Here is a 144,179-nt window from a genome sequence, read left to right on the forward strand (position 1 = left end):
ACATTTTTGAACATATCATATCTGAGGTCAAATTAACTGCAAAAACATTCAGTACTGATTGATTTTTTTCAATGTAATGATACCAATGAAATTTATTTAGTTTTTTACACCGTAATGTTCACTTATTTTATCTTCTTTTTACCACTATTCAATCTTTTCCTTTTTCCTTCTTTAAACTTTTATTTTAAAAATGAAATATGAGAGAGAACTTAAATTTAAACAAACAACATTTTACATTCACATCATTTAAATTTATTTGTGATCCCCGGTTTTTAATGAATTTACTTTCAGTTTTATTACAAAAATGTAGACATTTATATCTTGCAAAAATTTATTTTAGTTCGTGTTAACCATTTAAACCCATATAAATCAATAACAACTTGTTTATAGATTGTAGTTAAGTATATATCATTAACGTGTATACATATTGAATTACACTTCCAGTTATGGCGGATGATACGTTAAAACAAGTAGAAAAACAAGACTTACTTAAATCTCAGAAACCACTTCAGTGTAGATTCCATGACACAGAAGAATACCAGATCTTCTGTAAAGATTGTAAGGATTTTATGTGTTTTAAATGCCTCGGACAGTTACACCAAAAGCACGACCTGAGCCCATTGCGAGATTCCGAGGTAGATATAAGGACAGAAATGGAGGCTCTGATGTTTAGGGGAAAATATGTTGAACAACTTACTGTACTGAGTGATAAGCTGTCGGAGAATAAGAATAAACTTGCACAAGACGAGGAAAATATAAATTGTGAAATTAGAACTAGTGTTGAAAAAATGAAGCAAAAAATAGACTTGTTAGTGGAAAATATATTTTCTGAGTTACGAAATACATTCAAAAGCTACCAAACAACACTACAAGAACAAAAAACAAACGTCAATAATTTACAAACTGAAATAACTAATTTAGACATTGATAAGCTTCCCGAGTATAACCTAAACCATATTATTAATATTATGTCTGAAATGAAAGTATGTTCCTCAACGTGTGACAGAATTATAAATCATCCAAAACCGAACTTTAAACCAACTATGGAGTTTTCCATTGGGAATGTAATCCTTTCAGATGGAAATAATAAAGGTGATGTATCAGCATGGCCCTCATGTTCTGACATATCAATTCAAACAGATTTTTCTGAGGATTCAGACATTGAATGGTTTGATGCTGAAGACATGGAAAAAGATGATTTCATAGAAAGCTCATCCGATGAAGTAACAGATGAAATAGATGAATGTCCGATTAATTTCATATTGAAGCAGGATATAAAGCGTGTTCAAAAAATAGTTCCTATTTCTGAAAAGGATGCTTGGATCATTTCGAACCGGAAGTTGCTTAAAATTGTCGATCATTCCTTGCAAGATGATGTGTACGCAGAGATAGTTGATGATATTGTTGTTCTAAAAGATGGCTGTGTCTTGGTACTTCGTTCTGATGAATCCTTTGTAATGAAACTACTTCCAAATAGACGGCTAGTAAGATTTGCAGACGTTGGTATCATGTGTTCATATATAAGGTGCAATGCATATTGCATTTGCATAAAAGATGACATAGTAGTAACATATAATTGGTCTATTACAGGAGGTAAACATTACGGATATACTTGCTGCAACCATATCATATGGATGAACACAGATGGAATAGTAACTGAACGCTCGTTATTTTCTAATAGTGTTTGGAAGCGACCATGTTCCATACAAAATTTAGAATCAGGCGTGTGTGTCTTATATCGTGTAGACAATGAATCTGACTTGCATTGTATAGAGCTATTAGGGGCGAAATCTGATAAATGTAATAAACTTTATTGTTTTAAAGGGATATATGGGTTTAATCCAGAGAAGAACTTTGAATGTAAAGGAATGTGCGTCGATAAAGCTGGCAACACATTAGTATCAGACTATCGTCACCACAGTGTGTATGTACTTGACAAAGAGTTGAAGTACAAGAAAACATTATTCGATGCGAGAAATGGACTGGACAAACCAGCGGCCATCGGTGTTTTCAATGACCATCTGTGGGTTGCCGACGGAAATCAAATATTCATTTTCAATTATGAATGTGAAGACAGTAGTTAAACTTTGTCACATCTATGGAAAAAAGTCAACTTTAAAGCTTCTGATTCGATGAACGGGTATATAGTATAATTGTTTATATATTCATGAATAATTGCAGTGTGTATATATACAATATGAATTTTGGAACACGTCAAATATTTATAATTATTTGAATATTCATAAGTTTGAGGTCAAATGACGGTTGCTATGGATCCTATGAACAAGGTCACAAAAATGTGCCTCATTATTGTTTTATCGAGGGAAAAATACTAGTTTTCAACACAGGACAGTTTACATTATAAACGTCTATACAATTTCTTAAGAAATAGCGAAAAGTTTCTTGAGCCATGAAGCAGTGCACCAATTACATTTATTTTTTTCAAAAGTTTTATATAGACCTCAGTTGGATTATACTTTTGTGTGATAACTTCCAACAATCTCAGAATGTTTTCTGCAAGAGCCGAATCCCCAATTCCACTTACCTAACAAAAAAGATTGTCGATGGCTTGAAATTCAGTATATCTAGTGCTCAATACTCATGATGTTTATTTTTATGATATGGCTTCGATTAATTACACATGGAATTGAGCACAACTAAACTGTCTCGTTTATTTTATTTTATCTATTGCACATTGTGTACAAAAATACTTACTCAAACGATGAGGAAACTATATAATATTGCAGTTTTAGAAAATATTTTTCTATATTGGTAGATCAAGTACTTTTAACTTGCTTTCAGTAAAAGTGATTATGCTTCTTTGTTATTTCAATTTGTTTTGTTTGACTTTCCTTTGTAAATCTCATTATTGAAATAAAGATGAAAAGCTTTGCTTCTACAAAAATTAGTCGAACGGGTTAATATGCTTGTCCGAAGTCCGAAACCTGGTCTAGTGGCAGTTCGTTATTAAGTCTAATATTTCCATACTTTAAAAGAACTGGTGGTAATGTCATTTTAGGGTAATCTCTTCTCAATTTCTTCACATGCAGTTTGGTAAGACTCGAGACAAGTAAGACCTTCACAAGCAGTAGATAAACAAATGTCTATTAATCAGAGCAATATTAAATAAGGACTACTTTATTTAAATGTACATTGAGGAGTTTTCGTTAGCTGAGTTTGAATCACATATAGATTAATTGTGTTATTCCCCTTTCACCGTCTCTTAAATATCGTTGTGATATTAATGAATGTATGCAGTATTTAGAACGAAACGTACAGTGAATGCATATGTATGTCTTTCATTTTAAATTTAAATGGGTCATACAACTATAATATAAAAGGTGTGCACCAGGTCAATTACAAACAGAAGCATTCTCCTTTATTCTGGTTATGTATACAAAGAATAAGGTTATTATGCATTGACTGAAACGGCAATTATTTTATATCATTTTTCGAAGATCATTAGATAAGCCTTTGGTTTTTTTTTGTCAAAATGCCAATCAAATTCGTATATTTTTATATTTATAGACATGAAGACTTCGCTTACAAAATAAAAGGTAAAATAAAATGAAATACCGAACTCCAAGGAAAATTTAAAAGACAGACTTTATCAAATGGCAAATTTAAAGACGAATGGAACAACTGTCATATTCCTTACTTGGAACAGACTAGACAATGGTGGATTAAACCTAATATTTATAGCTAGTTAAACCTCTCACTTGTATTAAAGTCGCAATGAATTCCATTATATAGACAACAAATATGTGAGCAAAACAACAGAATTGGTTCAAATGTCAAAAATACAATTCATCCATAATATCAGTGATATAATTCAACCAACAGTATAAATATCGAGATTGTCTTAAATATATCAATAAGTTAATTTTACTAGAACTTCGGTAAACATTGAAACACCTTGAACAATATTGGCCTAAGCTAGCGATACTGTAACAGCCCATTATTTGGATGCTCACAAACTTTTAGGAATTTGTTTTCTCATATGCTTTATCGTTTATTGTTGGCGTTTGTTTTTGTAGCAGTTCAGTGTTTCTGTTGTTCCGTTTTTTTCCTCTTATAGTTAATGTGTTTCCCTCAGTTTTGGTTTGTGACCCGGATTTGTTTCAGTAAACTCGATTTATGACTATTGAACAGCGGTATACTACTATTGCCTTTATTTACCAAGCTCTAATCGTAGCCAATGACTTCTTGTGTACGTTTTATTGGAATTGAAGGAGATTGTCAATGAGACAACAAATCAATGCAAAAATAGCCAAAAGACATCGAGGTCAACATACATTTTTTTCTAAACTAGACAGGTGTCTTTTCTACGTATGTTCATATGTACATGGATTTAAAAAAAAAAAATCCAACCTTTGTTTCTAGGGTGGGAACTATCCTGATTTTTGTTTACGAGTAAGCCACTTAAAATCATCCCAATGTATGCATACAGAAATGGATTAAGGTGACCAATAATTGTTTCTCTTTATTTGATAACACATTTAGCTCCTTTTGTTCAATAATGGGAAATAATAATGACCAATTTTGTGTTATCAAACTTCCGAACATGCTTACACTTTCGTATTATATCGTTCAAGATTTCTCCTCATAAATCTTGACACACATATAAAATTTCATTACATATAATTAGCTTTCGAATAAAAAAAAAGTATCGATATGACAAATTGTAGATTTAACCCCTTCACACTACCACCATAAACAGATCCATAAAATAAAATACGGACCTGATCAGGCTTTATACGTTGATGTGGTTGTTCGTTCCAATATTTAAGATAGCTGTTAATCTTGTATCTTATTATGTATAGATGTTTCTCATGTTTCCGTTTCTATTCGTTTTAATACAATTTAAATATAAGAAGATGTTTTATAATTGCAATTGAGACATATTTCTACAAGAGGCCACGTGAGGTAAAGGTAGCATCTATATGTCACCTTACGGACTTCAACGATGAGCAAAACCCATACCGCATATCAAAGTTTGACATGACATCTACTTTTTGTTTTCCTCTTCAAGCAAATTATTTTTCCTATTCAATTTCTGATTACAAAAAGAGTTTAAAATGGTGAATAATAAAACAGTAGTGTTGACGCCATATCTATTACTTCTCTCAATCTATATGGAGACATGTGCTATTTAAAGAAAATTACTTTCATTTCTCTCCGAACTCTTTATTTATTATTGGAATATAAAGAGTTAGAATCCTTATAGTTAAGCGGTTAGGTCAGGCTATGGCAGAGTTATTGCCGTTAAATGAAATAACGTTTGCTATAGAAATCGATTTTCTGACACTCAAAAGACCGATGGGTTTTTGTTGTCTAGCAGCATATAGGAATCTTAAGATTGAGGTGCAATTAGATTCAGTGTCGTGCCAAATTGAGTTATAAAACAAGTGTAGTGAGTCAGAATTACTGTTTTTAGCTTTTGGTGAATTCTCCCCTGTCAATTTATGTTATCAAATTTATCTATAATTTGTTATAGTTTATGATATAATTTTAGAGATACGTTGCATATACCGCTTTCGTTAGAATCTCGTTATATCTTCATACAGACTAGTTTCTGTGATGATATTCCTATTTTTGTATATTAAAGTTAAAGTTATTTCGTTTTCGTTTTGACATAAAGTATGATTCAGTGTGTAATGGAAAGAAGAACAAGCCGAAATTTATCGATTTAATCATATGTATATCTTTTACTTTTATTGAAGAATGTGTTTGTTGTTTAACTTTATCATATATATGGTAAAATCCATTGTTGTAGTTCTAATGTTTTAGTTTTATTTCAAAAATTTGATTTACAACAATAAATTTGTCATCTATAAATGTATCTGTAAGTACTCATTCTGTGGTCTCATGGAATTATGCCCTAAGTTTCTTCCGTCTCCAAATAGGATTCAATCCCTAGTCGGGACAGACGAAATCCTTTTCAACTTATTTCGGCTACTTTTCCAAAAAGAAGAGTAGCTATACATATTTTTATATAAAACGTATCAAAGATTGTTATTGCCATTTAATAGATTAATAAATTTTCTTGTTGACTGGTATTTAGTGAACTAAAAGTCCCGAGCGTGTTAGACCTAAGTTAACACCACCAACAATAAACATGGTCATAGTGGTAGCAAAAAATTGTCTCTCAGTAAATCAATGTGTTTTAATGTTGACTGAGACATAATGACCTAGCCCTTAAAATATAGTACAAATGTTGTACTAAGTCAACATTTACATACAGATGGTACTAACGTGTTATTATCCAGAACATGCATGTATTACTTGCATCTAGACATATGCATCGCTCGGTCAATCTATTGGTTTATTCCAGTTAACATTTACAAAGTCGCGTCTAAAAAAGAAAGATCAATTTGGAATTTAGCATCAACTTTTCTTTGTAAGGATTCAATGCTTCTGATATCATGTGACTCACGCATCATACCCTTCGGGAGGGTAAAGTCAATGAAATTTTAAACATCTTCAATTAATCTGATGTTTTATACAATTTTCACCTATTACTGACAATGAAGCATTGACCTTGTAATTTCACTCAACTGCATGATACTATCGAAAAAAGAGCATATAAATGGGATTTAATTCATTTTATGGGTTTAAATCATGTATTATCACCTTACCACACTATCTTGTATGACAATCACAGTTGTGTAATATTATACTTTTAAATTACAATATTGAATGAAATTATAAGTAATAATTTTTGTAACATAGAGAAGTATTTTGGCTTTCGAGGTCATCGAGGTTTTTACGTTTAATTTATATTTTAATATTGAAATGTAAATATATTTGTGACGTTTTGTAGCATACGTTGCTGTAAACAAATATTTAAAAAAAAAAAGCACTTAAAATTTTGTGTATGTCTCCAAAAAACTTTTTGATCGAATTATCCTGTTATTTCAATAATTCTTTTCATCAATTAAACAGTAACTTTTATTCTTTAATTTTAAAGACAAATGTTTGATATTAATTTCATTCTTTATAAACATCAATTACAAATTATTCACTTCAATCCCTAATGCTACAACCGAAAAAAAAAGGTAGCATATAGTCGTCACTTGGTCCGTCTGTCTGTTTATCCGACACGCATGCTTTTCTGGTGGTAAATTGAGTTTAGCCTAACTGATTAAAATGAAACTTATATAGATGAAACCCATTAGAAAGAGAGAAAAGGCCTGGATTCTGATGTAAATAAATCACAATTAAAGGTAATCGTTGCTAAAAGTAAAATTTATTAAATGGTTTACAGATGGTTATACTTCAGTTTCTCTATGAATGAAACTTATAGAAATGAAAGATGTAGGGAAGAAATGGACGCCTATTGATTCTATGGTCAAATTTTTTAGACTACTGTAACTTAAAATGTTAATATTCGGAAAAAAAGTTGGTTTCTTGAAAAGTTACTTATAGATTTATTTAGCAATGTAATTGGCCGTGTGCCCACGAACCAGGTGGGTTTGCATGGGTCAAAGGAACTCATGCCCATTTTTGTTTTAGATTAAATGCCCTAAATAAACTCATCATAGATACCGGGATAAAAAAAGAGCTTTCTGTATAGTAAGGATCTGGAGGAATGGTTAACAATTTTGTTTTCAGAAAACCAAACTTTTTATACTTCCTGGATCATTTAAAAAAGAGTATAGTCCTTGCTTAGTCAGATTTAAGAAGAATATTCAAATATGGATTGCAACACATTTAAACAGATAAAAAACAGCATTGATAGTACAAATTTTATATTGTCCATCCAACCTTACACCTCAGGGTGCGGGATTTCGCTGTGTTGAAGACCCATTGGTGCCTTGGGCTGTTTTCTGCTCTTTGATTTGGTTGCTGTTTCTTGACACATTCCCCATTTCCTTCTCAATTTTAAGCATTTCTAAACTTTTCATAATATGAAAGACTATGCATGGCACTTGATTTTTTCTTACTTAATGTGCGGTGCAGAAAGCATCTGTTGAAAGTGACAGCTTTCCTCCTATGCGATGAGGAAACCGTCATGTAACTTTTTGTCTAAAAAATAAAAGATGTTGGTGTTTACTTAAATATGTCTCAACAACTCAAGGACATAGATGATAAAAAGAGATCTAGACATGGGTTTATGCATTAACCCTTAGAAAAGTCGGTGTTAACCAAATTTTGTGATTTTAAATTGGTCTTTGAATTTCTATTTTTTTTATCTAATTTGTATATTTGTTCGCCACATATATCTCAAAATATGTATTCCAATTTTCAATATTTAAAACAGTAGTAAAATTATATACAAGCATTACTCAATATAAACAAAACTAAGTCTTTATTGTAAAAAATAGTGGGAATTCAAGATAGTTCAACCGCAGGTATGGCATACATCTGTAGTTTACAATTTTTGCACTTCTGGTTGCTTATAAATATATAATGCAAGACGCCAAATAACTATATATATATATATATATATACATTTATTCATCAGAGCCTCTGTATCATTATATATAAGCACTTTTTTGTTAAAACAGCTGATACACTATCCCGAGGCCTAAATACGCAAACTATCAACTTAATTCATTTGAAAATGCAGTTTGAATTATTTAAATTTATATTAATTGTCATTCAACTCAAACAATACCTAACACATACGTCACGTTAATATTTTTTTGTATATTTGTTCGCTACATATATCTCAAAATATGTATTCCAATTTTCAATATTTAAAACAGTAGTAAAATTATATACAAGCCGTACTCAATATAAACAAAACTAAGTCTTTATTGTAAAAAATAGTGGGAATTCAAGATAGTTCAACCGCAGGTACGGCATACATCTGTAGTTTACAGTTTTTGCACTTCTGGTTGCTTATAAATATATAATGCAAGACGCCAAATAACTATATATATATATATACATTTATTCATCAGAGCCTCTGTATCATTATATATCAGCACTTTTTTTTGTTAAAACAGCTGATACACTATCCCGAGGCCTAAATACGTAAACTATCAACTTAATTCATTTGAAAATGCAGTTTAAATTATTTAAATTTATATTTATTGTCATTCAACTCAAACAATACCTAACACATACGTCACGTTAATATTTTTTCAGCAACAATATGTAATGAAACATAAAATATTTTACAATTTAAAGTTTAAATGATTTAAATTTTGATATATGATGTAACAGATATGAATGAATTTAGAACGCAGTATCCAAAATACGGTAAGTATCTATTTTTATTGTTTGCATGATTTCCTTTCTCCGGATTAGTTAAGGTTAATGTTCTTAGTGTAAATGTTGACAATTATTACGCGAGATAAACCTGAACAAAGAAATATGATCATCAACATAGTTTGCTTGGTTATTAGTTACATAAACAGTTGTTGTAAATAAGCTGATGTTTATTCATTAGTATAAGGTGTAAGCTGTACCAGAAAGTCACCAACAAATGCACATTCTATATATAAAACAGACGAGCAAAAAAGATGTAAGTATTATACGTAATCGTAGTCTATATTCATGTAATATATTTGGGCAGGAAAGGGGATGTCATTTAATGTCTGAATAAACAGTTTAAAGTGGCATCAGCTGTCAGATTCATGTTCCCTGCAAATCTGAAGCAATTCTTATATCTAAATGATAACATAATAAAATGTATATCCAAATTAACAATGCATGGACTCGTTAAAAGATATCAGCATTTCGATTGTATACTAAAACAGATGCCATCCAATTAACCATCGAGATGACCTACGAAGAATGTCTGAGGTGTATGACCCGATAAAAAAAATATACACATAAATTCACCGACAAGCATCTGCAATTGTATAATGATGATTTTTCAAGGTCTGTTTGTATAACATGTTCTTGTTTTCATGACTTTGTTCTAAATTATTTTATGTTCATAGCCACTTTTACAATATCGGTCATCGTGTATGCATTAAATACAGAAAGTATTAGTAGCTTGTACGTCTGTCCTAGAAGTTGTGAGTGCAATGATCTGGACGAGATAGGATCACTTTCAATCACGTGTTCGGTACCAACAATTAATGATTTTGACTTTTCGAATTTGAGACTAGCGTGACTAGTGAACTAAACCTGGATTGTCTTTCTTCACGACGTTCTCATTTAGAAGATAAAATGTTTCAACATCTACATTCCTTTTCGACAATCACTATATGGTATTGTAAATTTGACTATGTTACTGAACAAACCCTTAATGGATTATATAAACTTGAACATTTAACTATCGACGGAGCGAAAAACCTTTCAATTCATGAACATTCATTTATAAATACGCCAAACCTGTACATACTGGCAGTAGTAAACAGTGGGATGACTGGCTTTCCGGCAATGCATAGATTAAACCAAACAGAGATCATTAATTTCACCAATAACGTAATTGATAGCATATCTGATGATAATTACATTATTCCGATGAAATTTGAACGTTTGCGTGGAATTATTTTAAATTTTAACAGGATCAGGAAAATCAATATAATTTTTAGCAGAATGATACCGAATCTCAAATATTTATTGTTGGTAGACAACATAGTTTCGTATATTTCACCAAATAGTTTGAGAAATTTGACAGACCTAGAATTCCTAGACTTTTCAAAAACCAATATCTCTATATTAGACAAAAGCTTGCTTGAAGACAATACCAGACTTAGCGTCATAAAATTAAGATCAAATCCCATCAAAAATATTCCGGAAGGATTTTTTCGGTCAACAAAACAAATTGAAGTATTATTCTTAGATTCAACTTTTGTAAGTGATTCAATCTCGAGGCAAATATCCTCATTATCCAGTCTATATCGTCTCGTTGTTGCAAACTGTTCATTAACCTTCATAAATTCTTCCGTGTTTCGTCAACTTGACCGTCGACATTATATAGGTCTGTCTTACAACAAAATTGACAGAATTTATAACTTTACTTTTATTGGTCAAATAATACTTCAATCTCTTTTATCATCTCACAATAGTATTACCGTTATTGAACCTCAAGGTTTTCTTGGGCTTCATACACTCGAACACTTGCTTTTGACTCATAATAATCTCGGTGTAGTAGATCCGGTAACTTTTCAGTTTACACCATCATTATATCTGCTTAATATTTCTTATAATAACTTAACTTACCTTCCAAATGTTCAAAATTTGAAGAATCTATACGTAATAGATGCACGTCATAATCAAATTTAACAGTTTTACAGGACTGGATAATCTAGCCGGCTTAAATATAATGTGGAATAAACTTGCATATATTTCTCGGAAGGTTTTCCGACATACTCCGAAATTACAGCTTTTACAAGCATCGCACAACAACATCAAAGTTATAGAGAGTGTTTTTTTTTTTTTAAATTTGAAAATTTTGAAATGGATATTTGTTACACATAACAAACTTAATGATATTTCTAATATTTTCACAGAAATGCTAGCTTTAATTCAACTTGATTTAAGCAATAATATCATAACGGGTTTCATAAATTCCTGGTATTTTTACCAATCGTATGCTTTACAGCAATTATCATTTGCCAATAACTACTTAAGTGGAATTCGCGGAAAGGCGTTTTCATTTTTGTAAAATTTGCAATTCGTAGATTTAACGTATAATAACATTTCAACTTTGCAACCCGAAAAGCTGAATTTTTCGCTATTAGCAATACCACAACCATCAGTGTATTTCTTAGGCAATACATTCAATTGTGACTGTCATCTCAAATGGTAAAGGCAATGCTTAAACAGTTGGACTGACTCGTGCCAAGGATTACAAATGGAAGAATTCGAATTCCTCAAGTGTTACACTGCATATAGGATAAAACCGTTAGCTTTGATTAAAAATGTACATTTAGAGAACATGCTATGTAGGTTTGATGATCCGTGCAATGGCGATGACATTCTATGTGATTGCTGTCCAAGTTTATCTTGCAACTGTACAGTACCATGTCCACACATGCAATTGTACATGTCATATGTCATTAGACCGCCATAACACTGTTGTAAATTGCGCTAATCAACACTTCATGGAGTTTGCACAACCAATACCTATATCAACACTAACATTTTATCTTGACGGAAATAATCTATTCGTCATTAATTCATCAATATTGGAAGACCTTACTCATTTAAAAACACTATCTCTCAATCTCAGTGAAATATGTGAAATATTAAAGATAGAATCGGACAGTCTTACCAACTTGGAAATTCTATATCTAAATGTAAATAAACTGTGCGTTATAGACTCGATATTTAACGGAATCGTATTCTTGCGAGTTCTTAATCCTGAGCATAATTCCATTACCAGTGTTTCCAACAATGCTTTTATTGGAACAACAAATTTGGAAACTTTGCGTTTGGCCTATAACGCGTTAATATCTCTTCCTTCTTATTTCGCCAATACAATGAAGGCTCTTAATGAAATAAGTTTGTCTAACAATCCATGGTCATGTGACTGTGCTATTTTACATAATTTGAAAGAAATAACGTACGAATTAGCAGATGCCATTAAAATCGCTGTGACATGTACTGTGTTGTCTACAACTCTATAAATGCTAGTTCAGAGATCGCTACGATGCACCATTTGATAGAACTAGATTATTATTCTATATGCCCAAATCACACTGTAATATAAAAACAGAACAATGGAGAAACATGAGGAACATTTTGGACATACACAAATAGAGGCGTTTGTTTCAGTGTTAGCCGTTTTATTCCTTTTAGTCATAATTGCTACTATTATTTTACTCAATCGAACATTATTACAGGTTGCCATTTTCAACAAATTTGGGATACGATTATTGAATGAAAAACATAATGAAAATAAATTGTACAATGCATTCATTTCTTATACTCATAAATATGAAGGATTTGTTGTGCATGAACTTGTGCCAAGACCCGAAAAGATGGAAGGATATAAATTATGTCTACACTTTTGGGATTTTCCAGTTGGCGCATGTATAGCAGAGACAATCATTCAATCAGTAGAAGAAAGTTCTCGAACAGTCAAAATAGTCTCACATAATTTCTTGCAGAGCGAATGGTGTCATTACGAATTCCAAACATCTCATCACAGTGTTTTAAAAGATAGATACAAGAATATAATTATAATATTGATGGAAAATATTAACTTCTCCAAACTTGATCCGGAACTCAAATGTTACATGAAAACTAGAACTTATTTGAAAAGTCAGAATCCTTGGTTTTGGGAAAAGGTTATGTTTGCTTTACCAAAGAGAAAAGATAACCATAATGTACAAATTAATGATTGAAATGAAAAAGAAGTTGGAATTAAAAATAAACAGGCAAATGGAGTCAATTTGCAGATGAAAATAGACGATTGATTGTAGCTGTGAATTATAGTTTTGATGTTATTGTATGAGTGTGTGTAGGCTTTTTTTTGTGCTTGTCTTTTTTATTTGGGAGAGGGGGGGGGGGTATTCTGCTGTTTAAAAGAAGGTCCTCGCGATAATCTCTATCCAACTGAATTGGTTAATGAATATATGAACAATTTTTATATGTTACTGGTCGGTTGATTATTTTGTTTTCTGTACTTGTATTTTGTGCTATATTGCTAAATATATTTACTAATAAAATCCTTCTCGTCAGTTTGATTATTGAATATTAAGAAAACTATCTCGACCAATCATCATATCAAATTATGGGTACAAAAAACGTAAATAGATATCCATGCTTGGGTCATATGACAATTGGATCTATCTTAGTATGTAGTTACATCTTTGTACGCTATATCATGTAACTATGGAAAATCAGTAACGGTATCAATTGTACTTGAGGAAAAACAAATACGGTATTAATTGTGCAACACCGGATATGCATTCCAACAAATAATTTCTCTATCAGCTATGCCCGAGGTCGTAATTTCGGGCTAAAGTAATGCATAATACGATGAAGAGCTTATACAACCAAAATGGACATACCGTTTTAATACATATCATGGTTTAGTAAATTGATCAATGAAAAAAAATAAACAGTTGAAATCTTCGAAATAATTTTTCTATCAGAAAGAGTCGTTTTTGTACGTTTGTGTCTGTTTCATTTATCGGTTTTCATAATTAAAATATGATACATTTTCACATTCAAGGCTTTTCCACCTTAACAAGATGCAATAACAAATACATTTCCAACTTGACGAAACCATGTTTGTGTGACGGGTCTTCATGTGTAGACAGAGAGCTATTCAGCTTTATCTGAAACAATCATTTCAAGTATATAATCACTGCATTCTAGTACCATTAAACAAATTTTAAATAATTTCATTTAAATATTAAAATACTTCTCTAACCTATCGGTAAAATATAATTGATCACAAGTTTATTTCAATTATACGAGGACGTGTGAATTTTTTGTATTTATTTTTATATCCCAGGAAAGTTCTTCTATTACACCCTAAATCTCTTTTGATAATGTCAAAAACCATAGATACCGTCCAATACTAAACTCATTTATTAATTCATACTGAATTATCGTTTTCTTTCCGATCTTATGCAATTACATTTTTTGATAAATAACAGGTTGCCAATATCTCAGTTAACGCACCTTTAAAATAGAAGTAAACATGTTTTTTATGGCAAAAATACTTACAAAGGTCTCAAGTTGAAGTGATTTTATCAGTTATTTTTGAAGGGTCACTTAAAAGTGATTATTAACAGTGCGAAATCGAACGCAGGTAAAACGTTCAAATATAGATCACATTTTACTTAATCCATGTTAGGTGCGTATATGTAATCCTGTACTCTATACTGTTCATCGGAAATACCTACTCATGTAATATTTAATAAACATCAAACATGACGGAAGGATTATGAGTGTTAAAAATTCTTTAGAGGTTTTAGATAAAATACATGCTTTTGATGGTCCTTTTAATTCTGTTGACAGTTATGATTTTTCTACTCTCTATACTACACTTTCACACAATCTTATCAAGAAAAAGTTTTCATATTTAATTAAATGGTCTTTTGAAAAATCTCATTACAAATTTATTTGCTGTAACTCGTTTAAAGCCTTTTTCTGTAACGAAAAAGGAAAGTATGCTAGATACACTTACTGGAAATGTGAAGATATGATTGAAGCTTTAAATTTTCTCCTGGACAACATATATGTACGTTTCGGCGATAGAGTGTATCGACAGGTAGTAGGTATTCCTATGTGTACTAACTGCGCCCCTTTAATAGCAGATTTATTCCTGTATTGCTATAAATCTCAGTTTATGACCAAACTCAGTAAAGACACGTCATTGTTACATTTGGTTGATACATTCAACAATACCTTCCGTTATCTAGATGATATTTTTTCGTTAAATCCAGAGTTCTCTAGATATACTACCGAAATTTACCCAATAGAACTTACTTGAACTAAATCTAACATAAACAGCAGTAGTTGCCCTTTTCTGGATTTGGACATTTCAATCTCTAAAGGAAAGCTCCATACGAAAATTTACGACAAAAGAGACGATTTTTCATTCCCTATTGTTAATTTTCCTTTTTTAGACGGCGAAGTTCCTTTGGCTCCATCATACGGTGTTTATATATCCCAACTCGTTCGTTATGCCCGTGTGTGTAGTGATGTCATAGATTTTAACGAACGTAATCAATGCATCACTGGTATATTATTAAATCAAGGATTTCGTTACCATAAATTACGTAAAACTTTTGCTAAGTTTTTTCATAGATACAAAGATTTGATTAGTAAATTTGGCTGTACTTGTAGAAAACTGATTAAAAACAGTATTTCACATCCTAAATTTTACGGTAATATTGTACTTAAAGCGCGGAAATCACTATGTGATCCGTGTAAACTCATCGAACCTTTAAACAAACTTATTAGTAAAGGTTATCTTACCAATGTTGTAATTAGATCTTTGAATATAATTTACATTGGCACTAATATCGATTTTGTCATCAGCAAATTAAAACATAACTTAATTTGTATTTTTTTTCAAGCGGGATGTATAAAGACACACCCACGTTCGTTTAGATCTATAAAGAGGTTAAACTCCTAACTATCCTACTGTCTGTCGATACATTTATTTTTGGCATTGCACTAGTCATGTCTTCTTTGACTGTCCATGACGTTAAAATACTAAATCCCTGGGATGTGTTTTAGTTGATTTTAGTCTCTGATACATGATTTTTTATTATTAATTGTTTTGGCTTTTAACTAGCTGTCAGTAACTGCGAGTACTCTCAAATCGTACTTTCTTGTTTATTTGACCTGTTGATACTAATTGTATTGCTTTTTTGTTATTTAATGTTATTCAGGGTTATATCTGGTCTATATACCAGCTTTGATAAGTGTTTGGTATAACTATAAATTTTCACTTCGTACTATGAACATCAAAATTATTTTTTTTTTAAATATTTCCTTTCTCTATTGGTACTGTACAGGTATAACTAACAACAAAATTATTTTCATTTACCTGTGTTTAAAGTTATTACAAATGGCTGATATTTTTGTTCGAGCATATTGTTTTTCTTTAATTGTTTAACATTTCTTACCGATATAACATGTTACTTTTATTATTCTACCCTTAGTTTATTTATTTTGTAGTTACATTGTGTCATAGGTCAAATTTATTTGTTCAATGTATGTTCAATGGTGTTAATATGTCCTTTGATTGAGTTAAGCTATTTCAGTTGATATTTTATAGTGTGTCTTTCTATGTTGTGATGTTACACTATTGTTTCAGAAAAACGGTGAAGATTTGGTACCATTAAAACGTTTAAACCCGCTGCATTTGTTTGCACCTGTCCTAAGTCAGGAATCTGATGTTCAGTAGTTGTCGTTTGTTGATGTGGTTCATGAGTGTTTCTTGTTTCTCGTTTTTTATATAGATTAGACCGTTGGTTTTCCCGTTTGAATGGTTTTACACGTCTAGTAATTTTTTGGGGCCCTTTATAGCTTATTGTTCGGTGTGAGCCAAGGCTCCGTGTTGAAGACCGTACTGTGACCTATAATGGTTTACTTTTATAAATTTTGACTTGGATGGAGAGTTGTCTCATTGGCACTCATACCACATCTTCTTATATCTATTGAATGTGTTACAAATCTAAGATGAATATATATCATAAATTATTAATTGTATGATAGCATGTTTCAATACGGATTGACTTGCAATGTAGTTTTCCCTTCATTATAATTCATTGAACACAGAACCTGAGCTACGGACGTTACCATCGTGATCATAATGAAATCATTCTATGAAATTTTGTTGTGGCTTCTATTGAATACAATTTAACCGAGGTAACTCTATACGACGAGGGACGAAAGCAACATATAAAGAAATAAAGGTAAAACAGTTAACAGTAGTAATGTAAGTACAATGTAAATTAATTTTTTTTTCACACTTATTACCTTTATATGCGTATGTAGAATATGTTATTTACCTCAGTATGTTTTGTGTCATCTCATCACTTTGATGATAGTACGATGCAGTCCTGTGTATCCGCGCACCTAAGACTTTAGACTTCACTTTATTAAATTTATAAAACCAATAATCGGAAAATATTGTGTGAACAAATTGATAACATACTTTTATTTCATAAATTCTTCTGTATGTATGGTTTCACCCTTAAGATTTTGTGTGATGTGTGTCCAAATTAATGGAAACCACTGTTTTGAGAGTTCTTTAAATGTCCGGTGATTTCAAGCATGCCTTCTAAAAATAGCTTATTTTGAATAAAGGAAATATTTTATACTACGAAATATAGTTGAATTTGAACCAAACAGACTGTCAAGGGTGCAGAGCAAAAATTTATTGCAATCTTATAAACTTTGACTGAATCCAAATTAATGGAAACCACTGTTTTGAGAGTTCTTTAAATGTCCGGTGATTTCGAGCATGCCTTCTAAAAATAGCTTATTTTGAATAAAGGAAATATTTTATACTACGAAATATAGTTGAATTTGAACCAAACAGACTGTCAAGGGTGCAGAGCAAAAATTTATTGCAATCTGATAAACTTTGACTGAATGAAACAAATGTTATCTGATGATGTAATGTTTTTAATGGAAATTGGCTAAATAAGGTTATTCATTGGATTGCAGTTATAAATTTTCTCATGAACTTGTCAATTTTAATCTTTTCTGTCCCTTCGGAAGACTAAAACAATTACAAGAACGATTCTAATTGTGTTACATTGCGGATATGACGAAATCAGGTAATGCGCGATATCACCGGCCGCGCGGACACCGGGGACTCCATGTAATCAAAACCTCTACAAATTCAACTTTATAGAAAATATCATTGATCTATTACAAGTAGTTCCTATCAAAATTCACACTTATGTAGGACTTTTTGCAGAAATTCAAAGTTGTTATAAAAAAAAGATGTGGTATGATTGGATATGCGACAATTTTCTACAAGAGACCAAATGACACAGAAATTAACATCTATAGGTCACCATACGACCTTCAACAATGAGCAAATACCGTATAGTCAGCTATAACCGGCCCCGAAATGACAAATGTAAAACAATTCAAACGATAAAACTAACGGCCTAACTTATGTACAAAATAATGAACGAAAAACAATTTGTAACACACCTATAAACGACAACCACTGAATTACAGGCTCCTGACTTGAGACAGACACATACAAAATTTGGCTTGGCTAAACTAGTTTGAAGGTCTGTCTAAATGAAAATAATACAATGATAAAATAAAAATGAGACTGTGTGGTTATGTGAGAAAAGCTAATCTAAGCTCGTGATTTCGTTATATGAATGGTTTGGGAATAGATAACTGTTTAACTGTATTAAAAATATTTTGACAATAACAAGAATTTTAAAATACTTTATTCTCATATTCATGCTCCATATATATAATAGTTGCATATTTGTACAAATGTAATTGTTAAAATAAAGCGCACAAAGCATCATTAACATTGTTGTGAATTCTGTAAATGGTATAACAAGCTCTAAATCGGCTAGAGTCGAGGGATGTTTCGAATACATTTAAAAGAGACGAAATATAAGCAACTAACATAATAATATAAACAACTGAAAGTATGAAGAGACAGGACAACCATTGAAATTGTATTTTTCAGACTACAAACGGTTGTTATGAGCTAGGTGCCGACTATAAGTACATTTGTCTTTTAAATAAATTGTTTGGTTTTTAAGGTTTTTAAAATATCAAGGGACATGTCAAAAATTTGAGGCTTAATTTTCTTAGCAAAAACAGAAAAGTAGCATCGACTTTAAAAACAAAAAACAAAATTTCTGAAATATGTCATTGCAAAAAGCAACAAAAAAGATAACTAATTTATGTGTGAAGTAAAATGTTGAATATATTTAATATCTATTACAGTTTCATATGCAACCTGAATGGAATTCTTTTTAAAAAAAAGTGTGCCAAAAAAAGAGATCTTTGGGTTAAATTTTTATCATGAAGTAGCCAATACTTATAAAATATGGACACTATTTTGGGAACGACCATTTAACTTCAAAGGGGGGGTGTATGGTTTTTTCCTAAAAAAATAAAAAATATTCTGATCCCCAATTTGATGAACAAAAAATATTGTGGTCAAGCAGATGACAAAAAAAATATTCTGAATCCAGATTTTCCCTATGCCTTAAAGTGTTAATTTAAGAAAAAAAAATTATGTGATTGATAGCGTCGAAAAACTAAACAAAATAATTAAAAAAAAAAAACATAAACCAACCCCTCCCCCCAACTTTTGAAGTTAAAAGGTTGTTCTCTTAACAGATAAATCATGAAGACTTTTCATCGGAATAATAACCGTTTTCTTAAAAAAAAAAACAACAATAAAATGTAACAAAATAAACTACCGAACGACATAAAATAAGGTTATTCCGTAACGTTGGTAAAAACAAACCGCGACAGGTCAATAGGAATTAGTAGTACAGACAGTAAATTGGTCATTTAGAAATATAAGTATACAAATAAGGAGATGTGGTATGATTGCCAATGTGACAACTATCCACCAAAGTACAAATGAAGTGGATGCAAGCAATTATAGGAACCGTACGGCATTCAACAATGAGAGAAAACCATATCATATAGTCGGTTATAAAAAGACCCGACATGAAAAAAGTGTTGGTTTACGTGTTTCTTTGTTTGTTTGTGTTTAAACACCACTTTCGGCCGTTGGCTCAATTATGGCGGTCGATTTTTAATGGTGGCGGAATCAACAACCTTCCGCAGGAAAACTGTAACTCCTTGTCATTTACGATCGGATTCGAACAAACTTCATCACGAGCGAGGTCGACAATATGCACTGGGCAACCAATGCCCTGTTTGACGTGTTTAGCATGAAAGAATACATTTTTGTTATTTTAGTTTTTACTACAGATATATCCTTGCATTCTTTGTTTCAACATTTTCAATTAGTATAAAAATAAGGAGATGTGGTATGATTGCCAATGAGAACACTATCCACCAAAGTTTAATTGAATTGGATGTAAGCAATTACAGGCAACCGTATGGTTTTCAACCATGAGAAAAACCTATATCGTATAGTCGGCTATAAAAGTATCCGACATTAACGACATAAAATAATTCAAGTGAGAAAACTAACGGCCTAATGTATAACAAAACTATTTACGAAAACCAAATATGACGACATGAACCAACGACAACAACTGAACTTCAGGCTTCTGACTTGGGATAGACACATAAAGAATGTGGCGGGGTTAAACAGGTTTGTGACCATTCAACCCTCTTTCTAACCTAACACTACAAAAAACTATAAAAAAACACTCGAAAAGGGCTTAAGTCTTAAGATCGATACAAAGCAGAAAACATCTAACAAAAACACAAACCGGACGTGACAGGGAATTTTCACATCCCTAACAACAACAAAAACACATACAGATCTGAGAGTACTCGAAGTTACAGATAGCTAGTTCAAAGCCAAAGACAATTAATTTAAAAAAAACTCAGGTCTAAGAGTACTTATAGATCAATCAGTACACCTTCGATATCCAACGGATTTAGTGTAAAGACGTCATTAACAGTCAAATAAAAACATGACCGTGTGCAATGCCAAAATATAGGTATCCTATCGACAGATTGTAAAACCGTGAAAGTGAATATAGTGTATAACAATAATATTAAGTAGCCCATTTCATCTAGTAATTACTGTTTATCATATAAATATAATATATTTGTCAGTGTACATTTGGCAAACAATTAATCAATATAGTTGTGATTATTTTCAGGAATAAGAAAATGAATAACTGGATTGTGTTGTTGTTTACCTATTCAACAAGATCCCATGATTTCAACAACTACAATGCATGTCCTCATCCTTGCGAATGCTATGTTAAATACTCGGCAAACCTATCGTTCACGTGTTTTGTTCCATTCAAAACTGAATAATTTTGATTTTTCTAGATTGGAAACTAATGTGACTAGTGTTCACCACATCACCTATAAATCTTTACTACATTCCCATCAACAGGATAGAATATTTCAACATCTTTATTCATTTAACGCATTTGAATTGTTAGATTGTTCCTTTGATTACATTCATGAGCATGCTTTCTATGGACTACGTAACCTTCGTGAATTAAATATCAATAGGGCAAGAAACCTTTCTATGACAAAGCATTTTTAGATACACCGAACATACGTAGACATAGTGGTGTTACAGGATTTCCCTCTTTATATGGACTGAATGAAATACGGTTTATTAATTTTACAAACAATTTTATCAAGGATATATCCAATGAAAATTTCATGAATTGCGACGAAGAACTTAAAGATTTGTATGTATTAATATTGAATAATAACCAAATTCATGGGATTAATGTTACATTCCGGAGATTTACACCAAATCTCGAGTACTTATCAATTGCAGACAATATGGTCGCACATATCTCATCTCAGTCTTTGCGAAATTTAACATATCTCCAACTCCTTGATTTAACCGGAAACCATTTGTCTGATCTGCTGAGTAACTTACTGAAAGCCAATATAAACATCAAAGTTATTGGATTAGGTCCAAATCCAATTTCACAGATAGATGATGGATATTTTTCATTCAGGAAGACAAATGGAAGCACTTATTCTAGATTCAACGCTAGTAGGAGACTATATTTGGAACCATCTATACGATTTACTAACTATTCATGAACTTCAGCTAGGAAATTGTTCATTAACTTATATAAATATTACTGTCATGGGTAGACTTGGACGATAACAACATTTAGATCTTTCTAGAAACAATCTTAGCAAAATTTTGAATTATACTTTCATTAACCAAGTGAATTTGGTAACACTTTTACTTTCTCACAATGAAATCAGCCACACTGAATCCCACGCTTTTCAGGGATTGCGATTAATCAATAAATTAGATTTGATTGGTAACCAACTGAAGACTTTACACCCGCTGACGCTCAACTCCATACCAGAAACAACTTTGCTGAATATTTCTTACAATCAACTAAATCATTTTCCTGATTTGCACAGTTTAAAGAAATTATTTGTATTAGATCTTCGCCACAATCGGATAATCACCCTTGAGAACGCGATCTTTGCTGGACTTCCAAATTTAACCGGCATTAATCTATTATGGAACAAACTAACTGCTCTACGTAGAAATGTTTTCCAAAATTCTCAAAGCTTAGAACTACTTCAAGCATCCAATAACGACATTGAAGTCATTGAAGTTGGTGTTTTTAAACATATGTCTAAACTAAAATGGGTTTTACTTAATCATAACAATATTGAAGATATATAGCTTATGTTTTCACGGATATGCTGTCATTAATTCAACTCGACTTGGGCTATAACAAAATAGATCGACCAATTCACGTTGAACACTTTTACAATGTACTTGCGTTACAACAAATAATTTTGAATAATAATCATGTTACCAGTATTGTAGGAGCAGCTTTTTTAAATTTCCACATCTAGAAATAGTTGATTTGAGATATAATAATATTTCGTCTTTGCAACCATACAATATATAATTTTCGACACTCACCACTCCCCACCAGTGTTCAATTTCCGGGGTAATAGATTTAACTGTGATTGTCATATTTCGTGGATGAGACAATGTTTGAACAGATGGACTGACTCATGCAAAGGATTAGAAATTGATGAATTCGAATTCTTACTTTGCTACAATGGATATAAAATTGGAAAATTTTCTCTAATTAAGAATGCTCAACTAGAAAATATGTTATGTGAGTATGAAGATCCCTGTGTCGGCATTTGTGATTGCGGTCTATCGTCATCTTGCAATTGTAAAATGGCTTGTCCTACAAACTGCACTTGTCTCATGTCCTTTAATCATCAAAACGTAATAGTCGATTGCAGTAACAAGCATATAAATAATGTCACAGAAAACATACCTACAATAGCAGAAACATTTTACCTGGGTGGGAATGACCTAGTTTATGTTAAGTCAGCCATTTTCAGTGGACTTTATCAACTAAAAACACTTTATCTCAATAGAAGTGGGATAGAAATGGTTCAGCCTAACGCATTTGTCAATCTTACAAAATTAGAAAAATTTATACCTCAAAGAAAACAGCCTATCCTGTGTAGATGTTGAATTATTGAATGGCCTGGTATCCGTAAAATTTCTCCAGCTAGAACACAATCGCATCGCATTTGTTGTTCACGAGCTTTTGCAAAGGCTTGAGAAAAAATATGGCTGCAAGTTATGTGTCCACTTCCGGGACTTTCCGATTGGTGAATGTATAGCAGATTCAATCATTAAGTCTGTTGAAGATAGTTCTAGAACGATTATGATAGTGTCAAACAATTTTTTAGACAGTGAATGGTGTCAATATGAATTTCAAACAGCTCATCACAGTGTGTTAAGAGATAAATCTCAGAAAATCATTTTGATTTTAATGGAGGATGTTGACCCTGCAAAACTTGACCCGGAACTGAAACTTTAAATGAAACCTAAAACATACTTAAAGCGTACAGATCCTTGGTTTTGGGAAAGTTTAGAGTTTGGTTTGCCAGTTAAAGCAAAAAATAAAATTGAAGATCAACAATTAAATGATTTAAACAAAATAAACATTGAACTTAAAGACGAGGAAAACAGAGTTGACATACAGAAGAATATGTTTTGATGGCTTATTAAAAACGCTTTTTTAAAGACAATTATTTGCAATTTAAACCAAATAAAAATAAACTTTAAAGAAAAGAAAGTAATAAAACTAACTTACAACATATTTTCTGTTTTGATTTTTATCACAATTTAAACATGTCTCAGGTCGTAGATCACGTTTTTTATTGTATAATCTTAATCCGGTACGCTCAGTTCCAACGCTTTTTAAACCAAGATGTGTGTAAGGGTTTGAGAGGCCTCGGTGGCTGAAATGTCTAAGTAGTCGAACTACTGTATCACTGGCCTGTCAATACTGAGGTTGTGAGTTCGAATCCCGCACGTGGCAGATGCGCTCGACTCCAAACCTAATTGACTAGGATTGTCAGTTTTTATTCCGAAGGTCGGTAGTTCTTTCCGGGAACTCCGGCTTCTAACACCTATAAACACTGACCACCACGAAATAGCACATAGGGCTGAAAGTTATAAGTCACTTTTACTAAAACTTGAGGAAAAATATTAAAGAATTCAATAATTTTCCATTAGCCGCTACTTTTTTTTTCAATTGGGCGATCGTCTAATCTTTCTTAGCAAACAAAATTTCCTCTATTACACAAAAACTCTCACGCTTTTGAAAAAACCCTAGCGAATTGACAGCGCTTTTATTAATGGCTATTCTTCACCTCAAATATATAGGGATTTGTTTTACTCGTAGCAAACGCTAACACATAAATGCAAATTCAAGTTGTCGCTTTTGATTAAATCTTTTCATGATGTTTGCGCTAGGTAATGTGCATTAAGAAACACCAGCTCCTGGAAAGTATCGACAAATGATGAACAATATATTTATTAGAAAGGTTTATGTATAGTTAGTACCAAATTCAATTGGTCGTTTAGAATAAGGGATATGTATGGTTTACGCCAACAGCAACCAAACTACACAAATAACTATAACACTAAAGAGGACTATACACAAAACAAACAATTGTTTGTTTCTCAATTATACCATCCATAAACAGCAAAGCAGCAATAAAAACAAATTGTTAAGTGTTGGAAAGAAATAAAGTAAAACTAATTCAGACATACGAAAAGGGAGACAACAAACACAGTTTATTCCTAAAGTGAATGAGTGAACACGAACAGTGCAAACGGATATTAACAATTATACTTGATATAATTTTAACTTTTCTATTTCTAATTAAACTATTTAACAGTTTTATTAACATATTGTAAACTACATATAGGATCCTAATTTGGCATAAACCACATAAATTTTGATTGGTCATCTAAAGTTTCAGAATTTAAAATATTAGATGATTAATCATATATAAAACCATATCTTTCCGTACAACGTGTTGGATATTGAACTAGAAAAATAAATGTTTTCTTCAACATTGTGTTAGCAAAAATTATAACCTTTTGACTAGAGTGTATAGTATTGTGTCCTCCCTTTTCTATTTCAATTCCATGGGCACTAATTTGCAATATGGTAACATCATTTATTTTCTGACAATATTCTAACAGTAAATTATTTTAAATTGGCAAATGAACATGTCGCGGGGTTGAATTGATCTCGAACAGTAGACTAACCAATGGTTCACCCAAAAAACAATCAATGACGATCAGGTACAAAAAAAAAACTATACTCTATAATAATGGTATAAAAGATATCAAAATACACAACTAAATACAAAATAAAAATTCTGGCAGATACAAAAAGAAAAAAACTTAAGATAATATGAAATCAAGCCGGTCTACATTCTAATATCGGTCGCTGTACGATAAGATTTCATACAAGAGCGTAATAAACAGTACAGAAAGACGCTGTTTAAAATGTCAATTAAAAAGGGTGTCTGTAGAGTTTCATCGAATAAATACAAACGGAAACAAATATAGTCTTTGTTCAAAGTTAACAATAACTGTTAAAATACGAGAAGTTTGATTTATGTTCACAGTTACTATTCCCCGTTCCGTATTTAACAACTTATTCAGTCAAATATCAGTAGATTTAGGGGTACAGAACACATAAGAGAGTTAATTAACTCTTCAAAAATCAGCTGAACGTTATATTCACATACAATTAGTAAAGAGAAATCAAGCTTCTCAATGATCAAAATTAGCGTTTGTCAAACTGCTATATATCCGATGAAATTATTCCTGCAAATTGCGTGGTTCAAATTTTTTGAAATTTTAATATTTTTGTCAACAGGTCAAGGTTATTATTTTGTCAAAATTTTATTAAAAATTAAACGAGCCAAATCGATTTTAGTCGAAGTGTTGGGTATCCTCTTAAGAAATATCAGTCAGTATAATCTGTGACAGTTCATAGCATCGGAAACACTTCAATGAAAAGTCCTTCTAAAAAACCAATGTAACAGCATTATTTTAATGACTTTAACAAAACTGACATTTCTTAAACCTTTAGGTACTACTCGAGTATAAGAAGGGGTACATTCATTCAACTGTAAACATTCTAAAGTTTATACTTTGATCTACTTATGGATCATTCGGATCACGTTTGGTTGAATATGATAAAATTTGAAAGGAAAAGCGTTTTACAATAATTTCTGTTAAAAGTTTATTCTATTCCAATTCTAAAAACAATCCCAAATATTTACAATTATTATAATGACACTAAACGCATTTCAATTTTAAGTGATGTTCGATGCGATTTTTTTATAATCTAAAATCTAATACAAACAGAGAGCTGATATAACAGAAAAGAACTTAAAGTACATTCAAACCATGACAACGAATCAAGGCCTGCCCATTAGGAATATGAATGTATATTCCTTAAATGCAAAGGCTTTAAAACTGATCAGAATGATAGAAGGTGGTATTCACACGTGAAATTCTTCTGTCCATTTTTCGTAAAATAGCTGAAAAGATTATATTGCAAGAAACCCTAATATGATCAGGAACCGCACATTCTGCTATAAAAAATATATAATATGAGCTATACATGTACATGATTCCTTTTTGTCGAAGAACATCTTAAAATCGTACTTAAATGTTAAAAGTCCATCATTTACTCAAATACACTCAAAAATATTTTTTTTATTTATAAATATTGTTTACATTTCAACAATGGAAAATCCGTGATATATAATTCATTTAGTTTCGTGTTTTGTTTTCATAACGCTTTCTTTCTTGTGTTTAATAGTAATGGTCAATAGTTCTTCGATTTAATTTCTCCCTAAGGAATTAGAAAAGCAATAAAACCGTAAACCCGTAAGCTATCACGTATCTGACTTGTCTGGGGCTAAATATATTGTTTTTACGTCGAAGACCTCACTTAGCGTTGATATAGTAATACTTCATACTGTTTGTTGATTAAAGAGTCGAAATCGATTCGTTTCTGTCAATTCAAGAGAATAAAGAATAACCATAGTTATTCTTCAAATACGGCCTAATAGTATATATTAGTTGTATTTTCAGCAGATCTTGAAGTGAATTAAAGGAGAAGCTCGTACATCTCAATGACACAGCAATCAGCAATCCCCCCCCCCCCCCCCCAAAAAAAAACTCAAAGAAAATCTAAGTCCAAAATATGGTTTAAAAAATAACAAGTGTCTTTACGATATGCTAAGCTGTAAATCGCGCAGAGAACATAATTATAGAAAAGTTATGAATAAATTAAACATATATTTAAGGAATTAACTGTAATATTTTTTTCTGTCTATGAAGAAATAACATCAAAAATGTAGTGCACACTGAATAACCCGCCCAGCGGGTTATTTTAAAGTGTGCACCACATATTTGATGTTATTTCGAAACGACAGAAAAAATATTACAGTCATTCCTTAAATATATGTTTAATTTATTCAACGTTTTTTCATGATTTACGCCGGCTTAAAACGGAATTTAGAATTTATTTATAAGGAATGACTGTAATATTTTTTCTGTCTATTCGAAATAACATTAAAAATGTAGTGCACACTGAATAACCCGCGTAGCGGGTTATTTTAAAGTGTGCACCACATTTTTGATGTTATTTCAAATAGACAGAAAAAATTTTACAGTCATCATGGTCATTCCTTATAATTTAATTCTAAATTCCGTTTTAAGCCGGCGTAAATCATGAAAAAACGTTGATGACGTCACGGTCACTAGACAAAATTATGTCTATGAGCTGATAGACAAAACACTGTCAGCCAATGTATACATTTATTTGGTAATCCATACTACTTATATAAAAATTTCAACTAAATGGTAGGCTTTTTTTAGTTCTTATTTAGAAATTCTATCGACTCTCCGTAAACCTTTTCATCTCCCGACCCCTATGAGTAATAAAAAGAACGCCAACAAGTAAACTGGTCCCTGGCATGCATTCATCACCCGTCATACGATTCCGAAGTCTAAGAAATATAGATTCCACCATTGCAACAAGTGTGTTTCTCCACTCGAGACAGTATAATTTTAATATTTAAAGCGCGAGGCTTGCCGAGCTTTTTAAATAATTAAAAGTTAACTGTTGAGAATGGAGAAATATCGTAATACACGAATTATAGTGGTGGAATCTGTTTCTCTATTGTTTTTCATCCTTCCTTTTTAAAGATTTGCAGAAAGTTGTGTTCTTTATATGTGACGTCATCAGGCATAGTCACCATTTTTCATGACGTCACAATAGGAAATTTGACGTAATAATTAAATTTTGATCAATCATTTGCCGAGAACAGTTATTTCACAAGTGAGGAGAACAATTTTTTTCACAGTAGGTTCGGAAATGTTAAAATAGTGAAAAAATTAGAGAAAGTCATTTTGTCACTTTTAAGTTTCTGATGTTGTTAATCCTGTTTACAGCAACAACAGTTTAGTCAATCAGTTAAGACAGTAACAAATATATGATATATATAAAACAAAATCGAATGTAGAATTTATATTGCTATCAAGTTTCGAAACAGATCTTGACTGAATTCTATACAAGAAACAATCTTTCTCTGAATCTAACTCATAAATACTTACAGTGTTGGCAGTATTGGATTAAATTTCATGTTTCTTCAATTATCGTTCCCAGCTAGATTTTGATATTCAATATGTATGATATATAATTCTTCTTTTTTTTTTCTTTTTACTTCTATATAAAATTAAGGAGATGTGTAAATGAGACAACTATCCAATAGATTTCGAATGAAGTTCATTTTTCGAAATTTATTTTAGATCTGAAAGAATATATAAGTATGTATCGTCATAAGTGACCATGATGACACTCATTTCCACTCGGAAGTTAGCAAATGACATCGTTGATTAGACACTTCCCAATCCCCAAATTTGTACCTCTATAATGAGTTTGAAAATCACGATTTGTGCTTTACTTTCTTCGAGGTACAATGGTGTGTTACATCAACATAATTCCGCCGTGATACGGATGAAATATTTGCCACTGGACATTAGTCGCTAATGAAACCATCCATCAGTATGTACACCTGCATGAAAATACAAGTCATGTCAATGATTCACGTGTTTTTTTTTTTGTTTATTGTATCTTAAGTAAGTATTTTTTTTTCTAAATTTATCAGCTGCATCTCGCCGTTATGTAAAGATTTGACATATTAGGATAAAATCTTCTAAACGAGATCCAATTAATCAAATGAAGTTTGTCCCAAACGAAGCGGTATAAAAAGTATAAGTTGATAATAAAGAAATTATATAGCTTTGTATGAAAACTGGGGTTTTGAGATAAAGCCTGTTGTCGTTTATCATACTTTCTTGTATTTGGAAAATTAAGTCTAATAAAAATTTAACCCCAAAAAAATCAGCAATGTGACAGAACTTTGCATTTAAGGTTATATTACAGTTAAGAAATTATAACTCACATCCGTACACGCCATAGTGCTTCATATAAGAGTCTGGATGGAGTTTACAGAATAGAGAATAGTGGACCAATGGGCTAAAAAATAAAGAATAGAAAAAAAAGGCCAACAACAAAGATAAATAAAGAATATTTGGGTGCTGAAATATAAAGAATAAATAAGGAACAGAAAAAATGGTCAAAACAGTTAAAGAATAAACAATTGATTGACCCCATCAAGATCCTCACAAACTACATGTTATTCATTTTACATTAGTCAAAGAGATGTTAATCTACCTGCATATTTGATTCATAACTAAGTTTTTTGAAGACTGCTGCAAACTCTTTTTACTCAATGGGATTTTTCAAATAGATCATTTGTTTAAAAACGCATATATTTTGCATGCTCACAACACCTGTTCCCAATTTAACCTTAAACCCAGATCCTAAAATCCAAAAATACATAAACTGGTTCCCTGTCCGTTATCTGCTGGCTTCAGACTCAGATACCCGTATGTTACGATGGAGGAGACCAGCCTGAGAAGTGCATACAACAATACTATGCTTTCAAAGGTCAATTTTGCAACCTTAGTTTTATAACAATAACAAAAACAAATTGGTTTCTGTAAAGGCAAGCGCACCAGTGATCATCATTTAGTTTTGAGAACTATTATAGAAAAGTAAACTCAACAAGGCGATAAAAAATTCTTTACATGCTTTGTTGACCTAAGAAGAGCCTATGACACTGTTAGTCATGATGGACTTTTTTATAAACTGAGAAATATTGGAGTCAGTGATTTATTTTATAACACTCTAAAAGATATGTATAATACTATTGAACTTTGTGTAAAGGTTGACAAATATTCTATGACTGAAAACTTTACATCTAACATAGGAGTCAAACAAGGGGATAATTTAAGTCCCACTTTATTTAAATTTTTTATAAATGATGTCCTTGACTCATTTGATGAGACCTGTAAACCTGCTATTTTAAATTCCTTACAGCTTAATTGTTTATTGTATGCAGATGACTTAGTATTGATGTCAGAAACAGCTGATGGTTTACAGAAGTGTATTGATAAACTATATAACTACTGTGATAAATGGGGGCTCCAAATAAATATAAAGAAAACTAAATCAGTAGTGTTTAATAAAACAGGAAAACTGTATGAGAAAAATATTTAATGTTAATAATGTACCTATTATTAGGGCTAGGGGTTATAAATATTTAGGAATTTATGTAAGTGCAAGTGGAAGCTTTACAGAGGCTAAAGAAAATTTATATAAAAGGGGATTGAAAGCTTTATTTAAAAATAAAAAAAAGTTTTAACTTATATAAACCTAAAATTAACACACTTTCACATTTATTTGATCATACTGTGAAACATGTGTTGTTATATGGGATTGAAATATGGGGAGCTTCAGTAATAAATAAAACTAAATAAAACTGAACATAATCTATTTAAACTCTGCAAGGAAATGAAACAAGAAAGTATTCATGTCAAATTCAGTAAATTTTCTATGGGTTTAGGTAGGAAATCTACAAATATAGCTGTATTAGGTGAAATGGTAAGATATCCTTTTTTCTTGAAGTAATTTTAAATATTTTTAGATATTATAAATATGCATTAAAGTCTGATGATATCCTTCTCTCTGAAGCTCTGAATGTCTCTAGATCACTAAATAGCTTAAACAAAAATAGTTGGTATAATTGTATTGTTATTCTTATGAAATATCTTGATATAGATCTTAAACTCGTTAAAAATTCAAAGATGGATTTAAAATCACTAATTTACCGGAAATTAAAACAGAAATATTCTTGTATTTGGAAATCTGAACTTTACAATGATAGACAAAATAAACAGCATGGAAATAAACTAAGAACTTACAGATTATTTAAAGAAAATATTTGTATGGAAAAATACTTATCAATTTTGAATGAGGATGATAGGCGACTGCTCACTAAGTTCAGAGTCAGTGCTCATAAATTAGAAATTGAAAGAGGCAGATACGTTGGGCTTCGAGTGGAGGATATTATATGTAAATTATGCAACACTGAAGTTGAAGATGAATTTCATTTTCTTCTTCAGTGTCCTGTTTTAAATAATAAAAGATTTGAATATATTAATATACTTAAATAAGGTTTACTTAACAAAAACTTTAAAAGCCTCCCAAATAAATCAAAATTAATATGGTTAATGTCATCTGAGCATAATGTTATAATAAAAAAAGTAAGTTTATTATTGTGTACTTTATTCAAAGAGAGAAATTTAATTCTAGATACAGTTTAGTCACCGGTAGTTTGTCGATCTATATCATATTGTAAAACTATACATATTATTCCTGTAGAAATTAATCTGCTGAGAAAGACTTGATTTTGTTTAATTGTTAAATAATCAATGTAATCAATATGTAATCACTTGTATGAAATTGAACTTAATTGTACTGCTCAAATTATTGGGCGTCATAATTGACAATAAAAAACTTTGTATTTGTATTGTATTAACTTTGCTTCTTGCTACTTGTAAGCACTTACTTGGTAATATAGTATGATTGAAGATCGGGAGTAAATGGTCCATTCAACGTATATCAATACAAGTCATTCTATTATTACTACAAACATAAACTAAAACAAACTCGAATTCAAATTAAGATAAAATATCAATATTTAATAACCCAAAATATTACAGTGTGTAACAAGTCCTCCTTTACACTATGACCCATGGTAGTGCTCTTATTAAAGGCGGAAGATACAGAACATACATACATGTAACATATACTATTGGTTTCGGTATCGGATTTGACCCCGAACTTGTTAATTATTGGCAATATTAACTATGTTGAAAACAAAAGGACCTGGAATGGTGTAATTTTGAATCAACACCATTGTCCTATATTAGTTATATATAAAGTTGAATTCTTTGCTTCGTCGTGTTTAAGCCATGACGGCTAACAAATTGGACATCGTTATTCTAGTATTATAGATATTGCGTATGAATTATTTTTTTATTTCAATCAATAAGTGAGTGACACTTTAATTAACAAATTATTTATTATTATTATCTATTATTCCAGATATAGAGATGTTCTAATAAAGTAGTATCGAATATTCTGCTGTTATTGTCTTTGTGCCAATTGAAAAAAATTTCTAAAGACTTGAAATTCCTGTCATTTTTATTTCAGACTCGACAATTTCTCTTGTTTCCTTGATTGATGTAAGATTCTCTTCGCGGTCTTTTCTAATTCTTTTAATATTTTCAGAAATTTCTGCCAAGGTGTGTTCGATATCCACGAACGCATTTGATGATTTAACATCTTTTATAACATCGTCAATATCAACAAATTCTTTGCACTCGTTGTGACTCTCCACAATGCACTTTTTATAACATGGACAATCATGTTTATTACAGTATATTTGAATTTTTTCATTGTGGTCTTTGCATGTTTGTGTTATTTCTAGAATTGTTGATTGTAGTTTGTTGTATTCATCGATAGAAACTGTACTATGTCCCCTAGTTGCCTTGGAGATGCTGTGATGTTCAGTGCACTCATGACATAGGCCTTCGTCACACTCGGAACACCAAAATACTGATGGTTTAGTTATATGGCGAAAATCACATGTGCCACATATAGTCCAATTAGTCGCTATTACCCTAAAACAAATGAATATTGAATATTGCATAAATTATACAAAATGATATTTTTGCACAATGTGAAATACTAATGTAATGGAAAAGAAAGGATATGTCAAACAAACTTACTACACGTACATGGAAAACCAAAATCAGCTACACACAGGGTATTCCGATCTGAATGCGAATTCCGAAGAGCAGTTACACTTTGTTTAGTGCAATTCATAAGTAAAATCTGGATCCGATTCCCACGGAGGACTATGATCCGTGGGAATCGGATCCAGATTTTTCTTACCCACCCCCCCCCCCCCCCCCCAACCCCCCCAACCCCCAACCCCCTTTTGTGTTGCGGTTTGTAATATTTCTCCTCAGGATTCAGATATCTCCGCGGATTTCGGATCGGGATTCCTGCTGTGAGCTCAAGAGCAGCGCTTTTATCCATCTTCATTTTTAACATAAAAATCTGCTTTGAAATATATTATGACAACATCAATCCATCAAAATGGTAGTGCACAACTGCAATGCTGAAAAAAAATTATTACGAAATTTATACATTATAGAGACCATTCCCAAGTCAACAAAACCAAGTCACCAAAATGTGTTTACATACATGTGTTTAAATATAACAATTGATTACTGTGTTTTTTTTATTGTAAAATACACGAAATGTCAGCAATTATGAATTTACTATCATATTGATTTTTATATTGATTTTTCAATTTATTGATTTTTTTCTTCTTTTATGAGGACTTAGTTTTTTACAATTGATATCACGTGGCATGATACTACTTTCACATCACTCGACTGTTTCTGCCGAATTTTTGTGTTTTAACAAAGTTGCTCTTTTATATTCAAAATTTGTTTACATACATGTGTTGAAATATAAGAATTGAATGCTGTTTTTTTTTTCATTATAAAATATTCGAACTGTCAGCAAGTGATGATCACATTTCTGTGCTAGAAAAAAAGTCTTACAAAAATACCTAACTCCTAGGTACATTCTAAAAGGGGAAGTCCACAAAAACCGACAAATTCACACGTTATCAATCAACGGAACGAGTGAAAACTTCTGTCATATTCCAGACTTGGTTTTATAGCTTTATATGGTTTTATGGTGGAAACGCGATTCAGGCAAAATGTAAACGTCACTTGCTTTTATTTATAACATGCATTGAATTATTTCCAGAGTGATTTTCTAAAAATCGTTTATAGTATGGAAATGAGGATAGGAAATGCCCTGTTGAATGAATTATACTCGTTACGAACATTATTTTTACATAGCACATACATAACAATAACTGTCAAAAGACACGCAAGAACTTATTGAGACCGGTTAGTAAAAATAGCATCGATCTTTTTCCTATTCAAAATGAGGCATACTGGCCTGTGTACACTGATAACATATAATCGTTTATCATGATATAAATGTCCTATATAAAATCAAGTACACACGGTAAATGTAAATATGATTATATATTTATATATGTTACTTTTGCAAGATACCTTCCTTTCGATCAACTCACCTCTAGAAAGATTAATTTTACGCTGTACCAATGTAACAATTACTCTACTCATAAAATATGAATATCGTTTATCAACGTTAAATGATGTCCCATTAAAACATCTGCACCTAAAAAATATTGTGTAGTTCAACTATTATCAAAAACGGTGACGTTTATAGCATAGTAGGAATACGCGATTAAATTTCAATCTTCCTTGTTTATTATCAAACGGCTAGCAACAAATACAACATGCATAAGCACATACTCATAATCAGAACGACTGTCCATAGGTTGATTAGTCAAGGATGACAATACTTCAGAGTATGTGAACCGAAGGAATAAGTCTAGATTTTTCAAGTTTTTTTCATAATTCAGGCACCGAACATTTGTCTTTTGTGAGGGTAATTTTTTAATTGTCGTTTCCTTATTTCTCAAAAAATAATTTTAAAAAGCGGAAGTGAGAAGTACTCTGTTTCTATTAAAGCTTAAGACAAAATATAATAAAAACGACATTGAGTTTAAAAATATAAAAAAAAAATGTGTGTCAAGGAAAAAAATGCATACCCTCACAATCAAAATATGCATGATCGATGACTTATAGATTATTTGAAAGACATTATTTCCAAAATGTATGTCTTTGGAGGTAGAAAAGGTGCAAAGTTATATCAATGAGTACAAAACAAGATTTAGAAAAAGAGTTGAAAAGATATAACTTAATTTCAAAATAATTTATGGTCGGTTCCAGTCGAATAGTTGTTCTTGTATGTACACTATTTGCCTGATGTTTTTACTTGTTCACTAATTGATCCAACACTGAAAAAACTAAATGAATGAATCACATCCTTTCAGTCATTTTACTATAAAGAAATTTTACACTTATTTAAGTTGAAAGTTGAGGCTTGGGCATTAATACTATTCTACTAGAATTTTCCACAAACACCACTTAAACACCACTTAAAACGTGGTGAACGCCACATGCAAATATATTGTTTTGCTTATGTATGATACGGGGTAACGGCTCCGAAGGGAAGTAAAACGATTGACATTAGTAAAAATATCGCATTTTCTATCTTTTGAAAATTGTTAGCACCAAATATTGTATTGTTTCGAAGGTACCGAACCATCATCTATTTCCAGCAAGGAGAAGCACATGATCAAAATCGTTGTTTTCTCAAATATCCCTACTCAGACTTCCGTATCGACGATATTGAAACTTCAAAGGTAGATTCTGAATAAGAATTGCTTGTCGGTAACCTGTTTCCATATATCTTATACAGAAATTAATTCATATCATAGAATAGGAGGCATATATCGATATTGAGGAGTTTTTAATATTTTATTTTTATTTTTATGGAACACGGTGATGGTGATTTTGGTGGTGGTCTTGGCGGCGGCGGTGGTGGTGGTGATGGGTATGGAGGCTATGTCCATGTAACTAAGGTTTTACTTTGTTGATAACACTTAAACTGTTTTACTTCTTATACACCTGTATGCTATGGTTAACTTGTTGCCCCCTTTCCCTATCCATTGTTTTCCTTTTCCCGCCTTTGAATTAATCAGAATAATTCTTATTTTCAAAAATCATATAAGAAAGCGAACTACCAAATAAACAAACTGCATAACAAGTTTACTGGTTAATTCTGCGTCAGGGGATAAATTTCTGATCTCCCGTTTGTCAACTAATTTGGTTCAGTTTGATTACAAATAAGAAGTTATTTATATCTAACATTACATTTAAAATCAATAAAAATCAGTAATGACCTATTTCTATACTGAAGTCTAGTGTATATATTTTGACATGTTTGCATATTAAATTACAATATCCGTAATGGCGGATGTTATGTTAGAACGTGAAATAAAAGAAGAGATTGGTAAATCTTCGAAACCACTTCGGTGTAGATACCATGAAACAGAGGAATACACGATATTTTGCAAAGATTGTAAGGACTTCATGTGTTTTAAATGCCTCGGGCAATTACACCAAAAACATGACCTGAGTCAATTGCAAGATGCAGAGGAAGATATTCGGAAAGAAATGGAGGTTCTGTTGTTAAATGGAAAATATTCTGACCAACTAACTGCACTGGGTGATAAGCTTTCGGACATCCAGAACAGAAAAAACTTTTACAAGACGAGGAACGTCTTAACTGTGAAATAAAAACATGTGTAATAAAAACGAAGGCAGCAATCGACTTTACAGAGAAACATCTATTGTCAGAAGTACGAAAAACATTCGAAAGCTATCAAACATCTTTATGCAAACAAAAAACTAACGTCAATAATCTACAAACTGAAATAACTAAATTAGAGGCAAATAAGCTTGAAGAGTATGAGCTTAGTCATCTTATGAATATTTTGTCTGAAATTAACTTATGCTCCTCAAAGTGCAACACATTTGCAAATCAACCAATACCTGCTTTCACACCGACTATGGAGTTTTCAATAGGAAATTTAATTAAAACACCAAGTGGAAAATGTTTCGCGGACGCATAGCATTGTCAGCATGTTCTGATATATCAACACAGACAGATTTTCCTGAAGATTCAGAGACTGAAAGGTTCGATGCAGAAAATTTTCAGGAAGATGATTTAATAGAAAGCTCATCCGATGAAGTTACAGATAAATATCCGATTAGTTTCCAACTAAAGCAGGATATTACGCTTGTTAAAAAAATAGTTCCAATCTCTGAAACGGATGCTTGGATACTAGCAAACGGTAAATTGCTTAAAACTGTTAACCATTCCTTAGACGACAGTGTCTATGCAGATAACGTTAGTGATTTTGTCGTTTTAAAAAATGCATGTGTCCTGATTCTCAGTGAGGAAAACTCATTTATCATGAACTACTGACAAATAGACGCCAGGTAAGATTTGCAAATATAGGAGGACCTGGTAGAAAGCTGCATTGTTTTTGCATTTCTGAAAATGATTTGTTAGTAGTTTACGTTATATCTTATTTCGGGAAACCATGGTATGAATATAAGAACTGTTTCATATGGATGAACATGGATGGAATTGTCACTGGCCAAGCGTCATTTTCTAAAGACACCTTTCAGAAACCATGTAGTATCCAAATTTTAGAATCGTATCTGTGCGTATTATATTGTAAGGGCAACACATCCGACTTGCATTGCAAAGAGCTGTTAAAGAAAAAATCAAATACATATAAATCAATCACAAGTTTCAGTGGTATATATGGATGTGACGCGTGGGACCATTTTCAAAGTATAGGGATGTGTGTTTATAAAGCAGGTAATGTTTTAATATCAGACTTCTGCCACCATAGCGTGAACATGGTTGACAAGGATTTACAGTACAAGAAAACATTGCTGGATGCCAGAAATGGATTTGATAAACCAGCGGCTATCGGCATTTTGAATGACCATTTGTGGATAGCGGACGTAAATCAAATATTCGTTTTCAATTTAGTGTATATATGAAGTTGTTGCATCAACAACTTTTTAATATATATGTACTACTTGATTTAATTCACTTGACTGGGCGGAGTTTAACCCGTTCGCTGATCATAGACCTGTCTATATATAGATAGATGTTTTGAGATAAACTCATCAATGAAGTGTCCAGTTATGGTTATTTATCGGGTTAAAATATGTAAACACTATATGTTTATTCGCAAAATTAATAATGAGACACAGCCGTTAATTTTCTTGTAAAGCGGACTTTAAAAACATGTAAAAATTGTCACATTTTTGAAATTGTGGATATGAAAGTAAAACTATAACGACAGCAGTTGCACAATATGCATATGACGTTATTCTATAACGAGTTGAATTACTTTTATCTTCTTTTCAGAGGCGGATTTATGAGGGGGCGCCCCCTTTTGTGGAACAAAATCTTGTTGATTATTCAGGAAATCACTTAAACATGACTTGCATGGTCCCTCTTAGGAAGTCAATGCCCCCTTAATGAACTTTTCTGGATCCGAATGCTTTAAAAAAAATGGGTTGGGGGGGGGGGGGGGGGGGGGGGCGGGGGTGGAGCACAGGAGGATAAATAGCAAATAGGATTTATCATAATACAGGAAGGAATAATTGAGTCTTATTATATTTTTTTTATATATAATTTTTTTAAATCACGTTTAAAATAAATCTCACAATCAGAAAGGTTTGAAACAGAATAATACAATAGCCGATACTTTAAAATACTCTGCTATAGCACAAACAAACGGTATAAATCTTAAACTGTTTTGGGGGGTCCCATATCATTCACTCAGTTCTTTTGTATATCTGTTTGGTGACACTGATAGGTGATTAGAAATCATTAATAATAATTATAACGGCAATCATCCTTATCACACACATCTTCAAATAGACTGTCCTTGTGCAAATTAAAACGTAAGCTCCGTCCGATCAGTTGAAAACGCATTGGAAATACAAATAATATAATATATTTACACATTGTATACTGTGGATTCATTATTATTCGTTGGAAACCAATTTTCGTGGATTTCGTGGGTACGGTTGAACCACGAATACAAATGTTCAACGAATTACAAATTTTCTACAGGCTTCGTAACCACGAAATCAAATATCCACGAAACTGCATGATTTTCTCAATCCACGAAAATTAATACCCACGAAAATAAATGAATCCACAGTACATTAAAAATAAGTTATAAACACGTAATATGAACATAAAAAATAATTCTGCAGATGGGTTTTTGTACAAAATTTTACTTTGATAATAATCTATACTCCCTCTGTGTTCTCATTTCAGCGTCTGTGCAAACAATTTAATTGCTTTAGTCTTAATATTTAATTCTTCACCACCAAGCATGTAAAGTTGTAGATTAAGAACACATGCTGGTTGACTCTGAGTTGGATTACATTTTTTGTGGTAAATTACTGTTATTACGTCACAAATCTGTTACAACATATTGGTCGTGATCATTTTAATACAAAGATGAGTGTATTTAAAATTGTATAACACGATTTTCTGTCTGAATATGGACGTGGTGTATTTGAATAGATTTTACATTTCATGCTCTACTAGTTATAGTTTTGATATTAACAGGGAATTTTTAAAAACACAAAAACTTAATATGATTACGTCACGTATTCGTTGATAGTGTTGTGTCCTTGAAAAGGCTGATACCTTGGTGCCCTAGACAAGCGTATCCTCTTTTTGGCTCATCAGCTGCGCTTGGATTAAAACAATTGGAGAGCTAAAATCAATTACGATGACAAAGAGTAATAGAAAGCCAAAATTCTTTGAAAATAACACCTTAATATTTACAGGACAGTTGACAGTTTGAATGTTTGATATGTTTTTTTGCATTCTTCACATCTATGCAGTACGAACATGAAAATCTACAGAGCATGTACATGGATGCCTTGCGTTTGATATATAAATGGGATATAAAAAACGTGTTCCACATCACTTAAATAATGTACAATGTATCAGTGTAAATTATTCTTTAAACAATGAACAAAATTTGTATTATTTGATATTATATATTGACTTTGAGGACAGTGACTGTTGAACCTGTTTGAATCAAGAGTAATAAGTTAATCATGCTTCTAATGTTATGTTTAAGTTGTGTGTTCTAAACTATCAAATGCACATCCAAAGAATGGAGTATCCGTGTATCGATAATTCATCAGTTGTTTATATTTAAACTGAGATTGTTTAACGAACTCTAATAAAATAATATAATAACTGTTATTGTTTTGTTTTGTTTTACTTTTTCTAATATCCTGGTCACATTGACATCTCGTAATTGTTCTAAGAAAGATAAGAGAAAAGTCTGCCGTAAATTACATTTTTGATTGTGTTCAGAAATAGGCGAAATATATATATATATATATATAATATTAAATGGTGTACATAACTACAGTAATGAAAACCATTTTTCCAATAAAATGGTCTTAAAAAAAACTCTAATCGATGAACCAACAGTTGATAGAACACGCAGAAGCCGGTTTTTAATTTTGAATGATAATCTATTTTATTGCGCATGTGTTCAATTTTATCATGTTTTCCAATTTAGGAAAGCAGTACGCTGATGGTACTGTGTAGGAAGCTTTTACTGTATGAAGCATTATATTGACAAGAATCACATAAAAGTGTCACATAATTTGCATCCGGCGATCACATTTCACAGGTATAAAAAAAACGCATTCAAACATATTTCGTTTTTATAGTTTGGTGTAAAAGAGGTTAATCATAAAAGGTGATGTCGGTAGCACCAACATGGTATTATGGTTTATGATTTTAAAGGGAACTTGGTCGACGCCAATGCTGATGGCTGTCTCGTCTTTATTGGAGTCACCAGCCTAAAAAGTCAGCATATATTACATTAGTCGTATCAAGCGCAATCTTCGGAATTCTATTTTACCACGCTCTTCAACTTCTAATTTGATATGTCCTCGCAACAGTTTTAAATCGAGCGCCACTGATGAGTCTTAATTAGACGGATCGCACGTCTGTCGTTGCAAAGTATACCTTGGAATCTCTGATTTGAAAATATATTCATTTAGATTGTTTTGAATTCAACAAATGATGTAGTAACCTAACATGAAGGAATACTTCTGGTATTGTTATTAGCCAGACTTTTGTTCAAACATATTACTGAATTGAATTAAAATCAAAACTCGGTTGTTCACTAAACACTCCTTAACAATATAGCCTCTAATTTTCAACTTCACTCTCAGACACCAAATTTGTAAAACTTTCAATCGTATGTTTCAATGAAAGCAAAGACTTTTTATTGTTTTTCTTATATTGGTGATTAATCTTATAAATATGTTCTCTATCAATGACAAAAGTTTTACTGATACATATATCTTTTGTCCCAATTTACTGTTCATATGTTTCAATATCATAGTTCACGCGTCTTACAGATTCCATGCTAAAAAAAGTATACCAGATCTTCTGCAAAGAATGTAAAGATGTCGTGTACTTAAAACGCTTACGACAATTACACCAAAATACAACCTGTGTCGATTATGATGCCGAGTAGGACATTTGAAAAGAAATGAAGATTTATGTGTTAGAGGACAATATTATATAGTCAACAACTTTATGCATTGCATGAAAAGGTTTTTATGTTGTGTTTAATATACTGTTGTTTGTCTTCTGGTCGTTTACGTTTTTTCCGTGCCATTGTCAATTTGTTTTCGACTTATGAGTTTGAATGTCCCTTTGGTGCTTTCGACTCTTTTTTTTTCGAAAAATTGTTGACCATTCTTTTGAAGACGACCTGTACTCAGACAGAGTTGCTGATAATGTCGTTTCAAAAGATGGCTGCATCTTACTGTTCGGTTTTAGTAATGAATTATATATCATGAAACTACTTTCAAATAGACGACCAGTGAGATTTGCAGATGTTTGTAAAGTTGTTATTATCCGTATTGTGTTGCGTTAGAAAAGATGATTTATAAGTAATTTGTCTAAGGTCTGTATTGGGAAATGAAATACAAGGATACAATAGTAGAGACAGTATTCTACAGAGGAACACCGATGGCATCATGAATAAGACGTGCTTCAATGACCAAACGTGGCAGCAACCATGTTTGATACATAATTTTTAATCGGGTCTTTGCAACTAAAATCTATTCAACAGTATGTCAAAACGACATCGCACAAATATTTAAGAGGATACATTTTCCAAGTTCTAATCACTATACGACTTAAAAGGCATATATGGATTAAGCCGAGAAACAAACTGCCAATACCTATATTTTGGCATTACTCAAGGTCGTATGATCTCTGACTTTTAATGATGTCTTTACACTAAATCCATTGGAAGTTGAAAGTGTACTGATTGCTATTTTAGTCTAAGATACATGATCAATTTTATTAGTTGTTAGCTGTCAGAAACTGCGAGTACTCTTAGACCTTAACTTATTGTATTTTATGTTGTGGGATATGTAGATACGTTGCCACGGCCGGACTGTGATTTCGTTAAATGTTTTCTGCTTTGTATCGATTTAATGATTTTTAAAAGTCCTTTTCATCTGATTTTTGTAGTTTGTTCATCTGTTAATCCAATAAGCTTTATTTGCTTTTTTTGAATGTGAGGGAATGAGTTTCGATAATTCTGGAAATATATTAGTGTTAGATTTTCGTCAGCATAGTGTTTATATACTTGATAAGGAATTGAAATACAAGAAAACACGTTTGATGCAAGAAACGGACTCGTGTGTATCAGACGGCGATCAACTATAAATATTCCATTATACATGCATTTAAATTAGTTATGCATATTCTAATATACATGTATATAAATTATTGAATCTTTTTTAAATCATGATGTCAGTCTTGTTTACTGCAAGTGTAGAATGCAGGATTTAAATGACTCAATGGATAAACATTTGTCGACCTTTTCCACTGTTTTGTGTACCAGTCGCGCATTTATTTCGAGATTCAAAGTCTCTTTGGGTATTTACAAGGTAAACGTAGTGGACAATTTAAAACCTTGTACACACGTTGACGAGATAATATGTAAGAAAAATACAAAATGTCGCAGCATTTCGACAGGAATCATTGAACTTGAATGTTTGCTGTTGTAAAAATAAACTGAGATCCAGTTTGATAAGACTAAAGAGATAATGTAACTTGTAGCATTTAAAAACAATGATTTTTAAAAACGGAAACAATTTTTAATACCTTCAAGTGTTTGAATATCCTAATGCCAAAAACTACATTCCTAACTTAACATAAACTACTCCAAATGCAGTTTCTAAATTCAGAAGTTTTCACAATTGTTGGATAGGAGGCTATACCTTTACCTTATCTAAAAAAAACTAGATATGCACAAATATTCATGGCAATGCCACAACAAGACATAATGCTACAGATTAACTTCGAATAATACTGTTCGGTGATCAGTGAACGGAAGAGCTCTTTGTTTTCCTTTTTCTATGGAAGGCTCATATATCTTTAACATGATTCATGCGTAATGGGGTTTTCAATATATAGGACAAACAGGACGAGAATTTTTGAATTGAACACAAAAACATGAAGAACATAATTACCGCTTCCGCATGCGTAGAAGATTAAAAAGTTTGATTTTTCAACATTTTTGCAATTACAAACACCAAACTAGATTTAGAAATGTTCTACCCCTCTAAACTGTCCAGAAAATACCCAAGACAAAATAATTTGAAGATTCCCGTAAAATTGCGAATTAGTTTGGATTGAACGACTGAAGACACATTTCTTATTGATGTCATGAATGATATTTATTGATAAATGACAACGTTGTCATAGTAATCTCATAAGCATTTGGGTCATTGTTGTTTGTTTTCTGTAATACATGTATTATCAATAGTTAAAAAAGGATAATCTTTGAATTTAACATAATTTTATGTTACTGAGATACAATCTCTGTTGGTGCAACTATTTCGGAGACATGACCGAAGTGCCTTTACAGATGTCGACGGATATATTCCAATTGTCGTAACTATATTCCCGTCCTCTTTTCTTTGAATATAGCGTATTAGACTTAACTCAGGGTTTATACTTACACGCGCAACACTACAGGTGCAACATTTGGAACAGGAAATAATAACCTTTCCTGAGCACCTCATATAACCCCCAGTTTTTTTATGGGGTTTACACGTGTATATTGCTCAATCTTTAATATTCTATTTGTGTTTTGTATATATCTTTGTCTTCTGATCGTTTTGATTTTTTGCCATGGCATTATCAGATTGTTATCGTCTCATGAGTTTGAATATCACTTTCATATCTTTCGCCTTTCTTTTTTTACCAATGCATCATTAACATATGAAATTGTGATTGTAAGTATTTTGTTTTGTGCATTCTTATTTTCATATCATTAAACACGTCGCGAAATATGATACTATATACGGAACAATATGTTGGACTTTAATTGATCTAAACCTTTGAATATGTTTATTCCAGATCATTAGCCATTTATTACAAGTCAATTATTAAGGAACTAATCAGTTGAAATGCATAATTACTGCACTTCAAAAAACAGGTTAGAAGTCACTGTTTCAAAGAATATCGTATTTCACTGATGCATAGGAATCCAAACATTTGCCAAATTTGACATATAAATGGAGACAACTCCTCTGCTTTTTTCTGCTTTTCAAAATATACATCAAAACAATGCACAATACCCATTGAGCTTACCTTCACTGTAGCAAAATTTAGAAAAAAAATATATTTAAATTATCAATGAACTTTTTTAATAGAACAAGAAAAAAAGTGTTAAAGATCCTTTAACAAAAGGAAATTCATTCTGTAATGTATTCTTTCTAAGTAGACAAGTAAAAATATCTCAATAGTGTATTTTGTTTTTTGCACCATTTGTTTCTTTATTTAACTTTGGGTTGCCAATGCTTTATAATAACGTGATTGATTTTGTTTTATCACTGTTTATGGAAGCCTAATATTAACTAAATGCGCACCTGCTGTCTTGAAATGTAAGCATTGGTAACGGTGATCGACCTATTTATGTCGACGATTCATTTCATCAAAATCCAATAACATTTGTTATATATAAACACTGTAAATACCTAAATATAGAAAGTTTTTTAATTCAATGATTGCATCCATCCCATTGAATTTGAACAACAAGACGGTGGACCAAGAATTCCACAAAAGTAGTGCCAAATTTTGGGTAGGTCATCTTTGCATAGGTGAAGAAGAAGATCGAATGACGTTCACATTTAAGGAACAGTAACTTTCAAGGAAATGGTCACCAAATTTGATTCATCTCTACATTTTACTACGGGTGTCAATAGTAAAGCGGGAACTTATTTCTCTACCAGACAACTTAGTTAATCAAAGGTTTTTGGTGGGTTTCGTGTTGACCAATTTTTACTGTCGTGATTTTTATTTTGTAAACCGTACATTTTCTGTTGGTCGTAGTATTTTTCTGCCTCTCCTTGACTTATGGTTATTTTATTACCCATTTGGTAAAGTTTTTTTTTCAATAATTGTTCAAGATGTAATAATTCTTACATCTCTACCGTTGACGTCTCCTTGTGTGTTTTATTTTGGCTTGTTTTCATTTCCTTTCTTGTTTTCTTGTCTTTGTATGATCAATAAGCATAATATTTGCACTTGTAAAAATAGAAAGTGAAATATAATCCATTAGGATCATTGGATTGCAGCACCATAGAATTATGCGACATTTCTCATGTTATTAAGTTTTTATTTACTTTCAGATTGATTTCAAATATAATATATTTATATCTAATAAAGTTCATTACAGTGCATTTAAACATTCAAACTCATTGAAATCAATGATTAAAAAAAAAACCCAAGCAACCTGATTTCTAACGTGAAAGTTATATGTGCATATTGTTTATACGGTATCATGAGAAAAGTTCATTTTAGTTCTTTGCAAATTTTCAAATCAATGTGAAATCAATAATGTCCTATTACGTCATTGTAACCATTGTAGTATTTATGTAGGGGAATATTAAATAACACTTCAAATAATGGCAGCCCATATATTAGAAAGTGTAGAAAAACACGAAAATCTCAACTCTACAAAAACCCTTTATTGTAGATTCCACAATGAAGAAGAATGTCAGCTATTCTGCAAGGACTGCAAGGATTTCGTATGTTTTGAATACTTAGGACATTTACATCAAAAACACAACGTATGTCGATTACAAAATGCAGAGAAAGATATACAGAAAGAAATTAGGAACTCATTATTTGAGGACAAATATATTAAACATCTTGATGTACTAAGTGAAAAGATTATTGAAAAAAAGAAAACCTAGTACAAGATGAGAAAATTTTAAAACGCGACATTAAATCAAAAGTGAAAAATGTGAGGAAACAAATCAATTTGTCAGAGAAATATTTGCTGTCAGAGGTACGTTGTGCATTCAAAGGCTATCAAACAACATTAACAGAACAGGAGACAAACGTCAACAATTTACGAACTAAAATTACTAATTTGGACGTTAATGAACTTAATGAGTACAATCTTGACTATATCATGAATACATTGTCCGAAATGAAAGTATGCTCCGCTACCTTTTACAATGACAAAACAGATCAACAAGCTGTTTTCATAGCAGCTATAACAGTTTCAATTGGAAATATGATTAAAGCAACGGATGATAAATTTATATTTTAAACCCCAGCACCATCAAAGTCTTCATATTCTAAGTCTGCAACCCAAACAGATCCTCAAGAAGATTCAGATACAGAATGATTTGATGCTGAAGACACAGCGCCATATGATTTAGACGGAAACTCTTCGGATGAATATAAGGATGACTATCCAATAACCATCCATCTTCCGTGTAATATGAACCCTGTAAACAAAATAGAACTTATTTCCGAAAAAGATGCGTGGCTACTTTCGAAAAGGAGATTGTGTAAAATTGTTGACCATTCCTTTGAAGACAGTGTGTATGTACATGATGTTGACGATTTTGTTGTATTAAAGGATGGATGTGTGTTGATTCTAAGTGTGAACAACTCCTTTTTGATAAAGCTCCATACTGAAAGACGGCTTATGAAATTTGCGAATGTAGGAAAAGCAAATAGAAGGCCATATTATTTGTGTGCTTCCGAAAATGATTTATTAGTTATTTACCTTTCCTCCTCTAGGGGATGTACTGACTTTTTATTATGGATGAACACTGATGGGATGGTCATCACTGAAGCATCTGTTTCTAACAGGTCTTTGTCCGACTTTTAGAACCGTATCTATGCGTTTTATACCATACCAACAACAGTAACAGCGTCCAACGCATAGGACTTTTGAAGTAAAGGATGATACGTATAACCCATTCAAGTCTTTCAGTGGCATATTTAGATATGAGGCTAACAGACATTTCCAATGTCATGGGATGTGTGTTGCAAAGGATTTCAATATAATTATTTCAGATTTTCATCATCATAGGGTGTATGTGCTTGACAAAGAATTGAAGTACAAGAACAATTTATTCGGCGCAATTGATGGACTTGATCAACCGGCGGCTATCGGTATTTTTAATGATTATATATGAATTGCAGACATCAATAAAATATTTGTTTTCCCTTTTGCACATGCATGAAATAGAAACATCAACAACTTATAATTAACTATGATATTGATAGAAAACAACATTAGATAAACGTGAAAAATATTAATAAAAAAATAAAGAAATAAAGAAATATTTCTGAAGGTAATTTTTGTAACTCTTTATTTCTCCATTTATATAATGTCAGCATGGGTTCGGGGTTCGATATTATTCTTGTTCAAATCAAAACTTTCATGTTGACCGCATATCATCCGGGTATATACAAATTCTCGTCCTGACTATATAACATCTGGAATTGAGCAGACATCAATCAAACAGTCTGTTCCATAATTGTACATACCAGTAATTAAAATGGTTCACTACTAACGTTCTTTTTTCCCATTATATCCAGTCTAAAAATGTACCCGTTTATTAAGGTTGGATATCGATTAATTTATTTGCTTTTCAGAAAAACTTCTAGAACGTTTCATTGTATATCGTTAGTGTATTGAGGTCATATGTGACATTGCCCATTTATCTGCAGCGGTGATAATACGACTGTCCATAATATGTTGCAAAGAAAGTACAGCGACTTTTATTGACGTGTTAAACAGGATTGCTATATTAGCTGATTAAAATATTTCAACACCTGCAACTGCTATGTCAAATACAGTAGATAGGACTTTCCGTTTTGAATTTTCCTCGAAGTTCAGTATTTTTGTGATTTTACTTTTTAAGTGTTCTCAATTGCCATTAAGCACATGCAATTGCATTTTGCTATCGTGAACAGCATATTTGAATCTGATGTTTAAATAACCATTTGTAAAACAACGGATTTTGCAATTTTATACAACAGATTTTATTCCTAGTTATTATTGCATCTTGAGTACCAATAGCTGGTAACGTGATGTGATTAAACACATCTTTTGTTGTCCGCAAAATAAACTGTATAGAGAATTGATTGGCTTTGAACTTTCTACATGTACTCATTATGTTATCGGAATAAAAAGGGGACGTTTTGATACACGTTATGTTTGTTTTATACCGCTTAGGTGAATTTGTTTGTGTTTGTGTTTGTGTCCATCAAAGAAAATAAGCAGGTTACGTGGTGCTGAACATTTAGAAAGTATTTGTTAAAACATATTCCAACATATTATACAGATTCTTTTTCGTTTTCAAAGTATATTATGTGATTGTATTCATATTAATTGAACTAATGCAAATCAACTCATCATAGAAACCATGATTGAAATTTTGTATTTGCGCCAGACGGGCGTTTCGTCTACAATAGACTCATCAGTGACGCTCGAATCAAAAAATGTTAAAAAGGCCAAATAAATTCCGAAGTTGAAAAGCAATTTTCTGCGACTTTCGTTGTATTCGATGACAATATCACATGTATCAGTTGATGTTTATTTATGTATGTTTAAAACATGAACTGCATGCAAAATGAAGTCCACTGAGGATGACACTTGTGATAATTTTTTAATGATCAAATTAATATTTGGATTGGTGAAAAGAAAAAAGATAATATCTTATTTGAATTTGACTTATGTTGGTTATTTCTCTGTACCATGTCGTAATATGACGAAACGATATAAGAAAATTTGTTACAATTCAAATTTTAAAGGTTTTGTATTGATAAATTCAGGTATGCAGTACATAAGGAAAATCTGTCGAAAATGTACATTAATGTCTGTCGTTTTATATTTGAATAGCGCATAAGAAGTGTCCATATCAATTACCAGATTGTTTTTTTACTATATATGTGTACATGGTTTATTGACTTTGATATATTAGTTTTTGACTTTAGGAAAATGATTGTCTAACGTCTTTGAACTGATCAATTATTCATTCATGCCCAAGTTCTAAATTTTATGTTTCCGTTTTATGCACGCAGCACAATTAAGGTTCATATTGGTTAAAATGCAAATTTTTGCCAGAAAAAAACGATGATTATATACGGTGTAATACATCGAAGTATTTGGTGTAAAACATTAGAACCATTTTAATAATTTAATAAAACCAATCTCACATTGTAACTTTAGGCTTGGCCGAAGTGCTAAAAATAGTGTGAATGTGGCCACGTGACCATGAATTCATTATTTTACTTTCGTTTTAAAAAAGTCAAAAGTGCAAGTTGAAGATGAGCATGTACCTATCTCAACAAGAACGTTACAAATAGTGTTTAGCTCCATGTACTCGAAAAGTGCTGCTGCTTAATGATTATCTTTATAATAAATCCAAGAGAGGTATTTATTTAGCGCATACTGCTCTCCTTAATGACAAAGTTAATTTCGGGGCATCTTAGAATAAAACAGAGGCGATGAACTTTAAGCAGTAGCAGTTTTTGCAAATTACAGAACCTGACAAAGATATCCCGCAAATATTTGTTGGTAATGAAAGAATTCTTCAACTTGCACTTTTGATTTACTTTGAACAAACTTTTATCAACTGTTTATTGTTTACATTTCAGACGGCGAAAAAGCGTAGTACTGACCAGGAATACAGAACCTTAATCCGGATTCACAACATTGCTATTCCCGAAAACTTTTTATGGCGGCAAAGTTCAAGTTTCACAATATAAAACATTTTATTTATTTATCAAAGTCAATGATATTGTATTTCTTTTTTTTTATTTTTGTAGATAATTTGTAACTTTGTATAAAAATTATAAATAAAGTATTTTATTATTGTAAGTGTTATGGTTTCCTAGCAGGTTCCATTTTTGTTCCAGGATAGACTGTGCGTCCGTATGCACATTTTCAAACATAGAAGGCTGAAATAAATTTTATTTCTAAAGACAAACTTACCTTAAACTTGATCAAATATTTGATAACTCACAAGAAATATAAATCTTTTCGACTTTTGTTTTAATTTTTCCATACCAAAAATCAAGCACCCCTATATTCATACATACACAGATCCAGAACCCAACATGAACATCTTTAAGAAAGCAATGCTCAAACAAAATCGACCATCATCTCATACTTAGTGTTATATCCACATACATTTTGACATGTGTAATTGAGGCTTATTCTCCATTTTTTTATTTTTACCGTAAACACTTATTATCGACCAATTTATTATACTATTCAAAGTATTAGATATATATCCAAAGTTTTCTGGGAAAGAAATTATGTACCAAATTTGATTCAATTGTATAAAAGGTACACAATATCTTTATTCCAGGTAGCTCAATGTGTTTTCATCTTAATCAAAGTATGTATTGTGCGCAGTTTTGTCTCATGTACATTTTAAATACTCCATATCCTTTTATATTCTGTGCAATACACACTTTTAAAGTCTTTCTTTCTTACACCAAATATACGAGATTCACAAACTAACGGTCAGGTCTGAATTTTTTTGTAATTTTCAATAAGTCTAATATGGTTTTATAGTCATAGCACAGACTGTCCATGTCTTTATTTCCTTTATTTCTTTTCAATTCTGGTGCATTTTGGTTCTTACTGTTAAATGTAAAAAGTGATATTTATGGCTGTGGTTCAACTCTCCTTCTATAAAGGCCAATAGTCATTATTGCATGTAATTATAGGCTACAATACGTCCTGCAACAATGAGCATCTACTCTATGAAAAAATAAGATGATGTGTGGTGACAGTATGTCAATGAGTCAGCTCTCCATCTAAGGCCAAATGTCGTTGATGTATGCAAATATAGGTTACAATAAGGCCTTCAACAATGAGCTGTGGCTTTCATTGCATAGAAAGCCATTAAAGGCCAACACTTTTCATATATTTTAACTTCTAGCAAGTAATCAACACTGATATATTTGGGTTTTATCATTTATAACAACGGGATAATTCAACTAAAACTCAAAATTTAATAATTAATAATTATAAAAAGAAGTTTTAATAAAAACAAATATCCAACAGCAATGGATTGGACTTGATTTCAATTGCAACACATCCATAATTTAAATTACTATATATAAAACATATAATTTGTGTTGCAGTAGATATCTTAAATCTCATACATGCTATTTGAAATAGTAGTGACTTGCCACTGGACATTTAACAACCATCAGTCCATTCAAATTGAAAAAATATATAAGTTTTAAAAAATAAACATAACTTTTAAGTATGTATCATACACCTCAATTGAAATTTGGTTGTTAATTTTCATTAATTTTTGAAAACATTTACTTTGACCCTTTTTTCAATTACTTCACATCAATTACTGTAACATAATAAATTGAACAAGTCTAATATCACAAAGAGCACACTTTTGTTACACAAGAAATCTCAAATATCATTATTGCTTTTTTAAATATCATTATTGCTTTTAACAAAAGTAGTTCATCCAAATGAAAAAAGAAAAAAAAAAAACTCTAAAAATCTTGTAAACCGTGAATTGAATATGCTCGGCAAATATAAATATCTAAAATATTATTCAGAATAATCCTTAAAGTGTATAACATCTCCAGATATCTATAAAATAAACCCACCTTTGTCTTAATGTTTCATTAACTTGACAATGTAAATACTTCAACTCAATTTTAATAAACTGTTAACTGTCTCGCCTAATTGTAATTTTGATAATGCAAATGTTGAAATTAAAATAGAAATACTTTAGTATGCAAGTTATGCAAATATTCAAAGTCAATGAACTATGACTGAAGGTACAGGTCTAAATATATTCCATGAAATTAAAATGGGCCAATACTAATAAAACTGTATACCAAAAACCACTGAAATCTCACAAGTATTTCCCATCAAACAAACCTAAACACAAACATTGCCATGTAAACTATGTTAAAGTTTTAAAGTCCATGATCCATAATGAGAGTGAGGGGTTATATAATCTCCATGGAAATAAAACTTGCAAATGCCAATACATTTGTTTATCAAATATCATTGACTTAACATAAGTGGTTCATCTTAAACTGACCTAATCTCAAACTAATACATGTAAACGAAGCAAAAGTTTCAAAGTCAATAGACTATGGCTGAGGGTTTGGGGTCAAAAAATCTCCATGGAAATAAGTTATGCCAATGATTATACAACTGCATACCAAATAGCATTGACCTACCACCAGTGGTTCACCATAAAATGACCTAATCACAAACTAATACGTGTAAACAATTAAGCAAAAAGTTTTAAAGTCAATAGACCATGACTGATGGGGTTGGGCCAAATAATCTCCATGGTGATGAGATGTGCCAATGTTAATACAACTGCATACCAAATATCATTGACCTACCACTAGTGTTTCACCATAAACTAGACCTAATCACAAACTAATACATTGTTGACGCCGACGCCAGAAACAGCATACCTATGTCTTGCTTTTTGACTCAGTCAAGGCGAGACAAAAACCAAGTCAAGTTTGTCATTTAAATCATCATCAGAGAAAGAATTTTTTTCTTCTTTCTATTATCAAGAAAGTCCAACCATTATACTATTAAGACTAATTAACTTGTTTGAAAATAAAAATGTTGACTCTCAAATAAATAAGTAAAAACATGAAGAAAACAAAATAATTTCCTAAAGTTTACATTCTATAGATAATCTGCATCAAGGAAAGTCATAATTGATTATAGAATATATTTTCCAAAAAGAGAATAATATATAACAACAATGAAATGTATTGTATTTCATTTGCTACACACCAATTCTTATACATTTCCCCATATCTAAGCCTCATCCATAAATTGTTGTAATGTCTAGTCAATTCACCATTGTTGTCTTAAGTCGAGTAAGGCAAGATGAATGCATGTTAAAAGCAAAGTATCAAAAAATTCAAAGAAAGTTCATTATTCCTATTAAAAATAAAATCTTAAATTAATAAAAGATGAAAGGGAGCTTATATCAATAGATATAAACAATTCACCAAAGTTTTATGCAAATTGGTTTTAATGTCCTACATGTTGACGACGGACGGACAGAGGTATACCATAAAACGTCCCGTAAACGGGCTATATTTTAGAAATAATTATATTCACAATAACATACCAAATTTATACAATATTGTTTTTACAGCTCTTTTCAAAATGCTAGCAAAACAAAGGTTTGGTTACCTTGTTTTCTTTGTTTAATATAAGTAGGCGGAGTATAGGTAATATTGATTATTTGATAATGTCCAACCAAATTTAAATATAATGTATACAACTACAAGTTAAAATCCTCCTTTTTATGTTGTTTTCAGATGTCAATCTTACAGTTCTTAATTACAATGCTTTGACAAACATTGATACAACAAAGCAAGCAAGCCAAACAAACCTTGGTCTTGCTAGCATTATGGAAAGAGCTGTAAATTGATAAACATGTGTTTGTGTGTGTTTCAAAGAATATGCAATTTTAACTTTAAAACTATTTTTTTTCATTATTTCAATCATTCTGAAGTGCACAACATGTTTTGATCTTTACATATGTCATCTGACACTTGTCAGAGGCAGGAATTTTTTAAGTTAAGGCAATTGTAAGCCAAAATGACAAGTTTTTTTTTCACCAAGAACATTAGAGCAATTTCCAAAATTGGCTGTTTGGATTATGGGAGGCCCTTCTTTTGCATTCTAACCATCAATAATTTACAAATTTTAATTCAGAATGTCATTGTTAAAGATTTTGAAGAAAATGCAACCACCCACATACATTTACAATATTAATAATTGAGAGCCTTCCATTATCCCAAACAAAATTTTGAACAGCTATAAGAATGGAGAAACCAGAAAAACAAAATGTTATTCCCACAAAAACTTTACTACCTAAATTTGAATAGCTCTGCTATTGGGGACTAAGTAAAACCACATTTTGACAATAAAACCACTGTTATACATTGGCAAAATGCTTCAGATACAACAGGTCATATTGTATGTGATAAGATTGAAGAAGATATGTGATCAGTTTCAACATACAAACACATGTTAATTAGGTCTTTCCACTTTTCCGTGGAAAGACCTATTGGTTTTCTTCTGATTATTTTTTTTTTCCTTCCGCCTAATTTTTTTCCTTCGCTGTATTTTTGTTTTGCAAGATATCGCTTAGATATTTGGAATATGATATCGAACAGTTTATACGCTTTTGAAACTGACACCGCTTAACCGAATACTTTCCCATATAAGAGTTATCTCCCCGAACACTGTTTTTCTTGTTATCTCTAAGGCTTTGCAACCGCATAAGAAACCAACAAATTTATTTTTCCAAATTGCTCGTTGTATCCTCAGGATGTTCTGTTTTATTTTGACCGAAGCCGTATAGAGATTCCATATGAGAGTTATTTCCCCTTTTGTATTTGATATAAGTGAAATGTATTTTTAACTGGAAAACCATAAGTGATAGAGGCCTAGGGTCTTTTGATTTGAGGTCCTTGGTCCAAAAACATGAAAATGAGGTCAAGGTCAAAGGTCAAGGTCATGTTCAAAATTTTGATTTTAGCTTGTTATCACTAATTTTCAGAAATCTTATAAGATATCGACAAAATATTTTTACAGAATTGTTAGTTGCGACATGTCGTAACATGTAAATTTGAGTTGAAAGGGTACGGAGAAATTTAATGGGAGTTTTCTCCCCTAGTATATCTAAAAAATACACGTATGGTGATATAACTCATTTATCATATATAATTAAGACCTAGAGTCTTTTGATTTGAGTTCCTTGGTTTATGACCTTGAAATTGAGCTCAAGGTCATACTTAAATTTAACGTTCTAGATTTTGACCTTTGCTTTTACCTCATATGTATACATGATAAAGACATGGGACTTATTGCATTAGGTTGCAAGCAATGTGACCTTGAAAAAGCCAACCGGAAGTGACCTTTCGTAAACCGGAAGTAGCTATTTCTTGTACTAAATTAATGTAAAATTATATAGAACCATATATTTTTGGAATCAGTGTCAACTAAACTATCAACAATACCGAAAGTAACATCTTTTAAACCTGAAGTAAAACATTATCTCTTATATTTTTTTGTATAGAAACCATATATTTTTGGAATCAGCGTTCAATAAGCTGTCATTTGACGCTGAAATTGACATTCAAAACCAAATTTAAATATTTTCATATCAAAATAGATCCTTACTGGTGGAAAGACCTTCAATTGTTCTCTGAACAATTGGTTTTTAATTATGGATTGAATCACTTATATATAAATTATCAAAATGATGAATGTGATTTCTCTGATTTTTGTGTGCTAATTTGTTTAAAAAAATTAATATAAAGCCGCATGGCAACTCTTTGATTTTAGTCTTTTAAGTTTCAAAATATTTTTTTCATCAGAGAAAGCACAGCCATTAACAATTTAAGTTATAGGTTATTAGCCTCAAGTCTACATGTTTTAATCTCAAAATAACAACATGGAAAAATTCCAAAAAAACATCATGGTAATTGTTTGAACTACGAATTCGACAAAAGATGTTTCATAAAGGAAATAAAGGAAAAGTTTGAAGGCAGCTATGTTAACTGGTCCTTGCTAGCCAGAAGATATAATTTAAAAATCAATGGCAAAGTCCTCAAAATGCAGGGCAGGTTTTGAAGGCGTATACACTTAACATAGGGATAAATGTCTCAAAATTTAAAACAAATTCACATATAGCAAGTAATGATTACACCAGGCGTAAATGAAGGGCAAGGAAATCTATTATTTACAAAAAAATTGAGAGTTTCAGTACCAGCTGTAAGATCTGCCAAAAATTTAAAGAGGGATATTGACAACCAAAAAAAATCTGGAGAAATTGATACTGAAGAACCTATAGCTCCTAAAAACATCATCAAAACTAATATTACAAATTCTGGTACATTAACTGAGGAAAAACAGGTCATCTAAAGTCGAAAAATATCGCTTGACAAGATACGCATGTCTGTCCTTCAGGAACAAATCCAGCTTGTCTCGAAATATAAATGTTATTTCTACAAGGCTTAGAAACAGGAAGAAAGCGAGGCTGTGTCAACATTTCTACCTGTTTCGAGCCGAGTACAAATAATATTTATATTTCGAGACAATGTATAGTTATTCTTTATATACTGCAAGTCTTATAACCTGATAACTATTCTTAATGAAATATTAGGGTAAAAACCATTATTTTTAATTTGAAGCGGACGACTTAAAATTTCCGCGAACCTGTATGTTTTATTGACGTCATAAAGAAAACTCTATGGAAATGCATTGTCAACGTCATAAACAAGGCGATATACGGTCAGTGACTTTATATCACATATAAATATATGGTCAATGCAATTTGACTGCCCAAATAGTACAGCTGCAGTATATATAATGTTTCTAGGTCCATAACAGAAATTAAATTCGTCACAGAATTCCATAATGGCAGACCAACTTCAACACATGTGCACGCTTCCTGTAAAGTTTCAGGGATCTAGGTTGAAAATGGAAGGTGTTGATTATACAAATCTTGTACCCTACTTTCTAAATTTTGCTTTAAAATGACTAAGTTGCATTGATAATACTGGCAAGACATTTTTAAGTTTTCAAGAAAAGTCAAACAGTTAAAATAATGAATTTCTTACTGGTGTTAACTTGTACTTGATCAATCTGCTGTATCCACTTTATCACACATGTTATTTCTGAAACTCTATAAAATCATCCTCACTCTCCAAGAAACACACCTGAAATAAAAGACAGAAAATAAGGAATGGTATCCAGCATAAATCTACCGGTACGAAATAAAACATAATTGTTTATATAAAAATACATCTTTAACAATGAAAAAAATCATGATTCTTGCAAAATTAAACAAAACAAAAAATTATAATACTTCTTGAAAATCTAAGATACAAATAAAAAATTAACAATTATACTCAACTGGCATGTACAATTAAAAAACAAATCAGGTCCACCATAATTAAGATGTAATTATTATGTCAAAAAAATGCGATGATTATCTGCAAGCCTATGGGATGATTTTGCAATCCTTTAAATCTAAAAATCAATAGCCATTGCAATATCAATAGTATAAATTCAAGGATGCAAACAATTATAAAATTTTGAAAATTAAAACTACTGACTTATAAAATATGGATACATAATTATCAATAAAAGTTAACTGAAGTTTTGTAAGCTTACAACTTGCAGAGAAGAGAAATTTCATGATGTTGTGCAACACACAAATTGGCTACAATTTTTTTCAAACTTGTGTTTCTGCTCTAGCTTTGTTTTTATGCCCCCGCCGCAGCGGTGGAGGCATTAAGTTTTACCCTTGTCCGTCTGTACGTACGTACGTACGTTCATCCGTACGTCCGTCCGTCCGTACGTCCCAAAATTGGTTTCTATTCTCTAACTTAAGTTTGCCTCAACCAAATGTTATGAAACTTATACACAATGCTTATTACCACAAAACACAGATTAAGTTTGAATTTTGGTGGCGTCACTTTAACCGTTCTAGAGTTATGCTCCTTTATAAATGGAAAAATTGCAAAATTTTTAGTTTCCGTTCTTTAACTTAAGTTTGCCTCAACCAAATGTTATGAAACTTTTACACAATGCTTATAACCACAAAACACAGATCAAGTTTGAATTTTGGTGGCGTCACTTAAACCGTTCTAGAGTTATGCTCCTTTATAAATGGAAAAATTGCAAAATTTTTATTTTCTTCTAAATATCAAGTAATTCTTCAATTGGAGTTATCTTCCTTTGTCCATGATTATAGTTGAATCAACTACAATCAATGCTGTATACAATGCAATGTTTAATTTTGACTTCCACTGATAAAACACAGATCAAGTTGAATTTGGGTAGTATCACTTTAACCATTATTGAGTTATGCCCCTTTATACATCGAAAGATTGCAAAATTTTTAGTTTCCATTCTGTAACTTAAGTTTGCCCCAACCAAACATTATGAAACCTATACACAATATTCATTACCACAAAACTAAGATCAAGTTCAAATTTGGGTAGCGTCACTTTTACAGTTCTTCAGTTATGTCCCTTTATAACTATATGATATGCAAGCGGGGGCTTCATCTGTGTCCACATGTGAACACTATCCACATTTATTTTGTGTCCAAAACATGCAACTTGTGTTGTTATCCCCCAAAAAATAAATGCTTACAGACCTATCTTAACATACAAGCACTTTCTTTAAGGGTGGCATTAATTTTTAAAAAATATGATTAATTTTTAGCAAGTAGTGATGAAGAACAAGCAGCATACCTGAAAAGTAGAGTTGATGATCTGAGAAATATTACTTCCCCAATACATCATGAAAACATTGAGGTTTACGATTGTCTAAGACTATTTAGTGGAAATGGGCCTGCTAGGCAATTCGAAAGCGGCCAACAACACGGAGGACAATATCCCTGCATGTGTGGTGTGAAAGCCGATGAGTTCACAAACTTGATGCACTGTTTTAATGCAAAGGTACTAGACTTGGATGACAGATGCAGATTGGCTTCATCTTCCATAACCCTGGAAAAATTGAAAAAATGGCAACTTAAATCCATTACGAAACTTTAAGAAAGATGAAATTATGGATGAGCGTGACGCCAGACATGTACAATTTATCTGCTCCTTGAAAGGTGATCTTCAAGATATACTTAATTCTGTAATGCATGGTATTGGAAAACCACCTGCCTTGATGCTGCCAAATTCAAAAATGACGTCTCATGACCTCAACATCAAAAATTATGAAATACCCTGCTTTGAACCACTCCATGACCTGGCAAATATGATAAAAAATGTAATTACAGAGCTTCCTTACCAAATAAAAGATTCTATAATCCAGAAAAAGTTAATACAATTCTCCCATACCATCAATGGTGAAAGAAATGAAATTAGAGGATCAGATGCCAGATTAGCTCTGATAAAACTTTCTCAATTTCTTGATGAAATAAACTCTTAAAAGAACATTGATGAGAACATTAAACAAATGGTAAATGCGCTGGTGGACATTGTAAATATTTCTTACCTGCCTAGCGAAGGGAGAACACCAAAACTGATACTTCGTCTCTATAACCAGACAATGTTATTTGCTGCAACATGTAGAACCATTTTTTGCAGTCCAGTAAAAATGACTGCAAGGAAGTTTTTTGGGAGCCACTTCCATAGCATAACTTTACATCTTGCCGAAGCATTTAGAATATTTTCTTTGAGGTCAATCCTTACAGAGGAACAGGAGAGATGTTTCGGTGACTCAGAAGAATCTCAAGAAACACCACTAACAGGCAACCAGGAAATATTGCTGAAAATTGTATTGTTAGATTCAATTACCAACAAAAGGAAGGACATCATAAACAGAACTCCTTTCATATGCAAGACTCATTCATCAGCAAGCAAGCAATGCTATTAAAACAGCACCCAAGGTCTGTATTTACAGCTCAGTTCTTGAAGACGAGAATTGTTGATTTTATTGCTGCTGGGAGAGGCACATGGTGGTTATTTGACAATGGTGGCATTGTTTTCCATTATGGTCCAAATGATCCAAGTGATAGGTCCGAGGGTCCTACTTTACATCACTTCAGGTTTTCAAACTTAAAAAAAGAGCAGCAAGTCTTAGAAAATGTCTGGCATGATGTTGTTTCAAAATATAAAAGTTATATTTTGCAATTGCCCTTACCAAAATTGAAAACTGTATGATGATGATGGTCAATTAACATACATTATGGCAAATGTGGATTTAATTGATAAAGGTATTAATTGTACATATAAATGTAATTTCATAAAGTTATTTATTTACTATATAGTATATTTAATGGTTGAAAGCTTCAATATCTACAATGTTCACTCACAATTGATTTCTATTTCATAGATGATACCAGTTCCATCACAGAAAACAATATCGTTTTGGAAAAAACAAGTGTGCATCAGTTTCAACCCCAAGGTATTTAGAATTGAAAGTCATAAGATTTTAGTGTCTATGATCAATACATTTCAATTTTAGAATATTAAGTTGTAGTTTAGAAGTTGTTAAACAATTTTTATTTTTAAGATAATATAAGAGTAAAAAGATTACCTTACCTGTTAATTTTGCAGACATGTTCTTACAAGTAGAAAAGTTAAGTAATCACTTTTCTGTTTAATTTTTTTTTACATACCTTTCAGAATATTTTGCAACAACTCATTTTTCTTTTTCAGTTGAAAATAATGGCAATAATGATGATATATCAAACCCTGATATTAATAAAATGGATACTAATGATTATGGCAAGTTTTTTAAGTTATATAAATTATTATTGGTAGAAAACAGAAATTCCTGTAATTGATAATTCTCCATAAATATATGTTTTCGGTACAAATAAGGGCATTACCAAAATGACAATTTGTTTTCAAATCTAAAATGAACTTGATCAAAACTATAATCTGGACACGTAACAATGCATAACATTGTTCAAAAACATTCTTGAACAATTTTAAACGAAGCCAATAAGCAGAGAAAACTTGCACTATTAATTTTGTTGTTCAGTGAACCACAAAATAAGGGTCAATTTTTTGTTATTAATACATAACAATTAGGAAAGACAAGATATATGTGGAAACACTTATTTAGGTAGTATGGTCATCTTTCACCCTTTTGATTATTAATAACAGAGAACTTAAGGTCCAGATTTTTAATCAAATAAGCAAAATTTGATGAGGAATGCAGAAAACTAGTTTGAATTTTCATTTATAAAACAAATTTATATTATAAGATTTTTACTTAGTTATATTAATATTTTATAAGTGAAGATTACATTTGTTTGATTTTTAATGTTTTTATATTTGCATTTTAAGGGGAGGTTATATATCTGAAATAGTGCATTTTCTAAAGGAATTACATGAAATTTTGGTATTTTATATTTTAGCTGGAAAACGTAGTCACCCTATCTTTTCTTTAGGTATTGTCAAAGCATTTTCTAAAAGCTATCTTTTCATATTTTGTTTTACAATTCTATCATTTAGTTAAGCTTCTAATTACATAATGATATTTTTTCCTTTATAATTCATACAAAATGTGTCATTTTGTCACAAACTGTAGCTTGAGAAAATGCTCGGTGACCATCAATTGTATTATATTTTTTAACATGTCACACTATATATAGATTTTGGCAAATTATGAACAAATTGCATCTTTTTTAGTTAAGACACCCATACCACCTTAAGCCCATTTTCGAATATCAGATATTAATCATGGACCTGGTAAACAGATGCATAGAAAACAAATCTGTAACACTTACTCTGTTTTTTTCTTGATCTTCAGATGGAAAACTTGATGAAGATGACAAAGCTGCCTCTGAATCATCAACATCCTACAGTATAAATGATATAACAGCTGATCATCAACAAACTGAAAGTGAGTGAACATGGTTTTAAAATGAAATACATTTGTTTTAAATCAAAAGTTTCATGGAAGTTGGTGAGTTTTTCAGTTATTCAGTTATTTTCCGAAGTGCAGACAATGCTTTATCATAATATGTTCCACCTTGGAAAGGCGTATACAAATTTAATCATTATCAATTTCAATTAAAAACTAGGCCAGGAATTGAACCTGGGACCTGCTCAACACACCAGTTGAGTTGCTCTACTATCTGAGCTACCTAGTTAGCACTATTTGTTTTTTCTAATTATCATCTGAAGTATAAGATGTTTTATTAAACTTTTATTTTTTCAATAGGAACAGCAACTAATTTCAATGACCTGACCAATGGAAGAAAAACCAATTGAAAAGATGGCACCACCCAGCATTATTGTTAAACATAACTATAGTAAGTAGGGTACGCCACTCTCTTAACATGTCAAATATTTAACTTTGTCCGAAAATTGAGAAAAAAATCTTTTTTGTTGAATGCTCATTTTTTTTTCTCTGTAAGTGTGAATCAATCTGCTGAAAAGATACCATCAGCCTAGAAATTGGTCCATGCAAAATCTGTTCATTTGAAATGTTTTGCAGACGGCATAATGATATCAAAATAAAACTAGATAAAATATACATACCAAATTTCTCACTCTACCATCAATATTTTTTTTCAGAACAAGGACTAGACATACAACAAACAAAAGAAGATGAAAACAAAGAAGTCAGATGCATATATAAATCATATATCAAAGGTACATACAATTGTTTGTAATCTAAGATTTTAAATGGCATTAATTAGCAAATTGAAGAAAAAAAAACATCATTTAGAACAAATCATCAAATACACTCTTGTAAGGGAAGTTATATTACTCATATTCTTTTACCCAGTTACAAATGAAGCAGATAAAAAATGTTAATATAAATGGATATACAGGTTAGGGGGGGTCCCTCTTTCGTGTTTAGCCCTGCCACATTCTGTATGTATGTCTGTCAAGTCAGGAGCCTGTTATTCAGTGGCTGTCGTTTGTTGCCGTGTTACATATTTGTTTTTATCATTCATTTTTTTTATACTTTAATTAAGCCATTAGTTTTCCTCATTTGAATTGTTTTACATTTGTGATTTAGGGGCCTTCTAAAGCTGACTGTGCAGTATGGGCTTTGTTCATTGTTGAAGGCAGTACGGTGACCAATGTATGTTAATTTCTGTGTCATTTGGTCTCTTGTGGAGAGTTGTCTCATTGGCAATTTGTCTTTTTTTTTGTGTGTATCAAAATTAAAATAACATCTACATGTCTGCAGTGCAAGCAGCATACATTTATTCATATATATATATATATATTCATACCTCTTACAGACAAGAAAATAGATGATGTAATAAGTACCACAACTGCAAGAAAGAAAGCAAAAGAAAATTATTTGATGAAGATACAGGTATTAAAATACCAATACATTCAATTCTATAATACATACGATACCTTACTGTTGCAATAAGATATTTTCCTCACCATAGACAAAATGGTTCACATATCTGCAGTACTCTCTCTAGTCTGTTTCTCCAGTAGCCTATTCATGCCATGTATGCTAGCCAGTTTCTTAAATATATGATCCAGCAAATCCCCACACCAAATAGTAATTTGTGATTTCAAAATGTCCTGCAATATAAAATAGAAGCTCTGAAGAAAGCACATTATAAGTTCTCATATTTTACTTAAAAATAATATCTCATATCTTATAATTTGATAATTCTTTCAATCAAGAAACTCCTTTTCTAGTGAATGATCCTACTTGTAGCTTGAAAAAAATGCATAGTGACTCGTACCTTATAAAACTTGCTGAATTTCTAAAGCAGTGCATTAATCTGAAATATAAAGTAATATACTATATAGACATGTTAAGCATAAGAGATTTAACAATGTATATATATATATTAATTTTCAGTGAATAGTTTTAAAAGTGACATCTTTTTGAATTTTGTGTTGCCTTATCTTTTATCATTTAAATAAAATGTATAATATTAGTCAATGCTGAAATTTGTTATTTGGAATTATTTCTTACATCAACTGTGACAGATGTTCCAAAACATAGAAGTGATATGAACTTTTGTATGGAACTACTTGACGAAACAGATGAAACTAGAAATGTCATCAAATTTCAGATGTCATTAAAAAAACATCGAGGAAATAAATCCTTTTCCACGTCTCTAGAAACAAATATGGCAAAACTGCAGACATCTGTTAGTAAAGAACATAATAGATTAAAAAATATGTGAACATACTGATATTGATGTCTCTGTTAATAGAAAAATCAGAATAGCAGAAATGTTAATGAAAAAATGGAAAATATACTTCTGGTAACTGGGAAAGAAGCCAAGAAATGAATTGTGAAAGATTTATAAATTTCCATATTTTTTGTTCACCATGAAAATTGTCCATACTTTCATTAACATTTCTGCTATGGTACCACAGCAAACAGTTGTCTGATTTAAGAATATATAGTCTTTTACCTTGAGAAGCTGTATCACATACCCTGGGTCACTGTTGATACACCTCCTCAATGGTCCTGTTGTGTTATATATATAAATCACAACTAGTGATGATTGTCCTGTATTTCAGAGACTTTTCTCAATTTAAAATATTTTGTTGACAATTCTGATAAAAAATGTCATTGAATCAATGTACATGTATTATACGTTACTAATATGCATGCTGTAGCTTAAAAGGTAATATGCACTTACCAAAAAACAATAAAGCAAAGTAATGAACTTCATTAATTTTTATTGGCAGAAATCAGGATTAAATGTTCTTAAATTAGTTCATCTATTTCTAAAATGAGGTCATTTTAACAACATCTCATTTTTTTAATGATATTTTAAGTAAATAATATTCATCATTAAATTGAATACTTTTAAAAGCCTATTTTGGTTTAAAAAGTGTTTTGCTGTACAAATGTATCATTGTATCTCAAATTTTCAAGTTAATATTTTGTAGTGTTTCCACCAAACATGATGTTATGCCCTTTTTTCACTTCTTTGGATCACAATTGAAAAAAATTAATAGAGGCTCTTGTTTTTTTGTGAACATTAATTCATAACCTGCTCCTCTATATAAATTTTGTAGTAAAAAAAAAAGTCTGTGTATCAGATGTATAGTGTATATCATGTTTCCATCTCTATCTTTCAATATATTATTTAAGGCCTTCACCATTCATCTTTTGTTCATAATTTATTTGAAGATTGGTTCTAATTTCTTGAAAATAGTTTGCATTTCAAGATGTTTGAACAATTTCACTAATCATAACATCAAAAATTTCTAAATGTTACGGTATACAAGTTATAACAGTATATAATGTTATCAAAACAAATTAGAAATGGTGATCAGTGGATGAAAAGTCACAATTATTAAATCTAACCATTAATTCTATATGATAAAAGATGTGAACTTTATGAATAAAGCTGTCCCAAAATTTACTTATTATTATTATTATGCATCATCATTTGTTATGACATGCAAGCGAGGTAATCTTTAAATTGAAAATTGCAGAATATCAACTCAGGACACAAAATGAATACATGAACATGAAAGATAGCACACATATATATATATATATATATATGCAAGGTAAAGGAACAGTGCTTTTAATGCTGATCTTCATCTTGAACTCACAATTCAACAAAAGACAATATTCATGCCAACTGAGCAAATCAAAGTGATGGATAGCACCTGTGGAAAGTTTGGAACGGTAGATTGTAATATATCAAATAGGTTGTAAATGTGTCAGGGTTGGCCAAAATCCGGGTTTTATGAGTATTGCCCAGCCCAGTGGGAAATACTGGGAAAACCAGGGTTTTACCGGGTGATACTGGGTAATATGAAATACTGGCCTGAATTTTAAAGAGGATTAATCACAAAATGCAATACATTAAAGATTTTTTTGAGACTCTTCATATCAAGTGTATAAATCTGAGAAAATATTAATTGTCCAGCAACTCTAAGACAAGAGTACATGAAGACACACAAGACAAATGTGAAAAGCTTTTCTAAATAATCGGATCCTCCTAAAAATCTATTTAATTGCCATTCTGTCTAGATTGGTCAAAGTGTTGACTTATAGTCAAAGAATTCAATTTGGTTTGTTGATAAATATAACTAATATTAAGAATTAACAATTATATGTAAGGAAAATTACTCTTAAACATTTTTTGTTCATTACACATGTACTAAAAATGTTTACTAAGTTTTAGCATATGTTTATGTACATCACTAATTAAGAAATAATTATTCAGATTATAGCACAGATTTGTTTATATAACAATAATCAGCCTTTTTGATTTTTATAAGTGTTCATGGCCTGTCCCCTTAGGGTGTTTATTTAGCAATATAATTGTAAAACAATTAAGATTTACAATTCATTTAAACAGCAATAAAATGCATTTTTTCAAAGTTTCAAATTGGATTACTGAAACAAAGTTTGGAAACTAACAAGGAATCCTGAAAATGGCAAAACTTGTAATACTTTGCCAACCCTGAAATGTGTAGATTGCGTGGTTAACTTTTTTTCCGACTTTACATTTTTTTTTACTTCATACAAGAAATAATTGTAACAGGATGCTGTTACGAAGTCTCCCAAACAAAGCTCCCATAATTAGTCATTCACACGGTCGCCTGACATTGGGCAAAGTCCAGTACAAATTGGTTTGGTCTAGTATAGTGGTATGCATAAATGACGCCTAGGGATTACCCATATCCCTTGTATGTCATTCAAATCTTCTTGAAATCACGAAAAAGAATATTTATGGTTTAGGGGCGAGGATCTCGACCGTTTACAAGTTCTCAAACAGGAAGGGAGTGGGAGTGACCACAGGGGACTCGCCTTTTATTTCATTTGATTTATTTTATTGTCCCGTACAAGAATATATATGGTTTCGGGGTGGCGATCTTGACTGTTTAAAAGTTCTCAAAACAGATGGGGTGGGGGTGACACCCAAGGACTCCCCCTATATTTCATTTGATTTGTTTTATTGTCCCATACAAGAATATATATGGTTAAGGGGTGGGGATCTTGACCGTTTACAAGTTATGAAACAGGAGGGGGTGGTGCTGACCCAGAGGGACTCCCACTATATTTCATTTGATTTGTTTTGTTGTCCCATACAAGAATATATATCGTTTAGGGGTGGGGATCTTGACTGTTTACAAGTTCTCAAACAGAATGGGGTGGGTGGGCTGCCCTTACAGAAATGAAAAGTTTGCTGCAATATTGCAACAATATAGCGGCAATATTGCAGCAAACAAATTTGTTTGCAAGAAGTGTTTGCAAGAAAGTTGCAGGTTGTCGCAGCTACCTGCAACATTCTCGCAATGTTACTGCAACAAAATTTGTTTGCAAGAAAATTGCAGCAAGTTTGCTGCAATGTTGCAAGAAAGAATTTGTTTGCTAGAAAGTTGCAGGAACCTTTTCTTTTATTATTTAAGGAATGACTTTTTGCAACAACTTTGCAAGAAAAGATCTTTAATAATGTCAGACAATCAGATAGTTTGCACCAATATTTCAAGCATTTTAAAATATTACATATGATTATTTGTTTTAAGATTTAAGGTTAAAATAATACACAACATATTGTTTCTTTGAACATTTGGTTATGGATACTTCTAACTATCTAAATTTGTTGTCGTCATACTTTATTTTACTCAGAAATATCTGGATATTTGAATAATTTATTTTAAATAAATCTTCAAATAACAATGCTTATATTTTTAGAATTCCTAAACTGTACATCACATTTATATGATATTTTGTAAGGAAAGAATTTCAAGAATACTTTGGTATTTATTTCAACAAGTTTAATCTAAATAATTGAGTCATAATAATTTTTGTTCTACATGTATTATTATGCCTTTTTGTCACTTTTTTGTGACATTTTTCTATGAACAATATTTTTAATTCTAATATTTTCCATCAAATGAATTTAGCCTCACCTGCAGGTTGCATTTTGTTTAATTTCTAGTATCATTATTTTAAAACTATGTATACACAAATTACCTTTCTCATCTCAATTAGTAATATGAGCTGGTGATAGAAATGTAATGTGCCATCTGGTTTCAATTTATCTCTGTGTAGTGGTAAAGACAGGAAGTACCATAAATTAATGTACACAGAGTTTGAGGCCAAATTAAGGGTAGAGCATTTCTTCTTTGTATATATTTCCATTATAACTTATAACATCAAAGATAAACAAAAATATATATATATAATTATTTTTTTATTATAATATGTAACAAATATTCAAGATTTAGGCAATTGATATTTATAATTAGGGGCAAATTTCAAAGGGATCACACTGTCACAATACCCTAAGCAACCTTGATCAACATATTCAAAATTTGAACTGGACATGAACATGCATACAACAAACAAAGATGTCTTCTATCATGAACAAAGTAATACGAATTTTACAATGGATTTAGATCCAAAAGTTCCAATTAATTCTATTGACACTGGATAGTGCATATGATAGCCTTCAGTTGACATGACTCTTGGATTTAGGAAGATTGGTGTTTACACATAATTTGGATAACATCTTTTGGTAAGTACAATGGAGTTGAATGTCCACCATTTTGAATAAGTGCTTGCTCTTACAGTTCAAAATAGTGATATTCAAAGAGTTTTCTTAACTTAATAGAGTTGACAAAAGTATAAGACAATAGATTTATGCACATGAATATTATTAAAATTGTGTAAGACAGGAGATATTTTTTTAAATCTATTTAAGACTATATGTTTTAGAAAGTACATTACTTAAATTGAAACAAGAAATCTTCTAATAAAAGCAGTTTGGTATTAAATTAGAGATCTGTGATTTGACTGCCAATAAGAGGTCTTTCAACAAATGGCAACAATATTTAGCTTTTATATATACACAACTAATCACAAAAATTTTAAAGAATAGACAAGACCAATTATGTTATAGTTCAATGAAAAACAAATATTCAAAAAAGCAGTAACAACCTAGTACTGGCATAAGGTTAAATGTATAGTAATATGCAATTTCTAGAAGGACTTGATAACTTTTAGACATTGACCCTTTAAGTCAAACAAATGCTGGAAAAATTGGTCTGTAATCATCTCTTTATAAAGAGTTATTTTCATTTTACAAGTCCAGAATTTACAATATATAGTAGTAACTTATATCTTTATATCTTTATAATGTTTAGTTATTCTTTTAATGTATGCTAAATTCTTCAACTTTTATTTTGCAGTATTTGAAATCAGAAAATTCAACTTTAAGGACAGTTAGTACAGAGAAACAGAACTAAAGGATACACAGATATGTAACACAACAACCTATAGAGGACAGAGAAAATTTTGTTTTATTATTAAATCATACTTTTTTAAATGCTGTTTTTAATTCCTATTTTTTCAACTGAAATTGTTGAAAGATTTGCTGCAATATTGCTGCAATATTGCAAGAAATTAATTTTCCTGCAATATTGCTGCAACATTGCAGCTAATGAATTTGCCGCAATATTGCTGCAACAATCATAGCTACTGATTTTCCCGCAAACATTTGCTGCAATATTGCCGCAAATTGTTGCGGCAATATTGCAGCAACTGTTTGCAAGAAAACTAATTTGCATACGAAAAATGAATATTTGCAGCAATATTGCCGCAAATAGTTGCAGCAACATTGCCGCAAATATTTGCAAGAAGCCTTATTTTTCCATAAGGGTGACCCCACGGACTCAACCTATATTTTATTTGATTTGTTTTATGGTCCTGTGATCATTACTGAAAACCGCGTGTGTCTATCACTTACTGTTTTCAAGTTACCTGTATATATAGTGATTTGAAAATTAAAAAAAAAAGAAATCCCCTAGGGTTCTATAGTAAATCCCTCCCTTCTGTTGACCCCTCAAAATATCCCTAAATAGACCCCAAGAAGAAAAATAATAAGAACTGAGCAAAAACAATAAGTCTCCAAAATTTGTTTGGGAGACTTAATAGCAAGTAGTATAATTACGAATTTTGTTATAGTCCGATTGTCTGATGCCGATTATGTAATAGGCCGAGTTTATTATAGTCCGAGTTTGTTATGGGCCGAGATGAGATACCAGGATACTTTCGATAAACTCGGGCTTTTCCGTCTTTAATAATTAAACATTTGTAAAAATCGTAGTAAGCGTCGAAAAATGTTCATTCATGAAATATTTTCAACACAGTATCAATTTTTTCTTCAACCGGAGGACGGGAGGAAACCCCTGAAGATACTACAGGGACTGATATATTTTGAATGAAAATGTCTCTACTTTTACGGATGCACAACAGGATGAAGCCTTGCCTGTGGCAGATAAATGCACTAAAGCAGTCACATCAAACAAAAGTACTAACACAAAACAAATTGTTCCTACCCAAACACCTGAGCATAATTCTCTTGAAATGAACTTTACTCCAGTACAAAGTGAAAAAGAAAGTCAATCCCACTGAGTTTGACCCTAATCAGTGACAGTTGTCGACTCTGTGGCAGATAAAGGCACTAAAGCAGTCACACCAAACCAAAGTACTAACACTTAACAAATTGTTTCTCCCCAAACACCTGAGCATAATTCACTTGAAATTAGTCTGCTCCTGTAAAAAGTGAAATTGTCCATCAATCACACTCTGAGTGCAGCCCTAATCAGTGACACTCACAGTTGTTGACTCTAGCTCAGAACTAAGCACTAAAACATTATACTATGACATATACATGTAAATGTCTGTGAGAGAAATCTTACTGACAAGGAAACTTGCAATAAATTTCAGGGTTGTATGACGAGTTCATATTAGAACATGAAAGAAAATTGGAAATTTTAAAATGATAAATAACATGTACATCCTTAAAATATGTTGAACACAAAGATTTATTTCATCTTAATTCATACGTTATATGACACATTTTTCGCACCTGCTCTATCTCGAAAAGATTTTTACAGTGTAGTGTACTACTATTGGGACAAACAATATCAAAATTATAGAAAAGTCTACCAGCTCTAACTTAAAATATTGACAATTCTATGTTAAGGGGGTCTAAAAATCAGTTTGACAGCTTCAGACATACTAGTTTTTGACCTTCTTTAACTGGACCAAATCACTACTTAACATAAAGATTCAGCGCCCAAATTTTTTTAAACATGTAATTTCACCCCCTTACTTAAAATTTCATGCATAAAATATAAAGAAATAAATTTGGAAAGTGTATGAAAAAAATAGGCAAGTTATACACTGTCCATACTAGGGACTATATTCGTAGACAACGAAAATCTAAGAACGATAACTGTGTCCTCGGACCATATGTGTGGTTCCAGTTACATACTTTTAAAAAAAAGGGTCGATAGGTCGGGAATATTTTTTTTTTTTTTCTAAATTTTTATTTTGGATTGTCATAATCCGGAAAAAAATCGTGTGTTTACCGAAATTGTTTCCGGTATTATACACGCCCCTACCGGAAGTTCACCATTTTACACGAGTTTGGTTGTAAAATAAACAGTCATGTTACGTTTTCAGTTTATTTTGTTGCATTCCATTATAAATTCTTTCATTTTAGCCATTACAGATACATCTAATGGAAGTTCAGATGACAGAAATCTATGAATTTAATTATTTTAATTCAAAATCCTCAAAATTTTATCGTTTGAAAATTTATTTTTCAGAAATGAAAAAAAAATTCTAGGGTCGGGGTTTAAACTAGGGTTGGTCGGGTAACTTGAACCACACACATATTTTTATTTGGCCTTAAGAAATATAAAGAATGACAATAGAGCTTGTGATTATGAATATTAGTTATCATAGTGAAATCAATGGTATGTACATGTATATTTAAGAAATTCAACTCCGGTGTAAAATTTTCTTCACTCTAGTCCAAATAATTACAAGTTACAACGCCATATTAGTTACATGTATGAAACTTCATTCAAGTGGACAATGCTTTCTCAGTTTCTGTATCTATATTGCACACAAAAATAATAGCAAATTGGACCAGACCAATAATTTTGGTCTATTCGTAGTCCAGATAATTATGACATCTTGCAAGGCTATTTTATTTTTGCTTTGAGCCTTCCTACGACAAGGGGTCAAAGCAAAAGAAATGAAATAGACTTGTAAGACGTCACACTTATCTGGACTAGGTCTACAGTACTACTTTTACAGAACAACAAAAAAATATTTTTCAAAGGGATGATTATTTGAAATTTAAAGGTGGTTTTGAAAACAAATGATTAGCTCGGCAAATTACAACCGAGTCAATGGCAGGATGCATATATACCTGCCAACATTTAGAAAATGCCCATTTGGGGTTTCATGCGAGATCATATGGCTCTCACAACAATCCAAAAAAAAACTTTTAAGGGGCATGTAAATATATTCTAATGTTGTTTTTATGCTTCTTCCTAGGTATGAGGATGCAAATAATCATATGTAACGGAGCCTATGGCAGGATTAGTCCTTATAAGTTATAATTATTAAGACTTGGAAGGAGTTTTTTTTTATTTGATGTGTCGTGCAGGAATATTATTTTGGACGAATGGCATGATGTAAATAAGTATACATAACTGAGCCTATGGCATGATGCAAATGAAGTTTTTGTCCTTAATACTGCATATTAATATGGCGGTAAGGAACTAGGCACAGCCACAGGTTTTTTTTAATTTCTATTTCTTCATTTTCCTAAAAGATCACACGAGGGAAGTTCATTGGGGACGATAAGATTTACAAACCACTGTGTTTCGGTGTCTTTCATATAAAATGATGGCTACTGGCCATGGCTGAAATTAAATATTGCAGCACGTGGTTAATCTGTTGTATCTAAAGCACTTGTAAGTCATGCCGTCTGCATTTTAGCATATATTTACATTATAATACCTGATACCGATAAATTAAACCATGATTATCCTTCTAAAACATGTTTTCTCCTAACATTGGACCTTATTGAATAAACATTTTCGATTTGTTCCCATTAGTTTCTTCCACCAGTTCGTTCAAATCACAACTAACAATAACCCGAATAATCTAGTCGTTATATTACGCTCCCTATCGATCACTACATTTAACAGGATTTAGACTCGGTTCACCCACAAGCAGACATACTCCCTGTTCCAAATGAAGACTACAAGGCACTATACCAAGACTGTAATATACTTATTCAAAGGGCATTAGTCGACCATATTTCAGCCTTGAAGGACTGTAAAGAATTTGTTACCTACCACATCCCCCATCAGTATACAGAAGAGTCGAAGAAAAAGGTGTTATTGTAAGTATCCACAGTATACAATGTAGGTAATAAATGAAAATAGTAAATACATTTGTACATCTGTTGTGAAATAAAAGTAAACATCAAAATTTAACAAAAGGATTTTCTTCATTTGATATATATATATATGTGTGAATATTTACTTTATACATTTTTATAGATTTTTTTTTTTTTAGAAATTTTAGTATTTGTGCTCAGTTTTAGATTACAATATATATATACTGTCCATGTAACCTATGAATGGATGTACTTTAGACAGTTGTTTCTTAAAAACATAATTTGTTTTAAATATTTTTGATAAAGATATTTTCTTCAAATAAATAATATATATCTACATTGTAGGTACCTCTTGGAATCATGGAAAAGGATGAAAACAAAACAGAAGAAATGATTGAAGTTATTGAACATCTGCAACAGTATGTGCCTAGAGATGGACAACAAAAGATGATGCCACTTCTGTTAGGGGGAGATGCTCTTAGTGTAGAAAGAGGTGACGTGGCACAAAAGGCAAGAGCTGATGGAGTTTATCAAGAGGACCGTCTGGAAGGATTTATTTGGAAGAGTGAAGACTGGCATGGTCATGTCATAACTTTACAGGTATGTTTCTTATGTAATTGAATATGAAAAAATGGGTTACTTTTGTTTCATGTATGTAAAATGATAATATAAAAACAAGGAGCTGTAGTATGATTGCAACTGAGACTAATATCCACCAATGTTCAAATGAAGTGGGCGTTATCAACTGTAGGCAAAAGTACAGCCTTCAACAATGAGAAAAATCCATAACGTAGAGTTTGCTTTAAATATATGAAACAATTCAATTTAGAAAACTAACAGCCTAAGTAATAACAGAACAATATAGGCATGACAAAATTACAAGCAGGAACCAACGACAACCACTGAATAACAGGCCCCTGACTTTGGACAGACACTTAAAGAATGTTTGTGAATACTAATGTTATTTTTTCGGTCATACATGTAAGTTGGTTTTTTGTGTTTTTTTTAAATAATTTGTACATCTTTATTTGTTTATTTTTCAGGAAATATATGATCTACATTTTAAAGGGACATCATCTGCTGAAAAAGGAACCCTATTTCAGCTTAGGAACAAATTTGATCAGCGAGGTGTTAAATCAGTTGTAAGTACATTTAATTATAAACACAGCTTTTAAGAAGAAATGATAAACGTTTATTCATGTATTGCTTTTCTTCAGCCAGTCTATTAAATTCATTAAATGAAGTTGCTTTTCACCATAATTTTTTGTTCATATCCTATTGAAGGAAATAATTGTAATTGTAAATGATGAGAAACATTTAATATCTGTTTGATTCATAAAATTGTAAAGCTATGTTATATTGTCTGTCATAATAAACTCATGTTTCTGTTACTCTGAATACTAACAAACTATTTGATTTATAGATCTGCCTAAAATTTATTGTTGCATTAAAGAAAACCTGAATAAACGATTATAATTGACACTATTCTATATTTGAAATTCTGCCTAAAATTTATTGTTGCATAAAAGAAAACCTGAATAAACGATTATAATTGACACTATTCTATATTTGAAATTCTGCCGAAAATTTATTGTTGCATTAAAGAAAACGTGAATAAACTCTATTCTATATTTGAAATAATGTTCTAAAATTATAAACTTTATATTCTAGGTAAAGGATGCTGTCAATGACTGCAGACATTTTGTTCGTTTTGTGACAAAGGGCTATATTGTCCTAGCAGCCTTACAAATACTGAATGTGACTGATGTTGGTGATATAAACAAAATAACTGACAATATGAACAAATAGGAAAAGAAAGAACTTTTAGTAAAGGTGTCATCAGATATAGTGGAAAAATACATTGTAGCCAAACCATTTGAACTTGAACTGAATGGTCATGACACAGCAGACAATAACAGAGTACCTTGTGGATATCCAGGCTGCCAAAAGACATTTGCCATAAATGGAAAATGCAAGGAAAAACATAGAAATATATGTTTGTATAAAGTTTTGCAACATTTACAGTTAACAGAAACTAACAAAAAGCAGAAAGTAACTAACAAACTTGAATTCCGATAAAGCAGAAACAGAAGATCACAAGTTAAATTATTCATGTAGTTTGTTGAGAGATGGTCTATACGACTGGATAAGAGAAGATGCATCTAAAGAAAATGACGGTGATTGTCTAGCATGTCTAGTATGTGGAGGTTAGACATTCTGAAATATACTTTGCATAATCATACGAAATACCGTCTTCTGTCATTCCGGTTACAAGCCCAACTGTTAGCATTGCTACCACCAAAGCTAGCACACCAGTTGCGTCACAACAGGGATGTGAATATTCACAGTGGGGCCGGAAAAATGTACCAGGTGATTTGGCACTGGAATTTTTAAACGTGCAAAAGATTCCTTGAATTTTTTAAGTGGAAATTTGTCATCATCTTCGATACAAAGATGTGGTAGAAGTTTGCAGGGATGCAATGACCTAACGGAAGGTTTACAGCAATTTTTCGGTCGACCTTCAAACTCTTAGCCATCAATGCAAAACATTAACTCTTTAGTTGAAGAGCTATCAAAAGAGAAGTTATTTGATAAAATTCCAGGACGATGTCACCATTCCTTTCAAAACATTGTTAATGATGATACATGTAAAGTAAATGGACAAAAACTGAGCCAATGAATAACATCAAAAAAAAAAGAAACATTTGCGAAATACCAGCGCAGCCGTTCGTGTCAAATGTTTTGAACTGTAGAAATTTGCTTAGAATATGTGTACACCTGAAGTTACAAATTGTGATCATGAAAGTTCAGTGCAATATTTTGAAGTCATAGTGCAATTTTGTTTGTTATTCTTTTTACATGTTTTTTTAATGAGTTACAGTTTGTATTCAAATAGTGTTACCTTGTCTAATTTTTTTTTAATGTGATCATGTAATAGTATTCATTTTGTATGCAATGAAGATTTGTTTTACTAGTCTTATATGCAATTGTTCACAGTCTCTTGAAGTGTGATATTTTATTGCTTTGTTGGAATTTTGCTGCCTTTGGTTAAATCAAGACATGATGTGAATGGTAATTTGTGATCCCAAATACTCACGACAGTTGTTTTTGTTTTATAATTAACTGTGATCATTGTAAATAAATAGTGCTGTAAATATTTTTTTTCTTTTTGACTGATTGTGTTGGAAAAATTATGCGGTCTCTGGTTAAATCAATACAAGTAGGTTGTTATCGTAAAGATTTAATCAGTTGTTATTTTTTTAATTAATTGTGAATGTTGTGTTGTTAAGTGCTGTAAATATTCATGTTTTGACCAATTGTGACCATACATCTTTATTTAGTGCCAGTATAGAAATATTTTCAACAAGAGATATTTGTGGAATAATATAATATCTTATCTAATGAAACAGAATTCAGTGTCGAAATTAAAGGAATAGTGCTTTATGATGTATATGAATCTTCCAAGATGTACTGTTCCATATTACAATTAAGAGCCAATCTGCCAGAAAACCATGCAAAACCGTCCGAATGTCACTTTTTCCAAATGAGTTCATATTTGGCATATTGGTGCACCTTAGTAATGAAAATAACCACACAAATTTTTTTGGGAAAATATTAAACCGATCTGGATATTTTTTGAGCGCCATGTTTTAACAGATGAAATTGCTCAAAAACAGCAAAAATAAGCCTTTTTTGGCATATTTCGCTGGTTTAAATAAAAAAATATGGTAACAATTATAATTTTTTGATAGTTGTTCCTAGTATTACATCACTTTAAGTGTAAGAATGCATAGAATTAACAATGCTGTCTATTAAGTGAATGTATAATCTAACTGAGTCAATATGTCTTATTTAGCTACATGTCCAAAATGGCTGATTTTGGTCATCTTTCAGAGCCAAAATACTCCAAGACCCGTTTATTATTGTAAAACAACATATCTACTTGCAAAGTATAACTATATATACCCAATCAAAAAAAATATCAAGCTCGGCAAATAATGTTGGTGTCTGGTATATGCCACAACAAAATGGGGTAACCTGCATATTCAAATTTTCTCAATTTTGCCGTCTAATTTGTAACTACTGACATATGATAGGATCTGGACTTATAAATAGTATAACAACAAATGGAAAAGAATAATTAATGTTTCATTTAATACATTAAGAAAATAATCATACATAAATACAAATTATTCATTATAAATCTAGAGGCTCCCAGGAGCCGAAATAGATCGTCTTGACAAATTGTGAACCTAAAACGATAAAAAACACATATTTCAAACGCAATCAATTTAAATTAGAAGTTAAACAATTCAGAATAAGTTCAGACTGTAAAAAAAAAGTTTCTTCTGACCACTTTTGCAATTTATTCTTATAATATATTGATATAGTTGTTGGATAGTAGCAGAAAACTGTGAAAATTTGTAAATTTACACATTTCAGGGACAATAGCTCATAGATGTTATGTCCAATTTTTCAGAAAAATTTTGGGTATTTAGATCTTGTCATGTTGATAGTTTTTATCAATATATATATATAAATATATATATTGAAAAGTTTTTAAATTTTGTATACATAAAATTGAGAATGGAAATGGGGAATGTGTCAAAGAGACAACAACCCGACCACAGAACAGACAACAGCAGAAGGCCACCAACAGGTCTTCAATATATATATATGTATGACACTTCTAAAGTTATTAAGATTAAAAGTGAAAACTGTACACAGATGATTTTAACAGACACTTAGTGATGGAAATTTTTTTATGACCCTTTGAGCCTAGTATGCTAACAAGGCAAGATTTGCCAGGTACCTATATCTATGTTGCTGCAATGTGGTCAATACAAACATGAAAATCATAAATGCTTCTAAAATGAAAGAACCTTAGTGAGCGCGCTCACATACCCCACTTCCAGACATTGTCATTGGAGAAATAAAATAAGTGTAAGAAAAAAAATTGTATCAGAAAAAAAAATTGAATCATAACTTCCTGTCAATATGCACATCAACGTAGTATGTCCTTATTATCTACACAGTTTCATGAAATTCTGTTGTGTGGTTTGAGAGGAGTTGCGATGACAAAAGGTTGCAGTAGTATATTGGGCAAATAAGTTCAAAGGGACGTAATTCCTGGAAAAAAAATTGAAACGTAATTTCCTGTCGATATGCACATCTACGTAGTATGTCCTTATTATCTGAAAAGGTTTCATGAAATTCTGTTGTGTGGTTTGAGAGGAGTTGCGATGACAAAAGGTTGCAGTAGTATATTGGGCAATTAAGTTCAAAGGGGCGTAACTCCTGGAAAAAAAATTAAATCGTAATTTCCTGTCGATATGCACATCTACGTAGTATGTCCTTATTATCTGAAAAGGTTTCATGAAATTCTGTTGTGTGGTTTGAGACGAGTTGTGATGACAAACTGTTGCAGAAGTACATTAAAGTAAATTAGTTCAAAGGGGCCTAACTCCTAGAAAATGAATTGAATCGTAACTTCCTGTCTATATGCACAACTACAGTGTACATAGTATGTCCTTATTATCTAAAAAGGTTTCGTGAAATTCTGTTGTGTGGTTTGAGAGGAGTTGCGATGACAAGAAACAGGACTGACGGACTGACGGACAGACAGACGGACGGGTCAAAAACATTATACCCTCCGCAACTCGTTGTGTGGGGTATAAAAAAATCCCATAACTAGACAAAAAACAAATCACTTAGTCTATATATACCAGTGCAAAATTTATAAAGAATTTTGAATGAAATTGGATAGCTGTTAAGATTACTGTACCTATAATGCTCTACATCACATCCTCGGAGATAACAGAATTAAAATAAGTCATATGAATCTTCAAATTTCAATAAAGTTGAATGTGTTTTTTTATACTTGAACGGCTATAGGTTTTACTATAAAACAAGTGTACATTAACTTTCTTGTAAAAGAAAAACCATAACATTAAAATCTCCATAAATGATGAACTGTTATTTTTTGAGACATCATCCCATGGAAGATTTAACTGATGTTTTAAAGTTGGAAAGTTTCTGTTGCTTGTTTGGTTGGTTGAAATTGTTTCTGTTAGAAGCATAATCAGTCTCCCAATCTGATGTTGACTGCTGTGAAAGTTCAGTTGTTGTTGACACTGACAGAAAGGTTAGCTGCGAGTCCAGATCTGAAAACCACAAAACATACATACATAAATCAGGCTGTTAGTTTTCATATTTTTTCATTTTCTTATTTTGGGGCCTTTTATGGCTGAATATATATGCAGTATAGGTCTTGCTCATTGTTGAAGGCCATATGGCGTATGAAGACCTATGGCTTTACTTCTATGTCATTTGTTCTCATTGGCAATCATACCACATTTTTTTTTAATTTCATATATATCACTGACAGGAAATAAAATTGACAACTTTTACTGTAAGTGGATGCAGTTACAAAATTCTCCCAACTAAAGCCAAATCATTTTTGCAGAATAGTTATTATCCACTCCTTTTAAGCATGTCCAAATAGCCCTTAACATCTTTACAACAATAAAAATTGCCTCCATTTGGTTTGGCATGTCAAATTACCTCTCAATATAATTTTACATTGAAAACAGACAATGGTGATAATTTGACCTCTTTTAGTGACAATCTTTGAAATGGTGGCCATCTTTATATCTGTTCTCTGTGTCAAAGTACAGCTAAATATCAACAATCTTTAAAATCAAACTCAACAAAATTGAAAATTTTACTCTTTATTTGCTGTGTCCATCTTTAAAAAAAAATTTCATTGTTTTGTTGGCATGTCAAAAGGGCTATAATTCCTTAATGTCAATTTTCATATAAGGCCATCTTGAAAATGTTTGCCATTTTTGGAAGAAAAAACAACCTTACTTTGTTTAGCAAGTCAAACTACCACGACTATCCCTAATTAACAATTTTTATTAAATTAACCAGTGTTGAACTTTGTGCCATCCTTGGTGGCCATCTTGAAAATGTTTGACATCAGATAATATCCACATATTGTGCATTTCTTTTCACTAAAGTTTCATTTAAAAAGATAACACCAGTTATCTCAGAAAAGGACAAATTTTGTGGAAGATGAAGAAAAAATGCAAGTTTGGACAGAACATTCAAGCTATAACAGCTCTAAATTTGTAATGGGATTAAATATTTGACAAAGAATAGGTTTGCTAACACAGAATAAATATCGTATAAAGATAAAGTTTAATAGATTCAGCATATCAGAGAACCCCAAGATCAAATTAAGATTTAAAATTTAGTTTAATTTTGGACCCTTTGGACCTCAATGTAAACCAATTTCATAATAGGGCCCAAAAACTAAATACAGGTTAGATCAGGCTGAATCAGCATCTTTAAAATTATTGTTGAAATCAAACACAGTTAAATTATGGACCCCATTTGAACCAACTTGAAAACTGGGACCAAAATCATAAATCTAAGTACATATTTATATTCAGGATATTTGAATATTTCTATATATCATTCAAAGAACCCTAATTCATTGTAATTAGAGTTCAAGTTTTGTTAAAATTAAACTAAGTTAAAATTTGGACCCTTTGGACTTTAAAATGAGGACAAATTTGAAAACCGGACCAAAATTAAAAATCTAAGTATAAAACATTTGCATTTTGTATATCAAAAGAACCTCAAGAATTCCAGTTGTGTAGAAATAAGAAAAAAAATTTTGGACCATTTTGAAATCAATGTGAACCAATTTAAAATGGGGCCCAATTGCAACATCTTAAATTATTTAAATACATTGTTAGATTTAGCATATTAAGAACCCAAATAATGTATTTATTTTAATTTGTTCTTGTCCTAAACATGCATGAACTATTTGCCATTGGACATTAGCATTACCAACAACCAATCAATTAATTGAACAGGTGAAATATCTTCAAAAGTACCAATTAAAATCTCCCACTTTTATATTCGAAAAAGTAAAATCACAAAAATACTGAACTCCGAGGAAAATTCAACTAGAGGCTCTCAAGAGCCTGTGTCGCTCACCTGTATTTACTGATGCTTTGGAAATCATGTAAAATAAGGTTAAAATCATAATTAATAGTATTAGATATTATATATTATAATGATATCTAAGATAATAACAAAAAACTGCAAAATTTTTGTAAAATTACTAACTCAGGGGCAGCAACCCAACAACAGGTTGTCGGATTCGTCTGAAAATTTCAGGGCAGATAAATCTAAATCTGATGAACATTTTTGCCACCTGTCAGATTTGCTCTAAATACTTTAGTTTCAGAGATATAAGCCAAAAACTGCATTTTACCCCTTTGTTCTATTTTTAACCAAGTCGGCCATAATGGTTGGAAGGCGGTGTCATTGGACAAATTTTTTAAACTAGATACCCTAATAATCATTATGGCCAAGTATGGTTAAATTTGTCTTAGTAGTTTCAGAGAAGAAGATTTTTGTAAAAGATTACAAAAATTTACAAAAAAATTGTTAAAAATTGACTATTAAGGGCAATAACTCCTAAAGAGGTCGACTGACAATTTTGGTCATGACAACTTATTTGTAGATCTTACTTTGCTGAACATTATTGCTGTTTACAGTTTATCTCTATCTATAATAATATTCAAGTTAATAACCAAAATCTGCAAAATTTCCTTAAAATTACAAATTCAGGGGCAGCAACCCAACAACAGATTGTCAGATTTGTCTGAAAATTTCAGGGCAGATAGATCTTGACCTGATAATCAGTTTTACCCATGTCAGATTTACTCTAAATGCTTTGGTTTCAGAGATATAAGCCAAAATCTACATTTTACCCCTATGTTCTATTTTTAGCCATGGCGGCCATCTTGGTTGGTTGGCGGGGTCATCGGACACATTTTTTAAACTAGATACCCTAATGATGATTGTGGCCAAGTTTGGTTAAATTTGGCCAAGTGGTTTCAGAGGAGAAGATTTTTGTAAAAAGCTAACGACGACGGACGACGACGACAGTGGACGACGGACGCCAAGTGATGAGAAAAGCTCACTTGGCCCTTCGGGCCAGGTGAGCTAAAAAGGAAAGTCCACAATCAAATGGCAAAATCAAAAGTTCAAAGACATCAAACGAATGGATAACAACTGTCATATTCCTGACTTGGTACAGGCATTTTCTTATGTAGAAAATGGTGGATTGAACCTGGTTTTATAGCTAGATAATAAACCTCTCACTTGTATGACAGTCGCATCAAATTCCATTATATTGACAACGATGCATGAACAAAACAAACAGACACAATAGGTCAAATTGTCAAATATAGGGGTACAGCAGTCAACATTGTGTTATCATCTTAATCACTATAAAAACAAACAAATGTAACAAAGAAGCACAAAAAGGCATACATCAAATTTAACATCCTTATTTTGCTTATATTATACGATTTTATATATCTATGTAATATCCACCCATAAAGGATGGGAGGTTTTAAGTACTGGCGTAAAATCGCGCGTTTGAAATTCGCACAGGTAGACATAAAATAATTTTGTCGTTCAAAGTATGACGGGATACATAAATACATGTTCACATAAATGGATATCACAAAAAACAGACTTAACAGTAAAAGTAATACATATTAATAAATAAAATAATTGAAATGGAATGTATGAACAGTTCATTAGTCATTGTTAGTTATTGAATGGAAACTATAGAAGACGCCCAATATAGTACTACAAATTAAAATTAGCAAAGTGATTTTTCAATGGGAAAACCAAGTTAACAAAGACCTGTTTAATAAAACTGATGTACAAATGTATAACATGTAATTGTATAATTATGTTATTATATAAGTGATTACATATACTTTGTATGATTACCATGTTATACAAACAGTTAAATTAATATATAAGTTAATAATAACTTACCAATATCTTCTTCTATACATGTATTTAGTTTGACCTGGCTATTGTCACTTTTACAAAAAATCATCTTAATTGAGCATTGCTTGCATATATATAGCCCTACAAATAAAAAGTGTTAAACTATAAAATAATTCTTCAATTTTGTTTTACATGAAATAAAATATATCAGACAGGAAATGTAGGGTAGTGTAGCATCACTGTGCATGTAGTTTAAATGTATGTTTTTTCTTTTAAAAAGGGCTCTATAAGTAATCTACATGTACATACATGTACATGTAGGGTCCTAAAATTGAACCTTACAAAAGTTTGCAATGCTTTTGATTTTTTTAGTCTCCATGGCCTATTAGTTCATTAAAAAAATATTATTCTCTGGATAAAGTTGTCTAGTGTTACATGTACAGTTTGTTGTATGTAAAACATGTATTTGTAGGAGGCTTTTCCACGAGATTAAACTTTTTTTAGTAGACAAAGAGCTGAACAACTTCCAGTAAGAACTGAAAATATAACTTAGCATGCTTAGGGGAAGAGAATAAAAACCTGACCTGCTAAACGTTGAATATGTTGAAATAGATTTTGATTATTATCATGATTCTGGTCTATAAATTGATTTTTTAAAGCAGAAAATAAATATATATTGTACCCTGGTTAATAGCTTGAAAATTAAAATTCTGTCCTAAGTTGACAAGGACATAAATATTTTGACCATTCTAACCCTCCCCTTGCTTTTTTAATCAAATGGTCCCAAGACAGAACAATGTATATACGGATATATATTATTTGCTTGCACTTTTCCATAGGAAATAAATAAGATGTCTTAGAAACAGGTCAGGTGTAAAAGAATATTCACATGCCCCTTCAACACCCACCCCCTTTTTTTAATCTAGCTAATGTATCAATTGTTGGTCCCCTAATTTCAGATTGACTATATGGAACAAATGAAAATTGATTGTAAGATTTGTACCTGTTCCTACTGGAATAACTCGTCCTGTATACAGCCTGTTTTGAAAGGGTGAAGATCCTTGGTCAGCTTTGGCTTTGCTGGAAGAGGGTTGGACGAGATGTTGACATCTTGCTTGACTATCATGTCAATGAATTCCATAAAAGTCCCTGTACTTCGAGCATATTCAAAGACAAGATGATGTAACAACCATGGGAAAATAAACCACTCCTTGTCTTATATAAAATAAGGAGTCCTGTTGGAAATTCTACACCATAGTTTTCAGTATTATTCAGACTTCCTAAATGTAGATGAATGGTAGTCTGTATCTGTATGAATATGTTTGGTTACCAATGCTGGTTTCAATACCACGGTAGAGAGAGTGTCGTTGATTTATTGATGGTGTGCCAGAGCAGTTTTGACACTCTCAATCTCAATTTTGGTGCGAGCAAGGTGGTTCCACTCGCTCACTTTTTTTTTTACGAAGATTGATTTAGAATACTTGTTTTGCTCGTTGAAATCTAAAAACACTTTTTGCTGTTCATGGACTTATTTTTCCAATCAATATTTATCATGTTTATTCACTAAATTATTGTCATGATTGTCAAATTTCTTGGCAGTAATTATTTTTTTTGGAAATGCTATTTTGGTCTTTAGTGCCAATCTCCGGCGCAGAGTTCATATCCGTTCCGTACATGCTCCGCAATACTACACTTAATATTGAGTGTAGGTGGCACGGTAGCATTTCCTGGCCCATAAGGGATAATGATAGCCTTTTTAGGATTTTCACCACTTTCTAACACTGCGAAAAATTCTACTTACACAGTTAACTGAAGTACTTTCATTATACTAATCAGAAATAAATTTGAATATGTATCATGACCGTTTACTTTTTTTGCTATTTTTAAAAACCTAAGGCCACTAGTGCTTTTAGGTCTTTTATCATGCAGTGAATACAAAAATTAAAAAAATTCTCAAAAATTCATTTTCACCTGTATGTAAAATTATTTCACATTTTTCTACATCTGATTCATCCCTCAGTTTGGGAAAGTATGTTCAGTTGATACTGTATTTTTTGTCCAATCACACTGTTCAGATACATTGACTTAGGTAGGGTACACAAAAGAGCAACCTAAATTCCGGAATGCAAATACTACCGTGCTACCTTAACCAAGACATCACAAACTTGAAAACAGTCATGACACCTATGATGCATAGACTTCTTACTAGGAAACATATTACAATAAAGAATACTAGTCTGCACTTATTTCTTACCAAATAAATATTAAAGATTATACCCCTACCCCAGCTGGCAGATTTTCACTTTTTTTTCATCTTACCATTTTTACTTAAGGAGTGAACAAAACCCAAATATATGATGTTTCAAATCAACACAGAAGTAAAACATGGTGATTAAGGAGGAGTTATTGGATTGCCAACTCTATTTATAGTTAATCTGACTGAAAGAAACAGTTTAAGCACCAAATCATGAAAAATGATAGTAGAGTCCATTCCACATTTTACAGCATGCCTTACATTCCTTTAAGCATTTCCAGATTATGAAGGCAATACAACAAGGTTCTTTAGATGGCAGTTAACTATTATTCTAAAATCTTTTTGACTATACATGTACTAGAATACATCTCTAAGTTGACTGATTGTCTATTTCTCATGTGAGCATTAAAGTTAAATTATGTCCCCTTATATAATCAATTTACCTTTTTTGTGCTTTTCAGTGTCAGAAAATTAAAACAATTAATGCCATTTGCATGGAAAATGAATAAACTATTTAATCTTGCTGATATACAATCATAATCACATTCTTTGTCCAAAAAATTGTCTTGTCAATGTAAAGAAACCCCTAACGCTATCCCTATTTCAGCTAAATATGAGGGCTAAATGAATAAGTAAGGACCCCTTAACCACTTACTAGTTCCAAAAAAGCTCTTACTGGTGTCATGTTACCACAGAACTACAAATTAAACCTGAAGAAAACTAGTATAGCTGTACTTGTGTGGAAAAAAATGAGAAATTATGCACTTTATTTATTACGGTGAAAATTATAGGACGTACAGGCAACTAAAATATGTCGCGTCTCAAATTCCAGTTGTTGCACATGTGTCAGACACTGCGAAAAGTTAAAGCGAAACTTTATAATTTAAAATGTATTGCAAGTTACTTAAAAATAAAGAAATTTTACTTTCTTGGTAAATTTTAACATTATTACCCACAGATCAGGCAAAATTTGCTGAATCAGCAATTTTCACTCCCAGGGGTGAAATTTAAGGGCTGTTTTTATTCTACTTGCACTTAATCAACTTTTTATTGATAATATTACAAATTGCATAGGTAAAAAAAATACCTTTATTGATTTAGTGTAAACATATATATCCCAGTTAAGGTGGCACGGTAGCATTTCCTGGCCCATAAGGGATAATGATAGCCTTTTTAGGATTTTCACCACTTTCTAACACTGCGAAAAATTCTACTTACACAGTTAACTGAAGTACTTTCATTATACTAATCAGAAATAAATTTGAATATGTATCATGACCGTTTACTTTTTTTGCTATTTTTAAAAACCTAAGGCCACTAGTGCTTTTAGGTCTTTTATCATGCAGTGAATACAAAAATTAAAAAAATTCTCAAAAATTCATTTTCACCTGTATGTAAAATTATTTCACATTTTTCTACATCTGATTCATCCCTCAGTTTGGGAAAGTATGTTCAGTTGATACTGTATTTTTTGTCCAATCACACTGTTCAGATACATTGACTTAGGTAGGGTACACAAAAGAGCAACCTAAATTCCGGAATGCAAATACTACCGTGCTACCTTAACCAAGACATCACAAACTTGAAAACAGTCATGACACCTATGATGCATAGACTTCTTACTAGGAAACATATTACAATAAAGAATACTAGTCTGCACTTATTTCTTACCAAATAAATATTAAAGATTATACCCCTACCCCAGCTGGCAGATTTTCACTTTTTTTTCATCTTACCATTTTTACTTAAGGAGTGAACAAAACCCAAATATATGATGTTTCAAATCAACACAGAAGTAAAACATGGTGATTAAGGAGGAGTTATTGGATTGCCAACTCTATTTATAGTTAATCTGACTGAAAGAAACAGTTTAAGCACCAAATCATGAAAAATGATAGTAGAGTCCATTCCACATTTTACAGCATGCCTTACATTCCTTTAAGCATTTCCAGATTATGAAGGCAATACAACAAGGTTCTTTAGATGGCAGTTAACTATTATTCTAAAATCTTTTTGACTATACATGTACTAGAATACATCTCTAAGTTGACTGATTGTCTATTTCTCATGTGAGCATTAAAGTTAAATTATGTCCCCTTATATAATCAATTTACCTTTTTTGTGCTTTTCAGTGTCAGAAAATTAAAACAATTAATGCCATTTGCATGGAAAATGAATAAACTATTTAATCTTGCTGATATACAATCATAATCACATTCTTTGTCCAAAAAATTGTCTTGTCAATGTAAAGAAACCCCTAACGCTATCCCTATTTCAGCTAAATATGAGGGCTAAATGAATAAGTAAGGACCCCTTAACCACTTACTAGTTCCAAAAAAGCTCTTACTGGTGTCATGTTACCACAGAACTACAAATTAAACCTGAAGAAAACTAGTATAGCTGTACTTGTGTGGAAAAAAATGAGAAATTATGCACTTTATTTATTACGGTGAAAATTATAGGACGTACAGGCAACTAAAATATGTCGCGTCTCAAATTCCAGTTGTTGCACATGTGTCAGACACTGCGAAAAGTTAAAGCGAAACTTTATAATTTAAAATGTATTGCAAGTTACTTAAAAATAAAGAAATTTTACTTTCTTGGTAAATTTTAACATTATTACCCACAGATCAGGCAAAATTTGCTGAATCAGCAATTTTCACTCCCAGGGGTGAAATTTAAGGGCTGTTTTTATTCTACTTGCACTTAATCAACTTTTTATTGATAATATTACAAATTGCATAGGTAAAAAAAATACCTTTATTGATTTAGTGTAAACATATATATCCCAGTTAAGGTGGCACGGTAGCATTTCCTGGCCCATAAGGGATAATGATAGCCTTTTTAGGATTTTCACCACTTTCTAACACTGCGAAAAATTCTACTTACACAGTTAACTGAAGTACTTTCATTATACTAATCAGAAATAAATTTGAATATGTATCATGACCGTTTACTTTTTTTGCTATTTTTAAAAACCTAAGGCCACTAGTGCTTTTAGGTCTTTTATCATGCAGTGAATACAAAAATTAAAAAAATTCTCAAAAATTCATTTTCACCTGTATGTAAAATTATTTCACATTTTTCTACATCTGATTCATCCCTCAGTTTGGGAAAGTATGTTCAGTTGATACTGTATTTTTTGTCCAATCACACTGTTCAGATACATTGACTTAGGTAGGGTACACAAAAGAGCAACCTAAATTCCGGAATGCAAATACTACCGTGCTACCTTAACCAAGACATCACAAACTTGAAAACAGTCATGACACCTATGATGCATAGACTTCTTACTAGGAAACATATTACAATAAAGAATACTAGTCTGCACTTATTTCTTACCAAATAAATATTAAAGATTATACCCCTACCCCAGCTGGCAGATTTTCACTTTTTTTTCATCTTACCATTTTTACTTAAGGAGTGAACAAAACCCAAATATATGATGTTTCAAATCAACACAGAAGTAAAACATGGTGATTAAGGAGGAGTTATTGGATTGCCAACTCTATTTATAGTTAATCTGACTGAAAGAAACAGTTTAAGCACCAAATCATGAAAAATGATAGTAGAGTCCATTCCACATTTTACAGCATGCCTTACATTCCTTTAAGCATTTCCAGATTATGAAGGCAATACAACAAGGTTCTTTAGATGGCAGTTAACTATTATTCTAAAATCTTTTTGACTATACATGTACTAGAATACATCTCTAAGTTGACTGATTGTCTATTTCTCATGTGAGCATTAAAGTTAAATTATGTCCCCTTATATAATCAATTTACCTTTTTTGTGCTTTTCAGTGTCAGAAAATTAAAACAATTAATGCCATTTGCATGGAAAATGAATAAACTATTTAATCTTGCTGATATACAATCATAATCACATTCTTTGTCCAAAAAATTGTCTTGTCAATGTAAAGAAACCCCTAACGCTATCCCTATTTCAGCTAAATATGAGGGCTAAATGAATAAGTAAGGACCCCTTAACCACTTACTAGTTCCAAAAAAGCTCTTACTGGTGTCATGTTACCACAGAACTACAAATTAAACCTGAAGAAAACTAGTATAGCTGTACTTGTGTGGAAAAAAATGAGAAATTATGCACTTTATTTATTACGGTGAAAATTATAGGACGTACAGGCAACTAAAATATGTCGCGTCTCAAATTCCAGTTGTTGCACATGTGTCAGACACTGCGAAAAGTTAAAGCGAAACTTTATAATTTAAAATGTATTGCAAGTTACTTAAAAATAAAGAAATTTTACTTTCTTGGTAAATTTTAACATTATTACCCACAGATCAGGCAAAATTTGCTGAATCAGCAATTTTCACTCCCAGGGGTGAAATTTAAGGGCTGTTTTTATTCTACTTGCACTTAATCAACTTTTTATTGATAATATTACAAATTGCATAGGTAAAAAAAATACCTTTATTGATTTAGTGTAAACATATATATCCCAGTTAAGGTGGCACGGTAGCATTTCCTGGCCCATAAGGGATAATGATAGCCTTTTTAGGATTTTCACCACTTTCTAACACTGCGAAAAATTCTACTTACACAGTTAACTGAAGTACTTTCATTATACTAATCAGAAATAAATTTGAATATGTATCATGACCGTTTACTTTTTTTGCTATTTTTAAAAACCTAAGGCCACTAGTGCTTTTAGGTCTTTTATCATGCAGTGAATACAAAAATTAAAAAAATTCTCAAAAATTCATTTTCACCTGTATGTAAAATTATTTCACATTTTTCTACATCTGATTCATCCCTCAGTTTGGGAAAGTATGTTCAGTTGATACTGTATTTTTTGTCCAATCACACTGTTCAGATACATTGACTTAGGTAGGGTACACAAAAGAGCAACCTAAATTCCGGAATGCAAATACTACCGTGCTACCTTAACCAAGACATCACAAACTTGAAAACAGTCATGACACCTATGATGCATAGACTTCTTACTAGGAAACATATTACAATAAAGAATACTAGTCTGCACTTATTTCTTACCAAATAAATATTAAAGATTATACCCCTACCCCAGCTGGCAGATTTTCACTTTTTTTTCATCTTACCATTTTTACTTAAGGAGTGAACAAAACCCAAATATATGATGTTTCAAATCAACACAGAAGTAAAACATGGTGATTAAGGAGGAGTTATTGGATTGCCAACTCTATTTATAGTTAATCTGACTGAAAGAAACAGTTTAAGCACCAAATCATGAAAAATGATAGTAGAGTCCATTCCACATTTTACAGCATGCCTTACATTCCTTTAAGCATTTCCAGATTATGAAGGCAATACAACAAGGTTCTTTAGATGGCAGTTAACTATTATTCTAAAATCTTTTTGACTATACATGTACTAGAATACATCTCTAAGTTGACTGATTGTCTATTTCTCATGTGAGCATTAAAGTTAAATTATGTCCCCTTATATAATCAATTTACCTTTTTTGTGCTTTTCAGTGTCAGAAAATTAAAACAATTAATGCCATTTGCATGGAAAATGAATAAACTATTTAATCTTGCTGATATACAATCATAATCACATTCTTTGTCCAAAAAATTGTCTTGTCAATGTAAAGAAACCCCTAACGCTATCCCTATTTCAGCTAAATATGAGGGCTAAATGAATAAGTAAGGACCCCTTAACCACTTACTAGTTCCAAAAAAGCTCTTACTGGTGTCATGTTACCACAGAACTACAAATTAAACCTGAAGAAAACTAGTATAGCTGTACTTGTGTGGAAAAAAATGAGAAATTATGCACTTTATTTATTACGGTGAAAATTATAGGACGTACAGGCAACTAAAATATGTCGCGTCTCAAATTCCAGTTGTTGCACATGTGTCAGACACTGCGAAAAGTTAAAGCGAAACTTTATAATTTAAAATGTATTGCAAGTTACTTAAAAATAAAGAAATTTTACTTTCTTGGTAAATTTTAACATTATTACCCACAGATCAGGCAAAATTTGCTGAATCAGCAATTTTCACTCCCAGGGGTGAAATTTAAGGGCTGTTTTTATTCTACTTGCACTTAATCAACTTTTTATTGATAATATTACAAATTGCATAGGTAAAAAAAATACCTTTATTGATTTAGTGTAAACATATATATCCCAGTTAAGGTGGCACGGTAGCATTTCCTGGCCCATAAGGGATAATGATAGCCTTTTTAGGATTTTCACCACTTTCTAACACTGCGAAAAATTCTACTTACACAGTTAACTGAAGTACTTTCATTATACTAATCAGAAATAAATTTGAATATGTATCATGACCGTTTACTTTTTTTGCTATTTTTAAAAACCTAAGGCCACTAGTGCTTTTAGGTCTTTTATCATGCAGTGAATACAAAAATTAAAAAAATTCTCAAAAATTCATTTTCACCTGTATGTAAAATTATTTCACATTTTTCTACATCTGATTCATCCCTCAGTTTGGGAAAGTATGTTCAGTTGATACTGTATTTTTTGTCCAATCACACTGTTCAGATACATTGACTTAGGTAGGGTACACAAAAGAGCAACCTAAATTCCGGAATGCAAATACTACCGTGCTACCTTAACCAAGACATCACAAACTTGAAAACAGTCATGACACCTATGATGCATAGACTTCTTACTAGGAAACATATTACAATAAAGAATACTAGTCTGCACTTATTTCTTACCAAATAAATATTAAAGATTATACCCCTACCCCAGCTGGCAGATTTTCACTTTTTTTTCATCTTACCATTTTTACTTAAGGAGTGAACAAAACCCAAATATATGATGTTTCAAATCAACACAGAAGTAAAACATGGTGATTAAGGAGGAGTTATTGGATTGCCAACTCTATTTATAGTTAATCTGACTGAAAGAAACAGTTTAAGCACCAAATCATGAAAAATGATAGTAGAGTCCATTCCACATTTTACAGCATGCCTTACATTCCTTTAAGCATTTCCAGATTATGAAGGCAATACAACAAGGTTCTTTAGATGGCAGTTAACTATTATTCTAAAATCTTTTTGACTATACATGTACTAGAATACATCTCTAAGTTGACTGATTGTCTATTTCTCATGTGAGCATTAAAGTTAAATTATGTCCCCTTATATAATCAATTTACCTTTTTTGTGCTTTTCAGTGTCAGAAAATTAAAACAATTAATGCCATTTGCATGGAAAATGAATAAACTATTTAATCTTGCTGATATACAATCATAATCACATTCTTTGTCCAAAAAATTGTCTTGTCAATGTAAAGAAACCCCTAACGCTATCCCTATTTCAGCTAAATATGAGGGCTAAATGAATAAGTAAGGACCCCTTAACCACTTACTAGTTCCAAAAAAGCTCTTACTGGTGTCATGTTACCACAGAACTACAAATTAAACCTGAAGAAAACTAGTATAGCTGTACTTGTGTGGAAAAAAATGAGAAATTATGCACTTTATTTATTACGGTGAAAATTATAGGACGTACAGGCAACTAAAATATGTCGCGTCTCAAATTCCAGTTGTTGCACATGTGTCAGACACTGCGAAAAGTTAAAGCGAAACTTTATAATTTAAAATGTATTGCAAGTTACTTAAAAATAAAGAAATTTTACTTTCTTGGTAAATTTTAACATTATTACCCACAGATCAGGCAAAATTTGCTGAATCAGCAATTTTCACTCCCAGGGGTGAAATTTAAGGGCTGTTTTTATTCTACTTGCACTTAATCAACTTTTTATTGATAATATTACAAATTGCATAGGTAAAAAAAATACCTTTATTGATTTAGTGTAAACATATATATCCCAGTTAAGGTGGCAAGGTAGCATTTCCTGGCCCATAAGGGATAATGATAGCCTTTTTAGGATTTTCACCACTTTCTAACACTGCGAAAAATTCTACTTACACAGTTAACTGAAGTACTTTCATTATACTAATCAGAAATAAATTTGAATATGTATCATGACCGTTTACTTTTTTTGCTATTTTTAAAAACCTAAGGCCACTAGTGCTTTTAGGTCTTTTATCATGCAGTGAATACAAAAATTAAAAAAATTCTCAAAAATTCATTTTCACCTGTATGTAAAATTATTTCACATTTTTCTACATCTGATTCATCCCTCAGTTTGGGAAAGTATGTTCAGTTGATACTGTATTTTTTGTCCAATCACACTGTTCAGATACATTGACTTAGGTAGGGTACACAAAAGAGCAACCTAAATTCCGGAATGCAAATACTACCGTGCTACCTTAACCAAGACATCACAAACTTGAAAACAGTCATGACACCTATGATGCATAGACTTCTTACTAGGAAACATATTACAATAAAGAATACTAGTCTGCACTTATTTCTTACCAAATAAATATTAAAGATTATACCCCTACCCCAGCTGGCAGATTTTCACTTTTTTTTCATCTTACCATTTTTACTTAAGGAGTGAACAAAACCCAAATATATGATGTTTCAAATCAACACAGAAGTAAAACATGGTGATTAAGGAGGAGTTATTGGATTGCCAACTCTATTTATAGTTAATCTGACTGAAAGAAACAGTTTAAGCACCAAATCATGAAAAATGATAGTAGAGTCCATTCCACATTTTACAGCATGCCTTACATTCCTTTAAGCATTTCCAGATTATGAAGGCAATACAACAAGGTTCTTTAGATGGCAGTTAACTATTATTCTAAAATCTTTTTGACTATACATGTACTAGAATACATCTCTAAGTTGACTGATTGTCTATTTCTCATGTGAGCATTAAAGTTAAATTATGTCCCCTTATATAATCAATTTACCTTTTTTGTGCTTTTCAGTGTCAGAAAATTAAAACAATTAATGCCATTTGCATGGAAAATGAATAAACTATTTAATCTTGCTGATATACAATCATAATCACATTCTTTGTCCAAAAAATTGTCTTGTCAATGTAAAGAAACCCCTAACGCTATCCCTATTTCAGCTAAATATGAGGGCTAAATGAATAAGTAAGGACCCCTTAACCACTTACTAGTTCCAAAAAAGCTCTTACTGGTGTCATGTTACCACAGAACTACAAATTAAACCTGAAGAAAACTAGTATAGCTGTACTTGTGTGGAAAAAAATGAGAAATTATGCACTTTATTTATTACGGTGAAAATTATAGGACGTACAGGCAACTAAAATATGTCGCGTCTCAAATTCCAGTTGTTGCACATGTGTCAGACACTGCGAAAAGTTAAAGCGAAACTTTATAATTTAAAATGTATTGCAAGTTACTTAAAAATAAAGAAATTTTACTTTCTTGGTAAATTTTAACATTATTACCCACAGATCAGGCAAAATTTGCTGAATCAGCAATTTTCACTCCCAGGGGTGAAATTTAAGGGCTGTTTTTATTCTACTTGCACTTAATCAACTTTTTATTGATAATATTACAAATTGCATAGGTAAAAAAAATACCTTTATTGATTTAGTGTAAACATATATATCCCAGTTAAGGTGGCACGGTAGCATTTCCTGGCCCATAAGGGATAATGATAGCCTTTTTAGGATTTTCACCACTTTCTAACACTGCGAAAAATTCTACTTACACAGTTAACTGAAGTACTTTCATTATACTAATCAGAAATAAATTTGAATATGTATCATGACCGTTTACTTTTTTTGCTATTTTTAAAAACCTAAGGCCACTAGTGCTTTTAGGTCTTTTATCATGCAGTGAATACAAAAATTAAAAAAATTCTCAAAAATTCATTTTCACCTGTATGTAAAATTATTTCACATTTTTCTACATCTGATTCATCCCTCAGTTTGGGAAAGTATGTTCAGTTGATACTGTATTTTTTGTCCAATCACACTGTTCAGATACATTGACTTAGGTAGGGTACACAAAAGAGCAACCTAAATTCCGGAATGCAAATACTACCGTGCTACCTTAACCAAGACATCACAAACTTGAAAACAGTCATGACACCTATGATGCATAGACTTCTTACTAGGAAACATATTACAATAAAGAATACTAGTCTGCACTTATTTCTTACCAAATAAATATTAAAGATTATACCCCTACCCCAGCTGGCAGATTTTCACTTTTTTTTCATCTTACCATTTTTACTTAAGGAGTGAACAAAACCCAAATATATGATGTTTCAAATCAACACAGAAGTAAAACATGGTGATTAAGGAGGAGTTATTGGATTGCCAACTCTATTTATAGTTAATCTGACTGAAAGAAACAGTTTAAGCACCAAATCATGAAAAATGATAGTAGAGTCCATTCCACATTTTACAGCATGCCTTACATTCCTTTAAGCATTTCCAGATTATGAAGGCAATACAACAAGGTTCTTTAGATGGCAGTTAACTATTATTCTAAAATCTTTTTGACTATACATGTACTAGAATACATCTCTAAGTTGACTGATTGTCTATTTCTCATGTGAGCATTAAAGTTAAATTATGTCCCCTTATATAATCAATTTACCTTTTTTGTGCTTTTCAGTGTCAGAAAATTAAAACAATTAATGCCATTTGCATGGAAAATGAATAAACTATTTAATCTTGCTGATATACAATCATAATCACATTCTTTGTCCAAAAAATTGTCTTGTCAATGTAAAGAAACCCCTAACGCTATCCCTATTTCAGCTAAATATGAGGGCTAAATGAATAAGTAAGGACCCCTTAACCACTTACTAGTTCCAAAAAAGCTCTTACTGGTGTCATGTTACCACAGAACTACAAATTAAACCTGAAGAAAACTAGTATAGCTGTACTTGTGTGGAAAAAAATGAGAAATTATGCACTTTATTTATTACGGTGAAAATTATAGGACGTACAGGCAACTAAAATATGTCGCGTCTCAAATTCCAGTTGTTGCACATGTGTCAGACACTGCGAAAAGTTAAAGCGAAACTTTATAATTTAAAATGTATTGCAAGTTACTTAAAAATAAAGAAATTTTACTTTCTTGGTAAATTTTAACATTATTACCCACAGATCAGGCAAAATTTGCTGAATCAGCAATTTTCACTCCCAGGGGTGAAATTTAAGGGCTGTTTTTATTCTACTTGCACTTAATCAACTTTTTATTGATAATATTACAAATTGCATAGGTAAAAAAAATACCTTTATTGATTTAGTGTAAACATATATATCCCAGTTAAGGTGGCACGGTAGCATTTCCTGGCCCATAAGGGATAATGATAGCCTTTTTAGGATTTTCACCACTTTCTAACACTGCGAAAAATTCTACTTACACAGTTAACTGAAGTACTTTCATTATACTAATCAGAAATAAATTTGAATATGTATCATGACCGTTTACTTTTTTTGCTATTTTTAAAAACCTAAGGCCACTAGTGCTTTTAGGTCTTTTATCATGCAGTGAATACAAAAATTAAAAAAATTCTCAAAAATTCATTTTCACCTGTATGTAAAATTATTTCACATTTTTCTACATCTGATTCATCCCTCAGTTTGGGAAAGTATGTTCAGTTGATACTGTATTTTTTGTCCAATCACACTGTTCAGATACATTGACTTAGGTAGGGTACACAAAAGAGCAACCTAAATTCCGGAATGCAAATACTACCGTGCTACCTTAACCAAGACATCACAAACTTGAAAACAGTCATGACACCTATGATGCATAGACTTCTTACTAGGAAACATATTACAATAAAGAATACTAGTCTGCACTTATTTCTTACCAAATAAATATTAAAGATTATACCCCTACCCCAGCTGGCAGATTTTCACTTTTTTTTCATCTTACCATTTTTACTTAAGGAGTGAACAAAACCCAAATATATGATGTTTCAAATCAACACAGAAGTAAAACATGGTGATTAAGGAGGAGTTATTGGATTGCCAACTCTATTTATAGTTAATCTGACTGAAAGAAACAGTTTAAGCACCAAATCATGAAAAATGATAGTAGAGTCCATTCCACATTTTACAGCATGCCTTACATTCCTTTAAGCATTTCCAGATTATGAAGGCAATACAACAAGGTTCTTTAGATGGCAGTTAACTATTATTCTAAAATCTTTTTGACTATACATGTACTAGAATACATCTCTAAGTTGACTGATTGTCTATTTCTCATGTGAGCATTAAAGTTAAATTATGTCCCCTTATATAATCAATTTACCTTTTTTGTGCTTTTCAGTGTCAGAAAATTAAAACAATTAATGCCATTTGCATGGAAAATGAATAAACTATTTAATCTTGCTGATATACAATCATAATCACATTCTTTGTCCAAAAAATTGTCTTGTCAATGTAAAGAAACCCCTAACGCTATCCCTATTTCAGCTAAATATGAGGGCTAAATGAATAAGTAAGGACCCCTTAACCACTTACTAGTTCCAAAAAAGCTCTTACTGGTGTCATGTTACCACAGAACTACAAATTAAACCTGAAGAAAACTAGTATAGCTGTACTTGTGTGGGAAAAAATGAGAAATTATGCACTTTATTTATTACGGTGAAAATTATAGGACGTACAGGCAACTAAAATATGTCGCGTCTCAAATTCCAGTTGTTGCACATGTGTCAGACACTGCGAAAAGTTAAAGCGAAACTTTATAATTTAAAATGTATTGCAAGTTACTTAAAAATAAAGAAATTTTACTTTCTTGGTAAATTTTAACATTATTACCCTCAGATCAGGCAAAATTTGCTGAATCAGCAATTTTCACTCCCAGGGGTGAAATTTAAGGGCTGTTTTTATTCTACTTGCACTTAATCAACTTTTTATTGATAATATTACAAATTGCATAGGTAAAAAAAATATCTTTATTGATTTAGTGTAAACATATATATCCCAGTTAACCAAGACATCACAAACTTGAAAACAGTCATGACACCTATGATGCATAGACTTCTTACTAGGAAACATATTACAATAAAGAATACTAGTCTGCACTTATTTCTTACCAAATAAATATTAAAGATTATACCCCTACCCCAGCTGGCAGATTTTCACTTTTTTTTCATCTTACCATTTTTACTTAAGGAGTGAACAAAACCCAAATATATGATGTTTCAAATCAACACAGAAGTAAAACATGGTGATTAAGGAGGAGTTATTGGATTGCCAACTCTATTTATAGTTAATCTGACTGAAAGAAACAGTTTAAGCACCAAATCATGAAAAATGATAGTAGAGTCCATTCCACATTTTACAGCATGCCTTACATTCCTTTAAGCATTTCCAGATTATGAAGGCAATACAACAAGGTTCTTTAGATGGCAGTTAACTATTATTCTAAAATCTTTTTGACTATACATGTACTAGAATACATCTCTAAGTTGACTGATTGTCTATTTCTCATGTGAGCATTAAAGTTAAATTATGTCCCCTTATATAATCAATTTACCTTTTTTGTGCTTTTCAGTGTCAGAAAATTAAAACAATTAATGCCATTTGCATGGAAAATGAATAAACTATTTAATCTTGCTGATATACAATCATAATCACATTCTTTGTCCAAAAAATTGTCTTGTCAATGTAAAGAAACCCCTAACGCTATCCCTATTTCAGCTAAATATGAGGGCTAAATGAATAAGTAAGGACCCCTTAACCACTTACTAGTTCCAAAAAAGCTCTTACTGGTGTCATGTTACCACAGAACTACAAATTAAACCTGAAGAAAACTAGTATAGCTGTACTTGTGTGGAAAAAAATGAGAAATTATGCACTTTATTTATTACGGTGAAAATTATAGGACGTACAGGCAACTAAAATATGTCGCGTCTCAAATTCCAGTTGTTGCACATGTGTCAGACACTGCGAAAAGTTAAAGCGAAACTTTATAATTTAAAATGTATTGCAAGTTACTTAAAAATAAAGAAATTTTACTTTCTTGGTAAATTTTAACATTATTACCCACAGATCAGGCAAAATTTGCTGAATCAGCAATTTTCACTCCCAGGGGTGAAATTTAAGGGCTGTTTTTATTCTACTTGCACTTAATCAACTTTTTATTGATAATATTACAAATTGCATAGGTAAAAAAAATACCTTTATTGATTTAGTGTAAACATATATATCCCAGTTAAGGTGGCACGGTAGCATTTCCTGGCCCATAAGGGATAATGATAGCCTTTTTAGGATTTTCACCACTTTCTAACACTGCGAAAAATTCTACTTACACAGTTAACTGAAGTACTTTCATTATACTAATCAGAAATAAATTTGAATATGTATCATGACCGTTTACTTTTTTTGCTATTTTTAAAAACCTAAGGCCACTAGTGCTTTTAGGTCTTTTATCATGCAGTGAATACAAAAATTAAAAAAATTCTCAAAAATTCATTTTCACCTGTATGTAAAATTATTTCACATTTTTCTACATCTGATTCATCCCTCAGTTTGGGAAAGTATGTTCAGTTGATACTGTATTTTTTGTCCAATCACACTGTTCAGATACATTGACTTAGGTAGGGTACACAAAAGAGCAACCTAAATTCCGGAATGCAAATACTACCGTGCTACCTTAACCAAGACATCACAAACTTGAAAACAGTCATGACACCTATGATGCATAGACTTCTTACTAGGAAACATATTACAATAAAGAATACTAGTCTGCACTTATTTCTTACCAAATAAATATTAAAGATTATACCCCTACCCCAGCTGGCAGATTTTCACTTTTTTTTCATCTTACCATTTTTACTTAAGGAGTGAACAAAACCCAAATATATGATGTTTCAAATCAACACAGAAGTAAAACATGGTGATTAAGGAGGAGTTATTGGATTGCCAACTCTATTTATAGTTAATCTGACTGAAAGAAACAGTTTAAGCACCAAATCATGAAAAATGATAGTAGAGTCCATTCCACATTTTACAGCATGCCTTACATTCCTTTAAGCATTTCCAGATTATGAAGGCAATACAACAAGGTTCTTTAGATGGCAGTTAACTATTATTCTAAAATCTTTTTGACTATACATGTACTAGAATACATCTCTAAGTTGACTGATTGTCTATTTCTCATGTGAGCTTTAAAGTTAAATTATGTCCCCTTATATAATCAATTTACCTTTTTTGTGCTTTTCAGTGTCAGAAAATTAAAACAATTAATGCCATTTGCATGGAAAATGAATAAACTATTTAATCTTGCTGATATACAATCATAATCACATTCTTTGTCCAAAAAATTGTCTTGTCAATGTAAAGAAACCCCTAACGCTATCCCTATTTCAGCTAAATATGAGGGCTAAATGAATAAGTAAGGACCCCTTAACCACTTACTAGTTCCAAAAAAGCTCTTACTGGTGTCATGTTACCACAGAACTACAAATTAAACCTGAAGAAAACTAGTATAGCTGTACTTGTGTGGAAAAAAATGAGAAATTATGCACTTTATTTATTACGGTGAAAATTATAGGACGTACAGGCAACTAAAATATGTCGCGTCTCAAATTCCAGTTGTTGCACATGTGTCAGACACTGCGAAAAGTTAAAGCGAAACTTTATAATTTAAAATGTATTGCAAGTTACTTAAAAATAAAGAAATTTTACTTTCTTGGTAAATTTTAACATTATTACCCACAGATCAGGCAAAATTTGCTGAATCAGCAATTTTCACTCCCAGGGGTGAAATTTAAGGGCTGTTTTTATTCTACTTGCACTTAATCAACTTTTTATTGATAATATTACAAATTGCATAGGTAAAAAAAATACCTTTATTGATTTAGTGTAAACATATATATCCCAGTTAAGGTGGCACGGTAGCATTTCCTGGCCCATAAGGGATAATGATAGCCTTTTTAGGATTTTCACCACTTTCTAACACTGCGAAAAATTCTACTTACACAGTTAACTGAAGTACTTTCATTATACTAATCAGAAATAAATTTGAATATGTATCATGACCGTTTACTTTTTTTGCTATTTTTAAAAACCTAAGGCCACTAGTGCTTTTAGGTCTTTTATCATGCAGTGAATACAAAAATTAAAAAAATTCTCAAAAATTCATTTTCACCTGTATGTAAAATTATTTCACATTTTTCTACATCTGATTCATCCCTCAGTTTGGGAAAGTATGTTCAGTTGATACTGTATTTTTTGTCCAATCACACTGTTCAGATACATTGACTTAGGTAGGGTACACAAAAGAGCAACCTAAATTCCGGAATGCAAATACTACCGTGCTACCTTAACCAAGACATCACAAACTTGAAAACAGTCATGACACCTATGATGCATAGACTTCTTACTAGGAAACATATTACAATAAAGAATACTAGTCTGCACTTATTTCTTACCAAATAAATATTAAAGATTATACCCCTACCCCAGCTGGCAGATTTTCACTTTTTTTTCATCTTACCATTTTTACTTAAGGAGTGAACAAAACCCAAATATATGATGTTTCAAATCAACACAGAAGTAAAACATGGTGATTAAGGAGGAGTTATTGGATTGCCAACTCTATTTATAGTTAATCTGACTGAAAGAAACAGTTTAAGCACCAAATCATGAAAAATGATAGTAGAGTCCATTCCACATTTTACAGCATGCCTTACATTCCTTTAAGCATTTCCAGATTATGAAGGCAATACAACAAGGTTCTTTAGATGGCAGTTAACTATTATTCTAAAATCTTTTTGACTATACATGTACTAGAATACATCTCTAAGTTGACTGATTGTCTATTTCTCATGTGAGCATTAAAGTTAAATTATGTCCCCTTATATAATCAATTTACCTTTTTTGTGCTTTTCAGTGTCAGAAAATTAAAACAATTAATGCCATTTGCATGGAAAATGAATAAACTATTTAATCTTGCTGATATACAATCATAATCACATTCTTTGTCCAAAAAATTGTCTTGTCAATGTAAAGAAACCCCTAACGCTATCCCTATTTCAGCTAAATATGAGGGCTAAATGAATAAGTAAGGACCCCTTAACCACTTACTAGTTCCAAAAAAGCTCTTACTGGTGTCATGTTACCACAGAACTACAAATTAAACCTGAAGAAAACTAGTATAGCTGTACTTGTGTGGAAAAAAATGAGAAATTATGCACTTTATTTATTACGGTGAAAATTATAGGACGTACAGGCAACTAAAATATGTCGCGTCTCAAATTCCAGTTGTTGCACATGTGTCAGACACTGCGAAAAGTTAAAGCGAAACTTTATAATTTAAAATGTATTGCAAGTTACTTAAAAATAAAGAAATTTTACTTTCTTGGTAAATTTTAACATTATTACCCACAGATCAGGCAAAATTTGCTGAATCAGCAATTTTCACTCCCAGGGGTGAAATTTAAGGGCTGTTTTTATTCTACTTGCACTTAATCAACTTTTTATTGATAATATTACAAATTGCATAGGTAAAAAAAATACCTTTATTGATTTAGTGTAAACATATATATCCCAGTTAAGGTGGCACGGTAGCATTTCCTGGCCCATAAGGGATAATGATAGCCTTTTTAGGATTTTCACCACTTTCTAACACTGCGAAAAATTCTACTTACACAGTTAACTGAAGTACTTTCATTATACTAATCAGAAATAAATTTGAATATGTATCATGACCGTTTACTTTTTTTGCTATTTTTAAAAACCTAAGGCCACTAGTGCTTTTAGGTCTTTTATCATGCAGTGAATACAAAAATTAAAAAAATTCTCAAAAATTCATTTTCACCTGTATGTAAAATTATTTCACATTTTTCTACATCTGATTCATCCCTCAGTTTGGGAAAGTATGTTCAGTTGATACTGTATTTTTTGTCCAATCACACTGTTCAGATACATTGACTTAGGTAGGGTACACAAAAGAGCAACCTAAATTCCGGAATGCAAATACTACCGTGCTACCTTAACCAAGACATCACAAACTTGAAAACAGTCATGACACCTATGATGCATAGACTTCTTACTAGGAAACATATTACAATAAAGAATACTAGTCTGCACTTATTTCTTACCAAATAAATATTAAAGATTATACCCCTACCCCAGCTGGCAGATTTTCACTTTTTTTTCATCTTACCATTTTTACTTAAGGAGTGAACAAAACCCAAATATATGATGTTTCAAATCAACACAGAAGTAAAACATGGTGATTAAGGAGGAGTTATTGGATTGCCAACTCTATTTATAGTTAATCTGACTGAAAGAAACAGTTTAAGCACCAAATCATGAAAAATGATAGTAGAGTCCATTCCACATTTTACAGCATGCCTTACATTCCTTTAAGCATTTCCAGATTATGAAGGCAATACAACAAGGTTCTTTAGATGGCAGTTAACTATTATTCTAAAATCTTTTTGACTATACATGTACTAGAATACATCTCTAAGTTGACTGATTGTCTATTTCTCATGTGAGCATTAAAGTTAAATTATGTCCCCTTATATAATCAATTTACCTTTTTTGTGCTTTTCAGTGTCAGAAAATTAAAACAATTAATGCCATTTGCATGGAAAATGAATAAACTATTTAATCTTGCTGATATACAATCATAATCACATTCTTTGTCCAAAAAATTGTCTTGTCAATGTAAAGAAACCCCTAACGCTATCCCTATTTCAGCTAAATATGAGGGCTAAATGAATAAGTAAGGACCCCTTAACCACTTACTAGTTCCAAAAAAGCTCTTACTGGTGTCATGTTACCACAGAACTACAAATTAAACCTGAAGAAAACTAGTATAGCTGTACTTGTGTGGAAAAAAATGAGAAATTATGCACTTTATTTATTACGGTGAAAATTATAGGACGTACAGGCAACTAAAATATGTCGCGTCTCAAATTCCAGTTGTTGCACATGTGTCAGACACTGCGAAAAGTTAAAGCGAAACTTTATAATTTAAAATGTATTGCAAGTTACTTAAAAATAAAGAAATTTTACTTTCTTGGTAAATTTTAACATTATTACCCACAGATCAGGCAAAATTTGCTGAATCAGCAATTTTCACTCCCAGGGGTGAAATTTAAGGGCTGTTTTTATTCTACTTGCACTTAATCAACTTTTTATTGATAATATTACAAATTGCATAGGTAAAAAAAATACCTTTATTGATTTAGTGTAAACATATATATCCCAGTTAAGGTGGCACGGTAGCATTTCCTGGCCCATAAGGGATAATGATAGCCTTTTTAGGATTTTCACCACTTTCTAACACTGCGAAAAATTCTACTTACACAGTTAACTGAAGTACTTTCATTATACTAATCAGAAATAAATTTGAATATGTATCATGACCGTTTACTTTTTTTGCTATTTTTAAAAACCTAAGGCCACTAGTGCTTTTAGGTCTTTTATCATGCAGTGAATACAAAAATTAAAAAAATTCTCAAAAATTCATTTTCACCTGTATGTAAAATTATTTCACATTTTTCTACATCTGATTCATCCCTCAGTTTGGGAAAGTATGTTCAGTTGATACTGTATTTTTTGTCCAATCACACTGTTCAGATACATTGACTTAGGTAGGGTACACAAAAGAGCAACCTAAATTCCGGAATGCAAATACTACCGTGCTACCTTAACCAAGACATCACAAACTTGAAAACAGTCATGACACCTATGATGCATAGACTTCTTACTAGGAAACATATTACAATAAAGAATACTAGTCTGCACTTATTTCTTACCAAATAAATATTAAAGATTATACCCCTACCCCAGCTGGCAGATTTTCACTTTTTTTTCATCTTACCATTTTTACTTAAGGAGTGAACAAAACCCAAATATATGATGTTTCAAATCAACACAGAAGTAAAACATGGTGATTAAGGAGGAGTTATTGGATTGCCAACTCTATTTATAGTTAATCTGACTGAAAGAAACAGTTTAAGCACCAAATCATGAAAAATGATAGTAGAGTCCATTCCACATTTTACAGCATGCCTTACATTCCTTTAAGCATTTCCAGATTATGAAGGCAATACAACAAGGTTCTTTAGATGGCAGTTAACTATTATTCTAAAATCTTTTTGACTATACATGTACTAGAATACATCTCTAAGTTGACTGATTGTCTATTTCTCATGTGAGCATTAAAGTTAAATTATGTCCCCTTATATAATCAATTTACCTTTTTTGTGCTTTTCAGTGTCAGAAAATTAAAACAATTAATGCCATTTGCATGGAAAATGAATAAACTATTTAATCTTGCTGATATACAATCATAATCACATTCTTTGTCCAAAAAATTGTCTTGTCAATGTAAAGAAACCCCTAACGCTATCCCTATTTCAGCTAAATATGAGGGCTAAATGAATAAGTAAGGACCCCTTAACCACTTACTAGTTCCAAAAAAGCTCTTACTGGTGTCATGTTACCACAGAACTACAAATTAAACCTGAAGAAAACTAGTATAGCTGTACTTGTGTGGAAAAAAATGAGAAATTATGCACTTTATTTATTACGGTGAAAATTATAGGACGTACAGGCAACTAAAATATGTCGCGTCTCAAATTCCAGTTGTTGCACATGTGTCAGACACTGCGAAAAGTTAAAGCGAAACTTTATAATTTAAAATGTATTGCAAGTTACTTAAAAATAAAGAAATTTTACTTTCTTGGTAAATTTTAACATTATTACCCACAGATCAGGCAAAATTTGCTGAATCAGCAATTTTCACTCCCAGGGGTGAAATTTAAGGGCTGTTTTTATTCTACTTGCACTTAATCAACTTTTTATTGATAATATTACAAATTGCATAGGTAAAAAAAATACCTTTATTGATTTAGTGTAAACATATATATCCCAGTTAAGGTGGCACGGTAGCATTTCCTGGCCCATAAGGGATAATGATAGCCTTTTTAGGATTTTCACCACTTTCTAACACTGCGAAAAATTCTACTTACACAGTTAACTGAAGTACTTTCATTATACTAATCAGAAATAAATTTGAATATGTATCATGACCGTTTACTTTTTTTGCTATTTTTAAAAACCTAAGGCCACTAGTGCTTTTAGGTCTTTTATCATGCAGTGAATACAAAAATTAAAAAAATTCTCAAAAATTCATTTTCACCTGTATGTAAAATTATTTCACATTTTTCTACATCTGATTCATCCCTCAGTTTGGGAAAGTATGTTCAGTTGATACTGTATTTTTTGTCCAATCACACTGTTCAGATACATTGACTTAGGTAGGGTACACAAAAGAGCAACCTAAATTCCGGAATGCAAATACTACCGTGCTACCTTAACCAAGACATCACAAACTTGAAAACAGTCATGACACCTATGATGCATAGACTTCTTACTAGGAAACATATTACAATAAAGAATACTAGTCTGCACTTATTTCTTACCAAATAAATATTAAAGATTATACCCCTACCCCAGCTGGCAGATTTTCACTTTTTTTTCATCTTACCATTTTTACTTAAGGAGTGAACAAAACCCAAATATATGATGTTTCAAATCAACACAGAAGTAAAACATGGTGATTAAGGAGGAGTTATTGGATTGCCAACTCTATTTATAGTTAATCTGACTGAAAGAAACAGTTTAAGCACCAAATCATGAAAAATGATAGTAGAGTCCATTCCACATTTTACAGCATGCCTTACATTCCTTTAAGCATTTCCAGATTATGAAGGCAATACAACAAGGTTCTTTAGATGGCAGTTAACTATTATTCTAAAATCTTTTTGACTATACATGTACTAGAATACATCTCTAAGTTGACTGATTGTCTATTTCTCATGTGAGCATTAAAGTTAAATTATGTCCCCTTATATAATCAATTTACCTTTTTTGTGCTTTTCAGTGTCAGAAAATTAAAACAATTAATGCCATTTGCATGGAAAATGAATAAACTATTTAATCTTGCTGATATACAATCATAATCACATTCTTTGTCCAAAAAATTGTCTTGTCAATGTAAAGAAACCCCTAACGCTATCCCTATTTCAGCTAAATATGAGGGCTAAATGAATAAGTAAGGACCCCTTAACCACTTACTAGTTCCAAAAAAGCTCTTACTGGTGTCATGTTACCACAGAACTACAAATTAAACCTGAAGAAAACTAGTATAGCTGTACTTGTGTGGAAAAAAATGAGAAATTATGCACTTTATTTATTACGGTGAAAATTATAGGACGTACAGGCAACTAAAATATGTCGCGTCTCAAATTCCAGTTGTTGCACATGTGTCAGACACTGCGAAAAGTTAAAGCGAAACTTTATAATTTAAAATGTATTGCAAGTTACTTAAAAATAAAGAAATTTTACTTTCTTGGTAAATTTTAACATTATTACCCACAGATCAGGCAAAATTTGCTGAATCAGCAATTTTCACTCCCAGGGGTGAAATTTAAGGGCTGTTTTTATTCTACTTGCACTTAATCAACTTTTTATTGATAATATTACAAATTGCATAGGTAAAAAAAATACCTTTATTGATTTAGTGTAAACATATATATCCCAGTTAACCAAGACATCACAAACTTGAAAACAGTCATGACACCTATGATGCATAGACTTCTTACTAGGAAACATATTACAATAAAGAATACTAGTCTGCACTTATTTCTTACCAAATAAATATTAAAGATTATACCCCTACCCCAGCTGGCAGATTTTCACTTTTTTTTCATCTTACCATTTTTACTTAAGGAGTGAACAAAACCCAAATATATGATGTTTCAAATCAACACAGAAGTAAAACATGGTGATTAAGGAGGAGTTATTGGATTGCCAACTCTATTTATAGTTAATCTGACTGAAAGAAACAGTTTAAGCACCAAATCATGAAAAATGATAGTAGAGTCCATTCCACATTTTACAGCATGCCTTACATTCCTTTAAGCATTTCCAGATTATGAAGGCAATACAACAAGGTTCTTTAGATGGCAGTTAACTATTATTCTAAAATCTTTTTGACTATACATGTACTAGAATACATCTCTAAGTTGACTGATTGTCTATTTCTCATGTGAGCATTAAAGTTAAATTATGTCCCCTTATATAATCAATTTACCTTTTTTGTGCTTTTCAGTGTCAGAAAATTAAAACAATTAATGCCATTTGCATGGAAAATGAATAAACTATTTAATCTTGCTGATATACAATCATAATCACATTCTTTGTCCAAAAAATTGTCTTGTCAATGTAAAGAAACCCCTAACGCTATCCCTATTTCAGCTAAATATGAGGGCTAAATGAATAAGTAAGGACCCCTTAACCACTTACTAGTTCCAAAAAAGCTCTTACTGGTGTCATGTTACCACAGAACTACAAATTAAACCTGAAGAAAACTAGTATAGCTGTACTTGTGTGGAAAAAAATGAGAAATTATGCACTTTATTTATTACGGTGAAAATTATAGGACGTACAGGCAACTAAAATATGTCGCGTCTCAAATTCCAGTTGTTGCACATGTGTCAGACACTGCGAAAAGTTAAAGCGAAACTTTATAATTTAAAATGTATTGCAAGTTACTTAAAAATAAAGAAATTTTACTTTCTTGGTAAATTTTAACATTATTACCCACAGATCAGGCAAAATTTGCTGAATCAGCAATTTTCACTCCCAGGGGTGAAATTTAAGGGCTGTTTTTATTCTACTTGCACTTAATCAACTTTTTATTGATAATATTACAAATTGCATAGGTAAAAAAAATACCTTTATTGATTTAGTGTAAACATATATATCCCAGTTAAGGTGGCACGGTAGCATTTCCTGGCCCTTAAGGGATAATGATAGCCTTTTTAGGATTTTCACCACTTTCTAACACTGCGAAAAATTCTACTTACACAGTTAACTGAAGTACTTTCATTATACTAATCAGAAATAAATTTGAATATGTATCATGACCGTTTACTTTTTTTGCTATTTTTAAAAACCTAAGGCCACTAGTGCTTTTAGGTCTTTTATCATGCAGTGAATACAAAAATTAAAAAAATTCTCAAAAATTCATTTTCACCTGTATGTAAAATTATTTCACATTTTTCTACATCTGATTCATCCCTCAGTTTGGGAAAGTATGTTCAGTTGATACTGTATTTTTTGTCCAATCACACTGTTCAGATACATTGACTTAGGTAGGGTACACAAAAGAGCAACCTAAATTCCGGAATGCAAATACTACCGTGCTACCTTAACCAAGACATCACAAACTTGAAAACAGTCATGACACCTATGATGCATAGACTTCTTACTAGGAAACATATTACAATAAAGAATACTAGTCTGCACTTATTTCTTACCAAATAAATATTAAAGATTATACCCCTACCCCAGCTGGCAGATTTTCACTTTTTTTTCATCTTACCATTTTTACTTAAGGAGTGAACAAAACCCAAATATATGATGTTTCAAATCAACACAGAAGTAAAACATGGTGATTAAGGAGGAGTTATTGGATTGCCAACTCTATTTATAGTTAATCTGACTGAAAGAAACAGTTTAAGCACCAAATCATGAAAAATGATAGTAGAGTCCATTCCACATTTTACAGCATGCCTTACATTCCTTTAAGCATTTCCAGATTATGAAGGCAATACAACAAGGTTCTTTAGATGGCAGTTAACTATTATTCTAAAATCTTTTTGACTATACATGTACTAGAATACATCTCTAAGTTGACTGATTGTCTATTTCTCATGTGAGCATTAAAGTTAAATTATGTCCCCTTATATAATCAATTTACCTTTTTTGTGCTTTTCAGTGTCAGAAAATTAAAACAATTAATGCCATTTGCATGGAAAATGAATAAACTATTTAATCTTGCTGATATACAATCATAATCACATTCTTTGTCCAAAAAATTGTCTTGTCAATGTAAAGAAACCCCTAACGCTATCCCTATTTCAGCTAAATATGAGGGCTAAATGAATAAGTAAGGACCCCTTAACCACTTACTAGTTCCAAAAAAGCTCTTACTGGTGTCATGTTACCACAGAACTACAAATTAAACCTGAAGAAAACTAGTATAGCTGTACTTGTGTGGAAAAAAATGAGAAATTATGCACTTTATTTATTACGGTGAAAATTATAGGACGTACAGGCAACTAAAATATGTCGCGTCTCAAATTCCAGTTGTTGCACATGTGTCAGACACTGCGAAAAGTTAAAGCGAAACTTTATAATTTAAAATGTATTGCAAGTTACTTAAAAATAAAGAAATTTTACTTTCTTGGTAAATTTTAACATTATTACCCACAGATCAGGCAAAATTTGCTGAATCACTCCCAGGGGTGAAATTTAAGGGCTGTTTTTATTCTACTTGCACTTAATCAACTTTTTATTGATAATATTACAAATTGCATAGGTAAAAAAAATACCTTTATTGATTTAGTGTAAACATATATATCCCAGTTAAGGTGGCACGGTAGCATTTCCTGGCCCATAAGGGATAATGATAGCCTTTTTAGGATTTTCACCACTTTCTAACACTGCGAAAAATTCTACTTACACAGTTAACTGAAGTACTTTCATTATACTAATCAGAAATAAATTTGAATATGTATCATGACCGTTTACTTTTTTTGCTATTTTTAAAAACCTAAGGCCACTAGTGCTTTTAGGTCTTTTATCATGCAGTGAATACAAAAATTAAAAAAATTCTCAAAAATTCATTTTCACCTGTATGTAAAATTATTTCACATTTTTCTACATCTGATTCATCCCTCAGTTTGGGAAAGTATGTTCAGTTGATACTGTATTTTTTGTCCAATCACACTGTTCAGATACATTGACTTAGGCAGGGTACACAAAAGAGCAACCTAAATTCCGGAATGCAAATACTACCGTGCTACCTTAACCAAGACATCACAAACTTGAAAACAGTCATGACACCTATGATGCATAGACTTCTTACTAGGAAACATATTACAATAAAGAATACTAGTCTGCACTTATTTCTTACCAAATAAATATTAAAGATTATACCCCTACCCCAGCTGGCAGATTTTCACTTTTTTTTCATCTTACCATTTTTACTTAAGGAGTGAACAAAACCCAAATATATGATGTTTCAAATCAACACAGAAGTAAAACATGGTGATTAAGGAGGAGTTATTGGATTGCCAACTCTATTTATAGTTAATCTGACTGAAAGAAACAGTTTAAGCACCAAATCATGAAAAATGATAGTAGAGTCCATTCCACATTTTACAGCATGCCTTACATTCCTTTAAGCATTTCCAGATTATGAAGGCAATACAACAAGGTTCTTTAGATGGCAGTTAACTATTATTCTAAAATCTTTTTGACTATACATGTACTAGAATACATCTCTAAGTTGACTGATTGTCTATTTCTCATGTGAGCATTAAAGTTAAATTATGTCCCCTTATATAATCAATTTACCTTTTTTGTGCTTTTCAGTGTCAGAAAATTAAAACAATTAATGCCATTTGCATGGAAAATGAATAAACTATTTAATCTTGCTGATATACAATCATAATCACATTCTTTGTCCAAAAAATTGTCTTGTCAATGTAAAGAAACCCCTAACGCTATCCCTATTTCAGCTAAATATGAGGGCTAAATGAATAAGTAAGGACCCCTTAACCACTTACTAGTTCCAAAAAAGCTCTTACTGGTGTCATGTTACCACAGAACTACAAATTAAACCTGAAGAAAACTAGTATAGCTGTACTTGTGTGGAAAAAAATGAGAAATTATGCACTTTATTTATTACGGTGAAAATTATAGGACGTACAGGCAACTAAAATATGTCGCGTCTCAAATTCCAGTTGTTGCACATGTGTCAGACACTGCGAAAAGTTAAAGCGAAACTTTATAATTTAAAATGTATTGCAAGTTACTTAAAAATAAAGAAATTTTACTTTCTTGGTAAATTTTAACATTATTACCCACAGATCAGGCAAAATTTGCTGAATCACTCCCAGGGGTGAAATTTAAGGGCTGTTTTTATTCTACTTGCACTTAATCAACTTTTTATTGATAATATTACAAATTGCATAGGTAAAAAAAATACCTTTATTGATTTAGTGTAAACATATATATCCCAGTTAAGGTGGCACGGTAGCATTTCCTGGCCCATAAGGGATAATGATAGCCTTTTTAGGATTTTCACCACTTTCTAACACTGCGAAAAATTCTACTTACACAGTTAACTGAAGTACTTTCATTATACTAATCAGAAATAAATTTGAATATGTATCATGACCGTTTACTTTTTTTGCTATTTTTAAAAACCTAAGGCCACTAGTGCTTTTAGGTCTTTTATCATGCAGTGAATACAAAAATTAAAAAAATTCTCAAAAATTCATTTTCACCTGTATGTAAAATTATTTCACATTTTTCTACATCTGATTCATCCCTCAGTTTGGGAAAGTATGTTCAGTTGATACTGTATTTTTTGTCCAATCACACTGTTCAGATACATTGACTTAGGCAGGGTACACAAAAGAGCAACCTAAATTCCGGAATGCAAATACTACCGTGCTACCTTAACCAAGACATCACAAACTTGAAAACAGTCATGACACCTATGATGCATAGACTTCTTACTAGGAAACATATTACAATAAAGAATACTAGTCTGCACTTATTTCTTACCAAATAAATATTAAAGATTATACCCCTACCCCAGCTGGCAGATTTTCACTTTTTTTTCATCTTACCATTTTTACTTAAGGAGTGAACAAAACCCAAATATATGATGTTTCAAATCAACACAGAAGTAAAACATGGTGATTAAGGAGGAGTTATTGGATTGCCAACTCTATTTATAGTTAATCTGACTGAAAGAAACAGTTTAAGCACCAAATCATGAAAAATGATAGTAGAGTCCATTCCACATTTTACAGCATGCCTTACATTCCTTTAAGCATTTCCAGATTATGAAGGCAATACAACAAGGTTCTTTAGATGGCAGTTAACTATTATTCTAAAATCTTTTTGACTATACATGTACTAGAATACATCTCTAAGTTGACTGATTGTCTATTTCTCATGTGAGCATTAAAGTTAAATTATGTCCCCTTATATAATCAATTTACCTTTTTTGTGCTTTTCAGTGTCAGAAAATTAAAACAATTAATGCCATTTGCATGGAAAATGAATAAACTATTTAATCTTGCTGATATACAATCATAATCACATTCTTTGTCCAAAAAATTGTCTTGTCAATGTAAAGAAACCCCTAACGCTATCCCTATTTCAGCTAAATATGAGGGCTAAATGAATAAGTAAGGACCCCTTAACCACTTACTAGTTCCAAAAAAGCTCTTACTGGTGTCATGTTACCACAGAACTACAAATTAAACCTGAAGAAAACTAGTATAGCTGTACTTGTGTGGAAAAAAATGAGAAATTATGCACTTTATTTATTACGGTGAAAATTATAGGACGTACAGGCAACTAAAATATGTCGCGTCTCAAATTCCAGTTGTTGCACATGTGTCAGACACTGCGAAAAGTTAAAGCGAAACTTTATAATTTAAAATGTATTGCAAGTTACTTAAAAATAAAGAAATTTTACTTTCTTGGTAAATTTTAACATTATTACCCACAGATCAGGCAAAATTTGCTGAATCAGCAATTTTCACTCCCAGGGGTGAAATTTAAGGGCTGTTTTTATTCTACTTGCACTTAATCAACTTTTTATTGATAATATTACAAATTGCATAGGTAAAAAAAATACCTTTATTGATTTAGTGTAAACATATATATCCCAGTTAAGGTGGCACGGTAGCATTTCCTGGCCCATAAGGGATAATGATAGCCTTTTTAGGATTTTCACCACTTTCTAACACTGCGAAAAATTCTACTTACACAGTTAACTGAAGTACTTTCATTATACTAATCAGAAATAAATTTGAATATGTATCATGACCGTTTACTTTTTTTGCTATTTTTAAAAACCTAAGGCCACTAGTGCTTTTAGGTCTTTTATCATGCAGTGAATACAAAAATTAAAAAAATTCTCAAAAATTCATTTTCACCTGTATGTAAAATTATTTCACATTTTTCTACATCTGATTCATCCCTCAGTTTGGGAAAGTATGTTCAGTTGATACTGTATTTTTTGTCCAATCACACTGTTCAGATACATTGACTTAGGTAGGGTACACAAAAGAGCAACCTAAATTCCGGAATGCAAATACTACCGTGCTACCTTAACCAAGACATCACAAACTTGAAAACAGTCATGACACCTATGATGCATAGACTTCTTACTAGGAAACATATTACAATAAAGAATACTAGTCTGCACTTATTTCTTACCAAATAAATATTAAAGATTATACCCCTACCCCAGCTGGCAGATTTTCACTTTTTTTTCATCTTACCATTTTTACTTAAGGAGTGAACAAAACCCAAATATATGATGTTTCAAATCAACACAGAAGTAAAACATGGTGATTAAGGAGGAGTTATTGGATTGCCAACTCTATTTATAGTTAATCTGACTGAAAGAAACAGTTTAAGCACCAAATCATGAAAAATGATAGTAGAGTCCATTCCACATTTTACAGCATGCCTTACATTCCTTTAAGCATTTCCAGATTATGAAGGCAATACAACAAGGTTCTTTAGATGGCAGTTAACTATTATTCTAAAATCTTTTTGACTATACATGTACTAGAATACATCTCTAAGTTGACTGATTGTCTATTTCTCATGTGAGCATTAAAGTTAAATTATGTCCCCTTATATAATCAATTTACCTTTTTTGTGCTTTTCAGTGTCAGAAAATTAAAACAATTAATGCCATTTGCATGGAAAATGAATAAACTATTTAATCTTGCTGATATACAATCATAATCACATTCTTTGTCCAAAAAATTGTCTTGTCAATGTAAAGAAACCCCTAACGCTATCCCTATTTCAGCTAAATATGAGGGCTAAATGAATAAGTAAGGACCCCTTAACCACTTACTAGTTCCAAAAAAGCTCTTACTGGTGTCATGTTACCACAGAACTACAAATTAAACCTGAAGAAAACTAGTATAGCTGTACTTGTGTGGAAAAAAATGAGAAATTATGCACTTTATTTATTACGGTGAAAATTATAGGACGTACAGGCAACTAAAATATGTCGCGTCTCAAATTCCAGTTGTTGCACATGTGTCAGACACTGCGAAAAGTTAAAGCGAAACTTTATAATTTAAAATGTATTGCAAGTTACTTAAAAATAAAGAAATTTTACTTTCTTGGTAAATTTTAACATTATTACCCACAGATCAGGCAAAATTTGCTGAATCAGCAATTTTCACTCCCAGGGGTGAAATTTAAGGGCTGTTTTTATTCTACTTGCACTTAATCAACTTTTTATTGATAATATTACAAATTGCATAGGTAAAAAAAATACCTTTATTGATTTAGTGTAAACATATATATCCCAGTTAAGGTGGCACGGTAGCATTTCCTGGCCCATAAGGGATAATGATAGCCTTTTTAGGATTTTCACCACTTTCTAACACTGCGAAAAATTCTACTTACACAGTTAACTGAAGTACTTTCATTATACTAATCAGAAATAAATTTGAATATGTATCATGACCGTTTACTTTTTTTGCTATTTTTAAAAACCTAAGGCCACTAGTGCTTTTAGGTCTTTTATCATGCAGTGAATACAAAAATTAAAAAAATTCTCAAAAATTCATTTTCACCTGTATGTAAAATTATTTCACATTTTTCTACATCTGATTCATCCCTCAGTTTGGGAAAGTATGTTCAGTTGATACTGTATTTTTTGTCCAATCACACTGTTCAGATACATTGACTTAGGTAGGGTACACAAAAGAGCAACCTAAATTCCGGAATGCAAATACTACCGTGCTACCTTAACCAAGACATCACAAACTTGAAAACAGTCATGACACCTATGATGCATAGACTTCTTACTAGGAAACATATTACAATAAAGAATACTAGTCTGCACTTATTTCTTACCAAATAAATATTAAAGATTATACCCCTACCCCAGCTGGCAGATTTTCACTTTTTTTTCATCTTACCATTTTTACTTAAGGAGTGAACAAAACCCAAATATATGATGTTTCAAATCAACACAGAAGTAAAACATGGTGATTAAGGAGGAGTTATTGGATTGCCAACTCTATTTATAGTTAATCTGACTGAAAGAAACAGTTTAAGCACCAAATCATGAAAAATGATAGTAGAGTCCATTCCACATTTTACAGCATGCCTTACATTCCTTTAAGCATTTCCAGATTATGAAGGCAATACAACAAGGTTCTTTAGATGGCAGTTAACTATTATTCTAAAATCTTTTTGACTATACATGTACTAGAATACATCTCTAAGTTGACTGATTGTCTATTTCTCATGTGAGCATTAAAGTTAAATTATGTCCCCTTATATAATCAATTTACCTTTTTTGTGCTTTTCAGTGTCAGAAAATTAAAACAATTAATGCCATTTGCATGGAAAATGAATAAACTATTTAATCTTGCTGATATACAATCATAATCACATTCTTTGTCCAAAAAATTGTCTTGTCAATGTAAAGAAACCCCTAACGCTATCCCTATTTCAGCTAAATATGAGGGCTAAATGAATAAGTAAGGACCCCTTAACCACTTACTAGTTCCAAAAAAGCTCTTACTGGTGTCATGTTACCACAGAACTACAAATTAAACCTGAAGAAAACTAGTATAGCTGTACTTGTGTGGAAAAAAATGAGAAATTATGCACTTTATTTATTACGGTGAAAATTATAGGACGTACAGGCAACTAAAATATGTCGCGTCTCAAATTCCAGTTGTTGCACATGTGTCAGACACTGCGAAAAGTTAAAGCGAAACTTTATAATTTAAAATGTATTGCAAGTTACTTAAAAATAAAGAAATTTTACTTTCTTGGTAAATTTTAACATTATTACCCACAGATCAGGCAAAATTTGCTGAATCAGCAATTTTCACTCCCAGGGGTGAAATTTAAGGGCTGTTTTTATTCTACTTGCACTTAATCAACTTTTTATTGATAATATTACAAATTGCATAGGTAAAAAAAATACCTTTATTGATTTAGTGTAAACATATATATCCCAGTTAAGGTGGCACGGTAGCATTTCCTGGCCCATAAGGGATAATGATAGCCTTTTTAGGATTTTCACCACTTTCTAACACTGCGAAAAATTCTACTTACACAGTTAACTGAAGTACTTTCATTATACTAATCAGAAATAAATTTGAATATGTATCATGACCGTTTACTTTTTTTGCTATTTTTAAAAACCTAAGGCCACTAGTGCTTTTAGGTCTTTTATCATGCAGTGAATACAAAAATTAAAAAAATTCTCAAAAATTCATTTTCACCTGTATGTAAAATTATTTCACATTTTTCTACATCTGATTCATCCCTCAGTTTGGGAAAGTATGTTCAGTTGATACTGTATTTTTTGTCCAATCACACTGTTCAGATACATTGACTTAGGTAGGGTACACAAAAGAGCAACCTAAATTCCGGAATGCAAATACTACCGTGCTACCTTAACCAAGACATCACAAACTTGAAAACAGTCATGACACCTATGATGCATAGACTTCTTACTAGGAAACATATTACAATAAAGAATACTAGTCTGCACTTATTTCTTACCAAATAAATATTAAAGATTATACCCCTACCCCAGCTGGCAGATTTTCACTTTTTTTTCATCTTACCATTTTTACTTAAGGAGTGAACAAAACCCAAATATATGATGTTTCAAATCAACACAGAAGTAAAACATGGTGATTAAGGAGGAGTTATTGGATTGCCAACTCTATTTATAGTTAATCTGACTGAAAGAAACAGTTTAAGCACCAAATCATGAAAAATGATAGTAGAGTCCATTCCACATTTTACAGCATGCCTTACATTCCTTTAAGCATTTCCAGATTATGAAGGCAATACAACAAGGTTCTTTAGATGGCAGTTAACTATTATTCTAAAATCTTTTTGACTATACATGTACTAGAATACATCTCTAAGTTGACTGATTGTCTATTTCTCATGTGAGCATTAAAGTTAAATTATGTCCCCTTATATAATCAATTTACCTTTTTTGTGCTTTTCAGTGTCAGAAAATTAAAACAATTAATGCCATTTGCATGGAAAATGAATAAACTATTTAATCTTGCTGATATACAATCATAATCACATTCTTTGTCCAAAAAATTGTCTTGTCAATGTAAAGAAACCCCTAACGCTATCCCTATTTCAGCTAAATATGAGGGCTAAATGAATAAGTAAGGACCCCTTAACCACTTACTAGTTCCAAAAAAGCTCTTACTGGTGTCATGTTACCACAGAACTACAAATTAAACCTGAAGAAAACTAGTATAGCTGTACTTGTGTGGAAAAAAATGAGAAATTATGCACTTTATTTATTACGGTGAAAATTATAGGACGTACAGGCAACTAAAATATGTCGCGTCTCAAATTCCAGTTGTTGCACATGTGTCAGACACTGCGAAAAGTTAAAGCGAAACTTTATAATTTAAAATGTATTGCAAGTTACTTAAAAATAAAGAAATTTTACTTTCTTGGTAAATTTTAACATTATTACCCACAGATCAGGCAAAATTTGCTGAATCAGCAATTTTCACTCCCAGGGGTGAAATTTAAGGGCTGTTTTTATTCTACTTGCACTTAATCAACTTTTTATTGATAATATTACAAATTGCATAGGTAAAAAAAATACCTTTATTGATTTAGTGTAAACATATATATCCCAGTTAAGGTGGCACGGTAGCATTTCCTGGCCCATAAGGGATAATGATAGCCTTTTTAGGATTTTCACCACTTTCTAACACTGCGAAAAATTCTACTTACACAGTTAACTGAAGTACTTTCATTATACTAATCAGAAATAAATTTGAATATGTATCATGACCGTTTACTTTTTTTGCTATTTTTAAAAACCTAAGGCCACTAGTGCTTTTAGGTCTTTTATCATGCAGTGAATACAAAAATTAAAAAAATTCTCAAAAATTCATTTTCACCTGTATGTAAAATTATTTCACATTTTTCTACATCTGATTCATCCCTCAGTTTGGGAAAGTATGTTCAGTTGATACTGTATTTTTTGTCCAATCACACTGTTCAGATACATTGACTTAGGTAGGGTACACAAAAGAGCAACCTAAATTCCGGAATGCAAATACTACCGTGCTACCTTAACCAAGACATCACAAACTTGAAAACAGTCATGACACCTATGATGCATAGACTTCTTACTAGGAAACATATTACAATAAAGAATACTAGTCTGCACTTATTTCTTACCAAATAAATATTAAAGATTATACCCCTACCCCAGCTGGCAGATTTTCACTTTTTTTTCATCTTACCATTTTTACTTAAGGAGTGAACAAAACCCAAATATATGATGTTTCAAATCAACACAGAAGTAAAACATGGTGATTAAGGAGGAGTTATTGGATTGCCAACTCTATTTATAGTTAATCTGACTGAAAGAAACAGTTTAAGCACCAAATCATGAAAAATGATAGTAGAGTCCATTCCACATTTTACAGCATGCCTTACATTCCTTTAAGCATTTCCAGATTATGAAGGCAATACAACAAGGTTCTTTAGATGGCAGTTAACTATTATTCTAAAATCTTTTTGACTATACATGTACTAGAATACATCTCTAAGTTGACTGATTGTCTATTTCTCATGTGAGCATTAAAGTTAAATTATGTCCCCTTATATAATCAATTTACCTTTTTTGTGCTTTTCAGTGTCAGAAAATTAAAACAATTAATGCCATTTGCATGGAAAATGAATAAACTATTTAATCTTGCTGATATACAATCATAATCACATTCTTTGTCCAAAAAATTGTCTTGTCAATGTAAAGAAACCCCTAACGCTATCCCTATTTCAGCTAAATATGAGGGCTAAATGAATAAGTAAGGACCCCTTAACCACTTACTAGTTCCAAAAAAGCTCTTACTGGTGTCATGTTACCACAGAACTACAAATTAAACCTGAAGAAAACTAGTATAGCTGTACTTGTGTGGAAAAAAATGAGAAATTATGCACTTTATTTATTACGGTGAAAATTATAGGACGTACAGGCAACTAAAATATGTCGCGTCTCAAATTCCAGTTGTTGCACATGTGTCAGACACTGCGAAAAGTTAAAGCGAAACTTTATAATTTAAAATGTATTGCAAGTTACTTAAAAATAAAGAAATTTTACTTTCTTGGTAAATTTTAACATTATTACCCACAGATCAGGCAAAATTTGCTGAATCAGCAATTTTCACTCCCAGGGGTGAAATTTAAGGGCTGTTTTTATTCTACTTGCACTTAATCAACTTTTTATTGATAATATTACAAATTGCATAGGTAAAAAAAATACCTTTATTGATTTAGTGTAAACATATATATCCCAGTTAAGGTGGCACGGTAGCATTTCCTGGCCCATAAGGGATAATGATAGCCTTTTTAGGATTTTCACCACTTTCTAACACTGCGAAAAATTCTACTTACACAGTTAACTGAAGTACTTTCATTATACTAATCAGAAATAAATTTGAATATGTATCATGACCGTTTACTTTTTTTGCTATTTTTAAAAACCTAAGGCCACTAGTGCTTTTAGGTCTTTTATCATGCAGTGAATACAAAAATTAAAAAAATTCTCAAAAATTCATTTTCACCTGTATGTAAAATTATTTCACATTTTTCTACATCTGATTCATCCCTCAGTTTGGGAAAGTATGTTCAGTTGATACTGTATTTTTTGTCCAATCACACTGTTCAGATACATTGACTTAGGTAGGGTACACAAAAGAGCAACCTAAATTCCGGAATGCAAATACTACCGTGCTACCTTAACCAAGACATCACAAACTTGAAAACAGTCATGACACCTATGATGCATAGACTTCTTACTAGGAAACATATTACAATAAAGAATACTAGTCTGCACTTATTTCTTACCAAATAAATATTAAAGATTATACCCCTACCCCAGCTGGCAGATTTTCACTTTTTTTTCATCTTACCATTTTTACTTAAGGAGTGAACAAAACCCAAATATATGATGTTTCAAATCAACACAGAAGTAAAACATGGTGATTAAGGAGGAGTTATTGGATTGCCAACTCTATTTATAGTTAATCTGACTGAAAGAAACAGTTTAAGCACCAAATCATGAAAAATGATAGTAGAGTCCATTCCACATTTTACAGCATGCCTTACATTCCTTTAAGCATTTCCAGATTATGAAGGCAATACAACAAGGTTCTTTAGATGGCAGTTAACTATTATTCTAAAATCTTTTTGACTATACATGTACTAGAATACATCTCTAAGTTGACTGATTGTCTATTTCTCATGTGAGCATTAAAGTTAAATTATGTCCCCTTATATAATCAATTTACCTTTTTTGTGCTTTTCAGTGTCAGAAAATTAAAACAATTAATGCCATTTGCATGGAAAATGAATAAACTATTTAATCTTGCTGATATACAATCATAATCACATTCTTTGTCCAAAAAATTGTCTTGTCAATGTAAAGAAACCCCTAACGCTATCCCTATTTCAGCTAAATATGAGGGCTAAATGAATAAGTAAGGACCCCTTAACCACTTACTAGTTCCAAAAAAGCTCTTACTGGTGTCATGTTACCACAGAACTACAAATTAAACCTGAAGAAAACTAGTATAGCTGTACTTGTGTGGAAAAAAATGAGAAATTATGCACTTTATTTATTACGGTGAAAATTATAGGACGTACAGGCAACTAAAATATGTCGCGTCTCAAATTCCAGTTGTTGCACATGTGTCAGACACTGCGAAAAGTTAAAGCGAAACTTTATAATTTAAAATGTATTGCAAGTTACTTAAAAATAAAGAAATTTTACTTTCTTGGTAAATTTTAACATTATTACCCACAGATCATGCAAAATTTGCTGAATCAGCAATTTTCACTCCCAGGGGTGAAATTTAAGGGCTGTTTTTATTCTACTTGCACTTAATCAACTTTTTATTGATAATATTACAAATTGCATAGGTAAAAAAAATACCTTTATTGATTTAGTGTAAACATATATATCCCAGTTAAGGTGGCACGGTAGCATTTCCTGGCCCATAAGGGATAATGATAGCCTTTTTAGGATTTTCACCACTTTCTAACACTGCGAAAAATTCTACTTACACAGTTAACTGAAGTACTTTCATTATACTAATCAGAAATAAATTTGAATATGTATCATGACCGTTTACTTTTTTTGCTATTTTTAAAAACCTAAGGCCACTAGTGCTTTTAGGTCTTTTATCATGCAGTGAATACAAAAATTAAAAAAATTCTCAAAAATTCATTTTCACCTGTATGTAAAATTATTTCACATTTTTCTACATCTGATTCATCCCTCAGTTTGGGAAAGTATGTTCAGTTGATACTGTATTTTTTGTCCAATCACACTGTTCAGATACATTGACTTAGGTAGGGTACACAAAAGAGCAACCTAAATTCCGGAATGCAAATACTACCGTGCTACCTTAACCAAGACATCACAAACTTGAAAACAGTCATGACACCTATGATGCATAGACTTCTTACTAGGAAACATATTACAATAAAGAATACTAGTCTGCACTTATTTCTTACCAAATAAATATTAAAGATTATACCCCTACCCCAGCTGGCAGATTTTCACTTTTTTTTCATCTTACCATTTTTACTTAAGGAGTGAACAAAACCCAAATATATGATGTTTCAAATCAACACAGAAGTAAAACATGGTGATTAAGGAGGAGTTATTGGATTGCCAACTCTATTTATAGTTAATCTGACTGAAAGAAACAGTTTAAGCACCAAATCATGAAAAATGATAGTAGAGTCCATTCCACATTTTACAGCATGCCTTACATTCCTTTAAGCATTTCCAGATTATGAAGGCAATACAACAAGGTTCTTTAGATGGCAGTTAACTATTATTCTAAAATCTTTTTGACTATACATGTACTAGAATACATCTCTAAGTTGACTGATTGTCTATTTCTCATGTGAGCATTAAAGTTAAATTATGTCCCCTTATATAATCAATTTACCTTTTTTGTGCTTTTCAGTGTCAGAAAATTAAAACAATTAATGCCATTTGCATGGAAAATGAATAAACTATTTAATCTTGCTGATATACAATCATAATCACATTCTTTGTCCAAAAAATTGTCTTGTCAATGTAAAGAAACCCCTAACGCTATCCCTATTTCAGCTAAATATGAGGGCTAAATGAATAAGTAAGGACCCCTTAACCACTTACTAGTTCCAAAAAAGCTCTTACTGGTGTCATGTTACCACAGAACTACAAATTAAACCTGAAGAAAACTAGTATAGCTGTACTTGTGTGGAAAAAAATGAGAAATTATGCACTTTATTTATTACGGTGAAAATTATAGGACGTACAGGCAACTAAAATATGTCGCGTCTCAAATTCCAGTTGTTGCACATGTGTCAGACACTGCGAAAAGTTAAAGCGAAACTTTATAATTTAAAATGTATTGCAAGTTACTTAAAAATAAAGAAATTTTACTTTCTTGGTAAATTTTAACATTATTACCCACAGATCAGGCAAAATTTGCTGAATCAGCAATTTTCACTCCCAGGGGTGAAATTTAAGGGCTGTTTTTATTCTACTTGCACTTAATCAACTTTTTATTGATAATATTACAAATTGCATAGGTAAAAAAAATACCTTTATTGATTTAGTGTAAACATATATATCCCAGTTAAGGTGGCACGGTAGCATTTCCTGGCCCATAAGGGATAATGATAGCCTTTTTAGGATTTTCACCACTTTCTAACACTGCGAAAAATTCTACTTACACAGTTAACTGAAGTACTTTCATTATACTAATCAGAAATAAATTTGAATATGTATCATGACCGTTTACTTTTTTTGCTATTTTTAAAAACCTAAGGCCACTAGTGCTTTTAGGTCTTTTATCATGCAGTGAATACAAAAATTAAAAAAATTCTCAAAAATTCATTTTCACCTGTATGTAAAATTATTTCACATTTTTCTACATCTGATTCATCCCTCAGTTTGGGAAAGTATGTTCAGTTGATACTGTATTTTTTGTCCAATCACACTGTTCAGATACATTGACTTAGGTAGGGTACACAAAAGAGCAACCTAAATTCCGGAATGCAAATACTACCGTGCTACCTTAACCAAGACATCACAAACTTGAAAACAGTCATGACACCTATGATGCATAGACTTCTTACTAGGAAACATATTACAATAAAGAATACTAGTCTGCACTTATTTCTTACCAAATAAATATTAAAGATTATACCCCTACCCCAGCTGGCAGATTTTCACTTTTTTTTCATCTTACCATTTTTACTTAAGGAGTGAACAAAACCCAAATATATGATGTTTCAAATCAACACAGAAGTAAAACATGGTGATTAAGGAGGAGTTATTGGATTGCCAACTCTATTTATAGTTAATCTGACTGAAAGAAACAGTTTAAGCACCAAATCATGAAAAATGATAGTAGAGTCCATTCCACATTTTACAGCATGCCTTACATTCCTTTAAGCATTTCCAGATTATGAAGGCAATACAACAAGGTTCTTTAGATGGCAGTTAACTATTATTCTAAAATCTTTTTGACTATACATGTACTAGAATACATCTCTAAGTTGACTGATTGTCTATTTCTCATGTGAGCATTAAAGTTAAATTATGTCCCCTTATATAATCAATTTACCTTTTTTGTGCTTTTCAGTGTCAGAAAATTAAAACAATTAATGCCATTTGCATGGAAAATGAATAAACTATTTAATCTTGCTGATATACAATCATAATCACATTCTTTGTCCAAAAAATTGTCTTGTCAATGTAAAGAAACCCCTAACGCTATCCCTATTTCAGCTAAATATGAGGGCTAAATGAATAAGTAAGGACCCCTTAACCACTTACTAGTTCCAAAAAAGCTCTTACTGGTGTCATGTTACCACAGAACTACAAATTAAACCTGAAGAAAACTAGTATAGCTGTACTTGTGTGGAAAAAAATGAGAAATTATGCACTTTATTTATTACGGTGAAAATTATAGGACGTACAGGCAACTAAAATATGTCGCGTCTCAAATTCCAGTTGTTGCACATGTGTCAGACACTGCGAAAAGTTAAAGCGAAACTTTATAATTTAAAATGTATTGCAAGTTACTTAAAAATAAAGAAATTTTACTTTCTTGGTAAATTTTAACATTATTACCCACAGATCAGGCAAAATTTGCTGAATCAGCAATTTTCACTCCCAGGGGTGAAATTTAAGGGCTGTTTTTATTCTACTTGCACTTAATCAACTTTTTATTGATAATATTACAAATTGCATAGGTAAAAAAAATACCTTTATTGATTTAGTGTAAACATATATATCCCAGTTAAGGTGGCACGGTAGCATTTCCTGGCCCATAAGGGATAATGATAGCCTTTTTAGGATTTTCACCACTTTCTAACACTGCGAAAAATTCTACTTACACAGTTAACTGAAGTACTTTCATTATACTAATCAGAAATAAATTTGAATATGTATCATGACCGTTTACTTTTTTTGCTATTTTTAAAAACCTAAGGCCACTAGTGCTTTTAGGTCTTTTATCATGCAGTGAATACAAAAATTAAAAAAATTCTCAAAAATTCATTTTCACCTGTATGTAAAATTATTTCACATTTTTCTACATCTGATTCATCCCTCAGTTTGGGAAAGTATGTTCAGTTGATACTGTATTTTTTGTCCAATCACACTGTTCAGATACATTGACTTAGGTAGGGTACACAAAAGAGCAACCTAAATTCCGGAATGCAAATACTACCGTGCTACCTTAACCAAGACATCACAAACTTGAAAACAGTCATGACACCTATGATGCATAGACTTCTTACTAGGAAACATATTACAATAAAGAATACTAGTCTGCACTTATTTCTTACCAAATAAATATTAAAGATTATACCCCTACCCCAGCTGGCAGATTTTCACTTTTTTTTCATCTTACCATTTTTACTTAAGGAGTGAACAAAACCCAAATATATGATGTTTCAAATCAACACAGAAGTAAAACATGGTGATTAAGGAGGAGTTATTGGATTGCCAACTCTATTTATAGTTAATCTGACTGAAAGAAACAGTTTAAGCACCAAATCATGAAAAATGATAGTAGAGTCCATTCCACATTTTACAGCATGCCTTACATTCCTTTAAGCATTTCCAGATTATGAAGGCAATACAACAAGGTTCTTTAGATGGCAGTTAACTATTATTCTAAAATCTTTTTGACTATACATGTACTAGAATACATCTCTAAGTTGACTGATTGTCTATTTCTCATGTGAGCATTAAAGTTAAATTATGTCCCCTTATATAATCAATTTACCTTTTTTGTGCTTTTCAGTGTCAGAAAATTAAAACAATTAATGCCATTTGCATGGAAAATGAATAAACTATTTAATCTTGCTGATATACAATCATAATCACATTCTTTGTCCAAAAAATTGTCTTGTCAATGTAAAGAAACCCCTAACGCTATCCCTATTTCAGCTAAATATGAGGGCTAAATGAATAAGTAAGGACCCCTTAACCACTTACTAGTTCCAAAAAAGCTCTTACTGGTGTCATGTTACCACAGAACTACAAATTAAACCTGAAGAAAACTAGTATAGCTGTACTTGTGTGGAAAAAAATGAGAAATTATGCACTTTATTTATTACGGTGAAAATTATAGGACGTACAGGCAACTAAAATATGTCGCGTCTCAAATTCCAGTTGTTGCACATGTGTCAGACACTGCGAAAAGTTAAAGCGAAACTTTATAATTTAAAATGTATTGCAAGTTACTTAAAAATAAAGAAATTTTACTTTCTTGGTAAATTTTAACATTATTACCCACAGATCAGGCAAAATTTGCTGAATCAGCAATTTTCACTCCCAGGGGTGAAATTTAAGGGCTGTTTTTATTCTACTTGCACTTAATCAACTTTTTATTGATAATATTACAAATTGCATAGGTAAAAAAAATACCTTTATTGATTTAGTGTAAACATATATATCCCAGTTAAGGTGGCACGGTAGCATTTCCTGGCCCATAAGGGATAATGATAGCCTTTTTAGGATTTTCACCACTTTCTAACACTGCGAAAAATTCTACTTACACAGTTAACTGAAGTACTTTCATTATACTAATCAGAAATAAATTTGAATATGTATCATGACCGTTTACTTTTTTTGCTATTTTTAAAAACCTAAGGCCACTAGTGCTTTTAGGTCTTTTATCATGCAGTGAATACAAAAATTAAAAAAATTCTCAAAAATTCATTTTCACCTGTATGTAAAATTATTTCACATTTTTCTACATCTGATTCATCCCTCAGTTTGGGAAAGTATGTTCAGTTGATACTGTATTTTTTGTCCAATCACACTGTTCAGATACATTGACTTAGGTAGGGTACACAAAAGAGCAACCTAAATTCCGGAATGCAAATACTACCGTGCTACCTTAACCAAGACATCACAAACTTGAAAACAGTCATGACACCTATGATGCATAGACTTCTTACTAGGAAACATATTACAATAAAGAATACTAGTCTGCACTTATTTCTTACCAAATAAATATTAAAGATTATACCCCTACCCCAGCTGGCAGATTTTCACTTTTTTTTCATCTTACCATTTTTACTTAAGGAGTGAACAAAACCCAAATATATGATGTTTCAAATCAACACAGAAGTAAAACATGGTGATTAAGGAGGAGTTATTGGATTGCCAACTCTATTTATAGTTAATCTGACTGAAAGAAACAGTTTAAGCACCAAATCATGAAAAATGATAGTAGAGTCCATTCCACATTTTACAGCATGCCTTACATTCCTTTAAGCATTTCCAGATTATGAAGGCAATACAACAAGGTTCTTTAGATGGCAGTTAACTATTATTCTAAAATCTTTTTGACTATACATGTACTAGAATACATCTCTAAGTTGACTGATTGTCTATTTCTCATGTGAGCATTAAAGTTAAATTATGTCCCCTTATATAATCAATTTACCTTTTTTGTGCTTTTCAGTGTCAGAAAATTAAAACAATTAATGCCATTTGCATGGAAAATGAATAAACTATTTAATCTTGCTGATATACAATCATAATCACATTCTTTGTCCAAAAAATTGTCTTGTCAATGTAAAGAAACCCCTAACGCTATCCCTATTTCAGCTAAATATGAGGGCTAAATGAATAAGTAAGGACCCCTTAACCACTTACTAGTTCCAAAAAAGCTCTTACTGGTGTCATGTTACCACAGAACTACAAATTAAACCTGAAGAAAACTAGTATAGCTGTACTTGTGTGGAAAAAAATGAGAAATTATGCACTTTATTTATTACGGTGAAAATTATAGGACGTACAGGCAACTAAAATATGTCGCGTCTCAAATTCCAGTTGTTGCACATGTGTCAGACACTGCGAAAAGTTAAAGCGAAACTTTATAATTTAAAATGTATTGCAAGTTACTTAAAAATAAAGAAATTTTACTTTCTTGGTAAATTTTAACATTATTACCCACAGATCAGGCAAAATTTGCTGAATCAGCAATTTTCACTCCCAGGGGTGAAATTTAAGGGCTGTTTTTATTCTACTTGCACTTAATCAACTTTTTATTGATAATATTACAAATTGCATAGGTAAAAAAAATACCTTTATTGATTTAGTGTAAACATATATATCCCAGTTAAGGTGGCACGGTAGCATTTCCTGGCCCATAAGGGATAATGATAGCCTTTTTAGGATTTTCACCACTTTCTAACACTGCGAAAAATTCTACTTACACAGTTAACTGAAGTACTTTCATTATACTAATCAGAAATAAATTTGAATATGTATCATGACCGTTTACTTTTTTTGCTATTTTTAAAAACCTAAGGCCACTAGTGCTTTTAGGTCTTTTATCATGCAGTGAATACAAAAATTAAAAAAATTCTCAAAAATTCATTTTCACCTGTATGTAAAATTATTTCACATTTTTCTACATCTGATTCATCCCTCAGTTTGGGAAAGTATGTTCAGTTGATACTGTATTTTTTGTCCAATCACACTGTTCAGATACATTGACTTAGGTAGGGTACACAAAAGAGCAACCTAAATTCCGGAATGCAAATACTACCGTGCTACCTTAACCAAGACATCACAAACTTGAAAACAGTCATGACACCTATGATGCATAGACTTCTTACTAGGAAACATATTACAATAAAGAATACTAGTCTGCACTTATTTCTTACCAAATAAATATTAAAGATTATACCCCTACCCCAGCTGGCAGATTTTCACTTTTTTTTCATCTTACCATTTTTACTTAAGGAGTGAACAAAACCCAAATATATGATGTTTCAAATCAACACAGAAGTAAAACATGGTGATTAAGGAGGAGTTATTGGATTGCCAACTCTATTTATAGTTAATCTGACTGAAAGAAACAGTTTAAGCACCAAATCATGAAAAATGATAGTAGAGTCCATTCCACATTTTACAGCATGCCTTACATTCCTTTAAGCATTTCCAGATTATGAAGGCAATACAACAAGGTTCTTTAGATGGCAGTTAACTATTATTCTAAAATCTTTTTGACTATACATGTACTAGAATACATCTCTAAGTTGACTGATTGTCTATTTCTCATGTGAGCATTAAAGTTAAATTATGTCCCCTTATATAATCAATTTACCTTTTTTGTGCTTTTCAGTGTCAGAAAATTAAAACAATTAATGCCATTTGCATGGAAAATGAATAAACTATTTAATCTTGCTGATATACAATCATAATCACATTCTTTGTCCAAAAAATTGTCTTGTCAATGTAAAGAAACCCCTAACGCTATCCCTATTTCAGCTAAATATGAGGGCTAAATGAATAAGTAAGGACCCCTTAACCACTTACTAGTTCCAAAAAAGCTCTTACTGGTGTCATGTTACCACAGAACTACAAATTAAACCTGAAGAAAACTAGTATAGCTGTACTTGTGTGGAAAAAAATGAGAAATTATGCACTTTATTTATTACGGTGAAAATTATAGGACGTACAGGCAACTAAAATATGTCGCGTCTCAAATTCCAGTTGTTGCACATGTGTCAGACACTGCGAAAAGTTAAAGCGAAACTTTATAATTTAAAATGTATTGCAAGTTACTTAAAAATAAAGAAATTTTACTTTCTTGGTAAATTTTAACATTATTACCCACAGATCAGGCAAAATTTGCTGAATCAGCAATTTTCACTCCCAGGGGTGAAATTTAAGGGCTGTTTTTATTCTACTTGCACTTAATCAACTTTTTATTGATAATATTACAAATTGCATAGGTAAAAAAAATACCTTTATTGATTTAGTGTAAACATATATATCCCAGTTAAGGTGGCACGGTAGCATTTCCTGGCCCATAAGGGATAATGATAGCCTTTTTAGGATTTTCACCACTTTCTAACACTGCGAAAAATTCTACTTACACAGTTAACTGAAGTACTTTCATTATACTAATCAGAAATAAATTTGAATATGTATCATGACCGTTTACTTTTTTTGCTATTTTTAAAAACCTAAGGCCACTAGTGCTTTTAGGTCTTTTATCATGCAGTGAATACAAAAATTAAAAAAATTCTCAAAAATTCATTTTCACCTGTATGTAAAATTATTTCACATTTTTCTACATCTGATTCATCCCTCAGTTTGGGAAAGTATGTTCAGTTGATACTGTATTTTTTGTCCAATCACACTGTTCAGATACATTGACTTAGGTAGGGTACACAAAAGAGCAACCTAAATTCCGGAATGCAAATACTACCGTGCTACCTTAACCAAGACATCACAAACTTGAAAACAGTCATGACACCTATGATGCATAGACTTCTTACTAGGAAACATATTACAATAAAGAATACTAGTCTGCACTTATTTCTTACCAAATAAATATTAAAGATTATACCCCTACCCCAGCTGGCAGATTTTCACTTTTTTTTCATCTTACCATTTTTACTTAAGGAGTGAACAAAACCCAAATATATGATGTTTCAAATCAACACAGAAGTAAAACATGGTGATTAAGGAGGAGTTATTGGATTGCCAACTCTATTTATAGTTAATCTGACTGAAAGAAACAGTTTAAGCACCAAATCATGAAAAATGATAGTAGAGTCCATTCCACATTTTACAGCATGCCTTACATTCCTTTAAGCATTTCCAGATTATGAAGGCAATACAACAAGGTTCTTTAGATGGCAGTTAACTATTATTCTAAAATCTTTTTGACTATACATGTACTAGAATACATCTCTAAGTTGACTGATTGTCTATTTCTCATGTGAGCATTAAAGTTAAATTATGTCCCCTTATATAATCAATTTACCTTTTTTGTGCTTTTCAGTGTCAGAAAATTAAAACAATTAATGCCATTTGCATGGAAAATGAATAAACTATTTAATCTTGCTGATATACAATCATAATCACATTCTTTGTCCAAAAAATTGTCTTGTCAATGTAAAGAAACCCCTAACGCTATCCCTATTTCAGCTAAATATGAGGGCTAAATGAATAAGTAAGGACCCCTTAACCACTTACTAGTTCCAAAAAAGCTCTTACTGGTGTCATGTTACCACAGAACTACAAATTAAACCTGAAGAAAACTAGTATAGCTGTACTTGTGTGGAAAAAAATGAGAAATTATGCACTTTATTTATTACGGTGAAAATTATAGGACGTACAGGCAACTAAAATATGTCGCGTCTCAAATTCCAGTTGTTGCACATGTGTCAGACACTGCGAAAAGTTAAAGCGAAACTTTATAATTTAAAATGTATTGCAAGTTACTTAAAAATAAAGAAATTTTACTTTCTTGGTAAATTTTAACATTATTACCCACAGATCAGGCAAAATTTGCTGAATCAGCAATTTTCACTCCCAGGGGTGAAATTTAAGGGCTGTTTTTATTCTACTTGCACTTAATCAACTTTTTATTGATAATATTACAAATTGCATAGGTAAAAAAAATACCTTTATTGATTTAGTGTAAACATATATATCCCAGTTAAGGTGGCACGGTAGCATTTCCTGGCCCATAAGGGATAATGATAGCCTTTTTAGGATTTTCACCACTTTCTAACACTGCGAAAAATTCTACTTACACAGTTAACTGAAGTACTTTCATTATACTAATCAGAAATAAATTTGAATATGTATCATGACCGTTTACTTTTTTTGCTATTTTTAAAAACCTAAGGCCACTAGTGCTTTTAGGTCTTTTATCATGCAGTGAATACAAAAATTAAAAAAATTCTCAAAAATTCATTTTCACCTGTATGTAAAATTATTTCACATTTTTCTACATCTGATTCATCCCTCAGTTTGGGAAAGTATGTTCAGTTGATACTGTATTTTTTGTCCAATCACACTGTTCAGATACATTGACTTAGGTAGGGTACACAAAAGAGCAACCTAAATTCCGGAATGCAAATACTACCGTGCTACCTTAACCAAGACATCACAAACTTGAAAACAGTCATGACACCTATGATGCATAGACTTCTTACTAGGAAACATATTACAATAAAGAATACTAGTCTGCACTTATTTCTTACCAAATAAATATTAAAGATTATACCCCTACCCCAGCTGGCAGATTTTCACTTTTTTTTCATCTTACCATTTTTACTTAAGGAGTGAACAAAACCCAAATATATGATGTTTCAAATCAACACAGAAGTAAAACATGGTGATTAAGGAGGAGTTATTGGATTGCCAACTCTATTTATAGTTAATCTGACTGAAAGAAACAGTTTAAGCACCAAATCATGAAAAATGATAGTAGAGTCCATTCCACATTTTACAGCATGCCTTACATTCCTTTAAGCATTTCCAGATTATGAAGGCAATACAACAAGGTTCTTTAGATGGCAGTTAACTATTATTCTAAAATCTTTTTGACTATACATGTACTAGAATACATCTCTAAGTTGACTGATTGTCTATTTCTCATGTGAGCATTAAAGTTAAATTATGTCCCCTTATATAATCAATTTACCTTTTTTGTGCTTTTCAGTGTCAGAAAATTAAAACAATTAATGCCATTTGCATGGAAAATGAATAAACTATTTAATCTTGCTGATATACAATCATAATCACATTCTTTGTCCAAAAAATTGTCTTGTCAATGTAAAGAAACCCCTAACGCTATCCCTATTTCAGCTAAATATGAGGGCTAAATGAATAAGTAAGGACCCCTTAACCACTTACTAGTTCCAAAAAAGCTCTTACTGGTGTCATGTTACCACAGAACTACAAATTAAACCTGAAGAAAACTAGTATAGCTGTACTTGTGTGGAAAAAAATGAGAAATTATGCACTTTATTTATTACGGTGAAAATTATAGGACGTACAGGCAACTAAAATATGTCGCGTCTCAAATTCCAGTTGTTGCACATGTGTCAGACACTGCGAAAAGTTAAAGCGAAACTTTATAATTTAAAATGTATTGCAAGTTACTTAAAAATAAAGAAATTTTACTTTCTTGGTAAATTTTAACATTATTACCCACAGATCAGGCAAAATTTGCTGAATCAGCAATTTTCACTCCCAGGGGTGAAATTTAAGGGCTGTTTTTATTCTACTTGCACTTAATCAACTTTTTATTGATAATATTACAAATTGCATAGGTAAAAAAAATACCTTTATTGATTTAGTGTAAACATATATATCCCAGTTAAGGTGGCACGGTAGCATTTCCTGGCCCATAAGGGATAATGATAGCCTTTTTAGGATTTTCACCACTTTCTAACACTGCGAAAAATTCTACTTACACAGTTAACTGAAGTACTTTCATTATACTAATCAGAAATAAATTTGAATATGTATCATGACCGTTTACTTTTTTTGCTATTTTTAAAAACCTAAGGCCACTAGTGCTTTTAGGTCTTTTATCATGCAGTGAATACAAAAATTAAAAAAATTCTCAAAAATTCATTTTCACCTGTATGTAAAATTATTTCACATTTTTCTACATCTGATTCATCCCTCAGTTTGGGAAAGTATGTTCAGTTGATACTGTATTTTTTGTCCAATCACACTGTTCAGATACATTGACTTAGGTAGGGTACACAAAAGAGCAACCTAAATTCCGGAATGCAAATACTACCGTGCTACCTTAACCAAGACATCACAAACTTGAAAACAGTCATGACACCTATGATGCATAGACTTCTTACTAGGAAACATATTACAATAAAGAATACTAGTCTGCACTTATTTCTTACCAAATAAATATTAAAGATTATACCCCTACCCCAGCTGGCAGATTTTCACTTTTTTTTCATCTTACCATTTTTACTTAAGGAGTGAACAAAACCCAAATATATGATGTTTCAAATCAACACAGAAGTAAAACATGGTGATTAAGGAGGAGTTATTGGATTGCCAACTCTATTTATAGTTAATCTGACTGAAAGAAACAGTTTAAGCACCAAATCATGAAAAATGATAGTAGAGTCCATTCCACATTTTACAGCATGCCTTACATTCCTTTAAGCATTTCCAGATTATGAAGGCAATACAACAAGGTTCTTTAGATGGCAGTTAACTATTATTCTAAAATCTTTTTGACTATACATGTACTAGAATACATCTCTAAGTTGACTGATTGTCTATTTCTCATGTGAGCATTAAAGTTAAATTATGTCCCCTTATATAATCAATTTACCTTTTTTGTGCTTTTCAGTGTCAGAAAATTAAAACAATTAATGCCATTTGCATGGAAAATGAATAAACTATTTAATCTTGCTGATATACAATCATAATCACATTCTTTGTCCAAAAAATTGTCTTGTCAATGTAAAGAAACCCCTAACGCTATCCCTATTTCAGCTAAATATGAGGGCTAAATGAATAAGTAAGGACCCCTTAACCACTTACTAGTTCCAAAAAAGCTCTTACTGGTGTCATGTTACCACAGAACTACAAATTAAACCTGAAGAAAACTAGTATAGCTGTACTTGTGTGGAAAAAAATGAGAAATTATGCACTTTATTTATTACGGTGAAAATTATAGGACGTACAGGCAACTAAAATATGTCGCGTCTCAAATTCCAGTTGTTGCACATGTGTCAGACACTGCGAAAAGTTAAAGCGAAACTTTATAATTTAAAATGTATTGCAAGTTACTTAAAAATAAAGAAATTTTACTTTCTTGGTAAATTTTAACATTATTACCCACAGATCAGGCAAAATTTGCTGAATCAGCAATTTTCACTCCCAGGGGTGAAATTTAAGGGCTGTTTTTATTCTACTTGCACTTAATCAACTTTTTATTGATAATATTACAAATTGCATAGGTAAAAAAAATACCTTTATTGATTTAGTGTAAACATATATATCCCAGTTAAGGTGGCACGGTAGCATTTCCTGGCCCATAAGGGATAATGATAGCCTTTTTAGGATTTTCACCACTTTCTAACACTGCGAAAAATTCTACTTACACAGTTAACTGAAGTACTTTCATTATACTAATCAGAAATAAATTTGAATATGTATCATGACCGTTTACTTTTTTTGCTATTTTTAAAAACCTAAGGCCACTAGTGCTTTTAGGTCTTTTATCATGCAGTGAATACAAAAATTAAAAAAATTCTCAAAAATTCATTTTCACCTGTATGTAAAATTATTTCACATTTTTCTACATCTGATTCATCCCTCAGTTTGGGAAAGTATGTTCAGTTGATACTGTATTTTTTGTCCAATCACACTGTTCAGATACATTGACTTAGGTAGGGTACACAAAAGAGCAACCTAAATTCCGGAATGCAAATACTACCGTGCTACCTTAACCAAGACATCACAAACTTGAAAACAGTCATGACACCTATGATGCATAGACTTCTTACTAGGAAACATATTACAATAAAGAATACTAGTCTGCACTTATTTCTTACCAAATAAATATTAAAGATTATACCCCTACCCCAGCTGGCAGATTTTCACTTTTTTTTCATCTTACCATTTTTACTTAAGGAGTGAACAAAACCCAAATATATGATGTTTCAAATCAACACAGAAGTAAAACATGGTGATTAAGGAGGAGTTATTGGATTGCCAACTCTATTTATAGTTAATCTGACTGAAAGAAACAGTTTAAGCACCAAATCATGAAAAATGATAGTAGAGTCCATTCCACATTTTACAGCATGCCTTACATTCCTTTAAGCATTTCCAGATTATGAAGGCAATACAACAAGGTTCTTTAGATGGCAGTTAACTATTATTCTAAAATCTTTTTGACTATACATGTACTAGAATACATCTCTAAGTTGACTGATTGTCTATTTCTCATGTGAGCATTAAAGTTAAATTATGTCCCCTTATATAATCAATTTACCTTTTTTGTGCTTTTCAGTGTCAGAAAATTAAAACAATTAATGCCATTTGCATGGAAAATGAATAAACTATTTAATCTTGCTGATATACAATCATAATCACATTCTTTGTCCAAAAAATTGTCTTGTCAATGTAAAGAAACCCCTAACGCTATCCCTATTTCAGCTAAATATGAGGGCTAAATGAATAAGTAAGGACCCCTTAACCACTTACTAGTTCCAAAAAAGCTCTTACTGGTGTCATGTTACCACAGAACTACAAATTAAACCTGAAGAAAACTAGTATAGCTGTACTTGTGTGGAAAAAAATGAGAAATTATGCACTTTATTTATTACGGTGAAAATTATAGGACGTACAGGCAACTAAAATATGTCGCGTCTCAAATTCCAGTTGTTGCACATGTGTCAGACACTGCGAAAAGTTAAAGCGAAACTTTATAATTTAAAATGTATTGCAAGTTACTTAAAAATAAAGAAATTTTACTTTCTTGGTAAATTTTAACATTATTACCCACAGATCAGGCAAAATTTGCTGAATCAGCAATTTTCACTCCCAGGGGTGAAATTTAAGGGCTGTTTTTATTCTACTTGCACTTAATCAACTTTTTATTGATAATATTACAAATTGCATAGGTAAAAAAAATACCTTTATTGATTTAGTGTAAACATATATATCCCAGTTAAGGTGGCACGGTAGCATTTCCTGGCCCATAAGGGATAATGATAGCCTTTTTAGGATTTTCACCACTTTCTAACACTGCGAAAAATTCTACTTACACAGTTAACTGAAGTACTTTCATTATACTAATCAGAAATAAATTTGAATATGTATCATGACCGTTTACTTTTTTTGCTATTTTTAAAAACCTAAGGCCACTAGTGCTTTTAGGTCTTTTATCATGCAGTGAATACAAAAATTAAAAAAATTCTCAAAAATTCATTTTCACCTGTATGTAAAATTATTTCACATTTTTCTACATCTGATTCATCCCTCAGTTTGGGAAAGTATGTTCAGTTGATACTGTATTTTTTGTCCAATCACACTGTTCAGATACATTGACTTAGGTAGGGTACACAAAAGAGCAACCTAAATTCCGGAATGCAAATACTACCGTGCTACCTTAACCAAGACATCACAAACTTGAAAACAGTCATGACACCTATGATGCATAGACTTCTTACTAGGAAACATATTACAATAAAGAATACTAGTCTGCACTTATTTCTTACCAAATAAATATTAAAGATTATACCCCTACCCCAGCTGGCAGATTTTCACTTTTTTTTCATCTTACCATTTTTACTTAAGGAGTGAACAAAACCCAAATATATGATGTTTCAAATCAACACAGAAGTAAAACATGGTGATTAAGGAGGAGTTATTGGATTGCCAACTCTATTTATAGTTAATCTGACTGAAAGAAACAGTTTAAGCACCAAATCATGAAAAATGATAGTAGAGTCCATTCCACATTTTACAGCATGCCTTACATTCCTTTAAGCATTTCCAGATTATGAAGGCAATACAACAAGGTTCTTTAGATGGCAGTTAACTATTATTCTAAAATCTTTTTGACTATACATGTACTAGAATACATCTCTAAGTTGACTGATTGTCTATTTCTCATGTGAGCATTAAAGTTAAATTATGTCCCCTTATATAATCAATTTACCTTTTTTGTGCTTTTCAGTGTCAGAAAATTAAAACAATTAATGCCATTTGCATGGAAAATGAATAAACTATTTAATCTTGCTGATATACAATCATAATCACATTCTTTGTCCAAAAAATTGTCTTGTCAATGTAAAGAAACCCCTAACGCTATCCCTATTTCAGCTAAATATGAGGGCTAAATGAATAAGTAAGGACCCCTTAACCACTTACTAGTTCCAAAAAAGCTCTTACTGGTGTCATGTTACCACAGAACTACAAATTAAACCTGAAGAAAACTAGTATAGCTGTACTTGTGTGGAAAAAAATGAGAAATTATGCACTTTATTTATTACGGTGAAAATTATAGGACGTACAGGCAACTAAAATATGTCGCGTCTCAAATTCCAGTTGTTGCACATGTGTCAGACACTGCGAAAAGTTAAAGCGAAACTTTATAATTTAAAATGTATTGCAAGTTACTTAAAAATAAAGAAATTTTACTTTCTTGGTAAATTTTAACATTATTACCCACAGATCAGGCAAAATTTGCTGAATCAGCAATTTTCACTCCCAGGGGTGAAATTTAAGGGCTGTTTTTATTCTACTTGCACTTAATCAACTTTTTATTGATAATATTACAAATTGCATAGGTAAAAAAAATACCTTTATTGATTTAGTGTAAACATATATATCCCAGTTAAGGTGGCACGGTAGCATTTCCTGGCCCATAAGGGATAATGATAGCCTTTTTAGGATTTTCACCACTTTCTAACACTGCGAAAAATTCTACTTACACAGTTAACTGAAGTACTTTCATTATACTAATCAGAAATAAATTTGAATATGTATCATGACCGTTTACTTTTTTTGCTATTTTTAAAAACCTAAGGCCACTAGTGCTTTTAGGTCTTTTATCATGCAGTGAATACAAAAATTAAAAAAATTCTCAAAAATTCATTTTCACCTGTATGTAAAATTATTTCACATTTTTCTACATCTGATTCATCCCTCAGTTTGGGAAAGTATGTTCAGTTGATACTGTATTTTTTGTCCAATCACACTGTTCAGATACATTGACTTAGGTAGGGTACACAAAAGAGCAACCTAAATTCCGGAATGCAAATACTACCGTGCTACCTTAACCAAGACATCACAAACTTGAAAACAGTCATGACACCTATGATGCATAGACTTCTTACTAGGAAACATATTACAATAAAGAATACTAGTCTGCACTTATTTCTTACCAAATAAATATTAAAGATTATACCCCTACCCCAGCTGGCAGATTTTCACTTTTTTTTCATCTTACCATTTTTACTTAAGGAGTGAACAAAACCCAAATATATGATGTTTCAAATCAACACAGAAGTAAAACATGGTGATTAAGGAGGAGTTATTGGATTGCCAACTCTATTTATAGTTAATCTGACTGAAAGAAACAGTTTAAGCACCAAATCATGAAAAATGATAGTAGAGTCCATTCCACATTTTACAGCATGCCTTACATTCCTTTAAGCATTTCCAGATTATGAAGGCAATACAACAAGGTTCTTTAGATGGCAGTTAACTATTATTCTAAAATCTTTTTGACTATACATGTACTAGAATACATCTCTAAGTTGACTGATTGTCTATTTCTCATGTGAGCATTAAAGTTAAATTATGTCCCCTTATATAATCAATTTACCTTTTTTGTGCTTTTCAGTGTCAGAAAATTAAAACAATTAATGCCATTTGCATGGAAAATGAATAAACTATTTAATCTTGCTGATATACAATCATAATCACATTCTTTGTCCAAAAAATTGTCTTGTCAATGTAAAGAAACCCCTAACGCTATCCCTATTTCAGCTAAATATGAGGGCTAAATGAATAAGTAAGGACCCCTTAACCACTTACTAGTTCCAAAAAAGCTCTTACTGGTGTCATGTTACCACAGAACTACAAATTAAACCTGAAGAAAACTAGTATAGCTGTACTTGTGTGGAAAAAAATGAGAAATTATGCACTTTATTTATTACGGTGAAAATTATAGGACGTACAGGCAACTAAAATATGTCGCGTCTCAAATTCCAGTTGTTGCACATGTGTCAGACACTGCGAAAAGTTAAAGCGAAACTTTATAATTTAAAATGTATTGCAAGTTACTTAAAAATAAAGAAATTTTACTTTCTTGGTAAATTTTAACATTATTACCCACAGATCAGGCAAAATTTGCTGAATCAGCAATTTTCACTCCCAGGGGTGAAATTTAAGGGCTGTTTTTATTCTACTTGCACTTAATCAACTTTTTATTGATAATATTACAAATTGCATAGGTAAAAAAAATACCTTTATTGATTTAGTGTAAACATATATATCCCAGTTAAGGTGGCACGGTAGCATTTCCTGGCCCATAAGGGATAATGATAGCCTTTTTAGGATTTTCACCACTTTCTAACACTGCGAAAAATTCTACTTACACAGTTAACTGAAGTACTTTCATTATACTAATCAGAAATAAATTTGAATATGTATCATGACCGTTTACTTTTTTTGCTATTTTTAAAAACCTAAGGCCACTAGTGCTTTTAGGTCTTTTATCATGCAGTGAATACAAAAATTAAAAAAATTCTCAAAAATTCATTTTCACCTGTATGTAAAATTATTTCACATTTTTCTACATCTGATTCATCCCTCAGTTTGGGAAAGTATGTTCAGTTGATACTGTATTTTTTGTCCAATCACACTGTTCAGATACATTGACTTAGGTAGGGTACACAAAAGAGCAACCTAAATTCCGGAATGCAAATACTACCGTGCTACCTTAACCAAGACATCACAAACTTGAAAACAGTCATGACACCTATGATGCATAGACTTCTTACTAGGAAACATATTACAATAAAGAATACTAGTCTGCACTTATTTCTTACCAAATAAATATTAAAGATTATACCCCTACCCCAGCTGGCAGATTTTCACTTTTTTTTCATCTTACCATTTTTACTTAAGGAGTGAACAAAACCCAAATATATGATGTTTCAAATCAACACAGAAGTAAAACATGGTGATTAAGGAGGAGTTATTGGATTGCCAACTCTATTTATAGTTAATCTGACTGAAAGAAACAGTTTAAGCACCAAATCATGAAAAATGATAGTAGAGTCCATTCCACATTTTACAGCATGCCTTACATTCCTTTAAGCATTTCCAGATTATGAAGGCAATACAACAAGGTTCTTTAGATGGCAGTTAACTATTATTCTAAAATCTTTTTGACTATACATGTACTAGAATACATCTCTAAGTTGACTGATTGTCTATTTCTCATGTGAGCATTAAAGTTAAATTATGTCCCCTTATATAATCAATTTACCTTTTTTGTGCTTTTCAGTGTCAGAAAATTAAAACAATTAATGCCATTTGCATGGAAAATGAATAAACTATTTAATCTTGCTGATATACAATCATAATCACATTCTTTGTCCAAAAAATTGTCTTGTCAATGTAAAGAAACCCCTAACGCTATCCCTATTTCAGCTAAATATGAGGGCTAAATGAATAAGTAAGGACCCCTTAACCACTTACTAGTTCCAAAAAAGCTCTTACTGGTGTCATGTTACCACAGAACTACAAATTAAACCTGAAGAAAACTAGTATAGCTGTACTTGTGTGGAAAAAAATGAGAAATTATGCACTTTATTTATTACGGTGAAAATTATAGGACGTACAGGCAACTAAAATATGTCGCGTCTCAAATTCCAGTTGTTGCACATGTGTCAGACACTGCGAAAAGTTAAAGCGAAACTTTATAATTTAAAATGTATTGCAAGTTACTTAAAAATAAAGAAATTTTACTTTCTTGGTAAATTTTAACATTATTACCCACAGATCAGGCAAAATTTGCTGAATCAGCAATTTTCACTCCCAGGGGTGAAATTTAAGGGCTGTTTTTATTCTACTTGCACTTAATCAACTTTTTATTGATAATATTACAAATTGCATAGGTAAAAAAAATACCTTTATTGATTTAGTGTAAACATATATATCCCAGTTAAGGTGGCACGGTAGCATTTCCTGGCCCATAAGGGATAATGATAGCCTTTTTAGGATTTTCACCACTTTCTAACACTGCGAAAAATTCTACTTACACAGTTAACTGAAGTACTTTCATTATACTAATCAGAAATAAATTTGAATATGTATCATGACCGTTTACTTTTTTTGCTATTTTTAAAAACCTAAGGCCACTAGTGCTTTTAGGTCTTTTATCATGCAGTGAATACAAAAATTAAAAAAATTCTCAAAAATTCATTTTCACCTGTATGTAAAATTATTTCACATTTTTCTACATCTGATTCATCCCTCAGTTTGGGAAAGTATGTTCAGTTGATACTGTATTTTTTGTCCAATCACACTGTTCAGATACATTGACTTAGGTAGGGTACACAAAAGAGCAACCTAAATTCCGGAATGCAAATACTACCGTGCTACCTTAACCAAGACATCACAAACTTGAAAACAGTCATGACACCTATGATGCATAGACTTCTTAAGTGCATTTAGATATCTTAAATAGTTTGTAATATGTAGATGTATAAGGCTGGGATAGCCCACATGCTCATCCTAGATTATTAAAGTCACAAACTTCACTGTAAACATTTGTCTGCCAAACCATCACTGGGAGCTGACATGTTTGAGATCTTACCCAAGGGAGATAAGTCAATGGAAAAGCATAAAAGATGGACTCCCTGGTTTCAGACAATTTATTGATTTTTGGACTTGCAGTACAAATACGTCTGATTTCATTTTTCAGACAAATTGATTTTACTTGTTCGAATGATTTTATGAGCCATTTTAGTACCAATTGTGTTTAGAATTTAATTAAAATCAAAATCAAAATGTGTCAATTTGGGACTAAAATCACCATTCTTCCAAGGCATAAATTAACATATAATAGTCATTTGCCAAGCTTAATATTTTGTTTTGATATAAAACATACCCCGTAGTTAAAACCGATATAAGTTGCAAACAAATCCGGAATGGGTCTTGCAAGATAGAAGCGAATGAAAACCACGTAAATTCATGTATGAAAAACCCCGCCTTTGTGTCCCTGCTCCTGGCAATGTGCCAAATCGTTTAAATTTTCATTTGTATTGATCATAACATAGTAAAATGGATGAGTTTCAGCTGACATTACTCTAAAAACTCAACTACCCCATTTAATATGCTTCTGGGTCATTCTTAAAAGGCATAAAAAAGTTGGATTTTTCCTTGGTTTCATTATGAATTTACAGAATTATGCAAATGAGGCTGTTACTAAAAATAGATACGATTCTGGGAAAAATTAAGTGGTCAAATTCTTTTATTTTATGTCAAGGATTAAGATGATGTATAAAAATTTGTCAAGTTGTGATTGTCGATTTGGACGATTTTCTGAATATTGCATGGTTTTCTGGCGGATTGGCTCTTAAATAGATTAGTGCTGACCAAGCTAAGCAGTATATATATGATTCAATAATCGTGCATACAGGTCTTTAAAAAATCAACCAATGAATATTTATCATTTTTTGTAATTCCAGTCTTTTGGTTCGGATTTTAATTTGTTGATCATGAACCACAGAATTTTTTTTTTAATTTTCTATCCATTCTGTCCTCTATTAAA

The 144,179-nt window shown here is 31.5% G+C and overlaps 1 protein-coding gene and 3 long non-coding RNA genes across 4 annotated transcripts; 2 read left to right on the forward strand and 2 right to left on the reverse strand.

Annotated features, from left to right (window-relative positions):
- The first annotated feature begins 1,043 nt into the window (after positions 1-1,043).
- LOC127724928 (toll-like receptor Tollo) lies at positions 1,044-13,256 on the forward strand. Its single transcript, XM_052231931.1, has 4 exons — positions 1,044-1,223; positions 1,591-1,593; positions 11,579-11,665; positions 12,753-13,256. The coding sequence occupies exons 1-4, from the start codon at positions 1,044-1,046 to the stop codon at positions 13,254-13,256; spliced, it is 774 nt and encodes a 257-aa protein (XP_052087891.1).
- Positions 13,257-32,476: 19,220 nt separating this feature from the next.
- On the reverse strand, positions 32,477-59,300 carry LOC127724442 (uncharacterized). Its single transcript, XR_007992511.1, has 3 exons — positions 59,058-59,300; positions 57,414-57,512; positions 32,477-33,481 (listed from the first exon to the last, which is right to left on the reverse strand). It is a non-coding gene; the product is annotated as an uncharacterized LOC127724442 (long non-coding RNA).
- A 9,114-nt stretch (positions 59,301-68,414) lies between these two features.
- On the forward strand, positions 68,415-69,568 carry LOC127724439 (uncharacterized). Its single transcript, XR_007992507.1, has 2 exons — positions 68,415-68,758; positions 69,432-69,568. It is a non-coding gene; the product is annotated as an uncharacterized LOC127724439 (long non-coding RNA).
- An 8,015-nt stretch (positions 69,569-77,583) lies between these two features.
- Positions 77,584-93,273, reverse strand: LOC127724440 (uncharacterized). The gene is made up of 3 exons (XR_007992508.1): positions 84,285-93,273; positions 83,327-83,422; positions 77,584-79,614 (listed from the first exon to the last, which is right to left on the reverse strand). It is a non-coding gene; the product is annotated as an uncharacterized LOC127724440 (long non-coding RNA).
- Between the last annotated feature and the right edge of the window lie 50,906 nt (positions 93,274-144,179).

The sequence above is a fragment of the Mytilus californianus genome, unplaced genomic scaffold, assembly GCF_021869535.1.
Source record: "Mytilus californianus isolate M0D057914Y unplaced genomic scaffold, xbMytCali1.0.p SCAF_14, whole genome shotgun sequence".
NCBI lineage: Eukaryota > Metazoa > Mollusca > Bivalvia > Mytilida > Mytilidae > Mytilus > Mytilus californianus.

Bases quoted from the DNA above. Each gene is read 5' to 3' on its own strand.
- LOC127724928 (XM_052231931.1), top strand. From the start codon at position 1,044: ATGGAGTTTTCCATTGGGAATGTAATCCTTTCAGATGGAAATAATAAA. The intron at 11,666-12,752 runs GTGTATTTCTTA...ACATTATTACAG, and splicing joins TAGCAATACCACAACCATCA to GTTGCCATTTTCAACAAATT.